Raw genomic sequence first — 144,179 nt, 5'->3', positions numbered from 1 at the left:
GTGTGTGTGGAGCTGTCATCAGCTTGTGACCCTGATACTACAGCTGAGTGGAAACCCACTGAGGTATCTGCTCTGGAAGGTACAGGAGAGTCATGTGATGGTGCTTCCTATGACTGTGGTTCTTCCTCAGAGGTTGATAGTTGTCCCACTTCTATTAGAGTCACCTGCGGACACAGACCTCACGGGAGAATACAAACATTTGTGGGTTAGGATGTGTAGATCTCGTCATGATGACCATGCATGATGAGGGTCTCCAGATGTGAACTGTATATGTTGATGGAAGAAAATCCTCACCATTAACTATTGAGTGGCTGCTCTGGGTCCCAGCTAGTTCCAGTGCCTCCTCCTTAGCCGTCGAGAGAGGACGAAGATCTGGTATGCCTCTGCCAGTCCGTGATGTCTCCTTGATGTTATGGACCCTCTTGTCCTGTAAGAGGAAAGAGGGAGACAGAAATACTTCACAGTGATCAACATGACAGTTCTGCTAGTGGCAGTCCCTCATCCCCTGCTGGGCTTTCCTATATAGCTCAGGCTCCCGTCCACTCTCAGGGGAGTTAATGGAGATGAGCTGTCAAAGAAGGTGGCCTGTGGCCAGGATACAGCCATACACCTGTCAGGATGAGGTGATGCCTCACCCACTTTGCTACTGCCTTTGTGGTGCCTTGCTCCCCATCTTCCTCCCCATCTTCCTCCCCATGTCACACTGCCTCCTGCATAGCCACATGCAAACTCTAAAAAGGGGAGAGGTATGGAGCTTGGAGAATGAAAGAGGTCGTTGACTGTCTTGCGGCACTGAACCCATGTCCGGGGAGGGGATCGGGTGACCCCCATGGTTGCTGACCTCCTCAGCGATCTCCATCCAGGCTTGTTTGGTCAGGCAGTAGGACCTCTTGCCTTTCCCTTGCAGCTTGGAGGAGAATCTCGAGGAATGCATCACTAAACTGTGGGGCCGGCCACCCTGTGGAATTGCCTCTACCATCCTGCGGCATCCATCTCCGGTGGGTGGGGCGGGATTTCCAGGAGTTATAATTGCAATGGCTTCACCAGAGAGCACTACAAATGAATCCAAGGCAGCAATGCAAGCAGGGCCGGCAGAACTTTAAATATGGCACCAGCACCTGCTCTGGAGTCATCAGACGCTGTATTCGGTACTGTGAATCCTACCCCTGCCACGTGACTGACCGGGCTCTGTGCCTCCATTATTATAACTGGCCACCCTCTGCATTATTGTGGTGGGCCGGCCACACATGTGATGAGTAGGGATGGCGCCTATTTCTGGGTCTGCCGCCTGGACCCACAACGGGCTTCACTAAATTCAGCCCAGCAAGTCAAACGAACATCAATGAGGTAAATGCACGTATTCTTTTGATATTGTTGGCTGAGGGTGAAGCTTTTAATTCGCGCTGTGGGATCTTTTACATCCACCTCAAAGGGAAGACAGGACCTCGGTTTAACATTTCATCCAGCAGTGTTGCACACCCTCAGTATTACACTGAGGAGTCAGCCTAGATTATGTGCTCAAATCTCTGGAGTGGAACTGAATGCTACAAATTGTGCCAAGTCTGACTGGAAGCTTAACTGGATCAGCCATATGAACACCATGACTGCAAGAACAAGGTACAGGCTGGGTACTTTGCTCTCCTTTTGACTGCACAAAATCTATTCACCATCTAAAAGGCTCAAGTGTGATCAAATACCACTCACCTAGGTGGACACCTCACTCAAGAGACTCAATGTCCTCTAAGACAGAGCAGTTCGTTAGATAGGCAGAGGCGAGCTGAGAATTATATATTATAAGCAATGAGTTGTGGTCTGGAATGCACGGATGAGGGAGTTCAGTTATGTGGAGAGACTAGAACTGTTCTGCTTAGAGCAGAGAGGTTTAAGTCATAGAGAGATACAGCACTGAAACAGGCCCTTCGGCCCACCGAGTCTGTGCCAACCAACAACCACCCATTTATACTAATCCTACATTATTCTCTACCACATATCCACCTTCCCTCCATTCTCCTACCATCTACCTACACTAGGGGCAATTTACAATGGCCAATTTACGTATTAACCTGCAAGTCTTTGGCTGTGGGAGGAAACCGGAGCACCTGGCAGAAACCCACACAGTCACAGGGAGAACTTGCAAACTCTGCACAGGCAGTACCCAGAACCGAACCCGGGCCGCTGAAGCTGTGAGGTTGCGGTGCTAACCACTGTGCCACCCATTAAGGGGCAATGCAATAGAGGTGCTCAAAGTTATGAGGAATTTTGGTAGAGTAAATAAGGAAAAATGGTTTTCACTAGCAGGGAGGGCCAGAGGACACAAATTTAAGAAAGTTGACAAAAGAACCAGAGATGAAATGAGGAGAAATGTTTTTAATGCAGTGAGTTGTTATGATCTGGAATGCACTGCCTGAAAGGGCGATGGAAGCAGATTTAATAGTAACTTTTGAAAGAGAATAGTTGGAAACATTTACAGGGCTATGGAGAAGGAGCAGGGCAGTGGGACTGTTTGGATAGTTCTTCCAAAGAGCTAGCACAGGCACAATGGGCCAAATGGCCTCCTTCTCGGCTGCATGATTCTATGATATTGACTCTTTTAAGTTGATGACAGTCTGCATTTTCAGCTTTCCTCATTTTTATTTCACAAGTGCCTGTGGGAATTACACTGGGCTTCTCTTGCATACATTTAAATGTCGCTCAATTAGCAGAATGGTCCTACCTGGAAATACTCGTTCTCCCACAGAGAGGTTCATGACAGCAGCGTACCTTCAAACAAGAGAAACAAAAGACATTCAAGCACTAAACTTGAAGTTACTCCAAAATCTCTGTAAACCGCATCCATTTAAGAGAGAAGCCTGCTATTGGGCTGAGTGCTACCTCCCAGCTAATTATGGCTGACCCAGGGAACAGCAGTCAGCCCCATCAAATGCTTCGGTAATCATTGGCAGCGACAGTTGGTGATTGGAGGTAATCTGGTGTTTAATCATACAATGCTATTATAGAGAATCTGAAATGAGCAATTATGTCGGATTCAGACTGTACGAGATATGTCTATTCAGAACGTAGCACCTTGCAAACTATTTATTCTAGAGTTACGGTGAATGGCACAATTCTATTGTATCTACACTAAGTAGCATTTGAGGGAGTCCTATTAGTCACTGATTAGAAAGGCAAAGGGAGAAAAACAACACTTGGTGGGATGTCAAGGTGCACTTGCTTACACATTAAAACATATTAATGCAATCATATTTTCAAGAATAAATATTTGCTTGTTTTGGCAGTTGCTCCTGAAGACTGCCGCAAGCAAAATTTATTGAATACATTACTGTCTGTATACATTTTATTTTCCATTTCATTTGGGCATTATTTAAAGGAGTGTGTTTAATGAACGTATACCGGTAAGCATTCAGGCAGCTACAGAGCTCGGCACTCAAACTAGTTTTGGCCAAATCCACCCAGAAAATCTGTATCTGAAAAGGAACATAGGAACAAAAGGAGGTCATTCAGTCTCTCAAGCCTGTTCCGCCATTCAGTTATATCATGGTTGATCTGTATCTTAATACCATCTACCCACCTTGGTTCCTTCACCCCAATACCTTTGTTTATTTTTTTTAATTATTCATGGGATGTGAGTGTTGCTGGCAAACTCAGTATTTATTTCCCTCAAGAAGGTGGTGGTGAACCGCCTTCTTGGACCCCTGCAGTCCATATGGTGTAGGTACACCCACAGTGCTGTTTGGAAGGGAGTTCCAGGATTTTGTAGCAGTGTCAGTGAAGGAGTGGCGATATAGTTCCAAGTCAGGATTGTGTGTGAGGGGATCTTGTAGGTGGTAGTGTTTCCATGCACGTGCTGCCCTTGTCCTTCTAGTTGGTAGAGTTCGCGGGTTTAGAAGGTGCTGATGAAGAAGCCTTGGTGAGTTGCTGCAGTGCATCGTGTAATAAAAATCCCAGTCTCAGTCTGAGTTTTGATGTTTTCATTTGACCCAGCATCCAAAGATTTTTGGGGAAGACAGTTCTAGATTTCTATACTCTTTTGTGCAAAGATGTGCTTCTTAACAACCCCCTTAAATGGCTGAGCTCTTAATTTTAAGGTTATGCACCCCTATTCCCGCTAGAGAAAATGCTTTCTCTCTATCCACCCTATCAAATCCTTTAATCATAAAAATGAACCCAAGGGCTTAAAGAACATAAGAACTAGGAGCAGGAGTAGGCAATTCAGCACCTCGAGCCTGCTCCACCATTCAATACGATCATGACTAATCTCATGTCGACCTCAACTCCACTTTCCTGCAGCACAGTGGCGCAGTGGTTAGCACTGCAGCCTCACAGCTCCAGGGACCTGGGTTCGATTCTGGGTACTGCCTGTGCGGAGTTTGCAAGTTCTCCCTGTGACCGCGTGGGTTTTCGCCAGGTGCTCCGGTTTCCTCCCACAGCCAAAGACTTGCAGGTTGATAGGTAAATTGACCATTGTAAATTGCCCCTCGTGTAGGTAGGTGGTAGGGCATATGGGATTACAATAGGGTTAGTATAAATGGGTGGTTGTTGGTTGGCACAGACTTGGTGGGCCGAAGGGCCTGTTTCAGTGCTGTGTCTCTAAATAAAAAAAATAAACTCTTCAACCCTTTGCTGATTAAAAATCTGTCTATCCCCTCCTTAAATTTACTCAATGTCCCGGCATCCACCGCACTCTGGGGTAGTGAATTCCACAAACTCATGACCCTTTGAGAGAAGTAATTTCTCCTCATCTCTGTTTTAAATCTGCTACCCCTTATCCTAAAACTATGACCTCTTGTTCTAGATTGCCCCACTAGAGGAAACATCCTCTCTACATCTATGTTGTCAATCCCCTTAATCATCTTATATACCTCAATTAGATCTCCTCTCATTCTTCTAAACTCGAGAGTAAAGGCCTAAACTGCTCAATCTCGCTCCATAAGACAAACCCCTCATCTCTGGAATCAATCTAGTGAACCTCCTCTGAACTGCCTCCAATTACATCACTCCTCAAGTAAGGGGACTAAAACTGTACGCAATACTCCAGGTGCGGTCTCACTAATGCCTTGTACAGTTGCAGCAACACTTCCCTACTTTTATACTCTATTCCTTTAGCAATAAATGCCAAAATTCCATTTGTCTTCCTTATTACCTGCTGCACCTGCATACTAGTTTTCTGCGATTTATGCACGAGGGCACGCAGATCCCTCTGCACCGAAGCACTCTGAAGTTTCTCTCCATTTAGATAATAATTTGCCTTTCTATTCTTCCAACCAAAATGGATAACCTCACACTTGTCCACGTTAAACTCCATCTGCCAAATTTTGGCCCATTCACCTAACCTATCCATATCCATTTGTAAATTTCTTATTTCTTTATTGCAAAAAAAGAAAAGGCTGACAGGAGATAAACGACAGAAAACCACAGAAAAACAGACTATTACAATTAGGAAGACTGAGTGGTTTCAGGTCCTTCACTTCTGGGAGTCAGGTTCCAGCCCTGACTGATGGTCGAATGTGAAATGTGTTTGGTTAGTTTTGGATGTAGTTGTATTGCCATGACCAATCTTTGGTCAGTAGCCACATTATCCATTTGAAGCTGGCAATATGCTGTTTATAACTTTGGGGTATGAATTTTATTCTCGCAGCCTATCACACAGATCTCCACCTTCCCTTTGCTCCCAGCAGTTCTTGTAGGGACTGTTTATCCTCTTTAATTAACTTCTTAATTTTATTCAAAAATCAACTTGGGGTCATACTTGTTTTGTCTAGGTTTGTCCAATTCTGGCCTCTTGTGCATCCCTGATTTTAATTGCTGCACAATTGGTGGCCATCCCTTCTCCTGCCTGGGCTGGAATTCCTTCCCGAAACCTCTCTGCCGCTCTGCCTCTCTTTCTCCTCCTTTGAAGATGCTCCTTAAATTCTACCTTTGACCAAACTTTTGGTCATTTGTGCTAGTATGTTTTTTATGTGGCTCAGTGTTAAATTTTGTTAATCGCTCTTGTGAAGCACCTTCGGGTGTTGTACTATGTTAAAGGTGCTATACCAATGCAGATTGATCATGATGTTGATTATTATAATTCAGGAAAGTAATTAATCAGCATATTGAGAAATCTACCCCAATTCATTTTCCCTTACATGCTACAACCCTAATGTTAAACTTATTTCCATCTTCTGTTATTTCCAATATAACATAGTGCTATATTGCCATCACATCCTCCAGTTCTTTTTTCTAACTCTTTTTCCATATAGAAATACATAGAATTCACAGCACAAAACAAGACATTCGGCCCAACAGGTCTATGCGGTGTTTATGCTCCACACAAGCCACCTCCCACTCTATTTAATCATGTCAGCTGTATATCTGTATGTTATATATAGATTATTATCCTATCAATGTCTGCCTAGTCACCAGTTTATGTTTGTCTCTTGTATTGTTGACCATTCCAATCAGTTATATACCTTTCAACCCGTGATCTGTCTCATCTCAGATCTGGTTTCCACTCTGCCCTCCCCCTACCTAACTAGTTTACATGATCTTTGATTGCTGCCTCAATGATCTTTACTCTTATTTGGTTTAGGCAAATTAGGGCAACTAATGTCTCCCATTACACGCTGCTTGATTTTCTTAATTATATTTCTGAAACTATTAAGTTCAGCTCAGCTGTGGAAAGTGATCGTGTCAGGATAGAACATGTTTACTAAGTGCGCCGTGGCTTTCAATTCAGGTTCCTGACACAACTGTGACATTCGCATTCCTTGAATGGATGGCAGAGAAATTTTTGATTAGATGCCACATTTCTCACTAGAGCTTCTTACCGTAACTGGGCCTGAATTCATTGCCTTTCCTTCTCCACTTCAGCAAGCTATCAGCCAGCAACATTCAATTAACAGTACATTGAAATTACTGACATCGTGAAAAATCTGCAACAAACAAGATGTCATGATGAAAGGGAGAGGCATGGGAATGAACAGGAGTTGGCCACTCAGCCTATCGAGCCTGTTCCATCATTCAGTTAGATCCTAACTGATCTGTACCTTCACTCCACTTATGCGTCTTGTTTCCATAACCCTGAATACCCTTGCCTAATAAAAAAAATCTCGTCATCTCAGAACATTTTATTTCTAAACTCCTGTAAGGAATAATTACAAGTCTGAATAGTAATTTTGAGAACTTTCTGACTTGTCTGAAAATTCAGAATTCATATTTTCAGATCATATCTTTAAAATATTGGGCCTAAGTTGTTTCAGAGAGTTTGATTTGAAGTATGTCCAAATATTTTACAGTCCAATTATAAACACTGTACAGGGTGGTTATTTAAATTTTTGTTGTTTATATGGATGGGACGATATCAGATGGAAAAGAAAATTGGAACAGTGTATAATAGGTATCTGATGCGATATCTCCCCTGTTTCCAATATTGTTAATATCAGGCCTGGCATTTCAATCCAAAACATCCTAATGAACTGCTGACAGTAAATTAACACAGAGTTTTTTTTTTCACAGGAGCCAATCTGCTTGCGTCAAACAAAGATACATGGAATTAAAAGTTTCTTCAATGGGAAAAGAAAATTGATGCCAGTGAGAGAAATGAAGTAGAGGTAAAGATTGCCATTGCTCATAAAGTGATCGAAAGGGCTCATTTCCTCCATTCAGGCACTGCCCATTGTCTCTCATGTAAAGCTTCTTTGTGCTCTATCTAAATGCAATCTACCTGTTTATTTTAGACGCAGAAAAATTTTTTAAATGGACATGAGTGATTTAAAAAAAAGTGAAATCAAAAGAGATGTAAATTGTTTCCAGGCTCCAGGTGATGTTCCAAACTATACATCTAAATTCTACCGCATCCTCAAAGCATTTCAACGTGTCTGCTTTCATGTGTGTTGCACAAGTAAATAATTTTTTTAGGTATTATTTACTCTTGCACTAATTAAATGCTCCAGCATCACTTTATTAACTTATCGGCCCATAGCCCCTGGGATAATGCACTCAGACTTTCATTCAAGATAAACTGGAGGAGCTTTCAATAATTCCAACATTCAAGCACCACCCTGCATTTAATGAGCTCTGAAAGGTTTCAACCAGAGTTCATCTCCTTTCTATCCTCATTTCCTTAAGTGTTTTTGGATTGATTACCTATGAAAACATTGTCAATCTAGAATGAAAAGAGCCATGAGGAGTTTTTTTTTTAACTTGAATGTATCCACCACCTATACCAGGACCTGAGTTTATAATCTAGGCTGGCATCCAGTCGAGTGAGAAGATAGCCTGACTGTTCAGAATGAAAAATTAACTTGGATGTAGTACCTTTCATAACTTCAGGACACCCCAAAGTGCTTTGCAGCTAATGAAATACTTTAGTAATGCTACAAATGTACAATTTGCACACAGCAAGCTCCCAGAAAAAATCAAAAAGGAAATGACCAGATAATCTGCGTTTTTTTAATGATGTTCCAAAGTTCTTTGGAGTTGTACAGAACTTTGGTAAGGCCACAGCGGGAGTACTGTGTGCAATTCTGGTCGCCACACTATAGGAAGGATGTGATTGCATTGGAGGGGGTGCAGAGGTGATTCACCAGGATGTTGCCTGGGATGGAACATTTAAGCTATGAAGAGATAGGCTTGGGTTGTTTTCACTGGAGCAGAGAAGACTGAGGGGTGACCTGATCGAGGTGTACAAGATTATGAGGGGCATGGACAGGGTGGATAGGGAGCAGCTGTTCCCCTTAGTTGAAAGGTCAGTTACGAGGGGTCACAAGTTTAAGGTGAGGGGCGGGAGGTTTAAGGGGGACTTGAGGAAGAACTTTTTTACCCAGAGGGTGGTGACGGTCTGGAATGCCCTGCCTGGGAGGGTGGTAGATGTAGGTTGCCTCACATCCTTTAAAAAGTACCTGGATGAGCACTTGGCACGTCATAACATTCAAGGCTATGGGCCAAGTGCTGGCAAATGGGATTAGGTAGACAGGTCAGGTGTTTTTAATGCATCGGTGCAGACTCGATGGGCCGAAGGGCCTCTTCTGCACTGTATTATTCTGTGATTCTGCGATTCTGAATGATGTTGTCTGAAGGATAAATATTGGCCAGGACACAGGGGAGAACTCCCCTGCTATTCTTCGAAATAGTGCCAAGGAAGTTTTGTGTCCACGTGCATGGACTATCAAATGTGGCAGTCAAATGAGGGCATGCAATCCCCCATCAATGCTTGCACATTCTGAAAACCACCTTAATTAGGACTGATAAAACCCTAGCCTTGGCTGTTCAGCATCCCACTGGAGTGCAGCAAAAAGTGGGACATGAGAGGGAGGATGGTGAAAAGGGACATGGAAGTGGGACTCTGCTCAAAGTGTTTCCACTTCTCACCCATTGACCGCACGCCGCCCCCCTCCCCCCCACCCCCGACCCAATCAGTACTGCACATGCTGGCTCCTGTCCCATTGGCTGAGTCCTCACCGCAGTCATTGTTGGGGCGCTCACAGGGTCCAAAATCCAGAGGGCATGGCCAAGAGCATCTCAACAGTTACAACAGGAATCTGAACAGCCTGCCTCTCCCTCTGCTGAAACGACAGGGGTTATACCATGTGGGAGTAGCAGAAAAAGGACGAATCAGGATTTGTATTTGCACAAGGGTATGCACTTGAGTTTGTTGCACAATGTTAGATTAAGTTTTTGTTTAATTTATGAGGCACATAAATATTGTTTGCACCACTTTCACATCTTACTGCTTTTTGCCTACTGCCTGGCGAGTGGACTCTTGGACATGAAAGTGATGCTTTGTTAATTTCAGGACTGCTTTGTGTTAGGGGAATGCAGGGGGCAAGTAGGTTTAGCATGTGGCTGCCGTGCACTGGTACGACCCTGAACCAAATCTCACCATTGTGAAGGCATTAGGTGCAGCAATATGTGCCTCTCCTGGTGCACTGGCTGCATTACTTTCCTCCTCCTGTTCCTCCTTCTCCTCCTCTGCCTTGCTCCTCCTGGAGATCCAAACCTCACTACTGTGCAATGTGTGCAGTGCACACGCACCACTATCATTCTGGAGACCCTGGCAGGTGCATGTTGAAGGACGCTTCCAGATCTGTTCAGGCACCTGAAATGCATATTCATGCCAATTTGCTTGATGAATTAAACATTTTGTCAACATATGGCTTTGATTTTAGTGCTCTTGGTTCTTATTGTTATGGCTCATGGGCCTCATCTGGCATGTTTTGCGTGGGTAGCCCTTGTCTCCAAGCAGCCAGCAAGTAAGTCTGCACCAAGATGCACTCAGGGAGGGTGGACTGGTGCAGGAGGAATGCATCATGGCAGCTTCATGGGAACCTTCTTATTGTGGCCACACACCAGCTGTACGTTGATGGGAGTGGGAGACCTTATGGTTCACAAACACCCTTTGGTGATTTGGGGGTGCCTTGAGTGCCACACACGATGATGCCCTGCTGCTGTTGGAAGCAAACCAGAGAGGCAAACCCGAGCACTCTATCATCCAGACTGACATTATCGGTGGCCAAGTATGCATAATTGCCGGCACTGGTAGACTCAGTTGGGGCAAAATCAGAAATGAAAATGGAAGGGAGAAAATAATAGATGAGTCTGGAAGACAGAGGAAACAAAGGTTAGAAAATTTAAAAAAGAGTTTGGCAGTGCTCAAGGTTATCTATTTCAATGTAAGGAGTATAGCAAATAAAGCAGATGAGCAGAGGGCACAGATAGACATGTCGCAGTATGATATCATAGCTATTACAGAAACATGGCTTAAGGAGGGACAGGAATGGCAGCTCAACGTTCCTGGTTGCAGGGTTTCCAGACATGATAGGGAGGGGGATAAGAAAGGAGGGAGTGTGGCAATTTTGGTTAGGGAAACTATTACAGCTGTGAGGAGGGATGATATGTTGGAAGGTTCATCAAATGAGGCCATATGGATTGAGCTAAAGAACAAAAAAAGGACAATCACACTGCTGAGAGTACTATAGACCCCTAAACAGTCAGAGGGAGATAGAAGAGCAGATATGTAGGCAAATCTCTGAGATGTGCAAGAACAATAGGGGATTTTAATTACCCCAATATTAACTGGGATAGTTTCAGGAATTGAGGGAGCAGAATTTTTGAGCTGCATTCAGGGGAACCTTTTTGCCCAGTATGTAGCAAGTTCAGCAAGAGAGGGTGCAGTTTTAGACTTAGTTTTAGCAAATGAATATGGGCAGGTGGAAGGAGTGGCAGTGGGAGAGCATTTTAGTAGTAGTGATCATAATTCAGTCAGTTTTAACATAATTATGGAAAAGGACAAGGATAGAACAAGAGTTAGAGTTCTCAATTGGGGCAAAGCCAACTTTACTAAACTGAGGAGTGATTTAGCAGAAGTGGACTGGAAATAGCTACTTGAAGGTAAATCAGTGTCAGAACAGTGCGAGGTATTCAAAGAGGCGATTCAAGGGGTTCAGAGTAAACATGTTCCCACAAAGAATAAGGGTGAGACAGCCAAATATAGAGCCCCATGGATGTCAAAGAGCCTACAGGGTAAGATAAGGCAGAAAAGGAAAGCTTATGTCCGACGTCGAGAACTCAATACTACAGAAAGTAGAGAGGAGTATAGAAAGTGGAGGGGTGAAATCAAAAAGGAAATTAGGAAAGCAAAGAGAGGACATGAAAGAATATTGGCAAGCAAAATCAAGGTGAACCCAAAGATGTTTTATCAATACATTAAGAGTAAGAGGATAACTAAGGAGAGTGTAAGGCCCATAAAAGACCAAAAAGGTAACCCATGTTTAGGGGTGGAAGATGTTGGTATTGTTCTTAATGAATACTTGGCGTCTGTCTTCACAAAAGAGGGGGACGATGCAGATATTGTAGTTAATATTGTAGTTAATCGGTCGGGGCATAGAGTATAAAAATTGGCAAGTCATGCTGCAGCTGTACAGAACTTTAGTTAGGCCACACTTAGAATATTGCGTGCAAGTCTGGTCGCCACACTACCAGAAGGATGTGGAGGCTTTGGAGAGGATACAGAAGAGGTTTACCAGGATGTTGCCTGGTCTGGAGGGCATTAGCTATGAGGAGAGGTTGGATAAACTCGGATTGTTTTCACTGGAACGACGGAGGTGGAGGGGCGACATGATAGAGGTTTACAAAGTTATGAGTGGCATGGACAGAGTGGATAGTCAGAAGCTTTTTCCCAGGGTGGAAGAGTCAGTTACTAGGGGGTATAGGTTTAAGGTGCGAGGGGAAAAGTTTGGAGGGGATGTGCGAGGCAAGTTCTTTACACAGAGGGCGGTGAGTGCCTGGAACTTGCTGCCGGGGGAGGTGGTGGAATCAGGTACGATAGCGATGTTTAAGAGGCATCTTGACAAATACATGAATGGGATGGGAATAGAGGGATACGGTCCCCGGAAGTGCAGAAGGTGTTAGTTTAGGCAGGCATCAAGATCGGCGCAGGCTTGGAGGGCCGAGTGGCCTGTTCCTGTGCTGTACTGTTCTTTTTTCTTTGTTCTTTGTTCTTAAGGAGGAGGAGAGTAAAGTATTGGATGTGATAAATCATCAAGGCCAGATGAAATGTACCCTAGACTGTTAAAAGAAGCAAGAGAGGAAATAGCAGAAGCTCTGACCATCATTTTCCAGTCCTCACTGGATACAGGTATGGTGCCAAAGAATTGGAGAACTGCTAACGTTGTACCTCTGGTTAAAAAGGGAGTGAAGGATAGACCGAATAATTACAGGACAGTCAGTCTAACCTCAGTACTGGGCAAATTATTGGAAACTATTCTGAGAGATAGGATAAACTGTCACTTAGAAAGGCATAGGTTAATCAAGGATAGTCAGAATGGATTTGTTAAGGGAAGAACTTGTTTGACCAACTTGATTGAATTTTCTGAAGAAGTAACAAGGAAGATAGATGAGAATAGTGCAGTTGATGTGGTCTACATGGATTTTAGCAAGGCTTTTGACAAGATCCCACATGGCAGACTGGTTAAAAAAATAAAATCCCATGGGATCCAGGCAAATATAGCAAGGTGGGTACAAAATTAGCTTAGTGGCAGGAAACAAAGGGTAATTGTTGACAGGTGTTTTAGCGACTGGAGGGCTGTTTCCAGTGGCATTCCGCAGGGCTTAGCACTGGGTCCCCTGCTTTTTGTGGTATATATTAACAATATGGATGTAAATGTAGGGGGCATGATCAAGATGTTTGCAGATGACACAAAGATTGTTCGTATGGTGGATAACGAGGAGGATAGCTGCAGGCTCTAGGAAGATATTGATGATCTGGTCAGATGGGCAGAAAAGTGGCAAATGGAATTCAAGCTGGAGAAGTGTGAGTTGATGCATTTGGGGAGGTCAAACAAGACAAAGGAATACATGATTAATGGGAAAATACTGAGAAGTGTAGAGGAAGTAAGGGACCTTGGAGTGAATGTCCATAGATCCCTGAAGGTAGCAGGACAAGTCAACAAGGTGGTTAAGAAGGCATATGGAATCCTTTCCTTTATTAGTCGAGGTATAGAATATAAGAGCAGGGAGATTATGCTGGAACTGTGTAACTCATTGATTAGGCCACAACTGTGTACTGTGTGCAGTTCTGGTCACCTCATTACAGAAAGGATGTAATTGCACTAGCGAGGTAATAGAGGAGATTTACGATGATGTTGCCGGGACTGGAAAAATGCAGCTACGAGGAAAGATTGGATAATTGGATAGACTGGGGTTGTTCTGCTTGGAACAGAGAAGGCTGAGGGATGATCTGATCGAAATACACAAAATTTTGAGAGGCCTGGATAGAGTGGAGTTGAAGGGTCTATTCACCTGAGCAGAGAGGTCAGTGACAAGGGGGCATAGATTTAAAGTGATTGGTTGAAAAATTAGAGGGGAGATGAGGAAAAGCTTTTTCATCCAGAGGGTGGTGGGGGGTCCAGAACTCACTGTCTGAAAAGGGAGTTGAGACAGAGACCCTCAATTCATTCAAAAGGAGTCTGGATATGCACCTCAAGTGCCATAATCTGCAGGACTATGGCCCAAATGCTGGAAGGTGGGATTAGAATAGGTGGATCGTTTTTCAGCCAGTACAGACATGATGGGCCAAGTGACCTCTTTCTGTGATTCTATGATTATAAAGCATCCATCACCTGGGTGATGCATTTATGGGTGGCTGACTGTGAAATCCTGCAGATCCCTAAAACAAGCCTGAGGCAAAGAAGTTTGAGGCTGATGGTCACTTTAACAGCCATTGGCAAAGCATGGCCATTAGGTCCAATTGGCAGCGGGTCTTCAAGATACCCCCATAAAACCCTGAGTCTCCTGAGATACTGGTGTTCAGACCTGTCTAGGCAGCTGATCCTCTGCCTATATACCCATTGTTGAGGATATCAACTCCTGTGAGCTGCATCTCTCTGCTCATCCCCTCTTTTCTGTGAAGGGGCAAGCTAAAAGAACATAAACAGCATCCATATTGATCTGATATATTGTACATGAGATGTGACACACCAACCAACCTAGTAATGAAAGTTGCCTCTGAAGTAATGGAAGTAGAAATCTCCTGTAAAGTAGTGAAAGGAAACTTTTGGAACAAGTACTGTGAGAAAAAGCCTTTCACATAAATTGACAAGGAAGCAACTTTGTGGGCTCAGTACTGACGGGACTTTATGTTTGTCATGTCTCCAGCCCCCTCAATTACTGCTGTGCTCTTGCCTTGTCTTCGGGAAGCCCAGGAAATCCACGCACCCATTGTTAAAGTTGAAAAAAAAGCTCTTAATCATGTATTAGCATATTTAAATTGGCAACCCTTCTCTCCCAAGGGGCTTCGTGCACGCAGCCCAATGTGCAGATGTAAGCGGATGGAGTCAATTTCAACACTTCTAAACCCGCCCCACCTGCTCCTAAAAGCACTCACTCGTGGAAGTTACAATTCCATCCATTATTACAGTAAGCATACTCCAAATATAAGTTCATTGCGTAAAACTCTTTGACCTAGAAATTCACTTTGACTAGTTTTCAGGCAAATATGGGCAGAGGGAATGATCCCTGCACCAAAGGACAGATGTCCACAGAGTGCAAGCAATTTGTCCTCAGGCTTCACCCAAATAATCGCACGAATGGCCAGCACCTGTCTCACCTCCACAGGTAACTCGTACGAGTTTCAGACCAGCTGCCTCACCGATAGTGGCCCTTCAGTAAGCCCCTGGCAAGGAGGGATTTGGAGAATGGGTGATTGCAGCGTGGGTGGGTGGGGGGGCAGAACATCAGCTGACAGAGGTCCTCGGGAGGGCCATGGAACTGGCAGTATAGCTCCAGCTCCTCCTTTTGCATTCATCGCAGACCACAGAATCACAAAATTGTTATAGCACACAAGGAGGCCATTTGGCCCATTGTTTCTGCACTGGCTCTCCAAAGGAGCAACTTACCTAGTTTTACTCTCTGCCTCCTACCTGTAGCCCTGCACATTCTCCCTTTTCAGAATACAATCCAATTCCCTCTTCAATGCCTCAATTGAATCTGCCTCCACTGCACTCTCAGGCAGTGGATTCCAGATCCTAACCACTCGTTGCGTGAAAAAGCTTTTCCTCATGGCTCCATTGCTTCTTTTGCCAATTACCTTAAATCTGTGCCCTCTTGTTCCCAATCCTTCCACCAGTGGGAACAGGTTGCCTCTACCTATTGTATCCTCATGATTTTGAACACCTCTATCAAATCTCCGCTCATCCTTCTCTTCTCCAAGGAAAACAGTGCCAAATTCTCCAATATACTAAAAGCAAAATACTGCAAATTCTGGAAATCTGAAATTCAAACAAAAAGTGCTGGAAATACTCAGCTGGTCTGGCAGCATCTGTGGAGAGAGAAGCAGAGTTACCATTTCAGTCAGTGACCTTTCATCAGAACTGAAACGTTAACTCTGCTTCTCTCTCCCCAAATTCTCCAATCTATCTACATAACTGAAGTTCTTCATCCCTGGAACTATTCTCATGAATCTTTTCCATACTCTCTCTAATGCCTTCACATCTTTCCTAATTAATTAATAGGGGGCCTGAAACAGGCATCGGGCTGCTCATAATGGACCTAATGCCCATTTTGTATTGCCAGCCATGCCTGAAAAATGGCCCAACACAATTTTGAGTTGAATGTTACTTGTGTGTCCTTTGGGCGCAGGACATTGCTTCCCATAATTAGGCCTCATGGCGCCTGTTTTATGCTCATAAAATGGCAAAGACAAGTTCCCAACTTCTACTCCTTTGAGACATCTTGACTTCCATTGAGGTTTACTGTACAAAAGGAGGCCACTTCCTTGATCACATCAGTGCTAGCTCTTTACTAGAGCAAAACTAATCCCAATGCACTCTTCTTTCCCCATTGCCATGTTTTTAAAAAAGTATATATTTTTTTGCTCCATGAATGGCTTTGGCAAAACATTATTTATTGTCCATACCTAGTAGGCTTTCTCAATGAAACGATACGTTCCTTCCTTTGTCTCGCATATTTCACCCATTTCCCTTTAAAAGATGCAATGTCTCTCTGTCAACCACTCCCAAAGGCAAAGCCATCCAACTGCAACATTATCCATATGAAGGAACTTTGCCGAACATCCATTCCAGTCACAATTTTAACTTGATAACCCCCTCATCTCTGACTCCCTGACTAAGAGGGAATAGTCCTTCCCTATTCATTCTATCAAAATTCTACATAGTTTTTAAAAGCTTCTATTAAATTTCCTTTCTGCTTCTGTGAACATAGTCCCAGTATCTCAAGTCTCTGCTTGTAAGAATCGTTTCCTATCTCTGGCATTACTCTGTCATTATAAGATTCTAGATTTATGGTTTCATTTTCCCATATGGACACATTGCTATATTTTAGATAAAGGTCTCTTTTTATAATTGCTTAAAATTTCTGAAGAGCATTTCTTTCATTCACACCCTCATCTATCTTATCCTTGCCTGACCCACTTGTTTTTTTAAGCATAATCATAACACAAATCTTTTCTAGTCCTCCAAAACATCCATTTGCTATTTAAATTTCAAATTTTCACCCTCTGATGCAAACAAAGCATTCTTAATCTCTGATGTATGATTTTTTTTTTGGTTACTAGATTGAAATAGTTGGATTTTAAAGGAACTGAGATGATGCACTGGACTGGCCTCCAAAGTGTGGTGTTATAGTAGAGCAGGACCTTCGCCTGCCCCTCCGACACCTGGGGCCAGGTTACTCACCCATACATGGCAGGCAGCAGTACCACAGCTGAAAAGGCGCTCACCATTGCCTAGCTGCCACGTCCTGGTGGCACCACCAGTAGACATGGGCAGGCGGTCAAAGGGGCAGACAAAGGCTGTTTGATCTGGATATCTCTGTTCCATATGAGGCAACACATTCATAAGATGAGCGACTGGAGTAAAAAGGATAGGTGATTTTTAAGAGATTTATGTCATCAAAGAAGAATGCCTTGGTTGGGGGGGGGGGTGGTGGTAGAGGCAGGAACCCTCAAAACATTTAAGAAGTATTTAGAATAGCACTTGGAATGCCGTAGCATACAAGGCTACGGACCAAGCGCTGGAAAATGGGATTAGAAAAGATAGGTGCTTGATGGCTGGCACGGACACGATGGGCCAAAGGGCCTGTTTATGTACTGTATAACTCTATAACTATGACTCTATGACTCCATGACACTTACCATATGCCGTGTCTCAAATTACTCACAGACTGTATTGGTGGGACTGGAGGTGGGGAGGTCCAGATTTTCCTGCCACTGGTCGAATTGCCACTTTGTCAGCATGTTGCATCCTCCAGGCCATTTTCCAGGAGGCTGGGTGGGGTTGAGATGGCTACCTGTCCAATCTCCTTATTTAAGGAAGGATGTAAATGTGTTGGAAGCAGTTCAGAGAAGGTTTATTAGACTAATACCTGGAATAGGCAGGTTGTCTTATGAGGAAAGGTTGGGCAGGCTAGGCTTGTATTGGCTGGAGATTAGGAGAGTAAGAGGTGACTTAATTGAAACATACAAGATCCTGAGGGGTCTTGACAGGGTGGATGCGGAAAGGGTGGGCTGGATTTTAAGAGTCCGCAGCTGATCTTGGCGGCGTGCTCATAAAAATGACAGCCTGCCTGTGCGGGCTGCACGCCAAAGAGCCGCCACAATCTCAAGCACCGCGATTCATTTAAATAGCTGGAGCAGCCTACCCCCGCCCACCCCAATCTTGTGGAGGGGCCGGGCTGTCCGTCCCCAGCAATGGCGTCAGCTGCCTGTGCGTAGAGTGCGTAGACACTGGTGCCATTTTTAAAGGGCAACCAGCCCTGCCGCCCAATTAAAATTTTTGAAGTCCTACCCCCAAAATTAAATAAATAAATATATAATGCCCCTTTTCCACTCCCCCTCAATAACAATTATAATAACTATTTGCCCTTCCCCTGCCAGAACATTTACCTTTTACATCTGAACTCTCCCTCGAGAACTGCCTAAAGTTTAAGGTTCAACCCAACCCTCAGCCGTGATCTTGTTGAATGGTGGAGCAGGCTCGAGGGGCCGAGTGGCCGACTCCTGCTCCTAATTCGTATGTTCGTATGGCCCTCCCCAAGCCACACACCATCCTGACTTGAAACTACATCGCCGTTCCCTCACTGTCACTGGGTCAAAATCCTGGAACTCCTTTCCGAACAGCATGGTAGGTGTTTAGGAGAGGTGGTGGAGTCTTGCTAATGTCACTACACTAGTAATCCAGAGCCCAGGCTAATGCTCTGGGGACATGGGTTTGAATCCCACCACAGCAGATGGTGAAATTTGAATCCAACTAATAAATCTGGGGTTAAAAGCTAGACTAATGGTGACCATGAAACCATTGTCAATTTTTGTTTAGAAAAATCCCATCTGGTTCACTAATGGCCCTTCGGGAATGAAATCTGCTGTTGCTATCTGGTCTGGCCTACATGTGGCTCCAGACCCACAGCAATGTGGTCGACTTTTAAAATGCCTTCTGAAATGGCCTAACAAGCCACTCAGTCAATTAGGGATGGGCAATAAATGCTGGCCTAGCCAATGATGTCCACATCCCACAAAAAATATATAAAAAATACTTACATGGACTGCAGCGGTCAAAGAAGGCGGCTCACCACCACCTTCTTCAGGGCAATTAGGGATGGGCAATAAATGCTGGCCTGGCCAGCGACGCCCACATCCCACGAACGAATAAAAAAAAGCACAAGCTGTGTCCTCTGGTAAGGTGAAACATCTGGTCATGGTCGACAGTAACTTATCCTCTTAGCATCCGAAAACGGGCAATTCTGGCTCATTGGAAAATTTCAAAGCACTTGACATAATTAATTACCTCTTTTCGAGTGACATATGAAATAAGATTGTGTAGCCATTTTATACAGGGCAATATCCAACAAACAGCATTGGTGGCATTGGTTTGTAAGGGGGGGGAGGGGAATAAATAGTGGTCAGAAAGAACTGCCTGCTCTTCTTGGAATAGTGCCTTTAATATCCACCTGAATGACCATAACTCATTCAAGGGATGGCAATGCAACACTCCCTCAGTGCTGCTTTGGAGTGTCAGTCTCAATTATCATAGAACCTTACCGCACAGAAGAAAGCCATTTGGCCCATCGTGCCTTTTCTAGTGATGAGCTGAAGTCCTGGTGTGGGTTCCAACCCACAATCCTCTGAACTAGAGGCCAGTATGCCAAGTTGACGACATGGTGCTAGTACTATAGAAGCCTTCTTTTCCTTCATGGACTTTACTGCATTTTGCGAAGTAGCCAGAAGTAAATTTAGGACTCTTCCCTGAATTGAAAGTCACGATTGGATTTCGCCCTTCTGTGCATTAGCTACAAATGTCATTGTCATCCATCTCGGAGCATCTGGCCCTGCAGCACCAAGCATATCTGATCTTGGTTTACATAGCCTGTCAGAAACCTACAAGACCATTCGGAAAGCAAGAAGGCAGCTTTGTTTTGACATTTGCAAGTTGCTCAGCTGTAATGGTACAAGTGCCATGTCTCTGCTTCCATTAATGGAAATACTTCCTTAAATAAAGAAGCTGCGATTAGAGCAAAAATGTTAAGGGAGATTTAATAGAGGTGGTCAAAATGATGACGAGTTTTGATATTGGTAGCGAGACACTGTTTGCACTGGCAGGATTGACAGTAACCAGTGGACACCGATATTAAATAATTGTAAAAAAATCCAGGGGGGTGATGAGTTTGTTTTCATACAGAGTGTTGTTATGATCTGGAACGCACTGCTTGAAAGGATGGTGGAAGCAGATTCAATAGTAACTTGCAAAATGGATTTCGATGAATACTTAAAGAGGAAGTAAGTTGCAGGGCTATGGGAGAAAAAGCAAGGGAGAAGGGCTGGTTGGATAGCTCTTTTTGAGAACTGGCACTGGAACAATGGCCAAATGGCCTCCTTCTGTTCTGTTAATTCTATAATTCCGTTTTATCAAAGCAAAGTATTACAACCCTTTGTGGGAATGTGTGGAAGCTTTCTTCATGCTACACTGCAACATGTTGTAATAGTAGAGCAACAAGAAAGCCCCCAGCGAGTTAACATCCGTAGCACTTAAAACAGCCAGAAGCACTGCACAAAGAACAGCCAGGCGCTGCGCAAATGACTACTGGCAACACCTATGCCGTCATATTCAGCTGGCCTCAGACACCGGAAACATCAGAGGAATGTATGATGGCATTGAGAGAGCTTTTGGGCCAACCATCAAGAAGATCGCCCCCCTCAAATCTAAATCAGGGGACACAATCACTGACCAATGCAAGCAAATGGACCGCTGGGTTGAGCACTACCTAGAACTGTACTCCAGGGAGAATGTTGTCACTGAGACCGCCCTCAATGCAGCCCAGCCTCTGCCAGTCATGGATGAACTGGACGTACAGCCAACAAAATCGGAACTCAGTAATGACATTGATTCTCGAGCCAGCAGAAAAGCTCCTGGGAAGGACGGCATTACCCCTGAAATAATCAAGAGTGCTAAGCCTGCTATACTTTCAGCACTCTACGAACTGCTTTGCCTGTGCTGGGATGAAGGAGCAGTACCTCAGGACATGCGCGATGCCAATATCATCACCCTCTATAAAAACAAAGGTGACCGTGGTGACTGCAACAACTACCGTGGAATCTCCCTGCTCAGCATAGTGGGGAAAGTCTTCACTCGAGTCGCTTTAAACAGGCTCCAGAAGCTGGCCAAGCGTGTCTACCCTGAGGCACAGTGTGGCTTTCGAGCAGAGAGATCCACCATTGACATGCTGTTCTCCCTTCGTCAGCTACAGGAGAAATGCCACGAACAACAGATGCCCCTCTACGTTGCTTTCATTGAACTCACCAAAGCCTTTGACCTCGTCAGCAGACGTGGTCTCTTCAGACTACTAGAAAAGATTGGATGTCCACCAAAGCTACTAAGTATCATCACCTCATTCCATGACAATATGAAAGGCACAATTCAGCATAGCGGCGCCTCATCAGACCCCTTTCCTATCCTGAGTGGCGTGAAACAGGGCTGTGTTCTCGCACCTACACTGTTTGGGATTTTCTTCTCCCTGCTGCTCTCACATGTGTTCAAGTCTTCAGAAGAAGCAATTTTCCTCCACACAAGATCAGGTGGCAGGTTGTTCAACCTTGCCCGTCTAAGAGCGAAGACCAAAGTACGGAAAGTCCTCATCAGGCAACTCCTCTTTGCTGACGATGCTGCATTAACATCCCACACAGAAGAGTGCCTGAAGAGACTCGTGGACAGGAGTGTGGCTGCTTGCAACGAATTTGGCCTAACCATCAGCCTCAAGAAAACGAACATCATGGGACAGGACGTCAGAAATGCTCCATCCATCAATATCGGTGACCACGCTCCGGAAGTGGTTCAAGAGTTCACCTACCTAGGCTCAAGTATCACCAGTAACCTGTCTCTCGATGCAGAAATCAACAAGCGCATGGGAAAGGCGTCCGCTGCTATGTCCAGACTGGCCAAGAGAGTGTGGGAAAATGGCGCACTGACATGGAACACAAAAGTCCGCGTGTTTCAAGCCTGTATTCTCAGTACCTTGCTCTACGGCAGCGAGGCCTGGACAACGTATGTCAGCCAAAAGCGACGTCTCAATTCATTCCATCTTCGCTGCCTCCGGAGAATCCTTGGCATCAGGTGGCAGGACCGTATCTCCAACACAGAAGTCTGACAGGGCGGCCAACATCCCAGCATATACACCCTACTGAGCCAGCGGCGCTTGAGATGGCTTGGCCATGTGAGCTGCATGGAAGATGGCAGGATCCCCAAGGACACATTGTACAGCGAGCTCGCCACTGGTATCAGACCCACCGGCCGTCCACGTCGCTGCTTTAAAGACGTCTGCAAACCCGACATGAAGTCCTGTGACAATGATCACAAGTCGTGGGAGTCAGTTGCCAGCGTTCGCCAGAGCTGGCGGGTAGCCATAAAGGCGGGGCTAAAGTGTGGCGAGTTGAAGAGACTTAGCAGTTGGCAGGAAAAAAGACAGAAGCGCAAGGGGAGAGCCATCTGCGAAACAGCCCTGACAACCAATTTTATCTGCAGCACCTGTGGAAGAGTCTGTCACTCTAGTATTGACCTTTATAGCCACTCCAGGCGCTGCTCCACAAACCACTGACCACCTGCAGACACTTACCCATTGTCTCCCGAGACAAGGAGGCCAAAGAAGAAGAAGAAGAAGAAAGATATCGTCACTGAATAGATATAAGAACAAAGAACAAAGAACAGTACAGCACGGGAACAGGCCATTTGGCCCTCCAAGCCTGCTTCGATCTTGATGCCTGCCTAAACTAACACCTTCTGCACTTCTGGGGCCCATATCCCTCTATTCCCTTCCTAGTCATATATTTGTCAAGATGTCTCTTAAACGTCGCTATTGTACCTGCTTCCACCACCTCACCTGGCAGCAAGTTCAGGGCACTCACCACCCTCTGTGTAAAAAACTTGCCTCGCACATCCCCTCTAAACTTTGCCCCTCGCACCTTAAAACTATGTCCCCTAGTAACTGACTCTTCCACCCTGGGAAAAAGCTTCTGACTATCCACTCTGTCCATGCCGCTCATAACTTTGTAAACTTCTATCATGTCGCCCCTCCACCTCCGTCGTTCCAGTGAAAACAATCCGAGTTTTTCCAACCTCTCCTCATAGCTAATGCCCTCCAGACCAGGCAACATCCTGGTAAACCTCCTCTGTACCCTCTCCAAAGCCTCCACATCCTTCTGGTAGTGTGGCGACCAAAATTACACGCAATATTCTAAGTGTGGCCTAACTAAGGTTCTGTACAGCTGCAGCATGACTTGCCAATTTTTATACTCTATGCCTCGACTGATGAAGGCAAGCATGCCGTATGCCTTCTTGACTACCTTATCCATCTGCGTTGCCACTTTCAGTGACCTGTGGACCTGTACGTCCAGATCTCTCTGCCTGTCAATAGTCCTAAGGGTTCTGCCATTTACTGTATACCTCCCACCTGCATTAGACCTTCCAAAATGCATTACCTCACATTTGTCCGGATTAAACTCCATCTGCCATTTCTCCGCCCAAGTCTCCAACCAATCTATATCCTGCTGTATCCTCTGACAGTCCGCATCACTATCCGCAACTCCACCAACCTTTGTGTCGTCTGCAAACTTACTAATCAGACCAGCTACATTTTCCTCCAAATCATTTATATATGCTACAAATAGCAAAGGTCCCAGCACTGATCCCTGCGGAACACCACTAGTCACATCCCTCCATTCAGAAAAACACCCATCCACTGTTACCCTCTGTCTTCTGTGACTGTGGTGTGGTAGCAATGCACAATACAACAATGGTTAAGTTTCTTTGGTGCCTTTGCTTCCTTTTCAGCTGATATTCCCAATACCCTTTATTGGGAAGAAGGGGAAGGAGGTATCCTGTATGTTTGCAAATAATAGATTTGAATATGGACCAGGCAAATTGGAGTCAGGGTTCACATTTAAAATATTTGCAGTTCTAATTGAAAGAGTTCTTTTTCAGGGATTGGGAAGTGAATGATGGGGGGAGGGAATGCTAAATTACAGGAGGAAGAAAAACAGGATTGAAAACAATTCCATAGCCATTTCTAAAACACTAACTTGGAAATCCAGAACTAGAGAGGATAATCTTAAAATCAGAGCATTCAGGAATGAAATCGGGAAGCATTTCTTCACACAGAGAGTAGTAGAAATCTGGAACTCTCCCTCAAAATTGACATTAGGTCAATTTAAATTTTGAAGACTTGAGGCAGACAGATTTTTGTTGGGTAAGGGTATCCAGGAATATGATGAGATTCAAGCACAGACCAGCTGTGATCTATTGAGCTGTGGGACAGACCCGAGGGGCATAATGGCCTTCCTTTGTTCCTAGATTCTTTCAAAACGACTGTTAAAGCATTTGAACAACTTTCTGATATCTGTTTTTATTAGCTCTTTTGTTTTTAAAGAACTTTTTGAACAAGAGGATGGCTTGGTGGAATTTCTAATCTGTAGGTTAAAAGAATGAGTGCATTGTACTGCGGATAGCATCAGTGAAAATCACTTCAGCTCTTTACACTGTCAGAAACTGTACATCCTTCAAGTTAATAACACTGAGGTGATCATCAGGACTAATAATGGGAGGAAAAAGCCAACAGAAATGAACAGATGCTCAAACTGGTTATGAAACATTGTACCTACTTATGTTTTGTTGAAGCTTTCACAGGAGTGGCCAATTTCATGATCTCCATGCTTGTGTACTTACACCCTTGACCTCTGCACTTTGTCCATGGGTTCTGACCCTGTGCTTAGCAGGAACACATCAGGGGCACCAGCCAGCTGCTCCTGGAATTACCTCTGCCAAGAAAAAGCTCCAGACCTCCCATATAAAAATGGTACTTCAAAGAAACATTTAACATGTTGACTTCCATGTCTCCTGAATATTCACAAGGGGATGGGGGTGGGGAATGGTTATGCCAACTTGGAACAACTGGAGCTTATAATGGGATATATGAAAAATAAATGATTTGCCAAGCGTATAATGACACAAGTCATCTCAAAGTAGCATTGCATTACTTGCTGCTAGTTGCCAATATGACAACATTAATGCACTTCTCCCTTCCCCCCACCCTTTCCCAAAAAGACAAACCTTACTTACAAAGACACTGGCCTAGAAATCCAAGTGCGTTGCGCCAGTTTTACAGGCCTAAATTGGACACCTCAGGTCAGGGGTGCACCAGCCATCATTTTAGATCGGGCTCCTCCGTTGGGCACTTGCTGGAAGCAATTAGAAAGGCTTGTTAAAATACTTAAATAAGGGTGCCATGGCGGTTGTAAGATGCTTTCATGAAATTGGTCTGCCCCAGCACCTGACTCGCCAAGTGATAAACTCACCCAACAACCATTGGTTGAAAACCACAGGCAAAAAGGACCCTTCAAAAGTGTTATTAATAGAAACACTCAAATGAGTGCACTTTACGAGTTTTGCTGTGGCTCATCCACATTCTCATATCCAGCAAGAAATTGTCAGTCAATTGATAATAAAAACCAAAAGAAACTGGGGTCAGTGAGACCTAATAACTTATGGCGAACTAAAAAATACCATCAAGCAAGGAAGCACGCCCCTTCAACAGGAGGAGCTAAGATAGAGAACCATTCATTAATAGATGCTATACCGTAGTGGTGGTCTGCCCAAGGGCTGGCCCTCTGCTCTTTTCCTCCACCCAGGCGAGATGAGCATGACTAGGGAAGAAGGTGGCTTTCCATTGTCTTCCTCCGACCGAAACAAGAATTGAACCCTTGCTGTTGATGTTATTCTGAACCACACGCTAGCCATGTAAGCTACCTGGTCCCCCTCTTTAATAAGTATTGTGAGTAAATCATTCGATGTGTTTGAGTTTGTAGCATGAGAATAGTTATGGTTAAAATTTCAACCTACTGATTAAAAAAAATAATCATTAAAATGGGCAGTAGATGTTCACCCACTCCTTCCGCCTTCAGGTCCTCTTCCAAAAGGGTGCAGAGGGCTGCAACCACGTGTCAGGAGAGCCACAGCCTTCAGAGGCACTGCTGCTCAAAGAGTTCCAGGAAGTAGACCCTTTGCGTAAATTGTATTTAATTGCGCTTAATTAGATGAAGGTGGTGTGTATTAGCTGGGGATTTACTCGAGCCCATATAAATAGATACAGATTAAAAGTTGTGTTAGGAAGTGTATTCCTGTACTGTGTAATTCTATAAATGTATATAAAAGTATGTAAAGAAATAAAAACTGGGATTTCACTTGTGCTCCTATAAATGGGAACAGACTCAAACTATGGTTGTGGCATTAGGAGGTGCATGTTTGTAATGTGTAAATGCATAAATTATTATAAAAGTGCACAAAGATTAACTCCACTTATCTGCTTCACCAACTGCCTTTCTGGAATAGAACATGGCAGCTGTGGATCGTTGCCTAAACGTGAAGGGTGGAAGCAAAAAAAGAAATTCAAACAGAAAACTATAATCTAGTGGCCATTGTGAAAAATGGCAGAAAGCCACTGTACATTGTCAGGGTATGATTAACCTCCGATGTTCTCAGAGTCTGAATTTTATGACCAGCGTCAGAATGAAGTGGCTATTTGGACACGGGTTACATCCCTATCAAGGAGGAAACAAGGTATGGCCTTGGCATTGTCGCTTCTGATAAGAAGTAAAATCAGAAGTAAAGTATTTTGTGAGCTGGATGCCTGCCAGTTGGACAGTGATAAAGGTTTGGATCTTCTATTAGAGTTCTTGGATGAGATTTACAAGACAGATGATCTGTTAAATGCCTTTGGGCATGGTCAGACTTTGATGGATTTCGGAAAACAGATGGTCGTTCCATGGAAGACTATATAATGGACTTTAACAGATTGTATAAAAGATTGATGAAATTCAATTTGAGGATCCCTGGATCAGTACAAACATTTAAATTGCTGAATTGTGCTAAGGTGGCTCATATGGACAGGCTCCTGGATCTACCTGGTGTTTCGTTCTCAGAGAAGGAGACCCTGTTGTCTGCTGCCTTGAAAGAAATCTTAGGAAAACAGTCATTTCCTTCAGTCTTTGTAGAACTAATGGGACATTCCGTGGTGACAGAAAGAATAGAGGACTCAATGATTATAAGATTTTGAAATGATCCAGAACGGAGGTGAAAATATAATGGAAGGGTTAAAGACAGGAAAAATGACAATTACCTTAGTAGCCTTAGCAGATCTGTCTATTACAGCAGAAGACAGAATTGGAATAGCAATGAAAGGCAAATGAATTCCAGGAATGCATAAGGAACAGTTAACAGGTGTTTCAAGTGTGACTCGAAGTATCATTATGAAATGAACTGCCCAAAGCGAGAGGTAGGATCCTCAAAATGACATGTGACAAAGAAAGAGAATTCTGAGGAAGAGGATGAAGATAATGATGCATCTGAACAAATTATACTGGTCGCAAGGAGTAATAGTGGTGTGATGAATGTTGACTCCTTTAACTGTACAGTGCTAGATCGTGCTTGCACAGTATGTGGAACAGATTGGTTAAAAATGCTACATTGATTCACTAAGTGAGGATCGATGCAAGATTAAGGAGTATAAAAATACTACTTGCCTGAGGTTTGGTGATGATAACACATTGAGGTCGTGAAGAGTGTGGTAATTCCATGTATGATAGCTGGGGTAAGCCATTTATAAGTACTGATGTATTCTGTAGTGAGTTCCTGTGCTGTTGAGTAACCTTCTATGAAAAAGGCACAAATAAAACCTGACATGATATGGCAATTATTTTTGGAAAGCCAGCGGATCTCAGTTTATCCAGCCAGAACGTTATTGTATCCCTTTAACAAAACCTAAGATTTCTCATCAGAATGTTAGATAAATATTAATGGCATCAGATGTTAAGAATTAGAGAGGTAAAAAGCAAATTGTCTAAAAGTTACTTGGTAAGGACAAAAAGCTTATTATGGATAAAATTATGCAGAAATTGATATGGACTGGACTTGGGACACCAGTGAAATTTCTGACTGATAATGATGAGTTCAGAGACATGTGTGAAAACATGAACATTATGGTTATGAATACTGCAGCTGAAAGTCCTTTGAGAAATGGACTCTGTGAAAAGAATCACGCAATGATTGAAGAAATGCTACATAAAAGTTTAGCTTATCAACCAGACTGCAAGTTGACAACCTGGAATTGGCAGTTCATGCAAAGAATTCACTCCAGATAGTTGAGGGATATAATTCCTATCAAATAGTTAATAGGCAAAATCCAAAATTGCCTTCTGTGCTGTGTGATCCTCCTCCTGCTCTAGTAGGTATGACAATTAGTTCAATTTTTTCTGCACATTTGAATGCATTACTTGCAAGAGTTTAATCAAGGCTGAGGTCTCAGAGAAAATTCGCAGAACTCTGAGGCATCATAGAAGACCATTTGAGACAGAATTTCATTCAGAAGATTTGGTGTATTATAAAAGACAAGGTCATAGGGAATGGACTGGCCCTGGTAAGACTGTAGTTATCAAACATGGAAATCAAACTGTTAAGGTTCATTCCTTATGATTGATCAAAATTAATTACAAGATATCAGACTCTATAGCAGCTGAAAGATTGGTTGCTCTGGTGACATATATTCCAGAGGGGTCTAATGAATGGAGGAATGTGACAATTGTGAGATGTGCAGGAAAAGCTACTGAAAAGTTTAAATATTCATTCAAAGTTCAAAATGATGGCCAAGAAGTGAGGTGCATGGCTTGGCAGAATGGGGTGAAAGAATGGAGAGTAAGAAAGCACAGTGCAAGTACTGATAGTTGGTCTGGAAGTGAGTCTTGCATCTGAAAACGATCACATACCAGAGAAAGACCCTTCGATAGTGCAAGAGGACGATCTCACAGTAGTAGTCCCGACAGACATAAAGGTACAAGTAGAGGCCGCAGTTTGAATAGATTACACACTGAAATAAAGACCTCAGAACAGAACTAGAAGCAGAAGTCCTCATGATCATGAGGTTTTGGTGGCTGCCAATAAACCAGAGGAGAAACTAATGAGGGGCAAAACAAAGGGAATAAGATAGGTGCAGAGAGTTTAGTCTTTATTCGAAGGTACTAGATAAGAGGCAACCAGCTTTGTCACGTAGGTGGATTTGTACTGAAAAAATTAAAGCAAGGCTAGTTGCCTGGGGTTTTGAAGAGTGAATGGGTGATACAGATGTTAGAGTATACTCATTGAATGTAATGTAGATAATCTTTCAATGTGGGATAATGTACACACTATGAAAAGTGTGATTGAGAGAAGGTTAAGGATTAATCCTGCTGGCTTGAAACAAATACTGGGTGCATTGCATGCTGCAGGTGCTGCCCCTCCATTTGTGGCTGCTGAAGTGAGTCAGGCCTCAATAACTTCACGCTGTGCTCTCGCCTCTTCTGAGCTGCCGATTTCCAGGCACTGTGTATGACCCGTTCGCCGCTCCCTTGGTAGAATGGCTCTTAACTGGCTTCTTAAATACTTCAATTGGCTTCCGACCACTGCTGCATGGGTTGCCAACAACACACACAATCCACCCGGTAAAAACTGGAGAAAGGGGGAAGATGTCGGGAGAGCAGCCCAAGCCTTTTTTTCCTGATTTTCCCAGCCCTCACTGCTGCCTCCAAAACCACATCTAACGGTCTGTGAAAATTCTCCCCATTGTGTGATTAGTAAGGCCGCACCTCCTGCATGTCTCCGTCTGTCCACTCCTGCCCAAGGATAATGTATATTTGGTTGGCGAGATATTCGACCTTAACAAAAAGTCCCTTATAAAATTTGATTGTTTCATATTGCAGGTAAAATGAATCTAATTATTTACAATAGTGTTGTTGTAGCCTGCTGCCCTGGTATGTTAGATGAGCCCATTTTGGAATTCCCACTCCCTCCATTTTGCATATTCCTTGAAAGTTGCTCTATTCTTCTTCCAAACATTGAAATCTGTGGGTGTACTTTAATACTACAATCCATATCTTGCCTTCCTACATTAATGTTACTACTAAATGATTTTTTTAAGATGTCTTCCAGGTCCCCAACCTTGATTCGCTGTTTACATTCTTATGTCTCTCAATACTTACGTTTGATACTAGAATCACTTTCAGTAAATGGTGCCTTAATAATAATAGGGTCCGGAGTCTGATAAAACCCCGACTTTTCTGACTATAGCACCTCAGCTATTGAAGCAGTCGTGTAGAAATGCAACAAGACCTGGACAATATACAGGCTTGGGCTGATAAATGACAAGTAACATTCGCGCCACACAAGTTCCAGGCAATTACTAGCTCAAACAAGGGAGAATCTAACCATCTCTCCTTGACATTCAATGGCATTACCATCACTGAATCCCCCACTATCAACATCCTGGGGGTTACAATTGACCAGAAATTGAACTGGAGTAGTCATATAAATACTGTGGCTACAAGAGCAGGACAGAGGCTAGGAATCCTGAGGCGAGTAACTCACCTCCTGACTCCACAAAGCCTGTCCACCATCTACAAGGCACACGTCAGGAGTGTGATGGAACACTCTCCACTTACCTGGATGGGTGCAGCTCCAACAACATTCAAGAAGCTCGACACCATCCAGGACAAAGCAGCCCGCTTGATTGGCACCCCATCCACAAACATTCACTCCCTCCACCACCAACACACAGTGGCAGCAGTGTGTACCATCTACAAGATGCACTGAAGTAGTGCACCAAGTCTCCTTAGACAGCACCTTCTAAACCCGCGCCCTCTACCAACTAGAAGGACAGGGGCAGCAGATGCATGGGAACACCACCACCTGCAAGTTCCCCTCCAAGTCACACACCATCCTGACTTGGAACTATTTCGCCGTTCCTTCATTGTTGCTGGGTCAAAATCCTGGAACTCCCTTCCTAACAGCACTGTGGGTGTACCTACCCCTCATGGACTGCAGCGGTTCAAGAAGGCAGCTCACCACCACCTTCTCAAAGGCAATTAGGGATGGGCAATAAATGCTGGCCTGGCCAGCGAAAGCCACATCCCATGAGCGAATAACAAAACAAGATGGAATTTGGAGTTCCAACTTAGGGAAGTTGAACCTCTACCTCTCACATACAGTATACTATCAGCAATATCATTAGGTAGATGTAGCATATCTTGAATCGATTTCTTGATTAAACAGTCTAACTTGAGCAACAAGTGCTGCGATACCTCTTTTATAATCAGATTATATAAGCCTGGAATAACACCAAGCTGACCCTTTGGACCAAGCTGATGGTTTATAAGGCCTGTGTTCTCAGCACCTTGCTGTATGGCTGTGAAATATGGGTGACTTACAGTTACCAGGAAAAGAAGCTCAATAATTTCCATCTTCGCTGTCTGAGGCACATTTTGGGCATATCCTGGCCGGACAAAATAACAAATGCGGCAGTCCTCTCAAAGGCAGAGCTCCCGGATGTGTTGGCAGTAATCAAACAGAGGCAGCTTCGGTGGATTGAACATGTCCGCAAGATGGAATATGGTGGTATAACCAAGGACCTTCTGTATGGTGAGGTAGCCGGGGGCAAACAATCAGTGGGGCGCCCTAAGCTCTGCTTCAAGGATGCTTGCAAGCATGACATAAAGGCCCTAAACATCGACTGTCACACCTGGGAGTCACTAGCTGATGAAAGAAGGAAATGGCGACACATCCTGTGGACTGGCATGCACTACCAAGATGACCAGTGGCTACAGCAGTTTGGCAACAGGCGCCAATGCCAAAAGCAACAACCCAAAATGTCACCTGGCAGCTTCATGTGCGGTACTTGCTGCAGAATCTGCCTTGCAAGGATTGACCTCCACAGCCAATGGCAAACATGAACCAAATGAAGATACCCCACCTAAATGTATTGTTTGCTGTGTGTCCATCATCTCTCATCCATCATCTCTTGTAGATCAAAGGATGCCATATAAACTAGGTATCATATATTCTTAAAAGCCCAACACGCTGCATAGGTTTTAAAGGTGTAGTCTTCAAACTTCTCTTCTCACCTGTCCTCAACAACCACAGCCCAGGGATCACTGCATTAACAGAGGTATTTTTCAATACTGCCGAGTGTGATATATTCCAAATCCGCATTGTTCAGGACCTAATTCTCCTCCTTATAAAGAAAAGTTTTATTCCTCAACGTCATTTCGAGACCCACTGTCGTCTTCATGTTTATCTTAAGCCAAGACAGGTGATACGGTCAAGTGAGGAGGGGTTGAAGGGCTTCCCTCTTTTCCTTCCCCTTGTTAGACGACAACAGGTTTAATTCTACTAGCCAATTCAGTAGGTATTTGATCACTTACTTGCTATGATCATAACAAGAGCCAATCGGACAGGTTTTCTTAAGTTAACAAAGAAAGAGGTTAATAAAAACAAAATACTGCGGATGCTGGAAATCTGAAATAAAAACAAGAAATGCTGGAAATACTCAGCAGGTCTGGCAGCATCTGTGGAGAGAGAAGCAGAGTTAACGTTTCAGGTCAGTGACCCTTCTTCAGAACTAGCAGATATTAGAAATGTGAAAGTTTGTAAGCAAGTAAAGTGGGGGTGGGGCAAGAGATAACAAAGGAGAAGGTGTAAATAGGACAAGGTCACAGAACAGCTGACCAGAAGGCCGTGGAGCAAAGGCAAACAATATGTTAATGGTGTGTTGAAAGACAAAGTATTAGTACAGATAGGGTGTTAACAGATTGAAAATTGAACAGCCACAAGTACAAACATGAAAAAAAAGCAGGTAAGCAAATGGAACAAACTAAGATGAAATAAAATAAAACAAACACAAAAAAAATCTAAAAAAGAAGAAAGAAAAAATAGCTAAAAATAAAAGTAAAATGGTGGGGGGGGGGAGGGTGGTGTGGGGGGGGCGGGTGCCTGTCATGCTCTGAAATGATTGAACTCAATGTTCAGTCCGGCAGGCTGTAGTGTGCCTAATCGGTAAATGAGATGCTGTTCCTCGAGCTTGCGTTGATGTTCACTGGATCACTGCAGCAATCCCAGGACAGAGATGTGAGCATGACAGCAGGGGGGAGTGTTGAAATGGCCAGCACCGGAAGCTCGGGGTCATGCTTTTGGACTGAGCGGAGGTGTTCCGCAAAGCGGTCACCCAGTCTGCGTTTGGTCTCCCCAATGTAGAGGAGACCACACTGTGAGCAGCGAATACAGTATACTACATAGAAAGAGATTAACTTTATTACACCTAAGCTGATGAATAAAATCATGAACAACGTGCCAACTTTCACTCTCACACACACTAGAGGTTTACAGACACTTACAAATAAGTTACAGAGTGGGGAAAGTTGAGTTAGAGTCCATTAAAAGGGTATACAGTCTTTGAAGCTTGATGATTCAGCTGGCTTCTAGCTGAATTCAGTGGTCCTGAGGCTTTTAGTTTGAAGAGGTAGATGACTGGTTCGGTTGGTCTCTTTGGAGATAGTGATGCAGATGATTTCCTCCAACGGGGTTTCTGATTGTAGTCAGAGTATGCAAAGGTTGTCAGTCAACAGGCAGGATTTGAAAGCTTTCAACTGGAATGGAGAGAGAGAGAGGGGGACCCTCACTTAGGGTCTGCACATGTCCAGTTGCTTGTCCTCTGCTGCAGTGAAAACACCAGCTTAAAACCACAGATGAGGAGGGACTTGTCACATGACAGTCACTCAGTGATTCAAACATAGCAGTTATTAGTATTTCTTCTTCTTGCTGAGAGAACAGGTAGTTCTTTCAAACTTCTCGGGTCTTGGCTCTCGCTGGGGACTTAGCAGACATTCCGTCTCTCTCCTTGCAGTCCTTTACAATGTAGGGTGCAGTGTAGCAAACTAGGTGATCAGCTTAAGCTGAAAGGATGACTTTGTTGGCAGCTTATCTTTTAAAAATGTCTTTTAAAAAAAATATAAATTCAGATCTCCAGTCAGTGGATTAAAAAAAATTATCATTCAACAAAGCATATTGGCATAACAAAGGTTTTTGATCATGCCTATGTATGAGAATCACTGTGAACAGCAACATTGCAAAGGGCCAATGCCCTACTCTTCATTGATCGTGCTGTACTCCCTGATTGGATGCCTGAGCCACTTTCTTCAAGTGTGCAGAGGAGTAGATCCATTGAGATGTGAAAAAGTAATGGTAACACCCTTATTAATTCTTGTAGCCACCTTCGATAGCTGCAGTTGTTTCTTCATATTTGTTATCTATTAATTTAATAAAATTTTTATAAAGCCCCATTCTCCTCAGGCTCTTAGTTATCAGCTTATGGCCAACAGAATGGAAGGCTTTTGCCACAGGGGATACTGGAGTTGTAGAGAGCAATAGGACAAAATCTTGCGGAAATGCCAGAGGCCATGAGTGAACGATGGAGGAGTCCATCCATGCCATGGCAGATGTCATGTGCCAGGCCTATGAGCGCATGGTTTCCTCCATCGATATGTTGGTGACTCTCATGGAGAACCATATCCCACAGATTCATGTGAACGAGCACACCATCACCTTGGTCATGAACTCAATGCAGCAGTGGCAAGGTGAGAGAAGGAACAGGAGCCCAGATAATTCTTCTGATCTTGGTCCTTCTCTGGTGAGCAGGGAGGCTCAAGACAGCCTTCAAAGGCAGGAAGAGAAACTAACAGCCACATCTGGAGGCTCCCCTCAGGGTGCTCTGAGTGTGGCCACCGGCTCCTCAGCCCCTCCGCCATTGAGCCCAAGTTCAACAGCCGCGATGCCTGAGGAACGCCCTGCATCAGTCCAGGACACCCCAAGGCAGCTGGAACCTTCCAGACCTCAAGCAGCCAGAGGATGCTAAATAATTCGAAGATCCTTTGTTCAAATCATTAGGCTTCATTGTCTGAAAGCCATGTGCCTTAATTGTGAGATCTAGACCTCACATTTCCCCCTTAGGGCTATGTCAATGTGACCACAGCCCTCAATGTGATAAGAGCTTTCATTAACATACGCTCTCCCATGGGCCACATTGTATCCACTCACAAGACAGGGACCACAAATGGAAAGGACGCAACAGAGCCCAGGCAACAAGGTTAGCTTTTATTTCACTCTCTGTGAATGGACACCAGAGTGGCTGCAAACGAGTCGCTGTGAGGTTGCTTTTTTGCCTCCTTCACACATTCCTTTACCCGTCTGGCCTCCTGCCTTGGTACCTGAGGATACAAGAACACAAGAACAGAGGAAAAAGGAGCAGGAGTAGACCATATGACCCATCGAGCTTGCTCCGCCATTCAAAACAATCATGGCTGATCTTAGGATTCAACGTCACTTGATAACAATACCCTTTGATTCCCTGAGAGACTAAAAATCTGTCTATCCCAGTCTTAAATGTATTCAATGATGGAGCATCCACAGTCCTCTGGGGTAGAGAATTCCAAAGATTCACAACCCTTTGAGTGAAGTAACTTCTCCTCATCTCAATCCTAAATGATTGGCCCCTTATCCTGAGACTGTGCCCCAGTGTTTTAGATTGCCTGACCAGTGGAAATAATCTCTCAGTATTTATCCTATCCAGCCCCTTTAATGGGCTAAATTTTATCAGCGACGTCACGCTGTGAAGTTGGCAGCCTTCCAACACAGAAATGCCGCAGCAGCGCCCCAACGAGGGGCTCATTTAAATGGAGGGGGTAAAGCGGCCACTCCCGATAGCGTAGAGGGCGCCGGCGTCAGCGCCATTTTTAAAGGGCTTCAAGCCCTTCAGGTACTATAAATTTTTAAAGGTGCCAGCTGCCAGAAATTACAAATAAAATGTCAGAAAAACTGTCTATCCCCTTTCCAGTCCCTCCAGTGAGTTAATTAATTTAATATTTTATATTAAATAAAATAACACATCTCCCCCCCAAAAAATTTGTAAAATTATGAACTTTCACCCCCGAACTTCAGCATCTTTGACCCCAACCCCTTCCCACCATCCCCACAACCAATAGGAATAGTTTTGCCCACTACCCACCACCACCCCCCCGACCCTGATAATTTCATCCTTCCCCCCTCCCCACCAGTGTTTTGCCTCAGAACTCTAACGGAGTTCCGAAGGCAGACGAGTTTCGGCTGGTTGGCTGTAAAATCAATGTGGGATGGCCACCGTTGGCAGGTAAGTTCATCTGCATTTTAATTAACCGCTTTGTAATATTTTAATGAAGGCCCTGCCACCAAGAGGTGGGGGCGTCCGCACCGAGGCCTTGACACCACCGCTAATATCCTGCGGTGCCTTTTTGGCATCGTGGGTCATGGCCGGCTGCTCCCGTTAGCAGTTTACAGGCCCCCCCACCACCACTCACGGCATCGAGGGGCTGGTAAAATTCAACCCAGAATCTTATATGTTTCAGTGAGATCACCTCTCATTCTTCTAAACTCCAGAGAATACATTCCCAATGTACTTAGTCTCTCATCATAGGACAACCCCCTCATCCCAGGGACCAAACTAGTGAACCTTTGCTGTATTGCCTCCAGTGCAAGTATATCCTTTCATAAATGTGGAGACCAAAACTGCACACAGTGCTCCAGATGTGGTCTCACCAAAACCCTGTACAATTGTAGCAATACTTCCTTATTCCTGTACTTCAGTCCCCTGTAATAAAGGCCAGCATGCCATTTGTCTTCCTAATTGCTTGTTGTACCTGCATGTTAACTTTCTGCCAATTCTGTCAGCGGAGTCGCTGATGGACCTCAGATCCCAGGCGTAATGATGGCCCACCCTCTGTTCCAGCAGTGTAATCACACAGACCCATCACACAGCAGTTTGCCTATCCCATTCTGACCCCCCACCCCCAGCCCCCAAACGCACATTTCACCCCCTTCCAGAACTCCCGGCACTCTGGACCCCTTTACAGAGCCTGCAACAGTGTACTCTCACAATGGCCTCCAAACCCTCCCCACTCTTTCCCTGTGGAGCAGAACTCAAAGTTACCTACCCCTCACGACAATGCCCCCTCTCATCTTTGTGCCGTTAGGTTTCACTGGTCGTGAATCCCCTGCTGTCAGTGCTGCACACTGTTCACAGAATCGATCATCGATCATTAAGTCGTTTATAATGATATTTGAATACATTTAAGTCAACATTTCAGAAATTTAAAATAGATTCCTGTTACGTTGCGGTAACAATGCTGCCATTGTGCTTTTCCGTCACTGACAAAATCGGGAACCAACATCACGAAGGCAGATTTCCAAGCGGACAGCTGCGTTGCGATTCTCTGGCACCCCCCAGTGCTTCCCCTACCCACCATTCCTGCTCTCGATGGCCACACAAAACCCAGCCCTATAAACGCAAGTCTTTTTTTTCTACGAGACTGGATCAAGAAAGAACATTGAAGATTGTAAAGATATGAATAGTTTTCTGCATGAGAGTTAGTAGAAGAATTTTCATATTTCTAGAGTCTTATCGCATTTCTCAAAGGCTGAAAGCACTTTGCATGAAAATTAAATAATGTCATTTATTGTTGCTATGCAACCTGGCAATAACTTATTCTTGACCTTGATGGTTGGAGGAAGAATGAGTATTAGGACAATTCCTTACTCTTCTGGAAATAGTACCATGAAATCTTCAACATCCACCTGCAGCCAGTTTAAAACCTCGGGACAGAGGTGAAAAATAGAGATGTGGGGATTATTATTTTGAAGTTTGAATATCTTTAAGGCATTGGGGAACACTGCTATGATTTCCCTTCAGAGATTCAAAATGTTGGGTAGAGTCCATGATTGAGTACAGCATCTGTGGAAGAGGTGAGCTTGTTAAACCAAAATGCCTTTCTTGTTCCACTTTTTTTTAACCAAGTTCCAGCCAGGGTCATCATTCAAGGTAGGTTGCAACTCTTCATTGTTCGCCAGCCTTCCTGAGTATGCATCAAGCATTAACTAATTACTGCCATTCTCCAAATTGAAGCTTTGAAGAGGATTCAACTGCAAGATCTTTAGACCTCTGAGTGACCCACTAAGAGTACAAATACTGATAAGTAAAGTCATTGATCATACTTCTGATGAGATGGAACTTTTAGCTGAAGCATTGACATGACCATAACAGGGAAGATGTAATCACACTCCCTCCCCATCCCCTCTGCCCCAAAGCAGAGGGATTCCGTTTAGATATATTTCAGGACTAGACAGACGGTCAAATCTCAGGATGTAGAGCTTCAATCAATAAGTGTGGGAACGATTCTCGATCAAGAGATACTCACTTCCATCAATGTCAATAGTAGCTTTGGCAGCATCTGTGGAAAGAGAAGCAGAGTTAACGTTTCGGGTCAGTGACCCTTCTTCGGAACTGACAGTTTTTGTCAGTTCCGAAGAAGGGTCACTGACCTGAAACGTTAACTCTGCTTCTCTTTCCACAGATGCTGCCAGACCTGCTGAGTGACTCCAGCATTTCTTGTTTTTGTTTCAGATTTCCAGCATCCGCAGTATTTTGCTTTTATTCAATAGTAGCTTTGCTGCCTTTCTGCTTCGAAGAGAACCGTCCTGTAAACTGCCCACTCTGATCCAGCACCTTTCCTCTACTTCAGGCCAGGATCGTGGACATGTTTGCTTAGGTGATAATGTGATAATTAGTCAAAACTACTACTTAGTATTCCACAAGCTTCTCATAGGTAATTCTGAAGTGGAAGGTCATGTGGCCATGATGTGCAACAACTTTCAATTGTATAGTACATTTTTGACGTAGTAAAACTGTCCCAAAGCCCTTCACAGCAGTGTTATCGAACTAGATTTGACACAGATCCATGTAAGGAGATATTAAGACAGGTGACCTAAACCTTTGTCAAAGAGGGAGGTTTTAAGGAGCATTTTAAAGGAGGCGAGAGAGGTAGAGAGGTTAAGGGAGAGAATTCCAGACCATCTAGAAAGGCGGCCCATTAAAATCAGGGATACGCAAAAGGCTAGAATTGGAGGAGTGCACAGATCTTGGAGGGTTGAGGGACTGGTGAGAATTACAAAGAAAGGGAGGGGAGAGGCCATGAAAGGATTTGAAAACAAGGATGTGAATTTTAAACACACAAATACAAAAGCAAAATACTGAGGATGCTGGAAATCTGAAATAAAAACAGAAAATGCTGGAAACACTCAGCAGGCCAGGCAGCACCTGTGGACTGAGAAATAGAGTTAATGTTTCAGCTCAATGACCAGAACTGGAAAAAAGTTGGAAATTTAACTGCTTTAAGTAAGTACAGAGGAGGAAAAGGGAGGAGATGTGGAAAGAACAAAAGGGAAGATCTTATAATAGGTTATAAGGCAGGAGAGATTAATATAGGAGATGTAAATGAGAGAAGCAGAATCAATACCAACAGCTGCTGTCTGAAAAACTGTGACGGAGGTTATGACTTGAAATTGTTGAACTCAATATTGAGTCTGCAAACTGCCTAAACAAAAGATGGGGTTCTGTTCCTCCAGGTTACATTGAACTTCATTGGAACAGTGTAGAAGACTGAGGACAGAGAGGTCAGAATGGGAGAGGGACAGAGAATTGAAATGACAGGTGACTGGAAGCTCAGGAGTACACTAGCGGATGAAACAGAGGTGTTCCACAAATAAATAATGCAATCTGAGCTTAGTCTCCCCACTGTAGAGGAGACCGCATCATGAGCTGTGGGCACAGGATACTAAATTGAAAGCTATAAGTATTGCATTAAATTTATAACGACAGCAGAGGATTAGGAAAAAGAGCAGGCCTGTGAGGGTGCAGAGCCATAGTGGATGACTAGCAAAGAGCTAGATAGTATATAGCTTCAGAACTGACCAACAGCATTCTAAAGAAAATCAAGTGTGATGTCTCTGGGAAATAGATAAGTGAATGGTTGGGAGTACTTTTTTCTCTTTTTTGACTTTTCCAACTCTTTTCTGTCTCAAAATTCAGGCATTTATTAGCAGTTGCAAGGTTTATTAGTATTAGCAAGGTTTATTATTGAATAGATAGACAAATGGAGGGCTGTCAGACCTCTGGGGTGTACATCCTGTGCTATGTGGGAACTCTAGGACACTTCCCATGTCCTGGATAACCATGGGCTGGATTTTGTGGCAATGGCGGGACTCCTGGCGCCGGGCCGAAAAGGCAGAGGGAACTCCGCCTTGGCCTTTTCAAGTCCACCATTGCTATCTTCTGTCGTTCAGGCGCCTAAGTGCTCAGCGCTGCGCTTCCCTTCCCTTTAAAGATGGAGATCCCACCTCCAAGAGCTGCTGGCCAATCACAGGGTCAGTAGCTCAGCAGTATTGGCCACACCACTGGGAGCAGTGGCCACTGCTGATACTGCAGAGGCCTTGGACCCAGGCCTAGCGCTGGAGAACCAGACCTCAGGTAAGTGAGGTGGGGTCGCTGGGGCCAGTCGAAGATGCCCCAGCGAGGAGGGATGGGAAGGTGGGCATGTAGTACAGGGGTAGGGGGGATCCATGGAGGTGGACGTTTTGCTGGTGGCATTCCTTTGTGGAACATAGATTGTCCATGGAGGAGGGATACCCCAAAGCTTGCAGGGAGGGTGCCAGCAGCAGGGGAAAGAGGCACTTAAGTGATTGTTAACAGGTCACTTAAGGGCCTCAATTGGCCTCTGGTGTGCAGGAAGTGTCATCAATAGCAGCAGCTCGATTCTGGATTTTAGCACTTGAGCAGCAGCTGGCATCACTACGGAGAATCCGTGAAGTTGAGAGCTTCGCGGATAGCATGTTTACAGATGCAGTCACCCCGCAGGGTAAGAGTATGCAGAGAGAAAGGGAAGGATGACCGTCAAGCAGCCAAGAAGAAAAAGGCAGGTAGTGCAGAAAACCCCTGAGTGCGTCTCACTCTCCAACAAGTATTCAGTTCTGAATACTGAGGAAAGTGATGGTTCATCTGGGGAGTGCAGCCGGAACCAAGGCCAAGGCACCACATGTAGCCCAGCTGCACAGGGAGGGGCGCAAAGAAGACTGGAAGAGTGGTAGCAATAGGAGATTATGATAGCTAGGGGAACAGACAGGCTTTTCTGTGGCCGCAGCCATAAGTCCATGATGGTGTGTTGCCTTCCTGGTGCCAGGGTCAAGGATGTTACTGAATGGGTGCAGAGCACCCTAAGGGGCGGAGGGTGAACAGCCAACAGTCATGGTCCACATTGGTGCTAACGACATAGGTAGCAAGAGGGATGAAGTCCTGCAGTCAGGGTTGAGGGAGCTAAGTAAGAAATTCGCAAGCAGGATCTCAAAAGTAGTAATCTCTGGATTATTCCCAGTACAATGCGCAAGTGAATACAGAAATAAGAGGATAGAGCAGATGAATGCATGGCTGGAAAGATGGTGCAGAAGGGCGAGCTTTAGATTCCTGGGACACTAGGACCAGTTCTGGAGGAGATGGAATCTGGACAGGATGGGCACATTGCACCTGAACAGAGCTGGGACAAATTTCCTTGCGGTGCGATTTGCCAGTGCTATTGGGGGTGGTTTAACTTGTGAGGGGTGTGGGAACCTGGAGATAATACAAGAGAGGAACACCAAGGTGCACAGAGAATTGGGAGAGATAGATTGTACTAGAGTAGGCAATAGTAATGTATGAGGTGGGTTCAGAGTAAGGGAGAAAGTAATAAGGCTGAATTTTATAAGTCCGCGTGGGATGCATGCCAAAGAGCCGTCGCAATTCCAAGCGCACTGATTTATTTAAATAGCCAGAGCAGGCCGCCCCCCGGCAATAACGTGGAGGGGGCGGGCTGTCTGTCCCCAGCAATAGTGTCAGCTGCCTGTGCGCAGCTGCTGATGCGATTTTAAAATGGCTGTTAGCCCGACCAGTTCATTTAAATATTTAAAGAAAGATTAAATGAAAGAAAATAAATATATTTCTTTTGCCCAGCTCCCACCCCCCCCCAAGATTAATGAAATTAATTATTTGCCCTTCTCCCCCCAAAAAACACTTACCTTCACAATCTGACCTTCGCCCCCGCAAACTTTCAACTATAATTCTTCTCACCATCCCCTACACCCATGACCTTCAGTTGACACAGTCCCCCCCACCTGCCACACTGAGAAACTTACCACCTCCCCCCTCCCCACCGGTGTTGCGCCTCGTTTCCCTGGACGGGGAACCGAAGGCGCGGCAGTGCCGATCGCCAGGATGAATATTGTGGCAGCACTTCAGGAGGCGAAGGGAAAGTCATTAATGCAGGTAAGTAAACTTATTTGAATATTTAAATTACAGTTCCGTTGCCGAGCGTGGAGGGGTCTGCCACGAGGCCCCGCCACGGCCGGCAATATCGGGACGGGCCCTGCTGGCATGGAGGTCTGCGGCTGGCCTCATCTGGGGCAATCTTCATGCCCCCACACCGCCACGGATCACGATGCCGAGGCCTGTATAAAATCCAGCCGATAAAGTCTAAATTAGGGTTACAATGCATGTATGTGAATGCACGGAGTGTGGTTAATAAGGCTGGTGAACTACAGCCACAATAAGATGTTGGAACGATAACGAAGACTTGGCTCAAAGAAGGGCAGGACTGGGGGCTAAATATTCCTGGATACAATGTGTTCAGGAAAGATAGGAAAGGAAGGGAAGGAGGAGGTGTGGCAGTATTAAGGCGAACATTGCGGTGCTGGAGAGAAAGGGTGTCACAGAGGGACCAAGGACAGAATCTATTTGGCTCAAGCTGAATAACAAAAAAGGTGCATTACATTGCTCGGTGTAGTCTATAGGTCATAAACTAGTGGAAAAGATACAGAGGAATAAATTTGCAAGGACCATACGAACACACATACAAACATTTGAATTAGGAGCAGGAGTAGGCCACTCAGCCCCTTGAGCCTGCTCCGCCATTCAATAAGTTCATGGCTGAACTGATGACTCACATTTCCACCTACCCCAGATAACCTTTCACCCCCTTGCTTATCAAGAATCTATCTACCTCTGTCTTAAAAATATTCAACGACTCTGCTTCCAACGCCTTTTGAAGAAGAGAATTCCAAAGACTCATGACCCTCTAAGAGAAAAAAAATTGTCCTCATCTCTGTCTTAAATGGGCGACCCCTTATTTTTAAACAGTGACCCCTAGTTCCAGATTCTCCCACAAGGGGCAAGATCCTTTCCAAATTCACCCTGTCAAGACCACTCAGGATCTTATATGTTTCAATCAAGTCGCCTCTTATCTTCTAACTTCCAGCAGATACAAGCCTAGCCTGTCCAATCTTTCCTCGTAAGACAGCCCGCCCATTCCAGGTATTAGTCTAGTAAACCTTCTCTGTATTGCCTCCAACAGATTTACATCCTTCCTTAAATATGGAGACCAGTACTGTACACAGTACTCCAGATGTGGTCTCACCAATGCCCTGGATAGCTGAAGCATAACCTCACTACTTTTGTGTTCAATTCCCCTCACGATAAGTATAACATTCTATTAGCTTTCCGAATTACGTGCTGTACCTGCATTCTAACCTTTGGCGATTCATGCACTAGGACACCCAGCTCCCTTTGCATCTCAGAGCTCTGCAATCTCTCATCATTTAGATAAGATGCTTCTTTTTTATTCTTCCTGCCAAAATGGGAATTTCCCACTTTCCCACATTATACTCCATTTGCCAGGTCTTTGCCCACTCACATAACCTATCTATATCCCTTTGTAGCCCCCTTATGTCCTCTTCACAAGTTACTTTCCTACCTATCTTTGTGTCATCAGCAAATTTAGCTACAGTACCTTCGGTCCCTTCATATAAGTCATTTATATAAAATGTAAAAAGTTGAGGCTCCAGCACAGATCACTATGGCACAATGCAAGCTCAAGGAACAGCACCTCATTTACTGATTAGGCATGCTACAGCCTGCCGGAATGAATATTGAGTTCAATAATTTCAGAGCATGATGGGGCCTCCTTTTTTATTTTTAGTTATTTTTTCTTTTTTATTTGTTTATTTTATTTTAGTTTGTTTCTACCCACTGTTTTTTTCATGTTTGTGCTTGGGGCCAGGGCTGTTCATTTTTCTGTCAAACTAACATGCTTTGTCTTTCACCACACCATTAACATACTGTTTGCCTTTGCTCCATGACCTTCTAGTCAGTTATTCTCTGTGACCTTGTCCTATCAACACCTTATCTTTTTTTTTATCTCTTGCTCCACCCCGGCTTTACTTGCTTAAAACCTATTACATTTCTAATATTTGCCAGTTCTGATGAAGGGTCACTGACCTGAAACGTTAATTCTGCTACTCTCTCCACAGATGCTGACAGATCTGCTGAGTATTTCCAGCATTTCTTGTTTTTATTATCTCTGTGGCACACCACTTGTTACATCTTGCAAACCAGAAAATGACCTATTTATACCTACTGTCTGTTTCCTGTTAGCTAACCAATCTTCTATCCATGCTTATATGTTACCCCTAGACTATGAGCTTTTATTTTCTGCAATAACCTTTGATATGGCATCTTATCAAATGTCTTGAAATCTAAGTTGAATACATCCACCGGTTCCCCTTTATCCACAGCACATGTAACTCCCTCAAAGAACTCCAATAAATTGGTTAAACATGATTTCCCTTTCACAAAATCATGTTAACTCTACCTGTTTACCTTGATTTTTTCTAAGTGTCCTGCTATAAAGTCTTTAATAATAGCTTCTAACATTTTCCCTAAGACAGATGTTAAGCTAACTGGCCTGCAGTTTCCTGCTTTCTGTATCCCTCCCTTTTTGAATAAAGGAGTTACATTCGCTATTTTCCAATCTAATGGAACCTTCCCCGAATCTAGGGAAATTTAGAAAATTAAAACTAATGCATCAACTATCTCATTAGCCACTTCTTTTAACACCCTAGGATGGAGTCCATCAGGACCCGAGGACTTGTCAGCCTGCAGCTCCAACAATTTGTTCAGTACCACTTCCCTGGTGATTGTAATTTTTTTGAGTTCCTCCCTCCCTTCCATTTCCTGACTTACAGCTAATACTGGGATGTTACTTGTATCCTCATTAGTGAAATTACCGAGAGGTGCAGGAATTATAGAGTGGTTATAATGGGGGATTTTAATTCTCCGAATATAGACTGGACTAGTAGTAGTGCAAAGGGCAGAGATGGGCAAGAGATCGTAGAGTGTATTCAGGAAAATTTTCTACAGCAGTATGTTTCCAGTCCAACGAGAAAGGAGGCACTGCTAGAACTGGTTCTTGGGAATGAGGTGAGCCAAGTGGATCAAGTATCAATAGGGGAACATTTAGAGGGCAGTGATCATTGTATCATAAGGTTTAGGTTGGCTATGGAAAAGGACAAGGAAAAATCCAGAGTAAGTATAATTAACTGGGGGAAAGTCAACTTCAATGAGGTAAGAATGGATCTGGCCCAGATAAAATGGAATCAAAGGTTAGCAGGCAAAATGTAACTGAACAATGGACTGACTTTAAAGAGACAGATCGGGCACAATCAAGGTACATTCCCACAAAGGGGAAAGGTAGGGCAAACAAATTCAGGGCTCCCGGAGATTAAGATGAAGAAGAGAAAAATGTGCTTATGACCGATGTCAGGTGGATAATACAACTGAGAGCCTGGCTGAATATAGAAGGTTCAGAAGCAAAGTGAAAAAGCAAATAAAAGAAGCAAAGATAGAGAATCCTTATCTGAGGAAGGATGTCCTTATCTGAGGAAGTATGTTCTTGCTATGGAGAAAGTGCAGCGAAGGTTCACCAGACTGATTCCTGGGATGGTAGGACTGATGTATGAAGAGAGATTGGGTCAATTCGGCTTGTATTCGCTGGAGTTTAGAAGAATGAGAGGGGATTTCATAGAAACCTACAAAATTCTAACAGGACTGGACAGACTAGATGCAGGAAGGATGTTCCCGATGGCGTGGGAGTCCAGGACCAGGGGTCACAACCTAAGGATAAGGGGTAAGCCATTTAGGACTGAGATGAGGAGAGATTTCTTCGCCCAGAGAGTGGTGAACCTGTGGAATTCTCTACCATGGAAAGCAGTTGAGGCCAAATCATTAAATGTATTCAAGGAAGAGTTAGATATAGTTCTTAGGGCTAAAGGGATCAAGGGATATGGGGAGAAAGCAGGAACAGGGTACTGAGTTTGGATGATCAGCCATGATCGTATTGAATGGAGCTGTAGGCTCGAAGGGCCGAATGGCCTACTCCTGCTCCTATATTTCTATGTTTCCATGAAAAGGGATTGGCAGCTAATATAAAAAGGAATCCAAAAGTCTTCTATAGGCATATTAATAGTAAAATGGTGGTAAAAGGAGTGGGGCCAATTCGGGACCAAAATGGGGATTATGCAAGGAGGCAGCTGGCATGGCTGAGGTATTAAATGAATACTTTTCATCTGTCTTTACCAAGGAAGAAGATGCTATGCAGGTCATGATGAAAGAGGAGGTAATTCATACGCTTGAAGGGTTTAAAATTAATAAGGAGGAGATATGAAATTGGCTGTCTGTACTTAAAGTTGGTAAAACACCAGGACCGGATGAGATGTATCCACTGAGGGAGGTGAGAGTGGAAATTGTGGAGGCACTGACCATAATTTTCCAGTATTCCTTTGATTCAGGTATGGTGTCAGAGGACTGGAGAATGGCAAATGTTACACCTTTGTTCAAAAAAGAGTGTAAAGATAAGCCCAGCAACCTCAGGCCAGTCAATTTAACCTTGGTGGTGGGGAAACTTGTAGAAACAATAATTCGGAACAAAATTAATTAGGGAAAGGCAAATTGTGTTTAACTAACTTGCTGGAGTTTTTAATGAGGTAACAGAGAAGGTTGATCAGGGTAACGCTGTTGATGTTGTACATGGACTTCCAAAAACCTTTTGATAAAATGCCACACAACAGACTTGTGGGCAAGGTTATAACTCAGAATAAAAGGGACAGTAGCAACATGGATACGAAATTGTCGGAGTGACAGGAAACAGAGATTAGTGGTTAATGGATGTTTTTCAGACTGGAGGCAGGTTTGTAGTGGAGTTCCTCAGTGGTCGGTGTTAGGACCCTTGCAGTTCCTGAAATATATTAATGACCTAGACCTTGGTGTGCAGGGCACAATTTCAAAATTTGCAGATGATACGAAACTTGGAATCATTTGTGATCTGTGAGGAGGATAGTGTAGAACTTCAAAAGGACATAGACAGGTTGGTGGAATAGGCGGACAGGTGGCAGATGAAATTTAATGCAGAGAAATGTGAAGTGATTCATTCTGGTAGGAAGAATGCAGAGAAACAATATAAAATAAAGGGTGTAATTCTAAAAGGGGTGAAGGAGCAGAGGGACCTGGGTGTATATGTACATAAATCATTGAAGGTGGCAGGACAAGTTGAGAGCACAGTTAATAGAGCATACAGCATCCAAGGCTTTATTTATAGGGGATAGAGTACAAGAGCAAGGAAGTTGTGTTAAACTTGTATAAAACACAGGTTCGGCCTCAACTAGAGTATTGCATCCAATTCTGGGTGCCACACTTTAGGAAAGATGTGGATGCATTAGAGACAGTGCAGAAAAGATTCACAAGAATGGTTCCAGAGATGATGAACTTCAGTTATGTAGATAGACTGGACGAGTTGGGACTGTTTTCCTTGGCGAAGAGAAGGTTGAGAGGAGATCTGATAGAGGTGTTCAAAATAATGAGGGGTCTGGACAGAGTACACAGGGAAAAACTGTTCCCACTGGTGTAGGGATCGAGAATAAAAGGGCACAGATTTAAGGTAATTGGCAAAAAAAGCAATGGCGATATGAGGAAAAACTTTTTCACCCAGCGAGTGATTAGGATCTGGACTGCAGTGCCTGAGAGTGTGGGGGAGGCAGGTTCAATCGAGGCATTCAAAAGGGAATTGGATTGTTATCTGAAAAGGAAGAATGTGCAGTGCTATGGGGAGAAGGTGAGGGAATGGCACTAGGTAAATTGCTGTTTTTGGGGAGTCAGCACAGACACGATAGGCCGAATGGTCTCCTGCTGTGCTGTAACAATTCTGTGATTCTGTGCGATTCTGTGAAATAAGTACAAGTAAATCACTGTTTCTTCTGGAAGGATTGTTCGGGGCCTTGGATGGTGAGACGGAAGAAGGTGAAAGGGCAGGTGTTGCATTTCCGGAGCTTGCATGGGAAGGGGAGGAGGTGTTGGGGGTAATTGAGGAGTAGATCAGGGAGTCCTGGATGAAACAGTCCCTTCAGAATCCTGAGAGAGAAGAGGAGAATGTGTTTGGTGGTGGCATCATGCTGGAAGTGGTGGAAATGGCGGATGATGATCTGTTAAATGTGGAAGCTGGTGGGATGAAAGGCAAGGACAAGTGGAACCCTACAATGCTTCTGGGAGGGAGGGTAGAGTTAAGACCAGAATTGCAGGAAATGGGTCAGACACAGGTTAAGGGCCCTGTCAACCATGGTGCGGGGGAATCCTCAGTTGAGGAAAAAAGAGATATCAGAAGAACAGATAGGGAAGGTTTCATTGTCAGAACAGATGCAATGGAGAATGAGAAACTGGGAGAGGAGAAAAGAGTCCTTAAAGGAAGTGGGGTGTGACGAAGTGTAGTCAAGGTAGCTGTGAGAGTCAGTGGGCTTATAGTGAATATTGGTCGATAGCCTATCCCTAGAAATGACGATAGAGAAGTCAAGGAATGGAAGAGAAGTGTTGGAGCTGGACTATCTGAAGGTGAGGGAAAGGTGGAAATTGGAAGCAAAGTTGATGAAATTTTGCAGTTCAGGGGTGAGAGCAGGAAACAGCACCGATACAGTCATCAATGTACTGGAAAAAGAGGTGAGTGAGGAGGTCTGATTAGAGTCACAGAGGGATACAGCACTGAAACAGGCCCTTCAGCCCACCAAGTCTGTGCTGACCATCAACCACCCATTTATATTAATCCTACATTTAATCCTATATTTCCTACCACATCCCCACAATTCTCCTATCACCTACCTACACTAGGGGAAATTTACAATGGCCAATTTACCTATCAACCTGCAAGTCTTTGACTGTGGGACGAAACCAGCACACCCAGCAGAAACCCACATGGTTACAGGGAGAACTTGCAAACTCTGCACAGGCAGTACCCAGAACTGAACCCAGGTTGTTAGAGCTGTGAGGCTGCGGTGCTAACCACTGTGCCACTGTGCCACCCCACTGGACTGGAGCAAGGAATTTTCCACATATCTCACAAAAAGGCAGGCATATCTAGGACCTGTGCAGGTACCCATAGCAACACCTGTTATTTGGAGAAAGTGAGTGTAGTTAAAGGAGAAGTTTGATGTTCAGCCGCCAAGAGTAACTGTCAGAATGCCAAACAACACCAGCACTACCCTTGTCAGCAAGTTTAATGGCAATGGTCAGATTGGACCTAAGAGAATGGAGTGCAGCAAGTTCAGAGGCGGACAGGTTAGAGTGAGCGAGGGGAGCAGAGAGATTGAGACAGCTGATGTCATGTTGGCAGTTTTCAAAGAAAAGATCCCAATGTCTCTGACAGTGGAAAATCCTGGTTGTTATCAATGTTGTGGATTATATCTGCTCTCTCCCATTCTTTCTCTCTGCTTTAAATTATTTTATAGAAAATTACTCTCGTAAATTGCAGTAACTTTAAATGGGAATGCTACACAGATTTTTAAAAAATGCACCGAACAGAATCAGTGATACAGATTAATGCTGTCTGGTTGGGGGGGTGGAAATTGCTTTATTCAGAACTGAAGAGTTTGGCTCAGTGAAGAGGTGGTGAGAGGTATCACTAACATCACATTGAAGTGAAATTTCTCCATGTGCTGCTCAAAATAGTTGCCCCTTTAAACTAATACCTGTTAACTGTCTCATTTCAGAGTGCAATTTCAACTGAACTGTATTAGAATTGAATGCAATTTGCAGCTTTCAAACTCCCTATCCTGTATTACACAAATGATTTTTAGATGATGAATGTCTAAAAGAGATAGAAATTATAGAAGCTACTGAGATAGTTATTACTTTTGTAAGTGGTTATGAGCCAGGATTCTCACCTCGAAGTCAGAAGCCCCATTCCAGCAACTTGAGCACATCATCCAGCTGACACTCCAGTGCACTACTGAGGGAGGGCTGCATTGCCAGAGGTGCAGTCTTTTGGATGAGATGTTAAACCGAGGTCCCATCTGCCATCTTGGCACTATTTTGAAGAAGAGCAGGGGCATTCTCCCTGGTGCCCTGGCCAATATTTATCCTGCAATCAACAGCACTAAAACAAATGATCTTGCTGGGCACAAATTGGCTACGGTGTTTTCCTGCATTACAACAGCAACTGCACTTTAAAGTATCTTGATAAGTACTTAGGATGTCCCAAAGTACTTCACAGCCAAGATCGTCCAAGGGGCTATAAAAATTGAAAATTCTTTCTTTCCTCTCTCAAAAATCTCAAATGCTTCACATGAAGTGCATTTACTTTTGAAGTGCAGTGACATAGGTAAATATGCCGTTATTTTACACCAAGTGAGATCCCACAGCAGCAATGAGATGATGTTACCAAACAACTTTAAGGGGTACACCATTACCTCCACTTTCCCTTCAAGATTCATACCATCTTGACTTGGATATTTATCATCCTTCCCTCATGGGGCTGCATTTTAAAAAAAAATTCTCCTCATATCACGTCTGGTTCTTTTGCCAATTATATTAACTCTGTGTCCCTTGGTTACTGACCCACCTGCCAGTGGAAATCGCTATCAAAATCCTTTGTCATTTTGAACACCTACATTAAATCTCCCTTAACATTTTCTGCTTTAAGAAGAACAATTTCAGCTTCTCCAGTATCTCCATACAATTGAAATCCTGTATCTCTGGTACATTCTGGTAAATGTTGGGAAAGGGGGTTCCCATCCCCCAGTCTTGTTTTGCTGGACCTGTAAACATTAGGTGTCACAGTAAAACAGTACCTGAAGAAACCTCCTGCAATGGTCAAACCCACCAGCCCACAGACAGTATAGTTTATGGGGATCCCAGAGGTGGCCCACAGATTAAATAGGCCGGTTGGCAAGTTTCAGATAGAACCCTCCTTCCAGGGTCTTTTGGCAGCTCGCCTGAGAAATGCGAATAGCCCGATTCAGGAAAGTTGTGTATGAACAGGGGTAAATCTACCCTAACATCTCTATATTGCTCAGCAATGTTTGGAGAGTTCATGTTATCCGAGCACTCCAAGCATTTCTTCATGCTAGAAAAAAGAATGACATAGAATTAAAAAACACTTAAAAGTCATAACGGCACAGAAGGAAACCATTGGGTCCATGCCAGCTCTCTATAGAGCAATCCAGTGATACAGTATAGAAACAGGCCATTTAGCCCTACTAGCCTATGCTTCACATAAGCTTCCTCCCAACCCTCTTCGCCTAACCCTATCAGCATAACCTATTCTTCTCACCCTCATGTGCTAAAGTCTCTGGTGTGGGGCTTGACTCACAACCTTCTTACTCAAAGGCAAGAGTGATACCAAATGATTCAAGACACATTCCATGCCCATGGTCAGGAACCAAAGGACACAGATTTAAGGTGATTGATAAAAAGCACTAGAGGCAAGATGAGGAAACATTTTTACACAGCGAATTGTTGTCTGAATGCATTGCCTGAAAGAGTCTTGGAAACAGATTCAAAGGTATCTTTTAAAAGTGAAGTGGATAAATACTTGGAGGGGAAAATGATTTACAGGGCTCTGGGGAAAAAGTAGGGGAGCTGGACTAATTGGAGATCTTCAGCAAAGAACCGGCACAGGAATGGCCTCCTTCAGCTCAGTACCATTCTATGCTTCTATATCCTTTTCTAGCTTCCCCTTTAACATATTATGCTATTCGCATAGTTCTAAAATAATTAGAATTAAATCAGTATTGGACAGAATTACAACAATTGAGTTAAGCTTAGTCCTTTCACACGGCGAGTTTTCTCTATCCCTCTTCCTAGTGTCATGTGTGGTCTAGGGGAAGTAATTAGGCTGAGCTACTTCATCTGTGCTGAACCTTCCCAGATGAAATAAAAGCTGTCTTCTCTTGTAATGTGACTTTACACTGTGGGCAGCCAGATTGGCAATTACAGAAGTGCTATGTCCCCTCTAGGTAACTGGGATGTATTTTCTCTGTTTACCAAAAGACCATTAACTTTGAGTCTGACAATTTCAATTGAACCTGCTGGATTCAGCCCTTGAGGAAGAGGCTGTAACGGGCTGAAGACAGAGACTTACTTGGTCATTACAAAGCTGATCTTATTCCTTTTAATGTCATTTCTCATTGACTCATTGGCAGGGTTGTGGGTGGGGGGAGGGGTGGTGGGCAGCGGGAATGCGTCATTTGTACCTCCCTCCTAGAGGTTTCCTGCCAGAGTTAATGGACTGAATTTTCCCATTGGCATCGGGATCCCGAAGTCGTGACCATATGTGGGCCCCAACTCCGTGCTTGTTGTCAAGACGCCCGTTGGCGCAACTTTCTGTGAGGCAGGCTCCTAATTGGCCGCCTCCACAATCGCTGTGCAATGAAGGATGGTGGGCAGGTTCCCGAGGCAGCAGGCCCAATGTGAGGGCCTGCAGCACTGGCTGGCAGGCAGGCCCACCGGGAGAGGAGGGTGCTGCTGAGGCAGAAAGGCAAGTGCAAGGGTGCCTCAAAATGGAGGTGCTCTCAGAAGCCGGTTGAAAATTTAAAATGAAAGAAGGCCACAGTTGTTAGGGCCACCAGTGCGGTGGGGGAAACCCATCCACAGGATTGGTCTTGGCCACGGCTGCAACATTTTCATACTTGCAGCTTGTTCATTGGGCCAGTGAGAGGAGGCACTTATGGTGCTTTGGCCTTCCGCCGGGAGGCTGCATCCAGGTTGCTGCCGGCCTCCAGACTCAGCGGCCGGTAGGGGGTGGGTGGGACAGCGGCCCAATGCCAGGAAACCTCTGGCAGGTTCTGAAAATGGCCCCTAAGTGGGGCCTTAATTGGTCTAATAGGCTGCCAGATTCCATTGAGCATATTGCCGATTCCCATTCCACCCCTGAAAAACTCACCTGCAGGCGGGACAACATTGGGGAGCAGTCTCGATGCACAGCTTTCTGAATTTTCCTGTGCCCCCGCCTTCGAACTTGCCTTTGCCTCTGTGGCAAAATTCAGCCCATTGTGTATTTCTCTGCATAACAAGCGAGGCTGCCCTTTCAAAATGACATTCTATGTGAAAATGCTGTACATCCATTTTGGAGAGATATGATAAAGCAGTATACGTATACAAATACAAATCGTTCTTTCTTTCCTAAAGCAGAAATTTTATCAATGCATTTTTCTCATTACGTGAAATTTGTAACTTACAAACAGGCCATTCGGCACAACTGGTCTATCTAGTGTCTATGCTCCACAAGAGCCTCCTTCCACCCTACTTCATCGAACACTATCAGCACATTCTTCTATTCCTCTGTCCCTCATCTATACTATCTGTGCCAATTATTCCCAGGCGGTAGCATGTTGCATTCTTTGGACAAAGAAGTTCCTCCTTGAATTTCTTATTGGATTTATTTGGACCCCAAGTTTTGGTCTCCCTGTTATTAGTTTTTTTTTAAAATTAGCATGAAAATGAATTTACTGGCCTAGTTGCTTCACTACCCTTTCTCCTGCCTTGTCTTGTCATGGATTGATCCCAGACAGGACCAGACCATGTGTGCAGCGCAAACGTAAACTGCACTGTGCAATGTTATTAACAAACACTTTGAGTGCCTGCTATCTTAATGAAGTCAGTAACCACATTAAATTTAGTTATAAAGGAATTTTCACACCAGTGAGTTGATTAGCTTGTCACTAAGATAAGCTTAGAAAGCAGCTTTCAACTCAATTTTATTGATTTTATAATATAATTTAAAGAGTTAGTAGTGAAAAAATGATTTTGATTTGCTTCTTAAAGTCTTAAGGAGGCAAATTATGTCAGCCTGTCTCCCCATTCCTGCTGTAGATCAGGGCACTGCATAAACAGCAATCTACAGCCTACTGGCCATCTCAGAGCCATCTGACTCAATTTTTGAGCGGACTTCTAAATAGCCAGGATCCTCATCAAAATACTTAACTTGAGGGCCCTCGCTGTCTGCAGGAACCAAATGCAGGTTTCAGGTGCGAATAGACAGTGTGTGCCATGTACAGTGTGACCACTGATATGTGTCTGCTGTATCTCAGTGGTAGCACTCTCACCTATGAGTTAGAAGGATGTAGGTTCAATGCCCCACTCCAGAGACTCGAGCAGAAAATCCAGGCTGGTACTCCCAGTGCAGTACTGAGCGAGTGCTGCATTGTCGCAGGATGCCATCATAGAAAGTTACGGCACAGAAAGAGGCCACTTGGCCCATTGTGTCTGTGCCCTCTCAGGTAGACATAAGGATTCCAAGGGCACTTAAGAGTAGAAGAGCTGACCGATATTTAACCCTCAATCAACACCTAAAAAAGTAGATGATTTGGTAATTTAGTTAATTGCTGTTTTTTGGGAGCTTGCTGTGTGCAAATTGAATCTCATGGTACAACATTGACTACACTTCAAAAATACTTAATTAGCTGTAAAGAACTTAGTTAGATCCTGAGGACATGAATGTTGTCTTCTGCTACCGGGCACAGCACGACCTAACTAGCTGCCCTTTAAAGGAACAACTAGAGGCCACTCCAGAAACTTTGCTGCTAAGTTTGTTTTAAATTATTTTTGTGGGATAGCTCATGGTGTACCTCCCTCACCCCATTTAACTTTTAACTTACAGCTCTTTACCCAAACAGAACTTTCTGCTTTCCCACCTCACCTCGTTCAGTCAGATTGCTGAAATTAGGCAGTTGAGTCCCAACCATGAAAGTGGTCCTGGGGGGCTGGGAAATGGGGGAGACGTCTCTGTGTCAAGAGGCCAGCGGTCCAATCCATGGCCCACCGTCTGCCAGATGCATACCCTAACCAATGTCATATTCTCGGTATTCTGTGTGAAAAGCCACAATTTTAGAGCAAGATTCGGACATTGAAAGCGAGTGTGCCGATCCTCTGGCATTTCAGAGATTCCTCCCATATCTAATAAAAGCCAAATTAACTGATCTCTCTTTACAAGGAGATGTTGTTTGGAGGTGATGCAGAGAAAGGAATGGAGATCCCACCTCACTGGCATAGTACTGGAGGCCAGGGCACCTAGTGAGATGGGTGAAAGTGGGCCTATCAAGACCAAGGGATTGTGCTAGGAGTTGGGGGAGCGTGGGGGGAGGAGTGGATCCAGGCTAAGTAAGCAGATTGCACCCCGAAAGGAAAAAAGCTTGCTTAGCTTCTCCTTACACTGAGGGTTAAAGGGATCCAAAGGGTCCTGGGCAGCTAAATGGCATGCACGTACCTACTGGATTTTCTAACTGCACAGAGATGTATCTGTAATGGCTACCTGCCCACCTGTCCTGCCGCTTGCAAATTAAGGAAAACAGATGAGGTAGATAAAGAAAAACTATTTCTGTTGCCTGGGGTGTCTAGGACTCGGGGACATAGTCTAAAAATTAGAGCCAGACCTTTCAGGAATGAAATTAGGAAACACTTCTACATACAAAGGGTGGTAGAGGTTTGGAACTCTCTTCCACAAATGGCAGTTGATGCTGGGTCAATTATTAATTTTAAATCTGAAATTGATGGAGTTTTGTTAACCAAGGCTGTTAAGGGGTTTGGGGCAAGGTCAGCTATATGGAGATAGGTCACAGATCAGACATGATTTTATTGAATGGCAGAACAGGCTTGAGGGGCTGAATGGGTCCAACTGACCCTGGAAACTCATGCGGGGTCAGCAGTGCAGGTCACTCTGAGATTCTTCACTGCCCCAGGCTTTGACTGATGAGAAGGAAGGTGTGCCTTAAATATACATAAGTATACAGAAACATAGAAACATAGAAAATAGGAGCAGGAGTAGGCCATTCGGCCCTTCGAGCATGCTCCGCCATTCATTATGATCATGGCTGATCGTCCAACTCTGTAACCTGTTCCCGCTTTCCCCCCCATAGCCTTTGATCCCTTTCGCCCCAAGAGCTATATCTAACTTCTTTTTGATAATATACAATGTTTTGGCCTCAACTGCTTTCTGTGGTAGCGAATTCCACAGGCTCACCACTCTCTGGGTGAAGAAATTTCTCATCGCTGTCCTGAAAGGTTTACCCCGTATCCTTAGACTATGACCCCTGGTTCTGGACTCCCCCAGAGACCCACCACCTTTTGCTTTTTGTCTGTACTTCCTAAATACTGAATACCTCTGGATGTTCATTTCCCATCCCTGGTCACCTTGCAGCCATGTCTCCGTAATCCCGACTATATCATACCCGTTTATGCCTATTTGCCTGATTAATTCATCCACTTTATTGCGAATGCTCCGCGCGTTAAGGAACAAAATCTTAAGGCTTGTCTTTTTAACATTACTTGTCTCCTTCCCACTATTTTTCACTGTTTGATTCTGGCCCTTGATTTCTCTACCTATCACTTTTCTTATTCTCCTTACTGTCTTTTCTCCCTGTCTTTGATGCTCCCCCCCAACTCTTTGCAAAGGTCCCCATCCCCCTGCCATTTTAGTTTAAACCCTCTCCAACCACTCAAGCAAATACTCCCCCTAGGACATCAGTCCTGGTCCTATTTATATATCAATATACAGTATATTACAGTATATTTCATACTTTAAGTTATTTCCCACACTCTAATATTTCACACAGCCTATGTCCTGCTGCAACATATTTTACTGACAATTGCATCTTCTTTGAAGAAGCAGATGGTGTTGCCATGGAGTCGTCCATTTTCATCACTGATGGCTGAAATCTATTTGAACTACGCAATCAAACCACAATGATTGAGGTCTGCGGGGTGCACTCCAGCAATCATGGGACTGATTTTTAAAGTGTTCCACAATGAACTGTAGCTAGAGACTCCAGTTACATATAAAAAGGGAGGGCTTCATTTCGAAGGGTGTTACATAAAGATATAGGAAATAGGAGCAGGAGTAGACCATACGGCCTTTCGAACCCGCTCCTTCAATACGATCATGGCCGATCTTCTACTTCACCTCCACTTTCCCACCCTATTCCTATATCCCTTGATTCCTTTAGTGTCCAAAAATCTATCGATCTCAGTTGTGAATATACTCATCGACAGCACTCTGAGGTAGAGAATTGCAAAGATTCATAACCCTCTGAGTGAAGAAGTTTCTTATCTCAGTCCTAAATCCCTTAGACTCTGACCCCGGGTTCTAGACTCTCCAGCCAGGAAAAATAATATCTATCCTGTCAAGCCCTCTAAACCTTTTCAATGAGCACATGTCTCATTCTTCTTAATTACAGTGAATTAAAGGCTCATTTCACTCGATTTCTCTGTATAGAGCAACATTCTTATCTCAGGAATCAATCTAGTTAACCAACAATCTAATGGTACAATGTAGGTACCAGGACACAGCAGAAGTAAGCAGCTCAGGCCAACACTTCGGATGTATTCCAAGTTCCTAAGGCTTTAAAACTCCACATTTCACAAAGATAAACCATAGTGGCCATCTGCATTTCTTGGTGAAACATGAAGAATGGACAAAGGTGGCACCAAAATGCTGGGACTGGCCAGCTGCACCCATGGGGCTGAATTTATTGACCCTGCCACCAGTCTCAGAGGTTGGCCCATAAAAGGGCACCATTCCCATTCACCATGTGGGCAGCTGCCTCACCGCAATCATTACGGCCTCAGCTGACTCCGGAGCAGGTGCTGGTGCCATATTTAAAGGCCTGCCAGCTCTGCATTCACTCCTGCATTCGAGTCATTTGCAGCTTTGAACAGCTTAAAGCTCTGCCTGACTGGTTCCTGAGGACCCCACCCACCAACACCCCCTTAGGAGGGCAGAAGGTAATGGCTGAGACAAGACACAGTGTGGCCCCATGGTTCAATGATGCCCCACTGCACATTCTCCTCCAGACTGCAAGGGAAAGGCGGGAGGTTGTCTTCCCCGGCGATGGCAAGAAGAGGTCCTCCCGCTTGACCGAGCGAGCATAGATGGAGATTGCAGAGGAGGTTAGCAGCCATGGGGTCACCCACCAGAACTGGGTCCAGTGCAGGAAGAGGGTCAATGTATTCTGTATTCTGCCAAGCTGAGTGCTCCATACCAATCGCGTTTTTGAGGATTGCATGTGACTACGTGGGATGGTGCGCGACATGGGGAGGTAACACTAGAACAGCAATGCCAGAGGGGTGAGGGTTTCATTTCATCCTGACAGATGAAATGCATCTCAGCCACAGGCCACCTTCCTTCATAGCTCAGCCCGCCTTAACTTCCCTGCCAGCGAGTGTCAGCATGAAATACATTAGATTCCCCAGTCGGAGATGAGGGGTTGACATGAGCAGAACTGTCATGTTGATCTATCTGTTCATTTTTACCATCTCCATCCTTCCTCTTTCAGGACAAGGGGGCCCATAATAGGAGGGGGAAGACCCAGACTGATGGAGAACTCCCAGATCTAATTCCACTCACCTCCACTGAGGAAGAGCCATTGGAGCTGGTGAGCACCCAGGGTGAGCGCACAACATCAGATGGGGAGATTGGAGTCCCTGCGCAAAAGACTGAGGATTGACTCCCGTTGGCATGAGCATTACTGTTGGAGACCTACATCACGCATGGTTGACATGACGAGATCTGCACAGCCTAACCCACGCATGTTTGTCTTCTCTCATGCGCAGGAGTCCGCAGCCACAGGGGGACTGTCGTATTCCGACCACAGAGAGGGTGCACCATCCCATGACTCTCCTGCCCCTTCCCTAGCGCAGATACTTTCACCTCGGTGGGTACCCACTCAGCATTAGAATCAGGGTCACAAGCTGGTGAGAGCACCACACACACACCCGAGCAGCTGGATGAGGCTAGGACAGCTGAGGCCTCTGACAGTCAGAGGACTGTGGGTGGCCAGACCCATGCTGAGCCCCAGGATGATGATGATGAGCCTCTGGTGTTAACAGCACAGGACATGCTGGAGTTGCATAGAGAGCTAAGGCAACATCTGGCGCAGATGCCAGAAGTCATGTGTAGCCATCAGCAGATGATGGACGAGTCTATCCATGTCATGAGTGCTGCCATGTCTCAGGCATGTGAGCACATGGCTTCCTCCATTGAGAGGTTGGTGACCCTCATGGAGAGTCAAATTCCACAGATGAGGGCAGACCTGCACATCATCACCTTGCCCATGAGCTCAATGCAGCAGTGACAAGGCGAGAGAAGGAACAGGAGCCCAGAGGCTTCTGAAAATCCTGATTCTTCTCTGGTGAGCAGGGAAGCTCAAAAGAACCCTGAAAGGGAGGAGGAGGCTACCATCCACATCTGGAGGCTCCCCTCAGGGCACTCCGAGTGTGGACCACCGGCTCCTCAGCCCCTCCACATGAGGCCAGCTCCAGCAGTCATGATGCCTGAGGAGAGCCCTGCACCAGTCCAGGACACCCCCATGCAGTCGGGGCCTTCCAGGCCTTAGGCAGTGAGAGGACGCCTGGTAAAATCATCACAGGCCAAGGGGCAGCCTGATCAGCAGCCTGCCCCCAGCTCAGCTGCTGCTGCAGGGATCACACCTCGTAGGAGCACCTGCAAACGTATTAAAAGCACCTAGCCACACTTTGGGTCTCACGGGTTTAGCATTTATGTTTTGTGGAAATTAATTAAAATATCCTTTGTTCAAATCATTACACATCATTGTCTGAAAACCATGTGCCATTTTGCCTTAATTGTGAGCTGCTGACTTCCCCCTTTCCCCTTAGGGCAATGCCAATGTGACAACAGTCCTCATTAACATGCCAATGCGATGAGGAGAAATTACTTCACTCAAAGTGTTGTGAATCTTTGGAATTCTCTACCCCAGAGGGATGTGGATGCTCCATCATTGAATACATTTAAGGCTGAGATAGATAGATATTTGGTCTCTCAGGGAATCAAGCGATATGGCAAGCAGGTGGGAAAATGGAATTGCAGCCCAAGATCAACCATGATTGTATTGAATGGCGGAGCAGGCTCGATGGACCATATGGTCTACTTCTGCTCCTATTTCTTATGTTCGTATGTTCTTATGATGGCCCTCATTAACATATGGTTTCCCATGTTCACTTGTGTGCATTCAGCCACTCGCAAGATAGGGACCACAAATGGGATGGAGGCGACAGAGTTCATGCATTAAGGTGAGCCTTTATCTCACTCCCTGTGAATGGACACCAGGATGACTGTAAATGAGTCATTATGAGGCTGACTCTTGTCTCCTTTGTGCGTCGCTCAACCCGTCTGGCCTGCTGCGGCACCTGAGGATGTGATAATTCTGTCGGCGGAGTTACTGATAGAACTCAGATACCAATCTTGATGATGACCCACAATCTGTTCCAGCAGTATGAGCAAACAGATCCATTAGACAACAGTTTGCCATCCTCATACTGCCCACCCTCCCCACCCCCCCAAACCCACACTTCTCCCTCTTGCAAAGCCCCCAGGACCCCGGACCCCCTTGCGCAGCCCCCAGCAATAGTGTGTCACAATGGCCTTCCAACCCTGCTCTTCCCCTATGCAGCAATGCTCAAGACTGCATACCCATCCAGGCAATATGGCCTCTTGCCTCAGTCCCGCTCGGTTTTACCAGTCATGAATCTGAAGGCATGTGAGTGCTGCCCGCCATTCACAGAATCGCTCACCAATCTTTAAATCAGATTTAATTACATTTTAGTGCATGTAAATCAGCATTTCAGCAATTTAAATAGGTTCCCCTCGTGTTGCAGCAGCAATGCTGCCATTGTGCTTTCCCACCACTGACAAAATCCAGAACCGATGTCATGATGCCGGATTTCCTGGAAGATGGTTACATTGCGATTCTCCTTCCCCCCAGGCCACCATTCCCATCTTCAAGGGCTGCCATGGTCTTTGTTGGTCCATAACTTCCTATGTTCCTCAAGCTTATTCCTATAAAAGAATAAGAGTTGAGATCCTCAGTAAACTCACAAACACACTACTCCAAAACGCATCAAAAACCTTGCTTCATGAAAATTCCCACCTAGGTTTTAAAGGATGCTTATTCGAGATTGAGAATTATATTAATGAACAACCAATTATATTCACAACATTAGGAAACACTAATTAATATATGGAGTATGCATGAAGGGAGATATAATCAGACTACAGAAAACTCACAGAAGATGAAAAGAACAAGTTTGCATTTTTCTAATGCCTCAGCATATCTCAGAAACTTTTCACTGCACTTTATCTATGATAAATTATCTTGAAATGTAGTAACTTGTCCAGGCATGCCAGCCATTTTGCAAACAAAATGGCATTGAAATAAGTAAAAACATTTTAAGGGAGTACAGAAAACGGAGATTTGGGGGGTTTACACACACAATTCCTGGAAGGTAGCTGTTTGAGAGGCGGAAAAAAAGCATACAGGTTTCTGGGCTTTATAGATAGAGGGATAGAGCAGGGAAGCAAGGAAGTCATGCTTTTGTAAATCTTTGGTTCGGCCTCAGCTGGAATACTGTGTCCAATTCCGGGCAGTATGCTTCAGCAAGGATGTCAAGACATTAGAGAGGTACCAGGAATGAGTCATGTGGAGAGACTAGAGAAACTGACATTAAAACAAGAAATGCTGGAGATACTCAACAGGTCTGGCAGCATCTGTGCAGAGAGAAGCAGAGTTAACGTTTCAGGTCAGTGACCCTTCATCAGAAACTCCTAGAGAAACTGGCATTGGTCTCCTTTCAGGAGAGGAGGTTAAGAGAAGAATTACAAGAGGTGTTCAATATTTAAAGGAGTTTTGATAGACTAGATAAGGAGAAACTGGCAGGAGGATCAGTAACCAGGGGACACATTTTTAAGTTAATTGGCCAGAGGGAATTGGATAGATACATGAAGGGGCAAAATTTACAGGGCTATGGAGAAAGAGCAGGCGAGTGGAACAAACTGGATAGCTCGTTTAAAGAGTTTGTTCAGGCATGATGGGCCAAATCCTCCTTTGCTGTAAGATTTTAATAGTCTATCACTTATATATTTCAGCACAGAAGGTGAAGGTTATTTTCAGAGTTGCTATGTTTGGAAATATATAAATAAAGTATTTCATATTTTAATATTTTTAAATCAATATTTTAATAAGTTGTTCGACACTCTGTTGTGATGGGTGAAAGGGAAGCAAACTGTCACTGTGAATATTTTCTAAATAAAGCCTCTCCACCCGAACACAGTGGAAGATTGTGATTAATCTATATTAGGCTGAAGCTCAGCCAATAAAAGCTGGAAGTCATCACCGACTGCATCAATGCTGAGCGTGATTCCATCTGGCAGTAATTATAATCATTCACAAATAAAGCTAACAGCATGAAAAAAATGTCAAATCATCATCAAGCTTGATACTGAGAGATGAGGTAATCGGTTAGAAGAATGCCTTTCGAACTCTGGACGTCGCTGTCAGGGTTCTCCATGAATTAAGGTATAAAGTTAAACGGGAAAAAAAAATGACAATCTGAAATGAAAGCAGGAAATGAGCTGTAGCTCATAGGAACATAGGAATTACCAGGACAAAAAAAGACCAAGGTCCTACCATGTATCCCAAAATATTTTCTAAAAGAAATCTATATAATTTGCCTTTGAGTCAATCAATATTAACTTCAGGAGTCTGTTCCATTGATTGACCAGTCAGCATGTTGGTTAATGTTCTATCAGTGGAATAGTGTCCGAGTGCAAACTGGGGTCAAGTAAGGCTATGTCATCGCACCAACCCACGCACCACAACACTCAACCTCATCTCCATGAAGATCCCTGCTGACGTAGATCTACTCTACAGGACGAGCGGGAAACTATTTAACCTACGTCACCTCCAGTCCAGAACCAAGACCACTCCAACCTCTGTCATCATGCTGCAGTATGCTGACGACACTTGCATATGTGCACACTCAGAGATCAAGCTTCAAATCCTCGTCAATGCATTCACGGAGGCGTATGAAAGAATGGGCCTGAAGCTAAACATCCAGAAGACAAAGGTCCCCTACCAGCCTGCTCCCGCAGCTCAACACTGCCCCCTGATTATCAAGATCCATGGCGAACCATTGAACAATGTAGATCACTTCCCATACCTTGGGAGCCTCCTCTCAGCAAGGGCAGACATCGACAATGAAACTCAGCATCGCCTCCAATGTGCCAGCACAGCCTTCGGTCATCTGAGGAAAAGAGTGTTTGATGACAAAGGTCTCAAACCTGGCACCAAGCTCATGGTCTACAGGGCCGCAGTGTTACCTGCCCTCCTGTACGTGGTGGAAACATGGACACTGTACAGCAGACATTGCAAAGGCCTGGAGAGATATCACCAGAGGTGCCGCCGCAAGATCCTGCAAATTCAGTGGCAGGACAGGCACTCCAATATCAGTGTCCTTTCTCAGGCCAGCGTCCCCAGTATCGAGACACTGGTTATGGCTAGTCAGTTATGCTGGGTGGGCCACATCATCCACAGGCCTGACACAAGAATCCCAAAACAAGCTTTCTACTCTGAGCTCCGTCACGGCAACAGATTACCAAGAGGGCAGAGGAAAAACTACAAGGATGTCTTTAAAGCCTCCCTGAAAAAATGTGACATCTCCATCGATTTGTGGGAATCTCTTGCCCAAGACCACACAAAATGGAGAAGAAGCATCCGCGAAAGCGCCAGCAAGTTCGAACAACGTAGACATGCCTTGGCAGCGACCAAATGCAAACAGCAGAAGGAGCGTTTGGAATTTCAAGCATCCCATTCACTCGCCTCACCAAACACCACCTGCCCCACCTGTGGCAGAGTGTGCAGGTCCAGAATTGGACTATTCAGTCGCCTAAGGACCCACAACCCTGGAGTGGAAGTAAGTCATCCTCGTTCCCAAGGGACTGCCTAAGAAGAAAAAATAATGTTCTGTGCTCATTTGGACATTCCTCATCCAATTAAAAATTATCAAAGTCAAATTCATTGAACTTTCTTTTCATTGCTGTTTATGGGATCCTACTGTGTGCAAATGGCTGCCATATTGGTTTACCTATTAGTTACTGCACCAAAGTAAATCCTTGTATGTGAGGTGCTATGAGGGAAAAGACCAGGTTAGCAGATAAGCATCACAACATTGCTCCAGATCTCTGCCTATTCATGAGCAATATTATGGAGAGATCAGCCCGTCTGCAGTGAAACTCTAGATACGATGCTTCTAAAATGTAGAATACAAAAATAGGGGCCGTAGATGTAGGATAGTCACTAATACATCCGATAAGGATTTAGGAGAAACCTTTATCCAGAGAGCGGTTAGAATGTGGATCTTGCTACCACTTGGAGTGGTTGATGGAATAGCATTGATGCATTTAGGCTGAATGAAAACAGAAAATGCTGGAACTACTCAGCAGGTCTGCTAGCATGTCTGGAGAGAGAAACAGAGTTAATGGACACATTCACTTTGCTTCTCTCTCCACAGATGCTACCAGCCCTGCTGAATATTTTCAGCATTTTCTGTTTTTATTTCAGATTTCCAGCATCTGCAGTATTTTGCTTTGGTTTTGAGTTAGGCTGAATGGCCTGTTTCTGGGCTGTAATTTCTATGTAATATTTTTTGCACTTTGTCATCTAGGAATGCACCTCAGTATGGCTGCCGCTGTCCAAACATATTGGCTGAAAAATATCCATATCGTCCCTGTGCAATCACGTAGTTCATACAACTACCATAAGAGCGTGTGCAGGACAAAGGCCAGTCTGAGAACAAAGAGTGATGGTTATTAAAAGACATCTACGGTGATAGGAAAAAGGGACAGGCAACCCTATAATTCACCCTTGCATCTTCAGGATCAACAAATTGGTTTCCCCAAGTTGTAAAAATTAAAACCTATAAGCAACATGCTTATGAAATTGTAAATGGCAAATTGACTTTCATGCTTTTCTTTCCCTCAACCTCTGCCTGTATCAGGATGGGTCTTATTTAATTCATTCATGGGATGTGGGCATCACTGGCAAAGCCAGTATTTATTGCCCATTCTTAATTGTCCTTGAAAAGGTGATGGTGAGCCGCCATCTTGAACTGCTGCAGATCGTGTGGTGCAGGTACTCAGTCAGTGCAATTCAACAATGGTAATGCTGTTGAATGTTAAGGTGGGGTGGTCAGACTCTCTCTTGTTGGTGTTGGTCATTAACTGGCACTTGTACGCCACAAATATTACTTGCTGATTATCAGCCCAAGCCTGGATGTTATCCAGCTGTTGCTGATGCGGGCACAGACTGCTTCATTTTCTGAAGAGTTGCAAATAAAACTGAACACTGTGCAATCATCAGCAAACATCCCCACTTCTGACCTATGATGGAGGGAAGGTCATTGATGAACCTGCTAAAAATGAGTGAGCCTAGGACACTACCCTGTGGAACCTCTGCAGTTATGTCCTGGGCTGAGATGTCAATGTCAATCCCTTTCTGGTTCCAACTTTTGATAATCCATCACTTCCTTCTATTTCTCGGCTCATGTGCCTTTTATTAAAGTGAAAAATGCCAGGAAAGTATCAGTAATTGGTCAAATATTTAATCTACCTCATTGTGTTCCTATGTGGCTGGGGGTCAAAGTGCTGAGGGGATCATTGGGTTGGGTTTTGCTAAGATCGTCAGCACCCTGACATCGGGCTCAAATCTGGGCTCAATGGTGGAATGTCAATAGCCCTCTTCCCTGAGGCAGCTAATTAAGGAGTTGCTTCCAGGAGCTCCGTTCAATTAAGAACAGCAGGCGGACAAGGGAACCGGGAGGATCAATCAGAGAGCCACAGCGATGTCCGGCCGGCAGCCCCTTTGGGAGAGGTGGGCACCACTGATGTAGGTAGGAGAACATGAGGGTGGCTCAAGATGGTGACATCCACTGAAGAATTATAAAAGTGCAACATAGAGGCGTGTTGTCAGGCCATCAGTGTGAGGTGCAGCACTCTGGCGCCTATGGCTCTGCGATGGGGGATTTAACCGAGACTTCACTGTCCCACTGGCCTGCTGCTGGAAGAACCCGGCGCTGTCACCAGGTTGAGCCTGATTAGCTACCCGCCGGTGCTAGTTAGACCCCGCCTCTGGCAAGAAAGCTCGGAGGCGGGAGCATGTCGGGGAAACACCCTGAGCCGAGATTTTCTAACTTGCTCCTGGTTCCGCCTCCAAACATATCTCTGCAGAAGCGGAAAAACTCAACCCTTTGATCCAGCAGGATATCTCACTCTTTAGCTTTCATACCAAGTGACAAAGATATTTTCTTTATGCGTGCATTGGTGGGTTAAGATTGTCTTATAACAATATAGATATGACAAATGAAGGCCACTTGGTTCACCTTCGGAAAAATTTATACAGTGCTTTTCACACCCTCTGCCAATGAAGTACTTGTGAACTGCATTCACTGTTGTACTGTAGTCAAACACAGCAAGCAGTTTGCTCATAGCTTAGATTATGAGCTCAAGTCTCTGGAGGTGGAGCTTGAACCTATGACCTTTTGGCTTAGAAGTAAGTGCTAGCACTGACCCAAGGTTGTCTGTCTAATAAGATCCTCTAGGTTCCCATCACAACATTTGAAGTGAGCTCTTAAAGAGTTTACCCAGTAGAAGGGAGAAACCCAGTTCCAAATTTCAGGGTAACTACGGATTGGAAATCAATGTAGTTTGGCACGTGCCACTGACATCCCATGAATAATAGGAACAAAAATCCCGAAGCAGCCAGAAGCAGCCTGTTCCAAAAGTGTCCCATCCGTGTTCAGAGTTCAGAACATTACATGGCATGAACCTTTTTAAAATGTATTTCTAATTTTTTTTAACCTTGGTTTTAAAACCACTAGCAGCCGATCTATTTGGCAGCATTGTGATGTAACAATGCTATCATTACCCCAATCACGTCACTCTCTGCTTATAGTTCCTTGTAAGTACAGAATTGGAAGACGAGACCATTAGTTTAACAAGGCTCTAGCAGAATCTGAGATTAGAAGCAATTGTTTTCTCTGAGTGTGGAATAGACTGCCAGAGTAATCAGTTGATGTTATATTGAATATAAAACAGCAGGAGGAACACTGTTTTGGAATAAAATTGCGGGTTATGAAAATAATGGCAGATACAAATGATTGAATGTTGTTGGAATGTGATTGTCTCTGAGCGACTGGAACTGTTTGAAATGTCAGTCTAATGAAGGCAACCAGTCAAGGGTGCATAATGTAGAATGCACAGCTGCGTTATGTTGGACCTGTGCTAGTTCTCTTACCTCTAAATCCAAAGATTGTGAGTTCAAATACCTCCTCCAGGAGCCAGAAAATAATCCCGATTAATACATCAGTGGATTACTGAGGGAGTGCTGGGCTGTCTTTTGGATGCTGACATTAAGCTGAGCCCTGACTGCCTTTTTAGGGAGATGTAAAAGATCGCATTTTGTTATTTGAAGAAAAACAGAGGAGTTGCACTGGCCAACATTTAAACCTCAAACTGCACCACCAAAAACTGATTATTTGGTCATCTTTTTTGTGGCACAATACGTTGTGCCAATTGGCTACCAAATTTGCCATCAAAGTAACAGTCACCTCAGTTTGAAAGTACTCTGTTAGTTGTGAAGCTCTTTCGAGCATGTTAGGGATGTGAAAAGGCAAGGTGCCTCATTGTTTACTTATTTGTTATTGTTTATGGATACACAGTTACTGGCTATTGCTAATTCCTCTTCATGATCTGCCGCAGACCTTCTGGTGATGGTCATCCAATAATAGTGTTCGGCAATGACGGTGAAGGAACAGTGATTTATGGCCAAGTGACTTGGATGGGAATTGGGTCATGACATGGCACTGCTGCTCATGTTCCTCGGTGGTAGAGGTCAATGTAACCTCGGTAACTTGCTTGGAAGGATACTGGAGTCTTCCAAAAACCCAAGACTGGCCATTGAAAGTGAGGTAGGCGGTGGCGTAGTGGTATTATTACTGGACTAGTAAACCAGACACCCAGGGTATTTCTCTGGGGACATGGGTTCGAATCCCATCACAGCAGAAGGTGGAATTTGAATTTAATTAATTAATAAATCTGGAATTAAAAGCTAGTCTAATGATGGCCATGAAACCATTGTCGATTGATGTAAAAACCCATCTGGTTCACTAACGTCCTTTAGGGAAGGAAATCTGCTGTCCTTACCTGGTCTGGCCTACATGTGACTCCAGGTCCACAGCAATGTGGCTGACTCTTACATGCCTGAACAACCACCTGCCTAGCAAGCCACTCAGTTGTACCTAACCGCGACAAAGTCAATAAAAAGGAATGAAACCGGACGGACCACCCGGCATTGACTTAGGCACTGGAAACGACAATGGCAAACCCAGCCCTGTCAACCCTGCAAAGTCCTCCTTACTAACATCTGGGGGCTTGTGCCAAAGTTGTCCCACAGACTAGTCAAGCCTGACATAGTCATAGTCACGGAATCATACCTTAGAGACAATGTCCCAGACACTACCATCACCATCCCCGGGTATGTCCTGTCCCACCGGCAGGACAGACCCACCAGAGGTGGCGGGACAGTGGTCTACAGTAGGGAGGGAGTTGCCCTGGGAGTCCTCAACATCGACTCTGGACCCCATGAAGTCTCATGGCATCAGGTCAAACATGGGCATGGTAACCTCCTACTGATTACCACCTACCGCCCTCCCTCAGCTGATGAGTCAGTACTCCTCCATGTTGAATAGCACTTGGAGGAAGCACTGAGGGTGGCAAGGGCACAATATGTACTCTGGGTGGGGGACTTCAATGTCCATCACCAAGAGTGGCTCAGTAGCACCACTACTGACCGAGCTGGCCAAGTCCTAAAGGACATAGCTGCTAGACTGGGTCTGCGGCAGGTGGTGGGGCAACCAACACGAGGGAAAAACATACTTGACCTCGTCCTCACCAATCTGCCTGCTGCAGATGATTCTGCCCATGACAGTATTGGTGGGAGTGACTTGTGGAGATGAAGTCCTGCTTTCACATTGAGGATACCGTCCATTGTGTTGTGTGGCACTATCAACGTGCTAAATGGGATAGATTTCGAACAGATCTAGCAATGCAAAACTGGGCATCCATGAGGCGCTGTGGGCCATCAGCATCAGCAGAATTGTACTTAACCACAATCTGTAACCTCATGGCCCGGCATATCCCCCACTCTACCATTACCATCAAGCCAGGAGACCAACCCTGGTTCAATGAAGAGTGCAGGAGGGCATGCCAGGAGCAGCACCAGGCATACCTCAAAATGAGGTGTCAACCTGGTGAAACGACAACACAGGACTATCTGCGTGCCAAACTGCGTAAGCAGCATGCGATAGACAGAGCTAAGCAATCCCATAACCAACGGATCAGATCTAAGCTCTGCAGTCCTGCCACATCCAGCCATGAATGGTGGTGGACAATTAAACAACTAACTGGAGGAGGTGGCTCCACAAACATCCCCATCCTCAATGATGGGGGAGCCCAGCATATCAGTGAGAAAGATAAGGCTGAAGCATTTGCAACAATCTTCAGCCAGAAGTGCCGAGTTGATGATCTATCTTGGCCTCCTCCTGAAGTCCCCAGCATCACAGATGCCAGACTTCAGCCAATTCGATTCACTCCGCGTGATATCAAGAAACGACTGAAGGCACTGGATCCTGCAAAAGCTATGGGCCCTGGCAATATTCCGGCAATAGTACTGAAGACCTGTGCTCCAGAACTTGCCGTGCCCCTAGCCAAGCTGTTCCAGTACAGCTACAACACTGGCATCTACCCTGCAATGTGGAAAATTGCCCAGGTATGTCCTGAACACAAAAAGCAGGACAAATCCAACCCAGACAATTACCACCCCATCAGCCTACTCTTAATCATCAGTAAAGTGATGGAAGGTGTCATCAACAGTGCCATCAAGCGCCACTTGCTTAGCAATAACCTGCTCAGTGACGCTCAGTTTGGGTTCCGCCAGGGCCACTCAGCTCCTGACCTCATTACAGCCTTGGTTCAAACATGGACAAAAGAGCTGAACTCAAGTGGTGAGGTGAGATTGACTGCCCTTGACATCTAGGCAGCATTTGACCGAGTATGGCTTCAAGGAACCCTAGCAAAACTGAGGTCAATGGGAATCAGGGGGAAAATCCTCCGCTGGCTGGAGTCATACCTAGCGCAAAGGAAGATGGCTGTGGTTGTTGGAGGTCAGTCATCTGAGCTCCAGGACATCACTGCAGGAGTTCCTCAGAGTAGTGTCCTAGGCCCAACCATCTTCAGCTGCTTCATCAATGACCTTCCTTCAATCATAAGGTCAGAAGTGGGGATGTTCGCTGATGATTGCACAATGTTCAGCACCATTCGTGACTCCTCAGATACTGAAGCAGTCCATGTAGAAATGCAGCAAGACCTGGGCAATATCCAGGCTTGGGCTGATAAGTGGCAAGTAACATTCGCGCCACACAAGTGCCAGGCAATGACCATCTCCAACAAGACAGAATCTAACCATCTCCCCTTGACATTCAACGGCATTACCATCCTGAATCCCCCACTATCAACATCCTAGGGGCTACCATTGACCAGAAACTAAACTGGAGTAGCCATATAAATACCGTGGCTACAAGAGCAGGTCAGAGGCTAGGAATCCTGAGGTGAGTAACTCACCTCCTGACTCCTCAAAGCCTGTCCACCATCGACAAGGCACAAGTCAGGAGTGTGATGGAATACTCTCCACTTGCCTGGATGGGTGCAGCTCCAACAACACTCAAGAAGCTCGACACCATCCAGGACAAAGCAGCCCGCTTGATTGGCACCCCATCTGCAAACATTCACTCCCTCCACCACCGACGCACAGTGGCAGCAGTGTGTACCATCTACAAGATGCACTGCAGCAATGCACCAAGGCTCCTTGGATAGCACCTTCCAAACCCGCGACCTCTACCAACTAGAAGGACAAGGGCAGCAAATACATGGGAACACCACCACCTGCAAGTTCCCGTCCAAGTCACATGCCATCCTGACTTGGAACTATATCACCGTTCCTTCACTGTTGCTGGGTCAAAATCCTAGAACTCCCTTCCTAACAGCACTGTGGGTGTACCTACATCACATGGACTGCAGTGGTGCAAGAAGGCAGCTCACCACCACCTTCTCAAGGGCAATTAGGGATGGGCAATAAATGCTGGCCTGGCCAGCATGCCCACATCCCATGAATTAATTTTTAAAAAATCAATTCCAGAGAGATTTATTGGCTGGAATTTTACCTTTTTGTTGGCTCCATGTTCTGGGAGACAGAAGCAGGTGCCGACGTTGCTCCCACTTTGCGCCTAACTGCCGTCCCTATTGAGTGCTAACCATCCAATTAGCGGCTCGTCGGCGTATTTATGTCAGAAAAGGACGTGCGCGGGCGGGAGGGTAAGTATCGGCGGGGCGGGGCTGGAGCTGGAAGAAGGTTCTAAAAGCCATTTCAAAGGCCTTTCAGCAACCTGAGTGGCTCTGAGAAGCTTACCTGCAGTAAAGAGCACATTTGGAGGAGCAGCTTATTGGAAAAAGAAATACAACAGCCTGAGGGTGAAAGGTGTGCAGCAAGAATTAAAGGGCCCACCCATCCATTAATTTTTACTAGACCCAAGACACACCAGAACCCACTTGCGACAATGGCGGAGAGATGCTGCCACATGACACCCAGGTTCTCCAAAGATTCCCTACATGCCCTCCTCCAGGCAGCTGAGGTAAGGCGGGAGGTCCTCTTCCCATCAGACGGAAGGACAAGGCCTCCCCAAGTCACCAAAAAGGCAAGGCTGGAGGTATCAGAGGAGGTCAGCAGCCGTGGGGTATTGAGGAGGTCATGGCTCCAGTGACGCAAGTGGGCCAATGACCTTCTGCGCTCTGCCCGGGTAAGGGGCATTCTGCATTGATCTCATTTTTTATGTGACGCGGGAGGGTCTATGAGAGCTGATGCTGCAAAGTCAAAGCCATCCATTTTCAGTGATTGGCTGTAGCCCTGCCTTGAGCCGTATACTGGGCACATCTGAGATGCACAATGGTCCAGAGGTGTGCCATCCATGCACCTCAATGGCATTGGATCCAGATGCAGCATGCAGCACAAGGGGTAAGTGGGTGCTCCTTCAAGTCAAAGGACTTAACTAATTGCCATGTGTTTCCACAAGAGAAGAGGGCACAGAATGCCCAAGAGAGCGCCCAGACCAGTGGCGGAGTGGCCAACCTCGCCTTTTTGACCAGATTGGAGGAGAATACGTTGATGCTTTCAGGGGAGGACAGAGTATGTGCAGTGGCCTATGGTGAGGCCAGAGCACCTGGCCAGGAGGTGACTTCCCCAGAATGTGGTCGAGGGGCAGGTGGGGGAGGGGGGGGGGGGCGGGGTTGCAATTGGTTCAAGCAAATAAAGTTGCTCGCAAGGTCAAAATCACACACATGTGCTCACACTGCAGTCTATGACATGTCCTTCAGTCCGGAGTGCTGCTCACACCTGATCATTCTGTTTCCCCCTGCAGGTGAAATACAGCAGTGGCCAGGTAGCGTCTCCAGGGCTTATCCTTCTCCTCTGAGGAGGAGGGGACCTCAGAGGGTACAGCGTCACATCCTCTCCTCACACCAAGCACCAGCTCAGAGACAATCACCTCGTTTGGGCTGTTAGCCTCCTCAGATTCGTGGTCACAACCTGGTGCCAGCACTGCACAAGTGCCGGACCAGCTGCTGGAGGCAGTACCGGCCGATGCGTCTGACACCCGTAGGATTGTGGGAAACCAGGCCAGTGCTGAGCCCCATGATGATGATGAACCTCTGCTTATATCCATTTGGTGGGAGATGATGCAGGTGGAGCGTGGAGATCTGGCGGAGTTACCAGAGACATTGCGTGCTCTGGCCCAGACTTTGGAGATCTCCATCCAGGCCATGAGTAATGCACAGTCCCTGCCCTCTGTCACTCAAGCTTCCTCCATTAAAAGATTGGCAGCTGCTTTGGAGGGCCCCATCCTGCAGGCTCTGCAAACCCTCAGAGACAGTGAGCTCCATGGAGCAGTGCCTTAGCGAGCTATCGACGAGGCTCCTGTGACATCTGGAAGCTGCTCATCCCTCTGAGGTCATCAGGGAGGCCCAATTGAGCCTCAAAAGGGCACAGAGGCAGCAGCAGAATTCATCTGGGGACTCCTCTCAGGGTGCTCCATATGCATTCAGCAGCTCCTTGTCCCCTGTGTCAGTGACATCAGCACCTCAGAATCCCAGGGTGTCGGAGGGTGGTCCTTGGGCAGTCAGAGGACGCCTGCCAAGGTCATCCAAAGTAATGGGGCAGCCTGAACAACCACTTGCCTCTGCAGTGGCTGGCGGCGAGAGATCGTCCACACGCATGAGCACTCGCAAACGTATCAAAAAATCACAATAACTGCACTACGGGGTCACTGGTGCGATTTGTAAATATTTATTTGCTGTTATAACTCACTAAAAATTATTGAATTTTTCACTTGGCATTTTCCTCCGTCACAAGTCAATGTTGATGTTTTAGGCAATCTGATTGTTCTGCATGAGATGGAGACTTGGGGAAATGACACATTTGAGTGTTTGAGGGAAAGGTGGACCACTGCAGCTGAGATTTCCACCTGCAGGTGAGTGCTTCTGCGCTTCCAGCTGATGTGAATGCCTCATTTCAGACTGACATGTCAGTCGCTGGATGATGAGCCTTTGCTCAGGAGAAACGCCAGAGTATTAAAGCCTCCCGGGCATCACTTGCACTTAACTCCCGCAAACCTCCAGCTCCCTCCCCCTGCCGATCAGGTGGCTGTGCCCCCCTCTTCCTCAGCCTCAGCCGTTTCACCATCCTCGTCTGAAGATGTCTCGCCCTGAACAAAGTCCTCATCCTCCAGGGCCTCCCACCTCTGCAGCAACAGGTTATGTAGAGTGCAGCAGATGACAACAATACGAGATATCCTTGCTGACGAGTACTGAAGGGCACCACCTGAGTGATTGAGCCACCTAAATTTCATTTTGAGAAGACCGATGGTCTGCTCTACGGTAACTCTGATGGTTGCATGGTTTGCATTGTAGCATCCCTCTGCCTCATTCCGTGGGTTACTCACCGGTGTCAACAGCCATATCTTTAGCGGGTAACCCCTGTTGCCAAGCATTCATCCTTGCAGGCATTCAGGAAGGCTGAAAAGTGCTGGCACCTGGGAGTTCCGGGAACCCAGCGATGGCACTGAAGCCTCTGGCTCTCTTGGCCTGATTGGCAGAGTCCATCTGGAACTCGATGAACTGGTTGGCAAGCCTGAATATGACATCAGTTACCATCTTAATGCAGTGATGTGCTGATGATTGCGAGACTTTGTACCTGTCTCCTCATGAAGCCTGGAAGGAGCCTGATGCGTAGAAGTTCAGAGCGACCGTCAGCTTCAATGTGATTGGCACTGGATGGCCACCCACGCAGTTGGAATCAACCTCCATTGCCAGCATCTCACACAGTGATGTGACAGTCTCTCGGGACAAGCGCAGTCTTCTTCGGCACTGGCACTCCGACATTTGCAAAAAGCACAACCACGGGCAGTAGAGCCTGCCTGCTGGGTAGGCTCATCTCCTCATAGGTGGTTGGACCTTCTGCCCCTCCCCTATTACCAGGCTGCACTTGGCCAGCAGGTCTCTGATTTCACTGGCCAGTTGTCCTCCTGTCCCTCCTGTGGAGTTCTCTTCCTCACTGGACCTCCAGAGTGGACAATTCCCATGGCTGTAGTGTCCCAGAGATGTTATGAGAACAGGTATTTGCTGCTTTCTACAAGGACAGGCGCTCACAAACCCCCTCCCCTACACAGAATAAATCAGTGATGCTGTGGCCCGACCAGGAGTAACTAACACTCAGCTGAACCCCGGTGAACCAGCAGAAACAACCCCAAACCTCAAAATAGCGTACAAATCTATCAGAGATTAATGTAAAAACCAGTACCTCCAACTCTTTCACAAACACACTGGTTGCCGCTCTTTTAAAGCTGCCGGGTTCCTGGCTCCTCCTTCAACTCATTTGGCTAACGTAAAATGGGACAGCCGATGTAAAATGGCTGTCAATTGAATTGTAGACTACTTCAATTGGCTCTTAATTGCTGCAAAGAAGACAGCTAACAGCGCCTCAATCTCGCCCACCGTCCGACCTACGTAAAATGGGGATTGGGCGTCATGACGTCGGGGACCTGACCTGACAGCTGTGCAGAGGCAGGCAGGCAGAGATGCAAACTTCATGAACTTGTGTTTTCTTCAAATTGCAGGGGCGTTGCTGGAGGAAGAGCAGAAGGCAGTGGACGAGCCAGCAAATGCCTCTGAGGGTGATCGACACTCGGAGGATGCAGCATCATACGACTTAACTGGACCATCCACCAGTGCAGATACAGACACCTCGGTGGGACCTGCACTATGTGTAGACTGTTTGTCACATATGAGCAGGTGACAGAGGTAGTGGAGGCTGGTTCCAGTCCCCATCAGAGGGCGGAGGATAGCATCAGGCATGCTCAGCTCACCGGAGATGCTGAGCTTCGGGGGTCATTCATAAAGAGCAGCAAAGGGAGATGTGTGGACGACTGGCAGAAGATGGCGAAGTCCATAATCCATGTCATGAGTGTCACCATCTCCCAGTCCAATGACCGTATGAAAAACTCCATTGGAAGAGTGGCTGCTCTCATGATGACTCATCTACGCCAGTCCAATGAATGGATGCAGGATCAGCGAGATAGCCTTCACAATGTAGCCTTGATAGTTCCGTTGCAGTGTTTTCACACAGAAGCACGGAAGCACTGCCATGGGCCTTTCCACTCCTGCATAGCTCCCAAGTGCATTTGGGCACTAAAAGGCCCCTCGTCAAGGCACCCCATGGTCACAGGCTGCCCTCCCTCCTCCGACCCCTCTGACAGAGACACATGTGCTTCTTCCTACCCCTATGACTGAGACTGCTCCTGCACATATGCAGGTGGGACAGTCTGCGGCTGAGCCCTCATGGGCTCAAGGGCATCTCCTTTGCCAGAGCAGGGAACTGAGCCAGCCGCCTCGACATCGGTCTCAGGCACAGCAGGCACACCACAACAGAGCACGTGAAGAGATCACTTAAATTACATTCGTGTCACCAAGGGCCACACATGTTTTGAATATTTGTATAATTTGCTTGTGAGTTATTTGAATAAAGGATCGTTAGCTGACAAACTCATGAGTGTACTGTGGTTAATGCTGGGTCAGTGAAAATGCCTGGTTTTGAGTGCCCTAGAGTGCAGCTTAGATGTAGTCATGGTATGAAGTGTGACCATGGGACGGGGGAAGGGAATGGGTAAAGGAGTGTCGGCTGACACGGTTGTTTTTAAGGGAGTCCTCACAGCAGCCGACAGTGATCTCAAACGGGGCAGGTCTGAAACCAGCAACTGTGGCTTTTTTATGAAAGCCTGGCATGGATGAAGGTGTACCGTGCGTCCTTGGCATGGAGGTCTATCTGCTCACGCCTCAGAGGAGCCTCAGCATAGGCAGACTGCTCCAGCTTCTCCTCCTCTTCATCCTCCTTGTCCTCCTCCTCGGATGGCCAGCGCTCATGTCTGTCATCTCTCTCCAGTTCCTCTCCTTGCTGCATCGCCGTGTGGTGAAAGGCACAGCACATGACCACTGCGTGAGAAACAGAGGAAAGAGGTTAGTACTGGAGAGCTGCCCTGTGAAATGCATGTTCAGAAGTCTGCTCAATGATTGCCCTGGTGGTGCAATGGCACTGGTTGTACCGTTCCTCTGTATCTGCTGTTGGGTTCCACACAGGCATCATGAGCCATCCTTTCAATGGATATCCTTGGTCACCCAGGATCCATCCCCAGAGGCTATGTGGTGGGGTGAACTGTTAAGGCACCTGAGACTGCATAAGAATGAAGGAGTTGTGGCAGCTGCCCAGGAATCTTGCACACACTTGCATGAAGCATTTACAAAGGCTACAGACGAGCTGAACAATGAGGGAGTAGAAACTCTTCCTCTTAATGAATGTCCCGCCTGTTCAGATGGCATCTTAACAATCACGTGGGTACAGTCTACCACCCCCTGCACCTGAGGGAATCGTGCCATTGAGGCAAAGTTGATGGCCCACTTGGTCTAAAATAAAAACAGAAAATGCTGGAAATACTCAGCAGGTCTGGCAACATCTGTGGAGAGAGAAGCAGAGTTAACATTTCAGGCCTGTGAACTTTCATCACCCCCCTGGGCCTGACTGGGCACATCCATGGAAAACTCAGTGTAGTCAGATGCCCTCACATACAAGCATCTGTCACCTACATCATACTGGTCTGGGTGGCCGATTGAAAGTTTCTACAAATACCCCCAGCCGATGCCTGAAGTGAGCCGGTGGTATAGAAGTTAAGGGTCACTGTCACCTTCACTGTCACAGACACTGAGTGTCCGCCTGCTCCCTGGGGCCTGAGGTCCTCATCCAGAAAAGCACAGATATCCGTGGCCACTGACTGCAAGAGGTGCAGCCTTCTGCGGCACTGCTGCTCTGAGAGGTCTAAGAAGCTGAGCCTTTGCCTATAAACCTTCCATCAAGGGTTGTACCCTCTTCTGCATCCTGCTCCTCGCCCAACCACTCAGATGCACTGTGCTGCCTATGCTGCTCCCCAATACTGCTCCACTTTCGTGCTCTAGAAGACGACTGAATAAGTGGACCTCGTGATCGCTTACAGACCTCACTGCTGTGGCGTGCTCAGCCCTGGTGTCCTGACTGATTATGACGGCCTGAGCCAAACTTATTTTTAATTCCAGCCCCTTTTTACAGCTGCAGCATCAGAATTCCACTCCTCCATGGTAGGTGTTGGACAATGCAAGGGCTTATCTCTGCTGCCTCCCCTTTATATAGTCAGGACTGTGTTTAATTTTAATTGCACAGTGGCTTGCTGCTGTACAGCTGCCTCAGCTAAGCTGCCGAGGTGCTGACACAGCATGGGGCCCGTGCGATGTTCATAAGATCTCATAGCTCTCTAAGTCTGCTGCCTAATCAACTATAATTGATGACAATTGGCTACCAGTTGCTGTGCACCCAACTGCGACGAGATCACGCAGAGACGGGAATGCATCGAGGAACCGAGCTGATGTGCAACTCTTGGAATTTGCTCCCGGTCCTGCCTCCATGGGGCTGAAAGGATTCTGTCCTATGCATCTTAGAATCATAGAAAAGAACCACATCTCGAAGACCAAAGCAAGGTATTCATTTGTCGATTCCTCAAGGATGTTATCCTCTCCTATTATCACACCTGACTCTGTTTTAACAAACACTTTTCCTTCTCTTTGGGTAGAATTTCTTCTTCTTTATTCTTTCATGGGATGTGGGCGTCACTGTCTAGGCCAGCATTTACTGCCCATCCCTAATTGCCCTTGAGAAGGCTGTGGTGAGCTGCCTTCTTGCACCGCTGCAGTCCATGTGGGGTAAGTACACCCACAACGCTGTTAGGGAGGGAGTTCCAGGATTTTGATCCAGTGACAGTGAAGGAATGGCGATATAGTTCGAAGTGAAGATGGTGTGTGACTTGGAGGGGAACTTGCAGGTGGTGGTGTTCCCATGTATCTGCTGCCCTTATCCTTCTACATGGAAGAGGTCATGTGTTTGGAATGTGCTGTCTAAGGAGGCTTGGTAAGTTGCTGCATGCGTATTGTAGATGGTACACAATGCTGCCACTGTGCATCAATGGTGAAGAGAGTGAATGTTGAAGGTGGTGGTGCAACGAGACCGGGTGTCCTTGTACTGCAGTCACTGAAAGCAAGCATTCAGGTGCAGCAAACAGTTAGGAAGGTGAATGGTATGTTGGCCTTCATTGCAAGAGGATTTGAGTACAGGAGCAAGGATGTCTTACTGCAGTTATACAGGGCCTTGTTGAGACCACATCTGGAGTATTGTGTGCAGTTTTGGTCTCCTTATCTGAGGAAGGATCTTCATGCCAAGGACGGAGTGCAAAGAAGATTTACTAGGCTGATTCCTGGGATGGCAGGATTGACGTATGAGGAGAGATTGGGTCGACTAGGCCTATATTCACTGGAGTTTAGAAGAATGAGAGGGGATCTCATAGAAACCTATAAAATTCTAACAGGACTAGACAGGCTAGATGCAGGGAGGATGTTCCCGATGGCTGGGAAGTCCAGAACCAGGGGTCACAGTCTCAGGATACGGGGTATGCCATTTAGAACCGAGATGAAGAGAAATTTCTTCATTCAGATGGTGGTGAACCTGTGGAATTCTCTACCGCAGAAGGCAGTGGAGGCCAAGTCATGAAATATATTCAAGAAGGAGATAGATAGATTTGTTAATGCCAAAGGGATCAAGGGATATGGGGAGAAAGTGGGAACAGGGTACTGAATTAGATGTCCAGCCATGATCTTTTTTGAATGGTGGAGCAGGCCCGAAGGGCTGAATGGCCTACTCCTACGCTTTATGTTAGTAAGAAGGACTTTTCAGGGTCGACAGGGCTGGGTTTCCCGTTGTCATTTCCAGTACCTAGGTCGATGCCGGGTGGTCTGTCCACTTTCATTCCTTTTAGGCTTTTGTGTAGCGGTTTTTGTACAACTGAAATGGCTTGCTGTTCAGAGTCAATGACAGTTTGACAGTTCAGAGTCAATCACATTGCTGTGGGTCTGGAGTCACGTGTAGGCCAGGCCAGGTAAGGATGGCAGATTTCCTTCTCTAAAGGACATTAGTGAAGCTGATGGGTTTTTACGACAATCTATGATAGTTTTCATGGTCAGCATTGTTTTTAATTATTTGATTTTATTAATTAATTGAATCTAACTTCCATCGGCTGCCATGTTGGGATTTGAACCCATGTCCCCAGAGTATTAGCCTGGGTCATTAGATTACGAGTCTAGTGACATTACCACTACGTCACAGTCTGTTCTCCGGGATTTTCTTAACCTGCCACTGTTAGCTTTGGCTGAGGACCAGCAGAAAACCTGGAGATGTGGGGTATTCGGAAGGGTTTCTGCCAAAGTTATGGTGGACAATCAGCAGATTCCTAGAGAAATGACTGCTGTACTTGGGAAACCCTATCTATCACCTCCAGGCTATTTTCATATGGACTCTTTGGTTTCCTTTTGTTGCTTTCAATAATCCTCCAGTCCTCGCTATTGTCGCCCTTCTCCTTTGGTATAAGGCTGGTCCTATGATTGTCTCATGATTGTATCTCCCCAGTTCTACCCCTATGCCTATCATTGGCATATAGTTATTTTGTAACCCACTGTTAACATCCTTGGATAGATTCCACTGTTATGAACTTGTGATGTCTCCACCCCTACTGCCACTTCCCATTCAAATTAACTCCCTCTATATCTCTTCAAAGCTAGCTTTATTTGAACCCGAAGCCTTAGTTTCTGACCCTCTAATGTAGGGATTTCTTTTCTCAGGGTTGAGGTGCAAGTCAAATTGAATTTATTTTATATTATGCCAGGCAATGCAGTAGGATGACCGAAGGCCAGAATATCAGTGATAGGCTGATGAGAGCACTGGCCCTGAGTAAGCGTATGGCCCTTTAAGAAACTTCACCTTTTCAAGGAAGATTATGGCCCCTTTAAGAACCTCAGCTTTAAAAGGTAATTACAATTGGAGTGGGGAGAAACTTTTCTAAGATGGCTGAGCATAAAAGGCTGAGGTTCAAGATAATTAGGAAGGCTAAGAGAGGCAGGGAGTCGGAGTTGTTTAAGACTACTGTTTGTAGGAGAAAGGAGGCTCCAAGATTGTAGGCCTATCTGGCAGTATATTCTTCATCATTATGAGTTATTTCACAGGCAACTATAAAAGCAGGTTCAAGAAAGTGATAGACAAGGTGGTAACCACAAGCTATGCACTAACAGAATCTAACATTCCCCAGGGACAGTCAGTGTTACCACTTTTCGCTGAGATGATCGCTTAATATAAAAAAAAAGTTGGGATGTTGAATTTTTGCAGCTACAAACTCAACTGAAATTAATGATGGAGAATGATTAGATTAGATTAGAGATACAGCACTGAAACAGGCCCTTCGGCCCACTGAGTCTGTGCCGAACATCAACCACCCACTTATACTAATCCTACACTAATCCCATATTCCTACCAAACATCCCCACCTATCCCTATATTTCCCTACCACCTACCTATACTAGTGACAATTTATAATGGCCAATTTACCTATCAACCTGCAAGTCTTTTGGCTTGTGGGAGGAAACCGGAGCACCCGGAGAAAACCCACGCAGACACAGGGAGAACTTGCAAACTCCACACAGGCAGTACCCGGAATCGAACCCGGGTCCCTGGAGCTGTGAGGCTGCAGTGCTAACCACTGCGCCACTGTGATCACATTTTTACTTTCCTTTTCCACCCAGTGTCTGAAAGCCTTGGGAAAGGCTCACAAAGGTATCTCAACACCATACCAGCCTTTGGCAGGGTTGAAGGGCACTTAGAAGTCATGGGCAAAAATGCAGCATGAGACTTCTGACAAAAGTTGAAGCTGTCCAGCTCCATGATGTGTATGGAATGTGGGTCGCCCTCACTGTCGTTTCACTATACTGTTCAGTAGGTAAGTTTTCCAAGTTTTCCCCTGATAAGAGGGAAGGTAAGTTTTAGGCCATAGCCGACCTTTGCGTGCCCCCTTGCTGCATATTTTGTTGCAGGTTTTCTTGGGTGACTCCTTACCTTGCTGTCTGTTAACCAAACCCAGTTCCTCACAGGAAGCTGTATCAAGGCCTGTCGATATGGTGGCTCTTGGTGGATGTGGCCAGTCGGGTATGATGGCATTGAACTCTCTGGCATGCCATGGAGTGCCACTGACGCAGGGTGCTTCCGGGGAAACATCTAGCTTTATGGATATTTCGGCATTCACATATCTTTGTTTTCCTTTTTAAGTGATATGGGCATCGCTGGCAAGGCCAGAATTTATTGTCCATCCCTAGTTGCCCTTGAGAAGGTGTTAGTGAACCTTCCTCAGCCAATGTGATGCCTCTGTGATTTGCTGCCCCAGCTTCTCTTGAGATGAAGAGTCGATGCATGGATTAATGGGCTGAGCAGCTCCACCTGCAGATGTTGATGGTCACCCGCCTGATTATCCTCTTCTTCCAAAGACCTCAGACAGGGTGGAACCCATTGATGCCAATGGGGGAAAAAAAGACCCAAAGGCCCATGAGAACCTAAGTGTCAGTGAAATAAATACAATTGAAAATGATTAAAATATTCATGTCTTTGAATGTGAACATAAATCAGCTACTGTCACTTCTCACTCTCAGCAGCAACGTGAAATTGGAATCCTTTTTAAAAAATATATAAAAACGAAGCCTTGCTAGCCCGAGTGTCATGACGTGACGTTACTCTTCCCAACTACATATTTAAACAAAGGGTCTAACTGCATTAGTTGGTTGCTCCTCATCTGTGGTTAACCAACAGCCTTCTTTGCTTTCCGGCCTAAATGGCAACAAATATTGTTGATCCAAGAGCTTATGAATTTAACTCCCACCCGAGCAACGAGTTAAATTGAATCTAATAAATGTGTGGTTTAGCACCAGAAAGAGAAAATAAAAACCATGGAAGCTACCGTATTATCATCAAAACTGAACTGGCTTATCGAATGTCCTTTTTAGAGATGCAAAGCTATGGCCCCGATCCAGCTGAGCCTGTGTGTTCCATTCCATGCCATATTCTCTCTGAAGTGGTTTAGAAAACCACCCAGTTATAATAACAACATCTATCAAGCACAATAAATGACCCACTGTCACTTTCTCGGGTCCTTTACAGCAGTGACTATGCTTCAAAAGTACTTCATTGGCTGTGAAGCATTTGGGATTTCCTGGGGTTATAAAAGGCACTATATAAATGCAAGGCTTTCTTTCTTTCGAATGCAGCCTTGATACAGTCACTTGCATCCTGAGCTCAACTCAAAGAGAAAACACAGCCTGCACATAATTGTTTGGGGATAAAACGTATAAGGAAAGCAAAAGGTAACATTTGGAACATACATTCTCTTCAACAACAGAAAATAGCAAGGAGAAGTTGGATAAACTTGGATTATTTTCACTGGAACGTCGGAGGTGGAGGGGCGACATGATAGAGGTTTACAAAGTTATGAGTGGCATGGACAGAGTGGATAGTCAGAAGCTTTTTCCCAGGGTGGAAGAGTCAGTTACTAGGGGACATAGGTTTAAGGCGCAAGGGGCAAAGTTTAGAGGGGGTGTGCAAGGCAAGTTCTTTACACAGAGGGTGGTGAGTGCCTGGAACTTGCTGCCAGGGGAGGTGGTGGAAGCAGGTACGATAGCGACGTTTACGAGGCATCTTGACAAATATATGAATAGGTTGGGAATAGAGGGATATGGTCCCCGGAAGGGCAGAAGGTTTTAGTTTAGACAGGCATCATGATCGGCGCAGGCTTGGAGGGCCAAATGGTCTGTTCCTGTGCTGTACTGTTCTTTGTTCTTTGTCACAGTGTTTGCAGCCTCTTAATTGACCTGTGTCTGAACTTACCTAACGTTCACTTATCAATTAGGACTTGTAGCCTAACAGGCCAATAATATTTTTATGCTGTCCGTGGCAAAATGTTCCTCTCCTTACAAAACCAATGTGCCTTTGACTCTCTGAGCAACATCATATAATAGCATCTGTTAGAAATGGAGATATATTTGATATATAAATTTAATATATTAAAATATCTAATTATAAATCTATATCATTGAAAATAAGATAGCAAGTGTAGCTAATTGCATAAACAAATATACATTAAAATTTACATTTAATTATGGATGTAAATATATATAAATATAAATAGCTGGGGTTGGTGTGTTGAGGGTGAGTCAGGCTGGAGCTGTAGGACATGGCCAAACCTGAGACGCAGTGTGAGGTCTGACTGTAAAGTTGGTATTTGGAGAAAATATGGGTCTGGAGTCACATGTCGGCCAGACCAGGTAAGGAGGGCAGATTTCCTTCCCTAAAGGACATTAATGAAGCTGATGGGTTTTTACGACAATCTATGATAGTTTTCATGGTCAGCATTGTTTTTAATTAATTAATTTTATTAATTAATTGAATCTAAATTCCATCGGCTGCCATGTTGGAATTTGAACCCATGTCCCCAGAGTATTAGCCTGGGTCGTTAGGTTAAATGTTACCTTTTGCTTTCCTTATACGTTTTATCCCCAAACAATTATGTGCAGGCTGTGTTTTCTCTTTGAGTTGAGCTCAGGATGCAAGTGACTGTATCAAGGCTGCATTCAAAAGAAAGAAAGCCTTGCATTTATATAGTGCCTTTCATAACCCCAGGAAATCCCAAATGCTTCACAGCCAATGAAGTACTTTTGAAGCATAGTCACTGCTGTAAAGGACCCGAGAAAGTGACAGTGGGTCATTTATTGTGCTTGATAGATGTTGTTATTATAACTGGGTGGTTTTCTAAACCACTTCAGAGAGAACGTGGCATGGATTGGAACACACAGGCTCAGCTGGATCGGGGCCGTAGCTTTGCATCTCTAAAATTGACATTCGATAAGCCAGTTCAGTTTTGATGATGATACGGTAGCTTCCATGGTGGCTAAGATTGTTTGGATTAAGAGAGCAGAGACTGGGGAGCAGAGAGCTACATGGCTGCCTGCTGCATTATTCAGCAATTAATTCTCTAGATCTTATTGGTCTGCATTGATCAAATGACAAGCAATAATGTATAATTAACTTGGACCAATCACCACCTACCACCTAGAAGGAAAAAGGCATCAGGCACATGGGAGTGCGATCCACGTCACACTCTGTCCTGACTTGGAATTTGTTGTTGGTGCTGCACTCATCCAGAAAAGTGGAGAGTATTCCATCACACTCCTGACTTGTGCCTTGTTAGATGGTGGACAGGGTTTGGGGAGAAGAAGGTGAGTTACTCACTGCAGAATTCCTAGCCTCTGACCTGCTCTTGTAGCCACAGTATTTATGTGACTGGTCCAGTTCAGTTTCTGGTCAATGGTAACCCCCAGGATGTTGATGGTGGGGTATTCAACAATGGTAATGCAGTTGAATGTCAAGGGGAGATGGTTAGATTCTCTCTTGTTGGAGATGGTCATTGCCTGTCACTTGTGTGGCTCAAATGTTGCTTATCAGCTCAACCTGAATGCGACTCAGGTCTTGTTGCATGTGGGCATGGACTGCTTCAGTATCTGAGGATGGTACTGAACACTGCAATCATCAGCGAACATCCCCACTTCTGACCTTATGTTAGAGGGAGGTCACTTATGAAGCAGCTAAAGATGTTTAGGCTAGGACAGTACCCTGAGGAACTCCTCCGGTGATGTCTTGAGCTGAGATGATTGGCCTCCAAAAACCACAACCATCTTTCCTTGTATTAGGCGTGACTCCAACCAGTGGAAAGTTTTCCCTCTGATTCCCATTGATTGATTCCCATGGATCATCCACTCATCACTTCTGACTGAAAATGGTTACAAATGCTTCAGCCTTGTCTTTTGCATTGATGTGCTGGGCTCCCCAGCACTGTGGATGGGGGATGTTTATGAAAGCTCCTCCTCCAGCTAGTTGTTTATTTGACTACCACCATTCCTTTTTTTTTTGAACAGCGGTAGCAGTGAGAGTGCGAGCCAGGGGGCAGCTGGGAAGGTAAGTTTCAGTATAAAGTACTTACCTAGCGATTCGGCAGCTTCGGCAGGGTGGGAAAAAACCCCTGAAAAAGTGACGTCACAGGAAAGCTGTGACCTGATTGGCTGGTAGGGAATCTATACCGAATTTGAAATAAAACAATAAAAATTGATTAAAACACTAATTAACTAATTAATAAGTAGAGTAACTAAACCAGAGGGAGGAGATTACTGTATTTAGACAGCATTTAATATTTATTGTAGAAATCGAGCACGAGGGACCACATAGTGAAGTGTATCATAATTTAGTAAGGATTTAATAAGTATTTATTTATTTTATATCAATTAACTAATTAGTGATAGAAATGTCAGTTAGAGGGGTGAAGTGCTTCACCTGTGAGATGTGGGAGGTCCGTGACGCTTCCAGCGATCCGGGCGACTACATCTGCAGGAAGTGTACCCAGTTGCAGCTCCTCACAGACCGCATGGATCGGTTGGAGCGGCAACTGGATGCACTTAGGAGCATGCAGGTGGCGGAAAGCATCATAGACAGGAGTTTTAGAGAAGTGGTTACACCCAAAGTGCAGGCAGATAGATGGGTGACCGCTAGAAGGGGCAGGCAGTCAGTGCAGGAATCCCCTGTGGCTATCCCCCTCTCTAACAAGTATACCGTTTTGGATACTGTTGGGGGGATGGCCTATCAGAGGAAAACAGCAGCAGCCAAAGCAATGGCACCACGGTTGGCACTGTTGTTCAGCAGGGAGGGACAAAGCGCAGAAGAGCAATAGTTATAGGGGCTCGATAGTCAGGGGCACAGATAGGCGCTTCTGTGAACGTGAAAGAGAATCCAGGAAGGTATGAGGTCCTGCAGGGGGAGTTTAGGGAGTTAGGTAGAAAGTTAAAAAACAGGACCTCTAGTGTTGTAATCTCTGGATTACTCCCTGTGCCACATGCCAGTGAGGCTAGAAATATGAAGATAGTGCAGATGAACACGTGGCTGAGCAGCTGGTGTAGAAGGGAGGGTTTCAGATATCTGGACCATTGGATTCTCTTCAGGGACAGATGGGACCTGTACAAGAAGGACAGGTTGCATCTAAACTGGAAGGGCACTAATATCCTGGCTGCAAGGTTTGCTAGCGTCACTCGGGAAGGTTTAAACTCGTGTGGCAGGGGGGTGGGAACCAGAGCAGCAGGAAAGCTAGTGAAGTAAATGAGGAGGACATAGTAAATAAGGTCAGTAGGACTAAGAGGAAGAGCAGGCAGGGAGATGTTGCTGAGCACAGTGGGTCTGGTGGTCTGAAGTGCATTTGTTTCAATGCGAGAAGTATAACAGGTAAGGCAGATGAACTTAGAGCTTGGATTAGTACTTGGAAATATGATGTTGTTGCTATTACAGAGACTTGCTTGAGGGAAGGACAGGATTGGCAGCTAAATGTTCCAGGCTTTAGAAGCTTCAGGCGGGATAGAGGGGGATGTAAAAGGGGTGGGGGAGTTGCATTACTGGTTAAGGAGAATATCACAGCTGTACTGCGGGAGGACACCTCAGAGGGGTCATGCAGCGAGGCAATATGGGTGGAGCTCAGGAATAGGAAGGGTGCAGTCACAATGTTGGGGTTTACTGCAGGCCTGCCAATAGCCAGCGGGAGGTAGAGCAGCAGATATGTAGACAGATTTTGGAAAGATGTAAAGGTAACAGGGTTGTGGTGGTGAGTGATTTTAACTTCCCCTATATTGACTGGGACTCACTTAGTGCTAGGGGCTTGGATGGGGCAGAATTTGTGAGGAGCATCCAGGAGAGCTCCTTGAAACAGTAAGTAGATAGTCCAACTCGGGATGGGGCCATTCTGGACCTGGTATTGGGGAATGAGCCCGGCCAGGTGGTCGAAGTTTCAGTGGGGGAGCATTTCGGGAACAGTGACCATAATTCCATAAGTTTTAAGGTACTTGTGAATAAGGATAAGAGTAGTCCTCGGGTGAAGGTGCTAAATTGGGGGAAGGCTAATTATCACAATATTAGGCAGGAACTGAAGAATTTAGATTGGGGGTGGCTGTTTGAGGGTAAATCAACATCTGACATGTGGGAGTCTTTCAAACGTCAGCTGATTAGAATCCAGGACCAGCATGTTCCTGTGAGGAAGAAAGACAAGTTTGGCAAGTTTCAGGAAGCTTGGATAACACGGGATATTGTGAGCCTAGTCAAAAAGAAAAAGGAAGCATTTGTAAGGGCTGGAAGGCGAGGAACAGATGAAGCACTTGAGGAATATAAAGACAGTGGGAAGGAACTTAAGCAAGGAGTTAGGAGGGCTGAAAGGGGTCATGAAAAGTCATTGGCAAACAGGCTTGAGGAAAATCCCAAGGCTTTTAATACATATATAAAGAGCAAGAGGGTAACCAGGGAAAGGGTTGGTCCACTCAAGGACAGAGATGGGAATCTATGTGTGGAGCCAGAGGAAATGGGCGAGGTGCTAAATGAGTACTTTGCATCAGTATTCACCAAGGAGAAGGACTTGGTGGATGATGAGCCGAGGGAAGGGAGTGCAGATAGTCTCAGTCATCTCATTATCAAAAAGGAGGAGGTGTTGGCTGTCTTGCAAAGCATTAAGGTAGATAGGTCCCCAGGGCCTGATGGGATCTACCCTTGAATACTGAGGGAGGCAAGGGAAGAAATTGCTGGGGCCTTGACAGAAATCTTTGCATCCTCATTGGCTACAGGTGAGATCCCAGAGGACTGGAGAATAGCCAATGTTGTTCCTTTGTTTAAGAAGGGTGGCAAGGATAATCCAGGAAATTATAGGCCGGTGAGCCTTACGTCAGTGGTAGGGAAACTATTAGAGAGGATTCTTCGGGACAGGATTTACTCCCATTTGGAAACAAACGAACTTATTAGTGAGAGACAGCATGGTTTTGTGAAGGGGAGGTCGTGTCTTACTAATTTGATTGAGTTTTTTGAGGAAGTGACGAAGATGATTGATGAGGGAAGGGCAGTGGATGTTGTCTATATGGACTTTAGTAAAGCTTTTGACAAGGTCCCGCATGGCAGACTGATGCAAAAGGTGAAGTCATACGCTATCAGATGTGAGCTGGCAAGATGGATACAGAACTGGCTCAGTCACAGAAGACAGAGGGTAACAGTGGATGGGTGTTTTTCTGAATGGAGGGATGTGACTAGTGGTGTTCCGCAGGGATCAGTGCTGGGACCTTTGCTGTTTGTAGTATATATAAATGATTTGGAGGAAAATGTAGCTGGTCTGATTAGTACGTTTGCGGACGACACAAATGTTGGTGGAGTTGCGGATAGTGATGAGGATTGTCAGAGGATACAGCAGGATATAGATCAGTTGGAGACTTGGGCGGAGAAATGGAAAATGGAGTTTAATCTGGACAAATGTGAGGTAATGCATTTTGGAAGGTCTAATGCAGGTGGGAGGTATACAGTAAATGGCAGAACCCTTAGGAGTATTGACAGGCAGAGAGATCTGGGCGTACAGGTCCACAGGTCACTGAAAGTGGCAACGCAGGTGGATAAGGTAGTCAAGAAGGCATTCGGCATGCTTGCCTTCATCGGTCGGGGCATCGAGTATAAAAATTGGCAAGTCATGTTGCAGCTGTACAGAACCTTAGTTCGGCCACACTTAGAATATTGCATGCAATTCTGGTCGCCATACTACCAGAAGGACGTGGAGGCTTTGGAGAGGGTACAGAGGAGGTTTACCAGGATGTTGCCTGGTCTGGAGGGCATTAGCTATGAGGAGAGGTTGGAAAAACTCGGATTGTTTTCACTGGAACGACAGAGGTGGAGGGGCGACATGATAGAGGTTTACAAAGTTATGAGCGGCATGGACAGAGTGGATAGTCAGAAGCTTTTTCCCAGGGTGGAAGAGTCAGTTACTAGGGGACATAGGTTTAAGGTGCGAGGGGCAAAGTTTAGAGGGGATGTGCGAGGCAAGTTTTTTACACAGAGGGTGGTGAGTGCCTGGAACTTGCTGCCAGGGGAGGGGGTGGAAGCAGATACGATAGCGACATCTTGACAAATATATGAATAGGAAGGGAATAGAGGGATATGGGCCCCGGAAGTGCAGAAGGTGTTAGTTTCGGCAGGCATCAAGATCAGCGCAGGCTTGGAGGGCCGAATGGCCTGTTCCTGTGCTGTACTGTTCTTTGTTCTTTGTTTGCTCTTATTCATGACTGGATGTGGCAGGACTGCAGAGCTTTTGATCTGATCCGTTGATTGTGGGATGATCTCTATAGAATGCTACTTCCGCTGTTTAACATGAACACAAAAACACAAGGAATGGGAGCAGGAGTAGACTAAGACCCATTGAGCGTGCTCCGCCAATCAAAACAATCATCTTTGGATTCAACTCCACTTTCCTGCCCCCTCGCCATATCCCTTTGATTCCCTGAGAGACCAAACGTTTTTCCATCCCAGCCTTAGATGATTTCAATGATGGAGTATCCACAGCCCTCTGGGGTAGAGAACTCCAAAGATTCACAACCCTTTGAGTGAAGTAATTTCGCCTCATCTCAGTCCTGAATGATCGGCCCCTTATCCTGAGACTATGCCTCCATGTTTTAGATTCCCCGAGCAGCGGAAATAATCCCTCAGTTGTCTACCCTATCCAGCCCCTTTAGAATCTTATCTGTTTCAATGAGATCACCTCTCATTCTTCTAAACCTCAGAGAAAACAGGCTAAATTTCCTTCGCCTCTCATCATAGGACAACCCCCTCATCCCAAGGACCAATCTAGTGAACCTTCACTGTACTGCCTCAAATGCAAGTATATCTTTTCTTAAATGTGGAGACCAAAACTGCACACAGTACTCCAGATGTGGTCTCACTAAAACTCTGTACAATTGTAGCAATACTTCCTTGTTGCTGTACTCCAATCCCCTTGAAATAAAGGCCAACATGCCGTTTGCCTTCCTAATTGCTTGTTGTACCTGCATGTTAACTTTTGGCTTTCCTTGCACAAGCACACCCAAGTCTATTTGAACAGCAACACTTACAAGTTCCACTCTTTTAAAAAAATATTCTGCTTTTCTATTCTTACAACTGAAGTGCATTACTTCACACTTCCCTACATGCATGTAGTCCTATATTGTAGCTTCACCAGGTTGGCATCTGATTTTTAGGCATTGCTTGTGCTGCTGGCATACTCTCCTACACTCCTCATTGAATTAGGGTTGGCTCCCTATCTTGATGGCATTGGTAAAGTGAGGCATATGCCGGGCTATGAGATTACAGATTATGGTTGAATCCAATTACGCTGCTGCTGATGGCCCAGGGTGCCTCATGGATGCCCAGTATTGAGCTGCTACATCTGTTCTGTTCCCAGCCCACCATCAACATCCTTCACCACCTGACTCCCCAAATTCTCTCCTGCCTCTACAAGGCACAAGTCAGGAGTGTGATGGAATACTCTCCACTTGCCTGGATGGGTGCAACTCCAACAACACTCAAGAAGCTCAACACCATCCACAGAAGCTCGATCCAGGACAAAGCGCCAGCTTGATCAGCAACCCATCCACCAACTTAAACATTCACATCCTCCACCACCAGCGCACAGTGGCAGCAGTGTGTACCCTATATAAGATGCACTGTATCAACTTGCTAAGGTTCCTTCAACAGCACTTTCCAAACCCGCAATCTCTACCACTTAGAAGGACAAGGGTAGCAGATGCCTGGCAACACCACCACCTGCAAGTTCCCTTCCATACCACCCACCATCCTGACTTCGAACAATATCGCCATTCCTTCACTGTCACCGGATCAAAATCCTGGAACTCCCTTCGAACAGCACTGTTGGTGTACCTACACATGGACTGTAGCGGTTCAAGAGAACGGCTCGACAACACCACCTTCTTAAAGGCAATTAGAGATGGGCAATAAATGCTGGCCTGGCCAGCGATGCCCACATTCCAACTCCTGAGATCCCACCATCAAAGATGCCAGTCATCAGGCAATTTGATTCACTCCACAATATCAAGAAATGGCTAAAGGCACTAGATACTAAGGGGTGCTAAGAACATCCTGGCATTAGTGCTGAAAATTTAAGCTCTGGAAATAGCCATGCCCCTAGCCAAGCTGTTCCAGCACAGCTACAACATTGGCATCTACCTGTGAATGTGGAAAGTTGGCCAGGTATGTCCTGTCCGTGAAAAGCAGGACAAATTCAACCCGGCGTTTACTGCCTCATCAGTCTACTCTAGATCATCAGAAAGTGATTACGGTGTCCTTGACAGTGCTATCAAGCAGCACTTACACAGCAATAACCTGCTCATCAATGCTCAGTTTGGGTTTCGCCAGGGCCACTCGGCTCCAGACCTCATTACAGCCTTGGTCTAAACATGGACATAAGAACTGAATTCCAGAGGTGAGGTGGGAGTGACTTGTTTTGTTATTTATTCATGGGATGGTATTTGTTGCCCATCCCTAATTTCCCTTGAGAAGGTGGTAATGAACCGCCTTCTTGCACTGCTGCAGTTCAGTGATGTAGGTACACCCATAGTACTGCCCTTGACTTTAAGGCAGCATTTGACCAAGTATGGCATCAAGGAACCCTAGAAAATTGAAGTCACTAGGAATCGGGGGAAACTCTCCACTGGTTGGAGTCATACCTAGCACAAAGGGAAGGTGGTTGTGGTTGTTGGAGGTCAATCATCTCAGTCTCAGAACATCACTGCAGGAGTCCCTCGCAGTCTCAGGATACAGGGTATGCCATTTAGAACCGAGAGATTTCTTCACTCAGGGGGTGGAGAACCTGTGGAATTCTCTACCGCAGAAGGCAGTGGAGGCCAAGTCATTAAATGTATTCAAGAAGGAGATAGATATATTTCTTAATGCTAAAGGGATCACGGGATATGGGGAGAAAGTGGGAACAGGGTACTGAATTAGACGATCAGCCATGATCTTTTTTGAATGGCGGAGCAGGCCCAAAGGGCCGAATGGCCTACTCGTGCTCCTATTTTCTATGTTTCTATGTTTCTATGGTAGTGTCATAGGCACAACCATCTTCAGCTGCTTCATTAATGACCTTCCGTCCGTCATAAGGTCAGAAGTGGGGATGTTCGCTGATGATTGTACAGTGTTCCGCTCCATTCGCGACTCCTCAGATACTGAAGCAACCCGTGTGATTCTGTGCTGCACTCCTTCCAAGTCCAATGTTTCCTTTCTAAGGTGCGGTGGCCAGAGCTGTACACAATACTCCAGATATGATCTAATTAGAGATTTCTGTCGCTATAGCACAGCTTCCTCCCCTTTATATTCTATCCTTCTAGTTATAAAGTCTAATATTGCAACCTACATGCTGCAATTTCCCTTGCCTATTTCATAGAACGAAGAAGGCACTTCTACTTTATGGATTTGTTTGGTTACGGTGGGTGTTTTGCATTAATTTTATTACCTTTCTTCTAAGGGGCCATCATCTCTCTCACTCCAAGTCAGGCATGGGAGCCAGCTGAGTGTGGTTAAAAAGAACAATTTATACATCACAGTACTCTTTACATCAAGGTCAAATGCTGATGCTGAATAAACAGATTTTTCCTTTGGGTTAGATGGTGGGCTTATACAGTAAAGACCGAAATCTCGAAGCTTCAGAAAATAGTGAATTAGCTTGCAGCTTTCCTTCTTCATCAAACATCCCAACAATGATATTTATTAGGCTCGATGTTCACCACCTGCAGAGAGCATTATAAGCCTCAAAATGAGCTCAGTAGTCTCACTGCCCCATTAATACCCAGCAATTCAGCCAACTCCAATTTGAAAGGGCTTTACCACTGAGTGTCCAAAGCACACCAACAATGTTGATCGGAACTTGACTTGTTGGAAGCCCCAATGGTTCATTGTCCTGCTGGCCTGACTGACCTGGACTCACCTTAGCTATGCCATTCAATTCAATTCTTCAGTGACATCTCCCCTTAACCTTCTACCTGCTGTGTAGTTTAAGTTACTTTAATTTTTCCTGATAGCTCACCTCCTTTCCACTTCTTTTGGCATAGGACTGCATTTGTTGATCAGAGCCAAAGGCGAGAATGAGGAGAATGATTTCTAAGGTGGCATGAAAGCAGATTCATTAGTAACTTCCAAAAGTGAGATGGATGAATTCTTGTAGAGGAAAACATTTTCAAGGCTATGAGGGAAGAATAGAGGAGTGGGACGAATTGAAAGAGCTAGAACAAGCTGTAAGAGTCTCTAAACTATCATAGAACGGTTCAGGCACAGAAAGAGGCCACTTGGCCCATTGTGTCTGTGCCGGCCAAAAAACGATCCACCTATTCTAATCCCACCTTCCAGCATTTGGTCTGTAGCCCTGCAGATTAGGGCACTTGAGGTGCATATCCAGACTCTTTTTGAATGAGTTGAGGGTTTCTGCCTCAACTATCCTTTCAGGCAGTGAGTTCCAGACCATCACCACCCTCTGGATAAAAAAGTTTTTCCTCATCTCCCCTCTAATATTTCTACCAATCACTTTAAATCTATGCCCCCTAGTCACTGACCTCTTTGCTAAGGTGAATAGACCCTTCACTTCCACTCTATCCAGGCCCCTCAAAATGTTGTACTTTTCCATCAAATCCCCCCTCAGCCTTCTCTGTTCCAAGGAGAACAACGCCATCCTATCCAATCTTTCCTCATAGCTGCATTTTTCTAGTCCTGGAAATATCCTCATAAATCTCCTCTGTACCCTCGCTAGTACAATTACACCCTTTCTGTAATGAGGTGACCAGAACTGCACACAGTACTCAAGTTGTGGCCTAACCAATAAGTTATACTGTTCCAGCATAACCTCCCTGCTCTTATATTCTATACCTCGGTTAATAAAGGAAAGGATTCCATATGCCTTATCAACCTGCCTGCTACCTTCAGGGATCTGTGGACATTCACTCCAAGGTCCCTCACTTCCTTTACACTTCTCAGTATTTTCCCATTAATCGTGTATTCCTTTGCCTTGTTTGACTTCACCAAATGCATCACCTCACATTTCTCCAGGTTGAATTCCATTTCCCACTTTTCTGCTCATCTGACCAGATCATCAATACCTTCCTGCAGCCTACAGCTATCCTCCTCAGCTATCTGCCACACTGCAAATCTTTGTGTCATAGAAACATTGAAAATAGGAGCAGGAGTAGGCCATTCAGCCCTTCGAGCCTGCTCCACCATTCATTATGATCATGGCTGATCATCCAACTCAGTAACCTGTTCCCGCTTTCCCCCCATATCCTTTGAACCCTTTCGCCCCAAGAGCTATATCTAACTCCTTCTTGAAAACATACAATGTTTTGGCCTCAACTGCTTTCTGTGGTAGCAAATTCTACAGGCTCACCACTCTCTGGGTGAAGAAATTTCTCCTCATCTCAGTCCTGAAAGGTTTATCCCGTATCCTTAGACTATGACCCCTGGTTCTGGACTCCCCCCACCATTTCTCTACTAATACTGATTTCCTTCAGTACCTCCCACACACCTGTGTTCCCCAATATTTCTGGTATGATATCTGTGTCCTCCTTTGTAAAGATAGAACCAAAGTATGCATTTAGTTAGTCAGCCATTTCTTTGTTCCCCATGATAAATACCCCTGTTTCTGTCTGTAAGGGACCTACATTTGTCTTCACCAATCTTTTTCTCTTCACATACCAATAGAAACTTTTACAGTCAGTTTCTATGTTCCCTGCAAGCTTACTCTCGTACTCTATTTTCCCTTTCTTAATCAATCCCTTGGTCATCCTTTGCCGAATGCCAAACTGCTCCCAGTCCTCAGGTCTGTTGTTTTTTCTGGTGAATTTGTATGCCTCTTCCTTGGATCTAATGCTATCTCTAATTTTCCTTGTAAGCCATGGTTTGGCTACCTTTCCCGTTTTACTTTTGCGCCAGACAGGGATAAATAATTGTTGCAGTTCATCCATGCGCTCTTTGTGAATGTTTGCCATTGCCTATCCACCGTCATCCCTTTAAGTTACGTTTCCCAATCCATCATAGCCAACTTGCGCCTCATACCTTCCTAGTTTCCTTTATTATGATTCAGGACCCTAGTCTCAGAATCAACTATGTCATTCTCCGTCTTGATGAAAGATTCTATCATATTATGTTCACTCGTCCCCAAGGGGTCTCACACAACTAGATTGTCAATTATTCCTCTCTCATTACACAATACCCAGTCTGGGATGGTCTGTTCTCTAGTGGGTTCCTCAACGTATTGGTCCAGAAAACCATCCATACACTCCATGAATTCCTCCTCTACGGTATTGTGACTAATTTGATTTGCCCAATCTATGTGCAGATTAAAGTCATCCATAATTATAGATGTTCCTTTATTGCATGCATCTCTAATTTCTTGTTTAATGCCATTCCCAACATCACCACTACAGTTTGGGGGTCTATATACAACCCCCACTAACATTTTTTTCCCCTTAGTGTTTCTCAGCTCTACCCTTACAGATTCCACATTGTCAGAGCTAATATCCTTCCTCACTACTGTGTTAATTTCCTCTTTAACCAGCAATGGAACTCCGTCTTTTTCTTTTTGTCTGTCCTTCCTAAATACTGAATACCCCTGGATGTTCATTTCCCTTCCCTGGTCACCCTGCAGCCATGTCTCCGTAATCCCGACTATATCATACCCGTTTACATCTATTTGGGGGATTAATTCATCCACTTTATTGCAAATGCTCCGCGCGTTAAGGCACAAAGCCTTAAGGCTTGTCTTTTTAACATTACTTGTCCCCTTCCCACTATTTTTCACTGTGTCCCTGTTTGATTCTGGTCCTTGATTTCTCTGCCTATCACTTTTCTTATTCCTCTTACTGTATTTTGATCTTGTCTTTGATCCCCCCCTCCTCTGACTCCTTGCAAAGGTTCCCATCCCCCTGCCATTTTAATTTAAACCCTCCCCAACCATTCTAGCAAATACTCCCCCTAGAACATCAGTCCCGGTCCTGCCCAGGTATAACCCGTCCAGTTTGTACTGGTCCCACCTCCCCCAGAACCGGTCCCAATGTCCCAGGAATCTAAAACCCTCCCCCTCACACCATCTCTTCAGCCACGTATTCATCCGATATATCCTGCTATTTCTACTCTGACTAGCAAGTGGCACTGGTAGTAATCCTGAGATCACTACCTTTGAGCTCCTACTTTTCAACTTACTTCCTAACTCCCTATATTCTGCTTTTAGGACCTCAACCCTTTTTTTTTTACCTACGTCGTTTGTATCAATGTGTACCACGACCACTGGCTGTTCGCCCTCCCCCTTCAGAATGTCCTGTAACCACTCTGAGACATCCTTGACCCTAGCACCAGGGAGGCAACATACCATCCTATAGTCTCGTTTACAGTCACAGAAACGCCTATCTATTCCCCTTACAATTGAATCCCCTATAACTATTGTATTCCCACACTTTTTACTCCTCCCCTGTGCAGCACAGCCAACTGTGGTGCAATGAATTGGGCTGTTGCTGCTGCTGCTTTCCCTTGAGAGGCCATTCCCCCCAGCAGTATCCAAAGCAGTATATCTGTTTTGCCAGGGAATAGCCACTGGAATTCCTGCACTGCCTGCCTAGTCCTCTTGCTCTGCCTGGTGGTCACCCATTCCCTTCCTGCCTGTGGAGTCTGAGCCTGCGGTGTGACCAACTCTCTATACGTAACATCCACGATACTCTCCGCCTCGCGGATGCTCCACAGTGTCCCCAACTGCCGCTCCAGCTCTGAAACCCGGGCTTCCAGGAGCTGCAGCTGGAGACACTTCCTGCACACATGCTGGTCCTGGGCACTGGAATTGTTCCCAGCTTCTTCATAGAGCACAAGGAGCACACCATGACTTTGAGCTCTCCTGCCATGATTTAACCCTTTAAATTAAACCTTTTGGAAGATGCTTAATATCAATTACTCTAGGGCCCTTCTTCCCTGGTCCCCGTTACTACAGATGTCCCTAAAAAAACACTACTTATTATATATAAAAATAAACTGTAGACTTTTCTTACCTTAATTACTAAGCCAGCTATTTAGAGCTATTCCCTAACAGCAGTTACTCACCAACCAATCACCTTGCAGCTTTCCTGTGATGTCACTGTTGATGTTTTTTTCAAACACTCCGGACTGGGTCTGTGTTTATCCTTCCAGGTCCGCTCTGCTCCGCTCTTCCAGGTAAGTGTGGGCATCGAGCCTCAGGCTGGATTTATCCTCTCCCTCTCCGATGCTGATTCCCCCCAGGTCCGCTCCGCTCTGCTCTTCCAGGTGTCGTCTGCAAACTTCTTGATCATGCCCCTATATTTACATCCAAATCATTAATATATATCACAAAAAGCAGGGGACCCAGTACTGAGACCTGCAGAATGCCATTGGAAACAGCCTTCCAGTCGCAAAAACAAACGTCAACAACTACCCTTTCTTTCCTGCCACTGAGCCAATTTTGTATCCACCTTAATATAAAAGCAAAATACTGCAGATGCTGGAAAAAATGTTTTTATTCATTCATGGGATGTGGGCATCGCTGGCCAGGCCAGCATTTATTACCCATCCCTAATTGCCCTTGAGAAGGTGGCAGTGAGCTGCCAAATGAGTGGCTTGCTAGGCCATTTCAGAGGGCATGTAAGAGTCAAACACATTGCTGTGGGTCTAGAGTCACATGTAGGCCAGACCAGGTAAGGACAGCAGATTTCCTTCCCTAAAGGACATTAGTGAACCAGATGGGTTTTTACAACAATCGACAATGGTTTCATGGCCATCATTAGACTGGCTTTTTAATTTCAGATTTTTTTATTAATTGAATTCAAATTCCACCTTTCTGCTGTGGTGGGATTTGAACCCATGTCCCCAGAGCAATACCCTGGGTCTCTGGGTTACTAGTCCAGTGACAATGTTATTATTTGCCAGTTCTGAAGAAGGGTCACTGACCCGAAACGTTAACTCTGCTTCTGTCTCCACAGATGCTGCCAGACCTGCTGAGTATTTCCAGCATTTCTTGTTTTTATTTGTATCCACCTTGCTGCATTTCCCTGGATCCCATGGGATTTTATTTTTTTAACTAGTCTGCCAGGTGGGACCTTGTCACAAGCCTTGCTAAAATCCATGTAGATCACATCAACTGCACTACCCTCATCTATCTTCCTTGTTACTTCTTCAAAAAATCCGATCAAGTTGGTCAAACAAGATATTCCCTTCACAAATCCATGCTGACTATCCTTGTTTATCCTGTCTCTCAGAATAGATTCCAATAATTTGCCCACTACTGAGGTTAGACTGACTGGCCTGTAATTATTCGGTTCATCCTTCACTCCCTTTTTAAACAGAAGTACAACGTTAGCAGTTCTCCAGTCCTCCGGCACCACACCTGTATCCAATGAGGACTGGAAATTGATGATCAGACCTTCTGCTATTTTCTCTCTTGCTTCTTTTAACAGCCTAGGGTACATTTCATTCGCCCTGGTGATTTATCAACTTTCAAGGATGCTAATCCCATTAATACTTCCTTTCTCCCTATGTTTATCACATTCAATACTTTACACTCCTTCTCCTTAACTACAACATCTGCATTGTCCCCCTCCTTTGTGAAGACAGACGCCAAGCATTCATTAAGAACCATACCAACATCTTCCGCCCCTACATAGGTTACCTTTTTGGTCTTTTATGGGCCCTACTCTTACCTTAGTTATCCTCTTGCTGTTAATGTATTGATAAAACATCTTTGGGTTCACCTTGATTTTGCTTGCTAATATTCTTTCATGCCCTCTCTTTGCTTTCCTAATTTCCTTTTTGATTTCACCCCTCCACTTTCTATCCTCCTCTGTAGTATTGAGTTCTCGGTGTCGGGCATAAGCTTTCCTTTTTTGCCTTATCTTACCCTGTCAGCTCCTTGACCTCCATGGGGCTCTAGATTTGGCTGTCTCACCCTTTTTCTTTGTGGGAACATGTCTATTCTGAACCCCTTGAATCTCCCCTTTGAATGCCCTCCACTGCTGGGACACTGATTTACCTTCCAGTAGCTGTTTCCAGTCCACTTTTGCTAAATAAGCAGATAATGTTTTGAATCCAGTCAACATTTCCCCTTTAAGCAAAAGAAAGGATTGAGAAGAGTGAGTTCAAGGCAGTTACACAGACGTCCCAGTTCAGGTGATGTAATCGGTACAAGTTTATGTTTCAGTGATTTACGGTGCCTGCTAAACCATTCTGATTGTATGACTTGTAACTCACTTGTAGCTGTAAATTTAAGAAATAATGGACAAGCAGAAGGTTGTAACTGAGGCCGAACAGCTTGATTGAAGGACGGCACTGGGGCCAACTCCTTCAATCAAGCCCTGTTTTCTGTGATCGTAACCTACTGTACAAATGCAGATGTGTGATTGCTATTTAATCAGAACTATGAGTTGTTTCTTTTTTCTCTGTTTCAGTTTCGTAGCTTTTTTTCTCTTCCTGCTTTCTTTTGAAATTTTGAGAAGGAATGGCAATCCAGCAGCAGGCCAAATGTTGTGACATGCTGGACTCTCTATGAGCATCAATCCTGGAAATCAATACGATGTAAATGTAAGATTTTTGATAAGATAGGGGTGTTTTATACCCCCTTCTAAGATGGGTACAAACTTGGCAGCAAACAGCTTGTTGTGAATTGACTTTTTTGTGATAAAGGTAAGGACAAGTTTAAGTTCTCAGATAAACCATAGTCACAAACTCAGGCAGTAATTAACAGTCTCACCCGTATTAGAGACTGGATGACAGAGCGTATGACTCTCTTTCTTGTGGTCTTCAAAATTTTGGTTCTCTCTCTCTCTCATAGCGTCTTGTTGTTGTTCAAATTCTCTGCCGCATAGTGGCAAAGACAGGATTCAATTTATCCTGGCAGCTTCACAGTTAACCCGCCCCTCATACCAATCTGTGATCAATCTTGTATTAAAGGATGTCTTTCTTAACCAACCAAGGATCGTTTTGTGATAGTTGCTAACCTTCTGCATTTATACAATTAATACATAGAAAAAGTCTTTGTGTTAGCCACCTTATCTCAATGCTTGTACTTTTCCAGGGATTACTTATCTCACTACGAAACAAATCTATGCAGAGCCTGTCTCCACTGTTTGTTCAAGGTTTAACATTTTTACTGCTAGTAAGCTTTTAAAACTTGACAATCTCCCAGAATCCCTCTGCCTTGACATCTTGACCATACTGTACTTGATTTCCTAAGTTTTCCACAAAGAAGGATTCTAATAAAGCTAAATGTTAGTTTATAATAACAAGTCATTTGTTAGTTTGTTATAGCTAGATGCTAACAATTAGTATGCTGTTTAGTGACTTTTAGCAACCTAATAATCTTAAATAAAGATCTCTCTACTCTCTTTACTTAGAGGAGCACTCCACAGTGTCTGGCCAATATTTATCCCTCATTCAATGTCACTTCAAAATAAACAGATTTTCTGCTCATTGCTGTGTGTGGGACCTTGCTGTGTGCAAATTGGTTGCCGTGTTTCCTATGTTACAACAGTGATGACATCTTAAAGGTGCTTTTCTTTTATTCTTTCACAAGATGCGGGTGTTGCTGGCCAGGCCAGCATTTATTGCCCATCCTTAATTGCCCTTGAGAAGGTGGTGGAGGGCCACCTTCTTGAACCGCTGCAGTCCATGTGGGGGAACTACTCACACAGTGCTGTTAGGAAGGGAGTTCCAAGATTTTGACCCAGCAATAATGAAGGAATGGTGATGTAGTTCAAAGTCAGAATGGTGTGTGGCTTGAAGGGGAACGTGCAGTTGATGGTGTTCCCATGATCCTGCTGCCCTCATTCTTCTAGGTGGTAGAGGTCGCGGGTTTGGACGGTGCTGTTGAAGGAGCCTTGGAGTGTTGCTGCAGTACACCTTGTAGATAGTGCACCATAAAGGTGCTTCATTAGGTGTAAAGCGTTTTGGTATTTGCCAAGATGGTGAAAGGCACGATATAAATGAAAGTGTTTCTTTTTTTCTCTGCTTGGCACTGACATTGTGCATTTAAATCCCCTCCCCTCCCTGGCTTCCATCCTCAGTATAAATTCCTCAGAATAATAACCCCTGTTGTACGAAGATGGTACTTATTTACTTTTACCTCACAGAACAATAACAGTGGCTGTAAAGAACCGATCACCAGATCCACCAAGGCTGCCAAAATTCTCTTCCAGTGGTAGTTTCCATGGGTGTTTCTGAAGGCCAAGTGTCAGAGCTGGCAAAGCTAAATGTCTTGACTTTTGAAAATTTATTCTCAGGATGTGGGCATCACTGGCATGTCTGGCATTTATTCCGCATTCATAGTTCTCCTGATCTGTGGCTTGCTAGGCCACCTCAGTAGGCAGCTAAAAGGCAACCATGAGTGAGTCTAATTGGTAACTCTTTCAAAGAGCCGACACAGACATGATGGGCCGAATAACTTCTAACTGTGTTGTATGATTCTATGGCTGGAATTGAATGTTGAGACAGTGGCCCACTGGCTGAAAGGTTGAGGGAGAGCCTGCCTCTGCTGTACCTGGAAGCCACGCTGCTATTTTGTGTGGCCCAGGCCCTTAATGGGCTCCGGTCAGGAATTCTGCCTCCTGAGGCAGGAGGTTCCGCCTCCAAGAGCTGCCAGCCAATCAGAGGACCTCCAAGAGTGCCGGCCTTGGAACAGGTAAGTGGGGTCGGGGCTCGCCGGGGATAATCAGCTAGGCTCCAGTGAGGAGGGGAGGGTCGGAGAGGAGAGTTGAGGGAGTTATTTTAGTGGGGTCAGGTGTTACTGCTGGGGGGGGCGCATGCATGGGGCACAGGGTGACTGATCAGGTGGGCCGCCCCTCCCCCAGCCCACAAGGAGGCCGCCATGAATTACTGGGCAGTCTCCTTAGCGGCTGAAGTACCCGTCTGCTGCTGGTAAAATGGCAGCAGGGCAGGGAGGTGACGGGCATGGCAACCCCCCCCCCCGCCCCACGTTCCAAACAATTCTAAGCTCCCCCCAACTCCCAGCCCGCTCCTGGTAGGGTCAGGGTGTTAAATTCTGGCCTTTGATTCTATGAGTCACGTCTAGGCTAGACCAGGTACGGAGAGCAGACTTCCTTCCCTAAAGGAAATTAATGAATATGTTGGGTTTTTATAATAAGCCGACAGCTTCATGACCACTTCTATTAATATCAACCTTTTATTTGAATATTGAACTCAAATTCTCAAACTGCCATGGCGGAATTTCAACTCAGTTCTTTGTTAACCAATCCAGTTATGTTACCACTATACCAGGTCCTCTTTCAGTTCCAATCATAGAATTATAGTATAATACAGTACAGAAGGAGGCCATTCAGCCCATCATGCTATCCAATTAGTGCCACTCCCCTGTCCTTTCCCCATTGCCTTACAATTTGTGCTCCCCTTCAGCTATTTATCCACTTTGCTTTTTAAAGTTATTATTGAACCAGCTTCCACCTCTCCTTCAGGCAGTGCATTCCAGACCATAATTTTGTGTTAATGAAAAGAACTCTCCTCAGGTCCACTATCTTTACTCTGAAATGAGGAGATGGTGAGTCCATAGCATCAGTCAATGTACCGTCATGACCAGGAGGCACCAACAGGTTGCACCACGGACATTTGACAAAATTATTGACTCAGCCACGGATATGGGGGCAGTTAATCTGTATATAAAGTGTATAGCCAACCTAATGTCATCAAAACACAGTAAGATTTAAAACACAGTTCTCCCTATTTAGTGAAATACCTGGCATTGTTTTTGCTTGTACAAATAGTCAATGTTTGCCTGCACATTTGTAGCAATGCAGAGAATTCAGATAGATGTCCATCCGTCAGGAGTGATCTTGATCTCTTTCTCTCCCCCTCTCTCTCTTTCCCTCTCTGTGTTCATCCATCTCCCCTCTTTGTATCAATCCCTGTCCTCTCTCTCCCTCCTCCCCCTGTATCCCCTTCTTTCCCCTCTCTCCCTCTCTCTTTCCTCCCTCTCTCTCTCTGTTCTGTGTCCATCTCTCTCCTCCCTCTCTCTCCCTCTCTCTGTATCCATCTCTCTACTCCCTCTCTATCTTTTCCCTCGTTCTGCCCCTCTCCCCCCTCTGTCTCCCTCTCTCCCCTTCTGTGTCCTCTCTCTCTCCCTGTGTCCCCCCTCTCTCTCTCTCCCCCTCTGTGCCCCCCCTCTCTCTTCCCTCTCTGTGTCCCCCCCACTCTCTCTCCCTTTGCCCACCATGCACCAGGAGCAGAAACACATTGCCACTTGACGCCGGCTCCACAGTCTGAGAGAAAACAGGGCATTTGGAGAGCTGAGAACGTGGACTGTCTGCATAAAAAAAAAGCTTGCTCTGGCTTAAAGAATTCTTGCCTTTCCATTTCTATCATTGCTTTCCTGTATGTTATCCTATCTGTTCTACTCACACCAACACTTTCCATGGCTGATTCCACAGGTCAGATATGGGCAGGGAGTACTTGAATGACGGTACCAGTCTTCGCAGCACGTCTCGCCTTCCTTGTGCTCCTATTCGACAGAGGTCTGCACACAGGCAAATCATTCATGCTTTTGATTGGTGGATTGGCGGGCCAGATACAAACCTTTGGCAGGCCAGATTCTGGCCTACAGGCTGTAGGACCTCGCCCGATGCCCCAGTGATCCCGATCCTTTCTAATTACTTTCACCCCTAGTAATTTTAAATGTCTTGCTTCAAGCCTTTAAACTTGTGTTTTAAAATTACTTAGTGGCTAGGTTATTTTAAAACACAGCTTTAAAGACTTGGAGCAAAACATTTAAAATTACCATGGACATTAACATTTTTACCACAGACATTGGTGTCCGTGTACGGACACGTTGCCGACCCCTGCCAGGAAGGCAGTCATGCTAATAATTAAACTGATGTGTGAAGTTGTTCTCATTCTTGCAGGGTCCAATCTGCGACATAAACAGGACAGTTTGACATCGGTGAAAAATGGCTCATATTATGCAAATATCGCCATTTGAACAGTGACGAGTCATGAATGACACTGACAGCTTAATGCCCACTCGTACTAATTTTATCACCCAGTGGATTGAGACTGCTTCAAGCTTATTTCAGTTACAGCTAACAGTGAAATGCTTTGTCTGAGCAAGCTGGACTAAATTTGAAGCCAGCTGGCCCCAAAGGTCAAAGAGCAATGTGCTGATGGTCTGCACCACACATAGCTCTGAGACTTCATATTGAAACTTTTTAACCTGAGTGCTGTGCACGTCAATATGTATGGAGACTTCTTACAGAGATATGACTCTGACCTTGAGCACTAGTACATGAAAATGATGGCAATGATCAGTTCCTTTCTGCTGCTCCACTGATAGTTTTATTTCTGCACGGTTTCACATGGTATTTAGAAATAAAGCTTACCTTTTGTTCCTCCTGTGCTCCACATATGCCTTCCTCTTCCTTGCCTTAAGTACATAATCTAGGATGATTCTCTGGTGCAGTACTGAGGGAGTGCTGCACTGTCGGAGATGCCATCTTTGGATGAGACATTACTTTCATCTGGCCTAATGGGTGATGTAAAAGATCACATGGCACGATTCGAAGAAGTGCAGGGCCAACATTCATCCCTCAACTAGCAATATTAAACAGATGATCTGTTGATTGTGGGATCTTACTGTGTCCAAATTGGCTGCCATGTTTTTGACATTCCAACAGTGACTACACTGCAAAAGTACTCAATTCACTACAAAGCAATTTGGGAAATCCTGAGGTTGTGAAAGGTGCTATATAAATGGAAGTTTTTTTTGTATCCTCACTGTATTAAAACTAAACTCATTATGCCACAGGAACAGCAGCCGGCCATTTCGCCCTTGAGCCTGTTCCACCATTCAGTGAGATCATGGCTGATCTGTGACCAAACTCCATATATCCACCTTTGCCCCTTTCTCTGAATACCTTTGGCCCACAATAATCTATCAATATCAAATTTAAAATTAAATATTGATGTAGCATCAATTGCCATTTGTGGATGAGAGTTTCAAACTTTTACTACTCTTCACATAACTTCACTCCTGAAAGGTCTGGCTCTAATTCTTAAACTATGTCCTCTAGTCCTAGACTCCACAACCAGTGGAAATTGCTTCTGTCTATCTACCCTGTCAGTTCCCTATAATATCTTGAAAACTTCGATCAAATCAAACCTTAAATCTTGATATTAAACCTGCAAGCTCCAGGGAATACAACCCTAGTTTGTGTAATTTAACCCTTGGAATCCAGGTATCATTCTGGTAAATCTACACTGCACTCCCTTCCAAGGCCAATATATTCTTCCTAAAGTGTGGTGCCCAGAACTGCTCACAGTACTCCAGGTGTGGTCTAACAAGGACTTTTTGATTATTTTCTATCTCTGGCCATGACATTTTAATGATCTATGTACCTGGACCCTTAAGTCTCTTTGAACCTCTATTACACCTCCTACACTAGCCATGCATTCACACTTCACCTGTACTGTTGGTGTGAAGAGGTTTTGCTTCACGCTGACACTGCAGTTATAGTGTCAATGTAGTTTCAGTATGGACTCTCCCTTTCTCTGCTGCATTGCTGGAATTGACGCATTGCTGCTGCTATAATCTGGAAGGTAGTGTTGTACTGTTGGTAGAAAAGTGCAAAGCGACCTTCAGACCTGCTTAATGCAGCCCTGAGGATTCCTACTCACCAAAAATGGATTAACGAGCCTTCGCAAAAAGTGACCAATAATTTGGTTTTCTGTCTCTCTTGGGCCTTGCTAGGGTCATTAATGATGAACTGGCGTGGAAATTCACAGCTGCACAGTCAATTCAAGCTGTCAGTAATTTACTGCAGCTCAAATCTGCAGGTAATGGGGATGAAATTAGGCCTTGAGTTTTCTTTTCCCGAGATTTTCAGGCAGAGTGTCAAACCTAGCGCCTGTTTCGGATTATTGCCCAGAAGACATTTCACCCTCAGTGGGTTTAAAGAGGGATCAGTTCCAAAGTAGCATCACAGCAATGATGGATTGATTCCTGGGATGGGAGATTGACTAAAATGGGCCTACATTCTCTGGGGTTCAGAAGAATAAGAGGTGATCTCATTGAAACATATTAGCCATGATTTTGGGCTGTGTTGAGCTGCTGGTGTAGGCCCTGCAGAGGCACTGAAGCTATAAAATGTTGTAGGTTGCACTGCGTGTGATGCTCCATGCTGGGAAGGGCGCTAGTCTCGGCATGTGCCAGCAGTGTGAGGAGAGGTCTGATTGTGACCTCAATCAGATGTTCTGGCTGATTTGATGTGCATTTCGCAAGCTTGAACACCTTCACCTGCAAGTTCCCCTCCAAGTCACACACCATCCTGACTTGGAAATATATCGCCGTTCCTTCACTGTCACTGGATCAAAATCCTGGAACTCCATCCCAAACTGCACTGTGTGTGTACCTGCACCAGATGAATGGTAGCGGTTCAAGAGGCAGCTCACCACCATCTTCTCAAGGGCAATTAGGGATGGGCAACAAATGTTGGCCTTTCCAGTGATGCCCACAACCCATGAGATGAATTTAAAAAAGAGCAACCTCCCTTTTCCACCATATATATACCATTCCCCACCATTACATCCATCTGAGATGCCCCCATCACAGTGTCCACATTGTTCTATTCCAGAAAACCAGTTGTAAATGACAGAATGGAACACACAGTTTTAGTCTGTGTCTACTTATCGAGCTCAAGTGAATCCCCAGTTACTGCCCACCACCTCCATACAATTAAACACAATTAACATACAATTAACACCCTTGGCCACCATCCTACAATAAAAGTCACCAACAAAATCCTTCCATTAACATTTTTATCCAACAATACATCCAATTATACAAACAAACCGGAACTATTCATCCTCTGTATTCCCTTAGCACCTGCCTTCCATCTGTCTCTACCTGTCCTAGTGCTCCTAAGTGGTGCCAGTCCATTGGCTGTTGATTTTCGCTGGCAGACACTGCAGATGGCCTTGCAGAACACCCTTGAACAGCCCTGGGCCTCATGGCCCTGATGTCAGACTGCACTGCCTTGGCGTGGGTGGCAGCAGTCTGGGCTGGCTGACTGATAGGCAACAGCAAGGACACAGGTGGAGTAGCAGGGATGGGTGCACGAATGTTGTCAGCCTGAGACAGGACAGCAGATTTATGCCCAATGGAGCTGCTGCCGCACCCCCCACCCCCTGCCGAGCGGCAACTCGGCAATCATCGTAATTTGCTGGGGCAGAGATTGCTGGACTGCAGTGAGAGCCGCCACTCCCCTCTGAGCACTGAGATCTGCAGACATGATGGCAGCAGTCTGAGCCTGCAGGGCAGCAAGCATAGATCTTATGACCTCTGTCTGAGTTGCCACTGCAGCACTGAGACGTTGGATAGTTGCTATCTGTGCTGCAGTGAAAGCTGAGGCATCTGCATCACAGCTGGATCTGCTGGTGTCATGAGTTGGCCACCACTTCCACAGTGGAATGATGGGCTCCAAGCTCTGTGTGATACCCTCTGTCACATTGGATCTGGACTCCTGCATGCTCCTTGACAGCGGTAGAAGCCTGTCTGGCAGGCCAGCCAATGCACCAAGCATCTCAGTGTGCACCCTGAGGTGTCCTCCTGTATGCCACCTCATCAATGTCCTCATCTGAGTTCACTGTAGCAGAACTCATCTGTGACCTCACCCTCCAGTGAGCTGGCAAAGTATCCTTTCCCCCTGGCCTGGCTGCCCGGTGAGTCACCATGTGCTGATCTCGACTCTATATTAGCCTCTATGGTATGTACTAGTAGCTGTTGAGTCAGATAAAGCTCCGGGGCCTCTTCATCAGTGCCGTGGTGTTGCTCTTTCTTCTCCTACTGGGGCTCCTGTGGCTGGGCAAGCAGCAGATCTTGGGTATCTGCAGGCATCAAATCAGAAGGGGAGTGGGGGTGGAGTGTAAAGCAACAGTTCCAATGGTCACACCATCTGCAGCTTGCACAATATGCTAGACAGCAGGATGAGGATGAGGTAGGAGTTGAGAAGGGACTTAAAGCTGTAAGAAACCGTCCTGCAATGTCAGTGATTTAGTTGCACAGTGTTTGGGTGATGTGCTTTCCATAGCTGAATAGCTGGAGGTATGTGGAGGCAGCAAGTGGTGGGTGTGAAGCTGGCATCATTGGAAGATGTCTGAAAGTGAGGTGGAGTATCTGGATGCTAAGCCTGAGTCCTGGGTGTCAGAGAGTGCTGCTAGGTGAGTGATGGGGGTGTGGTGCACTGAGCAGCGTGAGAGGCTGGTGTTGTGGTGGGTAAGAGGTGCCATGTGAAGATGCATTCACTGACCTTGACCAGCCACATGGGAAATGTGCACAGTTTTGGTCTTCTTACCTAAGGAAGGATATACTTGCCATAGAGGGAATGTAACAAAGGTTCACCAGACTGATTCCTGAGATGGTAGGATTATCCTATGAGGAGAGATTGAGGAGACTGGGCCTGTATTCTCTAGAGTTTAGAAGAATGAGAGGTGATCGCACATTGAAGCATACAAAATTCTCACAGGGCTCAACAGGGTTGATGCAGAAAGGATGTTTCCCCTGGCTGGGGGGGTGTCTAGAACCTGGGGACACAGTCTCCTGTAATGAGGAAGAATTTCTTCACTCAGAGGGTGGTGAATCTTTGGAATTCTCTACCCCAGAGGGCTGTGGAGGCTGTCATTGAGTATATTCAAGATAGAGATCGATAGATTTCTAGATATTAAAAATATCAAGGGCTTGGGGATAGTGCGGGAAAATGGCATTGAGGTAGAAGATCAGCCATGAAATAATTGAATGGCGGAGCAGGCTCAAGGGGCTGAATGTCCTACTCCTGCTCCTATTTCCTATGTTCCTATGACATTAGACTTCTTCTGGCACTGCTGCCAGGACCTCGGTGACAGGCTCCAGTCATTGACCTCCTTTGCCACCTGCTCCTATTCTCTTCAGAGGGCATTCCTTGAGGGCCTCCTTCCATCTCCCTGTGGAAAAATAGTGGGCTGAATTTTATGGGCCCTCCAAAACAGGTTTGGAGACAGGGGGCTCATAGAATTGCGACAGGAGGCGGGGGCAGAGGGCCCATCACTCCCCATCACAACACAATTTTATCATGGTGCGGGATAGGCCGAAGACGGCCTTCCCACCCAGAGGTCAATTGAGGCTCTCAAGTGGCCTATTAATGGCCACTTAAGGGCCTCTTCCTGCTGCCACTGGACTTAACCAGTGGTGCAGGTGGTGGGGGGCCTCCACTACATGGGGGCAGGTTGCTAAGTAAAACGAGGCGACCTCCATGTGAGCTTGATTGAGGGCCCTCCTCTATGGGCAACCTGTGGCCCAGAGAAGGCTCCCACTGGGAAAACCTGTACCTCCCTGGACCATCCTCCCCCTGCACTGAATGCCCACCTTCCCTCTCGCCAGGGCCTGCCAGACTGGCCCCGGCGACCCCGACCCTCTTACCTTGGATCTGGGCTCCAGCGCTGGGCCTCGGTACAAGGCCTGGTGTAGTACCAGCAGTGGCCACCGCGCCCGATACTGCTGAGCTGCTGGCCCTCTGATTGGCCAGAAGATCTTGGAGGCGGGCCAATATTTATCACTCATCCACCATTTTTGGTCATTATGTCAGCTGTGGCTCAGTTGGTAGCACATTCATCTTTTAAATCACAAGCTTCCAGGTTCAAGTTTCACCAGGAAGTGCTGCATTGTTGGAGGTGCTGTTTTACAGATGAGATGTTAAACTCAGGTTCCATCTGCCTGCTTGAGTGGATATAAACAACCCCATGGCACTATATTGAAGATGAGCAGAGGAATTATCCCTGGTGTTCCAGCCAATATTTATTCCTCAATCAAAATCACTAAGCAGATTGTCTGGTCATTATCACATTGCTGTTTGTGGGAGCGTGCTGTGCGCAAATTGGCTGCCATGTTTCCTACATTGCAACAATGACTACACTTCAAAAGTACTTCATTGGCTGTGAAGCACTTTAAAATGGCTGGAGGTCGTAAAAAGCATTTTATAAATGCAAGCCTTTTTTTATCACATTGCTGTTTGTAGGACCTTGCTGTGTGTAAATTGGTTGCTGCATTTCCTGCTTTACAATAGTGGCTGCAGGCACTTTGCAATATCCTGAGACCATGGAAGACAATATATGAATGCAAATCCTTATCTTAATTTCACATCTGTCATATTTCTTCTGATTCTTTACAATTTTGCTTATTATATTGAGCTTGGATTTAAATACATTTCTTAAATAATTAATATTTTTTTCCCTTTGCGATGACAGTGAAGAAATGAAAGAATTTGCAGCCTGAATATTACAGTATTTTAAAAAGAAATAGCAGTGAGTGAAAAAAAATCATCTGACGTCTGCTCAGAGACCTGTGTGGTCAGTCTAACTTGCTTGGGAAGAAAAAAGTGTGTGGTTTCCAAAGCTCTCCAACACTGAGGTTTTCCTCACCTCATGTCTTGGTCTGTTGTGGACTAATTCATAGACATGGATTAATGATTAGTCAGAATTATCATTGTATCACGTGACTATCTGGATGGTAGAAGCCAAACTAAATGGACCTTGTCCTTTTATCATCTATGTTTCTATGTTCCTGTGTAAAACCAAAATCTGAAGTCAAAACAGAAAATACTTGAAGTAACCAACAGGTTATTCAGCATCTGTGAAGACAAAAGACAAGTCAATATTTCTGGAGTGGACTATTCATCAGAACTGGAACTGGAAGATAAGTAGAGCTTTCAATGGAACTGAGCTTAAAGGATGGAAAGGAGGAAAGATAATTAATGAACATCTTTCACCACATCCCAAAGCATTTTACAACAAATGAAGTTGTAAGGTTGGAAAGACAGCAGCCAATTTTCACACAGCAAGCTCCCACAAACGGCGATGTGATAATGACCAGATAATCTACTCTTCGTGATGTTGTATGAGGGAAAATTATTGCCAGGACACCAGGGATAACTACAATGCTCTTCTTCAATATGCATCTTTTACATCCACTTGAGAGGGCAGAAAGGGCCTCAGTTTAATGTCTCATCTGAAAGACAGCACCTCCAACTGTGCAGCACTGGCTGGAGGATCAGCTTTGATTTTTGTGCTCAAGTCCTGGAGTAGAAATTATACCACAATCTTCTGACCTATAGGTGAGAGTGCTAAAGACTGAACCACAGCTGTCACTTGTGGGGGGGGGGGGGGTGGTGGGGAGGGGTACGGGAGCAGTTTTCCCAGGCCCTTGGAAGTGGGTGTGGAGGCAGGGAGGTGATGACGGAAAAATTAGAAAAAAATGCATCGGGCCGGTTTTATGGCATTTTCCCACTTCCGGCTGCTTTTCCCAAGTGCGGCTTGGTCAAGAAGTCAGGAACCCCGCAGCTGAGGAGGGAAGGCAATTAAAGTAATTAAGAAGGAAATTTTTAAGAGGGATATTCCCAGCTGAATCCCTCTTTCCCAACAGGGGAGCAGTCTCAGGTTGTGTCTCCAACCCGGCAGTTAGGAGAAGGTGAGAGTACAGCGGGAGGGACTTCCTCAGTGAAACTGACAAGCTGTGAATGCTTTGATCAGTTGCACTGAAGAAATGCAGGGCTATGAGACTGCCTTGCAAAGCACTCTTTCTGTCAGAGAGTGATATCACTGCTTGACAAGTGAGTGCCAACTGCCTGGAAGGCACTTCACCTGACCAACACTTTACCCACCGTCAGCTGCACTTCCCTGCTGCCAGCCTTCAGAGTGGCCCAGGAGCAGCTCAACACCCCCCCTCCCCCCTCTGCTGAGGGTCAAGGGAAGGGATTTTCCACTGTCACATGCTTCAGTTACAGCTGGATCAACACCAGCAGCAGCACCAGCTGTCTTCTCCGCAGTCACATCCCACTCCACAGGGCAGAGGTAATGGCCATCAAGATCCATGTGGAAGGAGTTGAGACCCCCACCAGAGGGTCTCTATATAGAGGACCAATTATCCCGACATGTGTGAGCACCAGTAACTCAGGAGGCTCAGGCTGTCAGAGCAGGTCGCTGCTGATATCTTCATCCTCATGGTGCAAGACCGTCTTCCCAGTGGACTAGGTGGGCACGCATTGCCATTGGCCAATATGGTGCCTGTCAGTGGAGGCTAACACTATTCCCCTCACCCCCCTGCATCCCGCAACTCCATGACTCTGACCATTGCCAACTTGTCTGATCTCTTATCCTGCAAGGAGAGAAAGCAGGGAGATGGGAGTGTTTGTATGGCGACTGTGAATCATGGATACGAGAGGGCAGCAGACTGAGGGTGAGTGTGAGTGTTGGTGGCTCAGATGGTGATGTGAGGTGCCTGCAGAGACAGGAATGAATGGAACTGCAAGGTGTGTTGACCTGAGACATGCTGTGCAGGAGAATGCTGTGCAAGTCAGAGTGTGGATCTTGGCACCTGACAGTGTTAGGCCACTCACCTGTCGTGCCCTCCTGAGGTCCTGGATCATCCTAGTTCACTGTCTCCAGGTTAGTGGGATTATACTGCTGCTGCTGACTTTCTCGGCCACTTCTTTGAAAAAGGTGCCCTCTGCCTCCTGTCCTTAGGAGAGCTCACTGCACTGCAGCCCCTCAGCTCCTGCAGCAGGACCTCCAGTAAGAGTGGGAGACCCCGGGACACCAGCCTTCCCAGGTCTCCTCACCATGCCTGTAGGTGTTGCAAGCTAAACAAATCCAAGTCCTGGTGAGTTTCTCTAAAACATGCTGTCATCCCTTTCATTAGAAATACTTCCTCTGACAAAATAGCCACGTCATCCTGCTCTCCCTCTCTAATTGGTCGGATGCCTGGAAGCAGGCTCTTAATTCCTTTGCTCTAGTAAAGAACAACCTGCAGCGATCGGGATCGCGACTCGAAGATGGTCCCGTCGTCTGAAAAAAAAACTGTTGGAAAAATTCAGCCCTTAATTGAAATTTTGAAACTTACAAAATTCTTACAGGGTGTGACAGGGTAGATGTGGATAGGGTGTTTCCCCTGGCTGGTAAGTCTAGAACCAGGAGACATAGTCTCCGAATAAGCCATTTAAGACTGAGATGAGGAGGAATTTCTTCACTCAGAGGATGGTGAATCTTTGGAATTCTCTACCCCAGAGGACTGTGGCAGCTCAATCATTGAGCATGTCCAAGACAGAAATTGATAGATACCTGGATACTAATGACATCAAGGGATATGGGGACAATGCGGGAAAGTGGCGTTGAGGTAGATGATCAGCCATGATCTACTTGAACGGCAGAGCAGGCTCGATAGGCTGAATGGCCTACTCCTGCTCCTATGTTCCTATGTTCCTTCATTGACAGAATGCCCAAGCAGCTGACATACTAAGCTGTCTTTTTCTCTATGCTTCATTGTGTGTGCTACTGGCTGCAATGGAATTACACTATTTACATATTGGCCTGTCAGTCTTGGCAACTATCATGCACATCGCAATCTTACGATGTGGCACTACCATCACTTCTGTGTTGAGGCATGAAGGTTTCAGCTGCGTGCCAACATAAAAGTAGCAGCCCAACTCTAGAGACCATTCCAATCAGGCACTAAAGCCATGTGGTGGTAAGACTTCTGTGTGTCACAACTCTTGGCCTTGAAATTGTATGCAGCATTATTCCAGTGCAGTGTGGAGCCAGGTTTGAAAATGCTTGTGTTTCCTGAGGGAACTCTCGGTTGCTTCATAAACTTAGTGAAGATCTTTTTGAGAACCCGGACAGTCTCACCCAACACTCTCAAAAACATTAAAGAATTGTGGGTCAGGGAGCAAAATTCTGCTCAGACTCTCTTCTGGCAGTCCGAGTACATCCTGAGTAATCAATGACTCCATAGGAGAAGCAACATTTAAAAAAAAAAACTAGGTTCCTGCTGTCGGGGATACCTCTGACATCCCACTCAAAAGGAAAGGGGTAGGGTTTTGTCTTGGGAGCTAGTCTAAAAGGGACAGCATTGAATGGGCCACTTATACACCCAAACCAGTGTTGAGTAACACGGTTTCAATAGAGTTGAATATTGGGCGTGGTGTATAATAGGCAGTCAAGGCAAAATTGCCTGGTTTATGCTACCGCTCAAGAAAAGTTTCTACCCAGACTGTCCAGTCCAAAAATAAACATACATGGAAATCCTAGTCACCATCCGGCACTGCCAGCTCAGTTTACAACACGGTTTACATGCAGAGTCAAGCTCCCTAAACTCTCTCCAGAAATGTATCTCGGCCTCGATCTCAGAACAGCCCCATGTGAAGCGGGACATTTCCCATCTCGGCCGTCTTTAAAAAGAAGAGAAAGAACATGCAATTATATAGCATGACCTCAGGTCATCCAAAAGCACTTTACAGGCAATAAAGTCATTTTGAAGTGAGGTCACTGTTGTACAGTATGAAAGCAGCCAATTTGTCCACAGCAAGCTCCCAAAAATAGCAACGCAATAATAATCAGGTAATCTTTGTTTTAGTCACTTTGATTAGTGGATTAAATATTGACCAGGATACCGAGGATAATTCCCCTGCTCTTCTTCAAAATAGTGTCATGGGATCTTTTATGCCCACCTGAGAGGGTAAACAGGGCCTCTCATTCGAACAACAGTGCAGCACTCCCTCTGCCAAGATTATGATCTCAAATCTCTGGAGCATTTTGGCAATTTCCTTGAGCCTCATTGGCCATTTGTGAAAAATTGTCACTAATTTTGTAGTCTGCACATGTCTGTAGGAACTGGATTGAGATTCTCCCCAAACTCATTTCACCTCAGACCCTTGCAGGCAACACAGTGAAGAGATGCTCATCCATCAGATTACAACTTTGTGCCTGGATATAAAAAGAAAATGTGTTAACCTATTATCGTTGAATCATACAGCACAGAAGGAGGCCATTCAACCCATCGTGCCTGTGCCAACTCTTTGAAAGAACTATCCAGTTAGTCCCATTCTCCTACTTTTTCTCATAGCCCTGTATATCTTTCCTTTCGGTATATATCCAATTCCCTTTTTGAAAGTTAGTATTGAATCTGCTTTCACCACCATTGGTGTCCTCTGGTTACCAGCCCTTCCACTACCGGAAACAGTTTCTCATTTACATAATTTTCAACTGAAACTGAGCCGTAAACATTTTTGCCCAAATATCTCTTCAGATGAAGCCCTATATCTCATTATCCTTGATTGCTTTTGATACCTATGATCTAACTTCAATTATTAATGCTCCTGGACCACATGTGATAGTAAGAAATGGTTGAAGGCACTGGACATTTGGCCCCTTCAACATCCTGGCTGTAGGACTGAAGACTTGTACTCCAGAACTAGCCACATCCCTAGCCAAGCTGTTCCAGTACAGCTACATCACTGGCATCTACCTGACAATGTGGAAAATTGCCCAAGTATGTCCTGTACACAAAAAGCAGGACAAATCATATTCAGCCAATTACCACCCCATCAGTCTACTCTCAATCATCAGCAAAGTGATGGAAATTCTTATTGACAGTGCTATCAAGTCGCACTTACTCAGCAACAACCTGTTCTCCAGTGCTCAGGTTTAAATTCGGTCAGACCACTCAGTTCCAGACCTCATTACAGCCTGTACCAAACATGCACAAAAGAGCTGAATTCCAAAGGTGAAGTGAGACTGACGGCCCTTGACAGCAAGGCAGCATTTGACTGAGTGTGGCATCAAGGAGCCCTAGCAAAACTAGAGTCAATGGGAATCAGGGGGGAAAAATCTCCACTGGTTGGAGTCATACTGAGCACAAAGGAAGATGGTTTTGGTTATTGGGGGTCAATTATCTCAGTCCCAGGACATCACTGCAGGAATTCCTCAGGGCAGTGTCTTAGGTCCAACCATCTTCAACTGCTTCATTGTGACCTTCCCTCCATCATAAGGTCAGAAGTGGGAATGTTCATTGATGATTGCACAGCGTTCAGTACCATTTGCAACTCCTTAAATACCGAAGCAGTCTGTGCCCACGTGCAGCAAGACCTGGACAACACTTAGGCTTGGGCTGATAAGTGACAAGTAACATTCATGCCTTGCAAGTGCCAGGCAATAGTTATCTCCAATAAGAGAATCTGACCAGTTCCCCCTGATGTTCAACAACATTATCATTGCTGAATGCCCCTCCATCAACATCCTGGGGTTACCATTGACCAGAAAACTAACTGGATGAAAAGTGTAAATACTGTGGCTACAATAGCAGCTCAGAGACTGTCCGCCATCTACCAGGATCAAGTCACAGAGTCATAGAGTTATACAGCACAGAAACAGGCCCTTCAGCCCACCGTGTCCGTGCCGACCATCAAGCCTATCTATTCTAATCCCATTTTCCAGCACTTGGCCCGTAGCCTAAGATGCTATGGCATTTCAAGTGCTCATCTAAATACTTCTTAAATGAAGTGAGGGTTTCTGCTTCCACCACCCCTTCAGGCAGTGTGTTCTGGATTCCAACCACCCTCTGGGTGAAAACATTTTTCCTCAAATCCCCTCTAAACCTTCTGCCCCTTACAACGAACAAAGAACAAAGAAAATTACAGCACAGGAACAGGCCCTTCGGCCCTCCAAGCCTGCGCCGATCCAGATCCTCCAACTAAACATGTTGCCTATTTTCTAAGGGTCTGTATCTCTTTGCTTCCTGCCCATTCATGTATCTGTCGAGATACATCTTAAAAGACGCCATCGTGCCCGCATCTACCACCTCCGCTGGCAACGCGTTCCATGCACCCACCACCCTCTGCGTAAAGAACTTTCCACGCATATCCCCCCTAAACGTTTCCCCTCTCACTTTGAACTCGTGACCCCTAGTAATTGAATCCCCCACTCTGGGAAAAAGCTTCTTGCTATCCACCCTGTCTATACCTCCCATGATTTTGTACACCTCAATCAGGTCCCCCCTCAACCTCCGTCTTTCTAATGAAAATAATCCTAATCTACTCAACCTCTCTTCATAGCTAGCGCCCTCCATACCAGGCAACATCCTGGTGAACCTCCTCTGCACCCTCTCCAAAGCATCTACATCCTTTTGGTAATGTGGCGACCAGAACTGCACGCAGTATTCCAAATGTGGCCGAACCAAAGTCTTATACAACTGTAACATGACCTGCCAACCCTTGTACTCAATACCCCGTCCGATGAAGGAAAGCATGCCGTATGCCTTCTTGACCACTCTATTGACCTGCGTTGCCACCTTCAGGGAACAATGGACCTGAACACCCAAATCTCTCTGTACATCAATTTTCCCCAGGACTTTTCCATTTACTGTTTAGTTCACTTTTGAATTGGATCTTCCAAAATGCATCACCTCGCATTTGCCCTGATTGAACTCCATCTGCCATTTCTCTGCCCAACTCTCCAATCTATCTATATTCTGCTGTATTCTCTGACAGTCCCCTTCACTATCTGCTACTCCACCAATCTTAGTGTCGTCTGCAAACTTGCTAATCAGACCACCTATACTTTCCTCCAAATCATTTATGTATATCACAAACAACAGTGGTCCCAGCACGGATCCCTGTGGAACATCACTGGTCACACGTCTCCATTTTGAGAAACTCCCTTCCACTGCTACTCTCTGTCTCCTGTTGCCCAGCCAGTTCTTTATCCATCTAGCTAGTACACCCTGGACCCCATGCGACTTCACTTTCTCCATCAGCCTACCATGGGGAACCTTATCAAACGCCTTACTGAAGTCCATGTATATGACATCTACAGCCCTTCCCTCATCAATCAACTTTGTCACTTCCTCAAAGAATTCTATTAAGTTGGTAAGACATGACCTTCCCTGCACAAAACCATGTTGCCTATCACTGATAAGCCCATTTTCTTCCAAATGGGAATAGATCCTATCCCTCAGTATCTTCTCCAGCAACTTCCCTACCACTGACGTCAGGCTCACCGGTCTATAATTACCTGGATTTTCCCTGCTACCCTTCTTAAACAAGGGGACAACATTAGCAATTCTCCAGTCCTCCGGGACCTCACCCGTGTTTAAGGATGCTGCAAAGATATCTGTTAAGGCCTCTTAAGGCTATTTCCTCTCTCGCTTCCCTCAGTAACCTGGGATAGATCCCATCCAGACCTGGGGACTTGTCCACCTTAATGACTTTTGGAATACCCAACACTTCCTCCCTCCTTATGCCGACTTGACCTAGAGTAATCAAACATCTGTCCCTAACCTCAACATCCGTCATGTCTCTCTCCTCGGTGAATACCGATGCAAAGTACTCGTTTAGAATCTCACCCATTTTTTCTGACTCCACGCATAACTTTCCTCCTTTGTCCTTGAGTGGGCCAATCCTTTCTCTAGTTACCCTCTTGCTCCTTATATATGAATAAAAGACTTTGGGATTTTCCTTAACCCTGTTTGCTAAAGATATTTCATGACCCCTTTTAGCCCTCTTAATTCCTCGTTTCAGATTGGTCCTACATTCCCGATATTCTTTCAAAGCTTCGTCTTTCTTCAGCCTCCTGGACCTTATGTATGCTTCCTTTTTCCTCTTAGCTAGTCTCACAATTTCACCCGTCATCCATGGTTCCCTAATCTTGCCATTTCTATCCCTCATTTTCACAGGAACATGTCTCTCCTGCACGCTAATCAACCTCTCTTTAAAAGCCTCCCACATATCAAATGTGGATTTACCTTCAAATCTACATTCTCCAGCTCCTGCCGAATTTTGGTATAGTTGGCCTTCCCCCAATTTAGCACTCTTCCTTTAGGACCACTCTCGACTTTGTCCATGAGTACTTTAAAGCTTACGGAATTGTGATCACTATTCCCAAAGTAGTCCCCTACTGAAACTTCAACCACCTGGCCGGGCTCATTCCCCAACACCAGGTCCAGTACGGCCCCTTCCCGAGTTGGACTATTTACATACTGCTCTAGAAAACCCTCCTGGATGCTCCTTACAAATTCTGCTCCATCGAGACCTCTAACACTAAGTGAATCCCAGTCAATGTTGGGAAAATTAAAATCTCCGATCACCACCACCCTGTTGCTCCTACATCTTTCCATAATCTGTTCACATATTTGTACCTCTATCTCACGCTCGCTGTTGGGAGGCCTGTAGTACAGCCCCAACATTGTTACCGCACCCTTCCTATTTCTGAGTTCTGCCCATATTGCCTCACTGCTCGAGTCCTCCATAGTGCCCTCCTTCAGCACAGCTGTGATATCCTCTTTGACCAGTAATGCAACTCCTCCACCCCTTTTACCTCCCTCTCTATCCCGCCTGAAGCATCGATACCCTGGGATATTTAGTTGCCAATCATGCCCTTCCCTCAACCAAGTCTCAATAGCAATAACATCATACTCCCAGGTACTAATCCAAGCCCTAAGTTCATCTGCCTTACCTACTATGCTTCTTGCATTAAAACAAATGCACCTCAGACCACCAGTCCCTTTGCGTTCATCATCTGCTCCCTGCCTACTCTTTCCCTTAGTCACGCTGACTTCATTATCTAGTTCCTTACAGGCTTTAGTTACTACCTGCTTACTGTCCACTGACCTCATTTGGTTCCCATCCTCCTGCCACATTAGTTTAAACCCTCCCCAACAGCGTTAGCAAAAGCACCCCCAAGGACATTGGTTCCAGTCCGGCCCAAGTGTAGACCGTCCAATTTGTAATAGTCCCACCTCCCCCAGAACCGGTCCCAATGTCCCAAAAATCTGAACCCCTCCCTCCTGCACCATCTCTCAAGCCACGCATTCATCTTGACTATTCTTTCATTTCTACTCTGTCTATCATGTCCCTCTCCTCGGTGAATTTAACCGATTACCTTAAATCTATACCCTCTGGTTATTGACAGCTCCACTCAGGGAAAACATTTATTACCATCTACACTGTCTATGCCCCTCATAATTTTGTATACCTCAATCAGGTCCCCCCTCAGCTTTCTCTGCTCTAAGGAAAATAACCCTAGCCTATCCAGTCTCTCTTCATAGCTGAAATCCTCCAGCCCAGGCAACATCCTGGTGAATTTCCTCTGCACCCTCTCCAGTGCAATCACATCCTCCCTATAGTGTGGTGACCAAAACTGTACACAGTACTCCAGCTGTGGCCTAACTAGCGTTTTATACAGCTCCATCATAACCTCCCTGCTCTTATATTCTATGTCTCAGCTAATAAAGGCAAGTATCCCATATGCTTTTCTAACTAGCTTATCTACCTGTGCTGCTGCCTTCAGTGATCTATGGACAGGTACACCAAGGTCCCTTTGACCTTCTGTACTTCCTAGGGTCCCACCATCCATTGTATATTCCCTTGCCTTGTTAGTCCTCCCAAAATACATCACCTCACACTTCTCAGGATTAAATTCCATTTGCCAATGCTCTGCCCATCTTACCAGCCCTGGTAATATATCGTCCTGTAATCTAAGGCTTTCCTCCTCACTATTTTCATGTCATCTACGAACTTACCGATCAGGCCTTCTATATTCTCGTCTCGATCATTAATGTACTCTACAAACAGCAAGGGTCCCAGCACCAATCCCTGCGGTACACCACTGGTCACAGGCTTCCAATTGCAAAAACAACCCTCGACCATCACCCTCTGCCTCCTGCCACTAAGTCAACTTTGGTTCCAATTTGCCAAATTTCCCTGGATTTCAAGGGCTGTTATCTTCTTGATCAATCTCCCAAGCGGGACCTTATCTAAAGCCTTACTGAAGTCCATGTGGACTACATCAACTGCTTTACCCTCATCTACACACCTAGTCACCACCAAGGAAAATTCAGTCAAATTGGTTTGACATGATCTCCCCCTGACAAAGCCATGCTGACTATCCTTGATTAATCCCTGCCACTCCAAGTGGAAATTAATTCTGTCCCTCAGAATTATTTCCAATGGTTTTCTACCATTGTTGCTGGACTCACTGGCCTGTAATTACCTGGTTTATCCCTACTACCCTGTTTGAATAATGGTACCACATTCGGTATCCTCCAGTCCTCTGGCACTTCTCCTGTGGCCAGAGAGGATTTGAAAATTTGTGTCAGAGCCCTTATAAGTCCTCCCTTACCTGACATAGCAGCCTGGGATACATCTCATCTGGGCCTGGGGATTTATCCAATTTTAAGACTGTGAAAACTGCTAATACTTCCTCCCTTTCAATGCTAATTTGTTCAAGTATATCACAATCCCCCTCCCTGATCTCTACACCTACATCGTCCTTCTCCATAGTGAACACAGATGAAAAGTAATCATTTAAAACCTCACCTATGTCCTCCAGCTCCACACCTAGATTGCATCTCTGGTCCTTAATGGGCCCTACTCTTTCCCTGGTTATCCTCTTGCCCTTAATATACTTATAAAACGCCTTAGGATTTTCCTTTATCTTGCAGTCCAGTGTTTTTTCATGCCGCCTCTTTGCTCTCCAAATTACTACACTTCTGATACTCCTCCAGGGCCTCTGATGTTTTCAGCCCTCTGAATCTGTCATAAGCCTTCGTTTTTTACCTTATCCATTCTTCTATATCCCTTGACATCCAGTGTTCCCTGGACTTGTAGGTCCTACCTTTCACCTTTACAGGAACATGTTGGCCCTGAACTCTTACTATTTCCTTTTTGAATGATTCCCACTGGTCTGACATCGACTTTCCTACAAGTAGCTGCTCTCAGTCCACTTTGGTCAGATGCTGTTTTATCATATTGAAATTGACCTTCCCCCAATTCAGTACCTTTATTTCTGGTCCATCTTTGTCCTTTTCCATAACTATCTTAAATCTTACAGAGTTACGGTCACTATCCCTGAAATGCTCCCCCACTTACACTTCTACCACTTGTTTGGCTTCATTCCCTAAGATTAGGTCCAATACCTCAAATGTGAGGTAATGCATTTTGGAAGGTCTAATACAGATGGGAAGTATACAGTAAATGGCAGAACCCTTTGGAGTATTGACAAGCAGAGAGATCTGGGCGTACAGGTCCACAGGCCACTGAAAGTGACAACGCAGGTGGATAAGGTAGTCAAGAAGGCATAAGGCATGCTTGCCTTCATCAGTCGGGGCATTGAGTATGAAAATTGGCAAGTCATGCTGCAGCTGTACAGAACCTTAGTTAGGCCACACTTAGAATATTGCATGCAATTCTGGTCACCACACTACCAGAAGGACGTGGAGGCTTTGGAGAGGGTACAGAGAAGTTTACCAGGATGTTGCCTGGTCTGGAGGGTATTAGCTATGAGGAGAGGTTGGATAAACTCGGATTGTTTTCACTGGAATGACAGAGGTGGAGGGGTGACATGATAGAGGTTTACAAAGTTATGAGCGGCATGGACAGAGTGGATAGTCAGAAGCTTTTTCCCAGGGTGGAAGAGCCAGTTACTAGGAAACATAGGTTTAAGGCGCGAGTGGCAAAGTTTAGAGGGGATGTGCGAGGCAAGTTTTTTACACAGAGGGTGGTGAGTGCCTGGAACTTGCTGCCGGGGGAGGTGGTGGAAGCAGGTACAATTGCGACGTTTCAGAGGCATCTTGACAAATACATGAATAGGATGGGAATAGAGGGATATGGACCCCGGAAGTGCAGAAGGTTTTAGTTTAGACAGGCATCATGATCGGCGCAGGCTTGGAGGGCCGAATGGTCTGTTCCTGTGCTGTACTGTTCTTTTTTCTTTGTTCTCTCATAGGACTTTCTACGTGCTCAAAAAGTCTCCTGGATGCACTTTAAGAATTCTGCCCCCTTTAAGCCTTTTGCACTAAGACTATCCCAGTTAATATTGGGGAAGTTGAAATCCCCTACTATTATTACCCTATTATTTTTACACCTCTCTGAGATTTGCCTACATATCTGCTCCTCTATCTCTCCCTGACTGTTTGGAGGCCTGTAGTACGCTCCCAGCAAAGTGATTGCCCCCTTTTTGCTTTTAAGTTCTACCCATATGGCCTCATTTGAGGAACCTTCTAAGATATTGTCCCTCCTTACTTCAGTAATTGACTCTGGTCAGGAGTCAAGGAGGTTGACGGAATATTCTCCACTTGCCTGGATGAGTGCAGCTCCGACAACACTTAAGAAGCTCAACATCAGGTCGGACAGAATTCTTGATGTGCATTCAGGAGAACGTTTTTGCCCAGTATGTAGCAAGTTCAACAAAAGAGGGCGCAATTTTAGACAATTTTACAAATGAAGATAGGCAGGTGAAAGGAGTGCCAGTGGGAGAGCATTTTGGTGGTAGTGATCATAATTCAGTCAGTTTTAACATAATTATGGAAAAGGACATAGATAGAACAAGAGTTAGAGTTCTTAATTGGGGCAAGACCAATTTTACTAAACTGAGGAGTGATTTAGCAAAAGTGGGACTGGAAACAGCTACCGGAAGGGATATCAGTGTCAGAGCAGTCAGCAGCATTCAAAAGGGAGATTCAAGGGGTTCAGAGTAAACATGTTCCCACAACGAAAAAGGATGATAGCCAAATCTAGAGCCCCATGGACGTCAAGCACCTTACAGGGTAAGATAAGGCAGAAAAGGAAAGCTTATGTCTGACACCGAGAACTCAATACTACAGAAAGCCGAGAGGAGGATAGAAAGTGAGGGGTGAAATCAAAAAGGAAATTAGGGAAGCAAAGAGAGGACATGAAAGAATATTAGCAAGTTAAATCAAGGTGAACCCGAAGATGTTTTATCAATACATTAAGAATAAGAGGATAACTAAGGAGACAGTGGGGTCCATAAAAGACCAAAAGATTAACTGTGTGTAGGGGCGGAAGATGTTGGTATGGCTTTTAATGAATACTTTGCAACTGTCTTCACAAAAGAGGGGGACGATGCAGGTATTGTAGTTAAGGAGGAGGAGTGTGAAGTATTGGATGTGACAAACAGAGGAAGTATTAATGGGATTAGCATCCTTGAAAGTTGATAAATCATCAGGGCTGGATGAAATGTAGCCTAGGCTGATAAAAGAAGCAAGAGAGGAAATAGCAGAAGGTCTGACCATCATTTTCCAGTCCTCACGAGATACAGGTGTAGTGCCAAAGGATTGGAGAACTGCTAACGTTGTACCTCTGTTTTAAAAGGAAGTGAGGGACAGACTGAATAATTACAGGCCAGTCTAACCTCACAAGTGGGAAAATTAATGGAATCTATTCTGAGAGACAGGGTGAAGAAATCCTTCCTCATCTCAGTCCTAAATGGCTTAGCCCTTTTTCACACCTTTTAAAAAATATTCTGCTTTTCTATTCTTATAACCAAAGTGAATGACTTCACACTTGCCTACATTATACTCCATCTGCCATCTTGTTACCCACTATATAATCTGTCTATATTTCTTTGCAGCCTCTCGATGACCGCTCCACAACTTACCATTCCATCTACCTTTGTATCATCAGCAACGGAGATTAGCTCGGTGCTGCACCCCCGGGGACATCGCTGAGGCGCGGGGCGGGTGTGTGGGACCGAGGACTGGTTATAGGCCCAGGATCGGCGGAGCCCCAAGTTGGAGATTCCTGGAGTCAGTGACTCACATCGACATCAGCATCGACAGCAGCTTCTTCCCTGAGGTGAAATACGAAAGCGTGATTAAAGATCCGAGAGTGGCCATCTTTGGGAAGGGCTGCGAGGTCAGACCCTGCTGCTGGTAGGGTCAAAGTGCAGGCTTTGGTGTACATCGGGCTTCGGTGAGGAGGGTGGGTATTGACTAGGTAAGGCTTAGTTTTTTTTAATTCCCAATTTCTGTCTTTCTTTCTTTCTTTTAAGCCAGAAGTAAGGCGAGGTGTGGAAATGGCAGTCAGTGGGATAGTATGCTCCTCCGTTTGCAGGAAGTGTGTCCAGCTGCAGCTCCTTTCAGATCGCATGGATCGGTGGAGCGGCAGTTGGACTCACTGAGGAGCAGACAGGAGTCAGAAAGTATCATAGATAGGAGTTTCAGGGAGGTGATCACACTGCAGGTTCAGCCAGATAGATAGGTGACCACCAGGAGGGGCAGGCAGGTAGTGCAGGAGTCCCCAGTGTCTATTCCCCTCAATAACTAGTATGCTGTTTTGGATACTGTTGTGGGGGGGGGGTGGGTGGAATGGCCTCTTAGGGGAAAACAGCAGCAGCAGCCAGGTCAATGGCACCACGACTGGCTCTGTTGTACAGCAGGGAAGGTCAAAGTGTAGACGAGTGGTAGTGATAGGCAACTCTATAGTCAGGGGCACAGATAGGCGTTTCTGTGGTCACGAGCGAGAATTCAGAATGGTGTGTTGTCTCCCTGGTGCCAAGGTCAAGGATGTCTCTGAGCCGGCACAAGACATTCTGAAAGGGGAAGGTGAGCAGCCAGAGGTCGTGGTCCATATTGGTACTAACGATATAGGCAGGAAGACAGATGAGGTCCTGCAAAGTGAATATAGGGAGTTAGGCAGAAGGTTAAAAAGCAGGACCTCTAGGGTTGTAATCTCAGGATTACTCCCTGTGCCACGTGCTAGTGAGAGTAGGAATAGGAGGATAAGGCAAATGAATGTGTGGCTGAAGAGCTGGTGTAGGCGGGAGGGCTTCAGCTACTTGGACCATTGGGATCTCTTCTGGTGCAGAGGTGACCTTTACAAGAAGGACGGGTTGCATCTGAACTGGAAGGGGACAATATCCTAGCCAGGAGGTTTGCTAGTATTACTCGGGAGGGTTTAAACTAGCCTGGGGGGGGGGATGGGACCCAAAGTAGTAGTCTCTCCGATGAGATCATTGAGGCAAATGTAGAGGTTAAAGCAAGCAAGTCCAATAGGTAGGCCGGGCAGGGGCAGGACAGGGAGCGTGGAAGGTCTGGTAGGCTAAACCGCATTTACTTTAATGCAAGAAACCTTACAGGTAAGGCAGATGAACTCAGAGCATGGATCGGTACATGGGATTGTGATATTATAGCTATTACGGAAATGCGGTTGAGGGATGGGCAGGACTGGCAGCTCAATGTTCTGGGGTACCGATGCTTCCGGTGTGACACAGGTGGAGGTAAGAGAGGAGGGGGAGTTGCACTATTGATTAGGGAGGACATCACGGCAGTACGTAGAGAGGATATCCCGGGGGGAACGTCCATCGAGGCCATATGGGTAGAACTTAGAAATAAGAAAGGGGTGATCACTTTGATGGGATTATACTATAGGTCCCCCAACAGTCAGAGGGAATTGGAGGAACATATATGTAGGGAAATCACAGATAGGTGTAGGAATTATAGGGTTGTAATAGTAGGTGATTTTAACTTCCCTAATATTGACTGGAACTGCCTTAGTGCTAAGGGATCAGATGGGGAAGAATTTATTAAGTGTGTCCAGGATAGTTTTCTGAAGCAGTATGTGGATGGTCCAACCAGAGAAGGGGCTACACTGGACCTCCTCTTAGGAAATGAGGCTTGGCAGGTGGTTGATGTGTCAGTGGGGGAGCACTTTGGGACCAGTGACCATAACACTATTAGCTTCAAGATAGTTATTGAAAAGGATAGGACTGGTCCTCAGGTTGAAGTTCTAAATTGGGGGAAGGCTAATTTCGATGGCATCAGACAGGAACTCTCAAAAGTTGAATGGGAGAGGCTGTTTACAGGTAAAGGGACGTCTGGCAAGTGGGAGGCTTTTAAAAGTGAGATAGGCATGTTCCTGTTAGATTGAAGGGCAAGGCCGGCAGGTTTAGGGAACCTTGGTTGACAAGGGATCTTGAGGGTCTGGTCAGTACAAAGAAGGAGGCATATGTCAGGTATAGGCAGCTAGGATCAAGCGAGTCCCTTGAGGAGTGTAAGGGATATAGGAGTACACTTAAGAAGGAAATCAGGAGGGTGTAAAGGGGCCATGCGATTTCCCTGGCAGATAAGATAAAGGAGAAACCTAAAAGATTCTATAAGTATATTAAGAGTAAAAGGGTAGATAGGGAGAGAGTAGATCCCCTTAAGGATCAGTGTGGTAATCTATATGTGGAGCCACAGGAAATAGGCGAGGTCTTAAATGAATACTTCTCGTCTGTATTTACCGTGCAGAAGGTCATGGAATCTAGTGAGTTCAAGGGAGGGAACAGCGATATCCTGGAGCATATCAACATTACAAAGGAGGAGGTGTTGGAGGTTTTGAAGTGCATTAAGGTGGATCAATCCCCAGGACCTGACCAGGTATATCCTAGGATGCTATGGGAAGGAAGGGAGGAGATTGCTGAGGCCCTGGCAGAGATTTTTGTATCATTGTTAACCATGGGTGAGGTACCGGAAGACTGGAGGATAGCTAATATTGTGCCATTATTTAAGAAGGGCAGCAGGGATAAGCCAGGGAACTACAGGCCGGTTAGCCTGACCTCAGTGGTGGGAAAGTTATTGGATGGGATTCTGAGAGACAGGATTTACATGCATTTTGAAAGGCAAGGTCTGATTAGGGATAGTCAGCATGGCTTTGTGCATGGGAAATCATGTCTCACGAATTTGATTCAGTTTTTTGAGGAGGTGACCAAGAGGATTGATGAGGGCAAGACGACGGACGCTGTCTACATGAACTTTAGCAAGGCCTTTGACAAGGTCCCGCATGTTAGGCTGGTCCAGAAGGTTCGATCACATGGGTTTCAGGGTAAGCTAGCCAATTGGATACAAAATTGGCTTGGTGATAGGAGGCAGAGGGTGGTAGTGGAAGATTGTTTTTCAGATTGGAGGCCAGTGACCAGTGGTGTGCCGCAGGGATTGGTGCTGGGCCCTCTGTTGTTTGTCATATATATTGATGATTTGGATGTGAATGTTGGGGGCATGATTAGTAAGTTTGCAGATAACACCAAAATTGGTGGTATAGTGGACAGTGAAGAAGATTGTCTACGGTTACAACGGGATATAGATCAACTGGGAAAGTGGGCAAGGGATTGGCAAATGGAATTTAACGCAGACAAGTGTGAAGTGCTGCATTTTGGGAAGTTAAACCAGGGCAGACATATACAGTGAATGGCAGGGCCCTGGGGAGTGTTGTTGAGCATAGAGATCTTGGGGTGCAAGTACATAGTTCCCTGAAAGTGGCAACGCAGGGAGACAGGGTGGTGAAGAAGGTGTATGGCATGCTTGCCTTCATCGGCCGAGGCATTGAGTACAAGAGTTGGGATGTCACGTTACAGTTTTACATAACGTTGGTTAGGCCGCACTTGGAGTACTGTGTGCAGTTCTGGTCGCCGCACTATAGGAAAGATGGGATTAAGCTAGAGAGGGTGCAGAAAAGATCCAGCAGGATGTTGCCTGGTTTGGAGGACTTGAGTTATAAAGAGAGATTGGATTGGCTGGGTCTGTTTTCCCTGGAGCGAAGGAGGCTGAGAGAGGACATGATAGAGGTATATAAAATTATGAGAGGCATAGATAGGGTAGATGGCCAGAGTCTGTTTCCCATGGTAGGGGTGACTAAAACTGGAGGGCATAGATTTAAGGTGAGAGGGAGGAGGTTTAAAGGGGATCAAAGGGGTAAATTTTTCACAGAAAGAATATTGGATATCTGGAATGAGCTGCCAGAGGAGGTGCAGGAGGCAGGAACAATAGTAACATTTAAGAGGCATCTGGACAGGTACTTGAATGAGCAAGGCAAAGAGGGATATGGAATTAATGCAGGCAGGTGGGATTAGTATAGATGGGCATTATGGTCGGCATGGACGTGGTGGGCCGAAGGGCCTGTTTCCGTGCTGTACAACTCTATGACTCTATTGCATGCACCCGTGACCTTGGGCCCTGACCCTGTAGGGTTAGAGACAGTTCATCTCATTTGAATATGGCTGGTGCCATTAGGGTTGTAACTCAAGCTCCTTCATTTGAAAGAAGTGTTCAAGGTGCAGTGGAGCGTAATCTCCCCACACTGGGCAGATTTGGGAAGTGTGCTTATTGCTCTCCCTTCTAAGGAGGGATGAATAAACATTTTTTTTTTAAATAGTTCTGACCAAGTCCTAGGCCTGGGGCCAACTTGAGTCCCACTTCCTCCAGTTGGCAGGCTGGTAGAACTCTTTCACTGCCAATGCCTGCCGATGTTCAACCGAGCAAGTCATGAGGGAGCACTGGCCGGAGGAGCTCCCTGCCCCAGTAGCTGCCCCTTTGATGTGGTGTCATTGTTTGAGGCAGATGGAAGAACTGGCCCAACAAAGGCCTCACGGAAATGGCAACAAAACCTGGGATTGGTATATCTTGGTTCTGGCGTAAATACAGGCCATTCTACAACACACCCATCCGATTATTTTTTTTAATTCATTCTTGGGATGTGAGCATTGCTGACAAGACCAGCATTTATTGCCCATCCCTAATTGCCCTTGGGAAGGTGGTGGTGATCTATCTTCTTGAACCGCTGCAGTCCATGTGTTGTAGGTACACCCACAGTGCTGTTAAGAAGGGAGTTCCAAGTTTTTGATCTGCAATATAGTTCCAAGTCATGTTGGTGTGTGACTTGGAGGGGAATTTGCAGGTGGTGGTGTTCTAATGTCCTTGTAGATGGTAGAGGTCATGGGTTTGGAAGGTGCTGTCGAAGGGGGCTTGGTAAGTTACTGCCATCAGTCTTGTAGATGGTACACACTGCTGCCACTGTGCATCGATGGCGGAAGGAATAAATGTTTAAGGTGGTGGATGATGTCCCGATCAAGTGGGCTGCTTTATCCTGGATGGTATCGAGCTTCTGAAGTGTTGTTGGTGCTGCACTGATCAAGACAAATGGAGAGTATTCCTTCTCACTTCTGACTTGTGCCTTGTAGACGGTGGAAAGGCTCTGGGGAGTCAGGAGGTGAGTTACTCGCCACAGAATTTCCAGCCTCTGACCTGTTTTTGTAATCACAGTATGTATGTGGCTGGTCCAGTTAAGTTTCTGGTCAATGACAACCCCTAGTATGTTGATGGTGGGGGATTCAGTGATTGTAATGTCATTGAATGTAAAGGGAGATGGTTAGAATCTCTATTGTTGGAGATCGCCATTGCCTGGCACTTGTGTGGTGTGAATGTTACTTGCCGCTTATCAGCCCAAGCCTGGATGTTGTCCAGGTCTTGCTGCATGCATATGGTGCTGAACAATGTGCAAACATCAGCGGACACCACCACTTCTGACCTTATGTTGGAGGGAAGTGTGATGTCCTCGAGACTGGAATGAGGTTTAGCCGGGTATAGTATGATATATCTGAGACAGAGATAGAGAGAAGCAGCAAGCTGTTGAAGTTTAGTTTAGTTTAGTTTAGAGATACAGCATAGAGGCTTCTTCTTTATTCTCTTTTATTTTCACTTTCCCTTTGCTCGCATGTGTGTTCTACAGAGCCCCAAGTGTACACAAGAGCACAATGCAATTGCAATTTCAAAACACTACAACACTACAGGAATAAAAGTAAAATACTGCAGATGCTGGAAATCTGAAATAAAAACAGAAAGTGCTGGAAATACTCAACAGTTCTAATCGCATTTGTGGACAGAGAAGCAGAGTTAATGTTTCAGGTCTGTGATCTTTCATTAGAACTGGCAACGGTTAGAAAAGAATTAGGTTTTAAGCAAGTGAAGGGGAAGGGTGTGGGGGAGAGAACAAAGGGGAAGGTGTTTGATAGGGCAGAGGGCAGAAGAGATTAAATAGCAACGCTGTCCTGGGACAAAGGCAAATAATGTGTTAATGCTTGTGGTGAAAGACAAAGCATTAGTCCAGTGAGAATAATGAGCAGCTCTGTCTACATGAAAAACATGCACATGATTAAAAAAACATATATATCAAAAAATTAAAAAAGACCAGTCATGCTCTGAAGTTATTGTTCAGTCCACAAGGCTGTAGAGTGTCTTATCCAAAGATCCGGTGCTGCTCCTTGAGCTTGCGTTGATGTTCACTGGAACACTGCAGCAGGCCAACGACAGAAATGTGGGCATGAGAGCAGGATGGGGTTGAAATGGCAAACAACCTGAAGCTCGTGGACTGAGCTTTCGGACTGAGCGGAGATGTTCTGCAAAGTGGTCACCCAATCTGCGTTTTGTCACCCTAATATAGAGGAGACAGCATTGTGAGCAGCGAATACACTATACTAAATTGAAAGAAGTACAAGTAAATTGCTGCTTCACCTGGAAGGAGTGTTTGGGGCCTTGGATGTTGAGGAGAGAGGGGATAAAAGGGCAGGTATCACACCTCCTGTGATTGCATGGGCAGGTATCGTGGGAAGGGGACAAAGTGTCAGGAGTGATGTAGGAAGAAACGATCCCTTTGGAATGCTGACGGGAGAGGGGAAGGGAAGATGTGTTTGGTGGTGGCATCACACCAAAGGTGGCGGAAATGGCGGAGGATGATCCTTTGGATGTGAAGGCTGGTGGGGTGGAAATTGAGGACAATGGGAACTCTGTCAAGGTTTTGTGAGGGAGGGGAAGGGGTGAGGGCAGAAGTGTGAAAAATGGGTCAGACACGGCACACTACAGGAAGGTCATTAATGAAGCAGCTGAAAATACTTGAGCCTAGGGCACTACCCTGAGCAACCCCTGCAGTGATATCCTGGGGCTGAGGTGATTGACCTCCAACAAACAACCATCTTCCTTTGTGCTAAGTATGACTTTAACCAGTGGTGAGTTTTCCCCCTGATTCCCATTGGCTTCCATTTTGCTAGGCTTCCTTAATGCCACGCTCGGTCAAATACTGCCTTGATGTCAAGGGCAATCACTCTCACCTCACCTCTGGAGTTAAGCTCTTTTGTCCACATTTGGACCAAGGCTGTAATCAGGTGTAAAGCTAAGTTGCCCTGGAGGAACCCAAACTGAGCGTCAGTGAGCAGGTTATTGCTGTCAGTGCCACTTGATAGCATGGCTGACAACACCTTCCATCACTTTGCTGACAATCAAGAGTAGACTGAAGAGGCAGTAATTGGCCAGATTGGATTTGTCCTTCTTTTTGTGGACAGAACATACCTGAGCAATATTCCACATTTTGATTGTGCCAGTGTTGTAGCTGTACTGGAACAGCTTGGCTTCAGGGGGAGGCTGAGGTGGGATCATCCACTTGGCACTTCTGGCTGAAGATGGATGCAAATGCTTCAGCCTTGTCTTTTGCACTGACATGATGGGCTTCCCAATCATTGAGGATGAGAATGTTTTTGGAGCCTCCTCCTTCAGTTATTAGTTTAATTATCCACGGCCATTCATGACTGGATGTGGCAGGACTGCAGAGTTTGGATCTGGTCTGTTAGTTGTGCAATCGCTTAGCTCTGTCTATAAAATGTTGCTTTTATTGTTTAGCATGCAGTAGTCCTGTGCTGTAGCTTCACCAGGTTGGCACCTCATTTTTATGAATACCGATGACCCACTGCACCTCATGGATGCCCCGTTTTCAGCTGCAAAATCTGTTCTGAGTCTATCCCATTTAGCACGGTGGTAGCGCCACACAACACCTAGGAGGTTGTCCTCACTGTGGAGACGGTGTCCATGAATACTGTCATAGACAGATGCATCTGCAGCAGGCAGATTGGTGAGGACGAGACAAGGAAACCACCTGCTGATTACCACCTACCACCCCCACCCCTCAGCTGATGAATCAGTACTCCTGCATGTTGAACAGGACCTGGAGGAAGCACTGAGGGTGGCAAGGGCACAGATTGCATTTCAATGTCCATCACCAAGAGTTGCTCGGTAGCACCACTACTGACTGAGCTGGCCGAGTTCGAAAGGACATAGCTGCTAGACTGGGTTTGCGGCAGGTGGTGAGGGAACCAACAAGAGGGAAAAACCTGGATGTCTTCCTCATCAATCTACCTGTCAAACATCTACCGGTTCCGAAGAAGGGTCACTGACCCGAAACGTTAACTCTGCTTCTCTTTCCACAGATGCTGCCAGACTTGCTGAGTGGTTCCAGCATTTCTTGTTTTTGTTTTAGATACATAACTCTCTGTCTCTTCATGTAAGTCATTGATATAGATTGTAAATAGCTGAGGCTCCAGCACTGATCCTTGCGGCACCCCACTATTCACTGCCTGCTAACTTGAAGGTGCACCATTTATGCCCATTCTTTGCTTCATATCTGTTAAATAATCCTGTGGAATTCTCTACCATAGAAGGCAGTTGAGGCCAAATCATTAAATATATTCAAGGAAGAGTTAGATATAGTTTTTAAGGCTAAAGGAATCAAGAGATACAGGGAGGAAGCAGGAACAGAGTTCCGAGTTTGGACGATCAGCCATGATCGTATTGAATGGCAGTGCAGGCTCGAAGGGCCGAATGGCCTACTCCTGCTCCTGTTTTCTATGTTTCTATGTTTCTGTGTAAGTGCTGTATTCAAAAAGACTTGGGTGTGCTTGTACAAGGAACACAAGAAGTTCGCATGCAGGTACAGCAAGCAATTAGGAAGGCAAATGGCATGTTGGCCTTTATTGCAAGGGGATTGGAGTTCAGAAATAAAGAAGTATTGTTACAATTGTCCAGGGTTTTAGTGAGACCACATCTGGAATACTGTGTGCAGTTTTGGTCTCCACATTTAAGAAAGGATATACTTGCACTGGAGGCGGTACAGCGAAGGTTCACTAGATTGGTCCCTGGGATGAGGGGACTGTCCTGTGATGAGAGGCTGAGTAAATTAGCCTGTATTCTCCGGAGTTTGGAAGAATCAGAGGCAATCTAATTGAAACATACATGATTCTGAAGGGTTTGATAGGGTAGACGCTGAGTTATTGTTTCCTCTGTTCGGGGAATCTGAAACATGGGGCACAGTCTCAGGATAAGGGACTGAGATGAGGAAAAGATTATTTCACTCAAAGGGTTGTGAATCTTTGGGATTCTCTACCCCAGAGGATTATGGATGCTCCATCGTTGAATACATTTAAGGCTGGGATAGGCAGATTTTTGGGAATCATTGGATATATTGAGTGGGCGGGAAAGTGAAATTAATGCCCAAGATCAGCCATGATCGTATTGAATGGTGGAGCAGGTTCGATGGGCCATATGGTTTACTCCTGCTCCTATTTCTTGTGTTCTTATGTTCTTAAACATTCACTGCCTCCACCACCGGTGCACAGTTGCAGCAATGTGTACAAGATGCACTGCAGCAACTCTCCAAGACATCTTTAACAGCATCACTCAAACTCATGACCTCTATCACCTAGAAAAGCAGGGGCAGCAGACGCATGGGAACACCACCGCCTGCAAGTTCCCCTCCAAGTCACACAACATCCTGACTTGGAATTGCATCACCATTCCTTCACTGTCGTTGAGCTCCCTCCCTAACAGCACTGTGGGCGTACCTAAATGCCGGCTTTTCCAGCAATGCTCACATCCTATGAACAAATAATTAAAAAAAATCTCCCTTTGACCGATTTCCCACAATCTTCATATTGGACTGTATTCCCATCTCCCATTTTTATGTCCGATGTTATGTTATATTCTCCATTCTTCTGTTTGCTTATTTTAATCTATGTTCTTCTGCAACTTGTTCCTCTCTGACAAAGCTTACTTTTACCAAGAAGCTCTCTTATGACCAAATCTTACCTATTTATTGTACATATAACAAAATCAACTATCTCCTGCACTCTCCTTTGGATCAACTAATGTTGCTTTGGAAAATTTCTGGAATGCATTCAATAAATCTATTCCCCTTCCTACCTGTGCTGCAGTTTCTTGTTCCAATTATTTGCAGGTCATTTCACATTGTTATTTATATTTCCCACTGACCTTGTTAGATGGTTATAAAAACTCCCAGCAAGTTTTTGCATTCTTTCCTCTTCCTTAGCTTTACCTAAATGATCATACACTGGTATAGTGTGTAGTGATACAGTGGTGTCTTTTGTTAATATTGTCAACCCTTACTCCTTTTCCTACGTGCTTTCCTACATTCCTTCATTCCTCCTTCCTTCCTTCCTTCCTCCCTTCCTATGAACAGATATATGTGACCGAAGTGTAGGGTGTATGTCAGTCTAATTGTATCCCACATTGCAGTGAGATGACTGACCTTCCCTTGTCAAATGACAATGATATGTTTCAGCAAATCTTATGGCATCCTGTTGTCTAGTTGTGAACAAATATAGATGGCACCTCTTTAAAATAAACCTTGTGAAGCTTCTGCAGATCTATGTAAGAATTTGTTTCCAAGCCAGATGCCTGGCAATCGGTTCAAGTCCCCTGAGTCCAACAGGGATACGAATACGATCACTTTCCACTGCAGTAACATCAAGGCTCAACACTCGTTGATATCCATTACATCCACAATGGGATTTAAAATAGTATTTAACCCTATAATGGGATTTCACATGTTTAAATGGAGACAGATGGGTATAGCTCATGTGGAGGAAGCCACGGAATCAGCAACAGACCTGAACGCTTTCATAGAATGATACAGTAAAGAAGAAGGTCGTTCGGCCCATCCTGCCAGTGCTGGCTGTTTGAAAGAGTTATGTAATTAGTCCCACTTATTCCTGTTCCCTCCCTGCAAATGTTTCCTTTTCAAGTATTTATCCAATTCTCTTTTCAAAGTTACCATTGAATCTGTTTCCATCGCCCTTTCAGGCAATACATTCAGTGCTGGGTCAGAATTCTGGAACTCCCTCCCTAACAGCACTGTAAGTACACCTACACTACATGGACTGCACTGGTGCAAGAAAGCAGCCCACTACCACCTGCTCAACGGCAATCGAGATGGGCAATAAATGCTGATATCCACATCCCACGAACGGTTAAAAAAAATTACAGATCATAACAATTGGTGTGTCAAAAATAATTTCTCCTCCTCTCCCCTCTGGTTCCTCTGGTTACCCACCCTCCTACCAATGGACACAGTTTCTCCCTCTCTACTTTATCAAAAACCCTCATAATTCTGAATGCCTCTATTAATCCTCTCTTTGACCTTCTCAGCTCTAAGGAGAACAATACCAGCTTCTCCAGACTCTCCACATAACTGAAGTCTCTCATCCCTGATAGCATTCTAGTAAATCTCCTCTGCACCCTCTCCAAGACCAGGACATCGTTCCTGAAGTGTGATGCCCAGAATTGGACACAATACTCTCGCTGAAGTCTATTACTTACCATTCTAGTTAATGTTCAAAAGAGCGGAAGGTTCTGGGGGAGGTCGACTGCCAGCATTGTATATGAAAGGGGGAGAGACCAGCTGACATGGGACTGATACACACAGTTTTCCTGGCCCCGAGAGGAGGAGCTGCGGCGCAGAGAGAGGGAGGACTAGGCACCAACAGCTCCACAGCAGCAGCAGCAGGAGCTGCAAGAGGGCCAGCCTCTGGGTGGGCATGCTGGAGAAGCACATATAGGGCAGTGATGACAGGTCCCCAATCAAAAAAGGGGCTACCGCAAGAGAGAATGTAACAGACGTGCCTCAACTATCTGTAGATGTCTGAGCACCAGTGTCAGTGAAGACTTCGGCTCTCAAGGGAGGCCTTCACCAACTTATGTGCCATGTTGCCCGATGATCTGGGACCCATGTGGTTCAGTGGACACCCAATGCCCGTGGCCCTGAAGATCACCATGGCTTTCAACTTCTACACCTCTGGATCTTTCCAGGGATCCAATGGTGACATGTGTGGGGTTTTCCAGGCTGCAATCCATTACTGCATCAAGGAGGTGATCAACGCCCTGTTCAAAAGGGGCGGCGGCTATGGGCGCTACCAAATCTAATCGGACAGTCAGGCGAAAAGGGCCATCAGCTTGAGAGCCATCGCTGATTCCTGCAGGTGCATGGTGTGATTGACTGCACGCATGTGGCCATCAAGACTCCCACGGACCAGGCAGCTGCCTTCATCAACAGGAAGGATTTCCATTCAATCAATGTCCAACTGGTCTGTGACCACCAAAAGTGGATCCTTCAGTTGTGTGCGAGGTTACCGGGAAGCAGCCATGATGCCTATATACTTCAGCAATCCCAGGTATCCCAGGGCATTTCCAGCCCCCAGCGCGCCTTCAAGGATGAATTCTTGAGGACAAGAGCTACCCATTGAAGACATGGCTACTGATGCTCAGGGGAACCCCTGCACTGCAGCAGAGGAGAGGTACATACCTGCCACGGCTCCACCCAAGAGACTATCAAACAGGCTACCACTCAAAAAAGGGGCTATCCACGAGAGAGAGTGTAACAGACATGCCTCAATTATCTGCAGATGTCTGAGCACCAGTGTCAGTGAAGACTTCGGCTCTCAAAGATAAGCAAGGGGTGGAAGATTATCGGGGATAGGTGGAAATGTGGAGTAATCAATTCAGCCATGAATTTATTGAATGGCGGAGCATACTCGAAGGGCCGAGTAGCCTACTCCTGCTCCTAATTCGTCTGTTCATATGTTAGGCCATTGGGCTGCTGAAGATAAGATTCTGCTGCCTCGATTGATCCGGTGGTGCCCTGCAGTATGCCCCAGCGAGGGTCTTGCGTATCATGGTAGTCTGCTGTACTTTGCACAATCTAGCACTACGAAGGGGAGGCCTTGTACAATGAGGACATCATTGATCTCCACTCCTTATCCGATGAGGAGGATGTGGAGGAGGCTGCTCATCAGTCGGCACTAGATGAGTAACCCCGTGCAGAGGTGAGGGATATTGAGAGACGCGCAAGGGAGGCTGCAGGCAATCTCATACGTACTCGCTTCCTGTAACCCCTGATTACCTTAATGCAGACTGGCTATCGCCTCATTCATCTCGCACTCCATGGCCAGTGCTCAGATTCAGCACGCACACTGACAAAGCTGAGGAGCTGATCAAACGTGGCCTGATCCAAACATTGAGGGAACAAGAATAATTTTGACATTGGACAAGGCAGCAAGAAATGGATGGACGACTACCAACAGTACGTTGGATATTTATTGAGTGACACTACTGTATCAAGGCTTGACAAGTGCAAAGTCTAAACACCTGTGCACCCCAAGTGCAACCCCTGCACTTGCAGCTGAAGTGGAGACAGGCTGCTGAACTTGCTGCCCCATGGCCTGGAATGACCTTAGCTGCCGTCCTCTGGCTGCCTGATACCTGGAAGTCCCTGGCATGCTGAGGAGCTCCTGCACAGGTGCAGGTCCGTCCTGTTGTTGCAGCTACTGGAGCTGGAGTGACTGGCAGAGGGGCTGAGCAGCTGGTGTCCACACCAGGAGTGCCCTGAGGAGAGCCCCCAGAAGTGGAAGGCAGCCGGTCCTCCTCCCTAGAAAGGCTTTGAGAGCTTGAATATCTTGGTTTCTTCCTGCTGACCAGAGGTGGACAAGGAGACCTGGTGGAGACTCCAGGCACCTCCTCCCCTTCACGCCTTGTGACTATTGTGTTCAGCTCAAGGACAAGGTAATGGTGCAGGTCTGTGTGCATCTACAGCATCCAATGAATGGTGTGCTGGATCTTTCTCTCCATGAGGGTTGCCAATTTCTTGATGGAGGAAGCCATGATTGCACACGCCTGAGACATCGCTGTATTCATGGCATGGATGGACTCCTCCATCGTCCGCTCATAGCCATGCATAGCCTCGGGCAGCTCTGCCAGATGGTCTCTTAACTCTCACTGCAACGCCAGCAGGTGCTGTATTGCTGAGTCCAGAAGTATGGGCCTGGCATCCCACAGTCCTCCGACAGTCAGTGGCCTTGGCTATCACAGCCTCTGTCAGCTGTGCAAGGTGGGTCTGTGCCGTGCCATGCTCACCAGTCTGTGACCTTGAATTTATGTATGAACGGACACCCACTGACATAAGAGTATCTGCACTGGTGGAGGGTGCAGGGCATTGATGTAACAGTTGCACCCTCTGAGAATTCCTCCTCCTCCTCAGAGGTGGATTGCTGGCCCCCGTTATCTGCAGAGTGCCAAGACCTGCACCAGAGAACACATACATTTAGGGCTGAAGAGCTTCACATCTCCTCATCCCAGCCATGCCTGATGTGGAGCTCCGTATGTCCAGTGGTGGACACATGACACTGTGCCTCCTCACTCTCTTGGGTTGACACTCCTGACTCTCCATCTGGAATTGCATGCCAGCTCTGCGAGTCTTCCAGTTCCAGGGCCTCCTCCTCTGCCGGCGTCAGAGTACGGATATCCAGGATGCCTCTACCAGTCTTGGCCTACTCCCTGTTATTGGGGGCCCATTTCTCCTGCAATCAGAAGGAGAAACACTGTTATTTTTGTCACAGAGACTAGCACAGCTCTTATGCAGGTGGCAGCCCTTTGGGCCATGATGGGGGCTCCCAAATGCCTCCTCCATCAGTGTGCTCTCAAGGGACGCGGTGGGGGTGAGCAGACAGATGGCTGGCTGTTGCCGAGATGCCACGTTGCATCAGAAGGGATATACTGCTGTCGCACCACCTAGGTTGTCACTCCCTCCCCATCCTGGGTTGCTACTTGCAGGCCCCAAAGAGGAGAGTGGTATGGACGACTTACGCTGGAAGAGTGAAGGAGGTCAGTGACCCATTTGCGGCATTGTAGCCAGATCGGGGGTGTTGTAGGGTGACTCCATGGCTGCTGACTTCCTCTGCAATCTCTGTCCAGGCTTTGTTGGACAGGCGGGAGAGTGTCTTCTTGCCATCACTTGGGAACAGGCCTTTCCCTCGCAGCGTGGAGGAGAACCTGAAGGGAAGCTTCACTAAACCATGGTCTTCCCTCTAGCATATTGGCAGCAGCCTCCTGGTCTGCTGTTTGGGTCCTCAGTTGAGCCTCTGGGATTCAGGTGTCTTCACTGCAGCCACAGTGGAATCCAGGTCTGCGTTAGCAATCTGGGTGAACAAGGCAGCACTGCATGCAGGGCTGGCAGCCCTTTAAAATTAGCACCAGCACCTGCCTTTCCATCAGGTGACAATGCGATCAGCACCTCATTGCCCACCTCCGTTCATCCACTGAACGGGCCCCACACCTCCAGGCCACCGAGACCCGCACCATGTGCAGAAAATTCAGCCCATTTTGTGCAAACTCCCAGGGTCTGGTACAGGTTTTGCAATGGCTTTTGAAAAAACATACACGCAAACCAAGTGCCAGTAAAGCTCTGATCTGTGCAACTACTGTTGCAGTTCAACTCTGAGCACAATGCACATTGTACCAAGATTCACAGAAATTAATGTTCAGAGCATCTGGGAAACAGGAACATGAAAAGCAACCAAGATATTCAAGCTCTCAAAGCGTTAAATTGTACTACACAATTTACAATGGGTATCCTGTGAAAAGCCATGAAAAGCTAGTTTGTCTCCGACAGTATTCGAAACATTAATTTTAAATAAAGATGTATTTCACTTTCTGTCGACAGGACTCCTTGGAAGATCTGTTCTGTTTTGCTGTCCGTCAGTGGTAATAAAACAAGTGCTTCATGAGCAAAGTCCTTTCAACATATATTTCCTGCTCCTTCCCAAACACACTGATTCTTCTGTCCTTTATTCTCATTCTCACCCACCACCCACCACCCCCCCACACTCCTCCCCTCCCTCCCTCCTGACATGAGAAATTGTTGAAGACTTTTTTTAGCTCCTGTCTATGAAGTGCCCTCTAATCGAGGGTGGGATGAGTCTAATTGCTAGCGCAGTCGGCATACAAGGCAACAGGGGAGGTAATATCAGATGCCCTTGCGACAAGGACTCCCAGAGGTCCATTAGAATTCACCACATTCTCAAATTACTGATAACACTGGGCCGTTCTATATGTCTGCTCACGCCAAGCTTAATGTGTGCAGCTCTCAGCTGCCGCATTGCTTGACAGCAGTTGAGGGGCAAACTGTGTTTGAAAGCTCATTCAATAGAAAATCAATACAGCAGATGCTTTTGAAATACCTTACATCTCTCGCGTGATGTTTCGAAAATGGAAGGTATTGTCCTGTGTGCTGTTCAGAATAAAACACAATCTTTCTGTGCAAAAGGAAATAGAGCTTTGGTGCTGGCTGAGCCTCAGTCAGTAGCTCTCTCGCCTGAGTCAGAATTTGCGAAAGAAAGACTTGCATTCATTTAGCGCCTTTCAAGACCTCAGGACTTCCCAAAGCACTTCACAGCCAATGAGATACTTTTGAAGTATTGTATCTGTTGTGATGCAGGAAGCATGGCAGCCATTTTGCACTCAGCAAGATCCCACAAGCAGCAAAGGAGATAATGGCCAGATATTCTGTTTTTAGTGATGTTGGTTGAGGGATAAATATTAACCAGGAGACTGGAAACCCTCCTTCAAATAGTGCAGTGGCATTTTTTATGTCCACTTGAGAGGGCAGATGGGGTCTAGGTTAAGCATATCATCCAAAAGACCGCACCTCCAACAGTCCAGCACTCCCTCAGTACTGTACTGGAAGTGTCGGCCTGCATTATGTGCTCAAGCCTTAGGACTGGGACTTGAACTGACAGCCCACAGAAACAAAAGTGCTAACAGCTGAGCCATGGCTGTCACCTTTAGCTAATTGCTACCGTGCAATTGATGTCCTTCCTCACCCTGCTGCTCCTCCTCTTCTCTTCCTTCTTTCCGCTTGCCTTTTGACACTTTCTCCCTTCCTAGTCTCCTCCCTCCCTTCGCCCCTCCCTCCCTCTAACCTCCCTTCCTTTCTTCCTCCCTCCCTCCTTCCCTATCACTCTCCTTATCCCTGCCTCCCTACCCGCTCAAATCACTTTATCCCTGATTAACCTTCAGTGTGCTGCAATCGCACTAGGGTAATTCCTGCCTCTTGGAATATGGGACAATTTCCTTTGCTTTTGTTTCTTCTCCGTTCCACCTTCCCTCAGCAGCTTGCAGACAGCTGATAAAACTCGCTCATGTACCCGGGTGACAGGCAGCCCTGGGGATTTACAGTCATGACCTTCTGGCTATGAGGCAGGCCTGAATTACATCCAGAGCTGCCTTCCTGATGCTGCTGTCCTTTTTAAAACTTCCAATACAGTAAGCTGCTTCTTGTGGTTATGCGCGATTTCTGATCAACATTATTAGCCTTTGAGTCAAACCAGCTAAGTTTTTCTGATTGCCTTCATCTTGGCCCAATTATTTTTCTCTTTCTTGAAGCCTGATGATAAAAAGCATTTGCAGTAACCAGATGAGATGTAGTTCTTGAAATCTGTCAGTGTTGGTTTCCAGCCAGTGTCAGCTTCCTGTCTCCTTCCAGGCTTGGTAGGAAATTTCCTACAGGGGTTTGACAGAAGATAAGCTGGCGAGACAGCTTCAAAGCACTAGGTTCCAGTCTGTGAATACTCAGCAGGTCTGGCAGCATCTGATGAAGGGTCGCAGATCTGAAGCATTAACTCTGTTTCTCTCTCCACAGCTACTGCCAGACTTGGTGAGTATTTCCGGCACTTTCTGTTCTCAAATTAGAGTTCCAGCAGTATTTTGCTCTTATTTTAGGCTCCAGTCTGTGTTGTCCTGTATTAAAATGTATTACAGCTTACTTAATTTCCTCTAATGGAACCCATGGGGCTGTGTGTTATTTTGTGTGTGATCAGCTGGGAAGGTCAGTTTCAAAGTAAACTTAATTTCCTTTTGTTTTCGGCAGAGACCAGGGGGCTGCTGGGTAAGTAAAACCCTATATATTTGGGCCGTTTCTGAACCCGAGACACTACACGGGTAGTGTCTCCCACCTGCCCTCCTCCTCTAACCAAAAAAAAAGGACTCGGTGGTGTGTATATAAGGTAAGGCTTTTTTAGATTAGATTAGATTAGAGATACAGCACTGAAACAGGCCCTTCGGCCCACCGAGTCTGTGCCGACCATCAACCACCCATTTATACGAATCCTACACTAATCCCATATTCCTACCAAACATCCCCACCTGTCCCTATATTTCCCTACCACCTACCTATACTAGTGACAATTTATAATGGCCAATTTACCTATCAAGCTGCAAGTCTTTTGGCTTGTGTGAGGAAACCGGAGCACCCGGAGAAAACCCACGCAGACACAGGGAGAACTTGCAAACTCCACACAGGCAGTACCCAGAATCGAACCCGGGTCCCTGGAGCTGTGAGGCTGCAGTGCTAACCACTGCGCCACTGTGCATTTTTCTATTTCTCTTTTTTTTTATCGTGTGATTGGTAAAAACTTTTCGTTCCTTTTTCACTTAACTAAGTTACGCTTAAGATTAAAAATGGCAGGAGATCTCAGACCCGTGTCATGCTCCTCTTGCTCAATGTGGGAGCTCAGGGACACGGCTGATGTCCCTGACTCCTTCACGTGCAGGAAGTGTGTCCAGCTGCAGCTCTTGTTAGACCGCATGACGGCTCTGGAGCTGCGGATGGACACACTTTGGACCATGCGCGAAGCTGAGGAGGTCGTGGATAGCACGTTTAGCGAATTGGTCACACCGCAGATTAGGATTGCTGAGGGAGAAAGGTAATGGGTGACCAAAAGGCAGAGAAAGAGCAGGAAGGCAGCGCAGGAGTTCCCTGCGGTCATCTCCCTCCAAAACAAGTATACCATTTTGGATACTGTTGAGGGAGATGGCTCACCAGGGGAAGGCAGCAGGAGCCAGGTTCATGGCACCGTGGCTGGCTCTGCTGTTCAGAAGGGCGGGAAAAAGAGTGGAAGGGCTATAGTCATAGGGGATTCGATTGTAAGGGGAGTAGATAGGCGGTTCTGTGGTCGAAAACGAGACTCCCGAGTGGTATGTTGCCTCCCAGGTGCACGGGTCAGGGATGTCTCAGATCGGCTGCAGAACATTCTGAAGGGGGAGGGTGAACAGCCAGTTGTCGTTGTGCACATAGGCACCAATGATATAGGTAAAAAATGGGATGAGGTCCTACAAGCAGAATTTAGGGAGTTAGGAGCCAAGTTAAAAAGTAGGACCTCAGAGGTAGTAATCTCAGGATTGCTACCAGTGCCACGTGATAGTCAGAGTAGAAATGAAAGAATAGTCAGGATGAATGCGTGGCTTGAGAGATGGTGCAGGAAGGAGGGGTTCAGATTTTTGGGACATTGGGACCGGTTCTGGGGGAGGTGGGACTATTACAAATTGGACGGTCTACACCTGGGCTGGACTGGAACCAATGTCCTTGGGAGTGCTTTTGCTAACGCTGTTGGGGAGGGTTTAAACTAATGTGGCAGGGGGATGGGAACCAAATGAGGAGGTCAGTGGACAGTAAGGAGGTAGTAACGAAGGCCTGTAAGGAACTAGATAATGAAGTCAGCGTGACAAAGGGGAAGAGTAGGCAGGGAGCAGATGATGAACGCAAAGGGACTGGTGGTCTGAGGTGCATTTGTTTTAATGCAAGAAGTGTAGTAGGTAAGGCAGAT

This window comes from Heterodontus francisci, chromosome 1 (assembly GCF_036365525.1).
Source record: "Heterodontus francisci isolate sHetFra1 chromosome 1, sHetFra1.hap1, whole genome shotgun sequence".
Classification (NCBI taxonomy): domain Eukaryota; kingdom Metazoa; phylum Chordata; class Chondrichthyes; order Heterodontiformes; family Heterodontidae; genus Heterodontus; species Heterodontus francisci.
The sequence above is the reverse complement of the archived record's forward strand: the minus strand, read 5'-3'. Positions refer to the sequence as shown.